The following is a 144,179-nucleotide window of genomic DNA, read 5'->3' as shown; positions in this document are numbered from 1 at the left end:
TGCTTTTATACTATACTCTGAAAATTAATTAGATTGCTCTCATTTTGCTATATACTTAATATATTTAAAAAAAATATTGGATTTTCATTCGTGCCTTCTTTGAATATTATTCTTGATACTTCTTGAAATAACTTGAAAAAGATTCTATCTACACTTGATTTGAAAACTATCTTTGGAATCTATAATTAGAGATCTCTTCTGGCTCACATCTTAAATGTCTCATTTTTAAAGCCAAACTTTTCATCCTTGATTTTGATGTGATCCAATCATAATTTTAAAACTATCTTAATTGGCTCTGATCTATACTCATTATCTTGCCCTGACAGTATTGTCTTGAGTCACATAATTTATATTCTTGCAATAATTTGGCATGCAATGAATGAAATATTGTCTTGTGCTTAAATATTTCATTATTTTGCAATCTTTTTGATATTGTCAAAAAAAAAAGAAATATCTGAGTATATGCTCATAGTGCTTTATGTTTTGAATTGAACATCAATCAGCTTAGATTGAAATATGTTGATTAATGTTAAAGCTGATTAACTCTAAAGCATTATCATGAAGTACATTCTTAAAGTATCTCCCAAACTTTGTATTTGTTTTGACTTATATTTGCTCTTTGTGGTAGTTTGTATTTCTTCTCTAAAACATAGTGCTTTTGGCATAGACAATGTTTTTCTTGAGTTATGATCTTTGTGATTGTCATTACAATGCTATCCATTTCATTGTTATTCATTCTTTTTGATGATAACAAAAAGGGGAAGAAAATATAAGGGAGAAACTAGAAGCAAATTCTATAAGAAAAACAGTATAGGGGAGAAAATATAAAAGGTATATATTATATACTTACGGGGGAGACATGTATTATATACTTAAGGGGGAGACATTTGACAAAGAGAAAATCTGAATCTGGCACATAATCATAGAGATTTTTCTTGAATCGATACATGACTTGAAACTCTTGCTTTGACACAAACTTTTGAAAATTTTGTCTTAATGAAATACAAGAGTAAGGGGGAGCAAAGCTAAAACTCATTTGGCATCCATTTGGATAGGATAGGGGGAGTTCTTGGTTCATTTATACAAACTCTAAATAAGACTACTTTGAAACTCTTGAACCAAAAGTACTTTATGAATGTTAAATCTAACTTTTCATATGAATGCCAATTTGCTTACACTCAATATTTTGTAATCATCAAAAAGGGGGAGATTGAGGATGATAATGTTATTTTGATGATTAACACAACCATTGAGGCCATATCAAATTAGAAATACAAATTAACTCGATACATCATTGATAAATGGCACACCCTTGATACACTCATGATACATTAGGACTATATGGTCAAAACCACTCTCAAGAATTGATAAACGAGATAAAATTTGTAATAGAGAATAGTAGAAAGCTTAAGAATCCATTTTGGCAAAGTTTCACGTTAAAAATACCTAAAAGGGCAATTCGGTAATTTCCACTATTAAGGGTATGAAACTCTATTGTGCCTTGCATCGTAATTTGCTTGAAATATCATATTGTTGTTTCAATGTGCATAACTAACCTTCAAAGTGCAGAAAAACATGGTTAGAGTCGACCCCAATTAGTTTGGAGTCACCCCGATACATTTGGCACGCCTTGAAACGAAGTGGCACGCCTTTGGAACACTTGGCACAAAGTAGGAGTCGACCCTAGAAGAGGTGGAGTCGATCCCGGCACATCAAAAAATATTCTGGCACATTCTAGCACTTATGGCACGGATGAACAGTACTTGGGTCGACCCAAGTGAAAGTTGAGTCGACCCCATCCTCAAGCCTCAAGAAAACAAGTCTGGAATCCCTGAGAGGGTCGACCCTAACTGAACTTGAGTAGACCCAACCTTGGGTCGACCCAACCTTGAGTCGACCCTAGAAAAAGTTGAGTCGACCCCAGATTGAAATGTCAAAAAAACAAGTCTCTGGAATCCCTGAGAGGGTCGACCCAAGTGAAAATTGAGTCGACCCAACTGATCCTTGAGTCGACCCAAAAAGAGTTGAGTCGACCCAAGTGAAGGAAGGCTGAAATACAAGGTTCTGAATTTTCTGAGAGGGCCGACCCAAGAAAAGCTTGAGTTGACCCAAGTCCGATGAACAGTGGTTTGGGTCGACCCAAGAAAAGTTTGGGTCGACCCAAGCACGGGCAGAAGCATAACGGCTAGTTGTGCAGAAGTGCTTTTTGAACTCCCAACGGCAATAAACGGCTAGTTTCTTCAATCCAACGGTCAGAAAGGACTATTTGGAGGTTGGAGAAGTATTTAAGAGGGAGTATTCATCAGAGGAAGCAAGCTTTGGAAAATACATCAAGTGCATTCAAGAGAAAACCCTAGCAAGGCAAGTTTCATTCAATTGCTTCATTCAAAGAGCCAAAAGAAAGTGGTTGAGCAGATTTCAAGAGACATTAAGAGCTCCACCAATCCTTAAAGAGTGAATCAATCTTGACAAAGAAGAGAAGAGCCTTATTAAAGGAATAACTATATTCTAAACTCTTCTTTGTAGCTCATAATTGTTTTATTTGCTCTTTTAGGAGCTTTCATTCTTTACTTATTACTCTTGTTGTAAGGTTTGTTGGTAAGCCCGTAAAACCAACATTGTTAGGTTGTTGGTAAGCCCGTAAAACCAACGTAGGTTGTTGGTAAGCCCGTAAAACCAACGTAGGTTGTTGGTAAGCCCGTAAAACCAACGTAGGTTGTTGGTGAACCCGTAAAACCAATTGTGAAGGTTCGTTGGTGAGCCCGTAAAACCAACATAGGTTCTTGGTGATCCCGGAAAACCAAAGTGTAAAGGTTTTTGGATTGTGAGCCCGAAAAACAATCCAACTGTAATCCGCGGGATTATAGTAAATTCCCAAGGGGTCGCTTGGGGAGTGGATGTAGGTGCTTAGGAGAGCACCGAACTACTATATTTCTTGTGTGTTTGCATTGTGTATTGTCTTACTTTACTACAATTACTTTCTCATCAATTAACTCGATTAAGGAATCAAAAAGTTAGAAAAACCAATTCCCCCCCCCCCTCTTGGCTTGTCACCTTGGGCAACAATAAGAGTAGTATAGTATAATCTACAGGGTATCCTGAGTCATCCTTTTATACATGGGGAGTCCTTGTCATATTAGGGTTGCACTCTTTAGAGTCCTGAATTAAATGAAGAACTATCACTTAGCTTTCTTTATCTAGATTAGCCTAGAAATTTGAGTCCAACTGAAATGGTCCCTACTATGCCACATGTCAGCTTATTATAGGCAGACCTCATTGGGCACATTATATGCCTTTATTTTCATGCCCGAACCATTTTTCTTGCACGAGCTAATGAAGTGGAGAGGTGGGTTGGTATATTATCAAGTATGATCCACCATATTTTGTCCATTTTTCAGGTTGTAGCTCACAAATTTAGATCATGATGACTTGAAGTGGTAATTAAAAATTTTTGGCATGCTATTTTGCACAGCTTCATTTGGAATACAAAAAGGCTGGCAACTTGTATGATGATATATGTAGCATCTCGTCATGGTAGGAATTTGATCAGTTGTATAGATCTTTGGTTGATCTAAGCCGTCAAGATCTTCTTATTTTGAGACCTATTGCGATCTGCTCTTTGTATTGAGAGCTATTGAGGTCAGCTTCTTGATTTGAGAATGGTTGAAGTCGGCTCTTTAGCCTGAGAGCTGTTGAAGTTGGCTCTTCGACCTTTGTTCCCTACTCTAGCTTTTGGAGGCCATAGGCTTAGAGGTCATATTTTTGCAAGCTATTATTACTTGAGTCGGCTCATAGAGACTGCAAACTCTTTTGAGGCAGGCTTCAGAAAGTTGTTTGTGTATAAGTCAGCTTCTAGACCCTTGCCCCAAAGCTCGACCATTTTTGGAGTTCGTGAAGTCTTGGAGTTTGGCTTATTGGATCTTTATTCTTTAGGTCTGCTCTAAGAGCTGTTGTTGTGCAAGGTTAGCTCATCTTTGCCTTAGTCCAATGGACAACCAAAGCCATTATCGAGTGAGGTCAGTCTCTAGAATCCATTAGAAGGTTGGTCTTCAGGAGTTGTTAGAAGGTCGGTATCTAGAAGCCGCTATGGGTCGGTCTCAAAAAGCCCCTTAGGAGGTCCATCTCCAAAAGCGGTTATAGGTCGATCTCAAGGAGCTGTTATAGATTGGTCTCTAAAAACTGTTACAGATTGTTCTCAAGGAGCCATTAGAAGGCCGATCTTTAGGAGTTGTTGTAGGATGGTCTTAAGAAGGCATTAGGAGGTCGGTCTCAAGGAGCCATTAAAAAGTCTAGATGAGGAGCCTTTAGAAAGTCTAGATAGATCTAGATTTTTTTTGCATGGCCAAAGCTGCCTTTATGCCCCGATGGATCTAGGGCTTGATTTTGGAGGAGCTGTGGGTTATCAAAGCTAGGTCTCACATATTTTAAACCATTCACAAGTGGTTAGTTTAATGAATATTCAATTTACACATGGCATATGTGTGCATACCTATTTGAGGCCCATGAGGTATATTGTAGCCTGGTCTAATTGCGATCATCTTGTTGCCTCCTCTTAGGTTTCAAACTGAGTCATTGAGAAATAAGCAAAGAGATATCAAATATACCCATAATTGCAAGTACATGATGGTGAACCGAGGAAATAGATGCATAAAACCAATTGTAGAGGTAGAATTAGGGTAAATAGAGGCCAAAAATGGAAAGATTACACTTGAAAATGTCAGGAACCGGTTGAAATGGTCCAAAATCTCTTCAAAAATGGGTGAATAGTGCGATCAAAGGAATTAGACTAATTCAGACCAATCTAGGCAATGTACCAAGCTAGTCAACCTAAGATGCTGATGCAACACCTACGCTGATGTGGCAGCTAATATAATAGATAAGGCTGGATGATGACTGTCAATGATGATCTAGTTGATGATGTAGACTAAGCTGTTTTGATGCTAACATGAAAGATGATGTGTTTGCTAACTTGGCAAAATGATGTGGCATTATTCCATGCTATTGCTCATATGGCAGCTTGCATGGTTGATGATATGACTTGATGACGTTGTGATGATATGTCGAGCTATTTTTACCCAAATGGATTAGGTTTGAGTCCACGGGTCTAATCCGGATTAGATTTGGATTCGAACCCAGGGCAGCTTAAGTTACATAGATCGGATCAAGATCCATGGGTCGCATTTTTCTTTTGGATCCACTGGAGCTGAGTCCAATCTACTCTCTCTCTCCTTCCTCGCGAGGGCTTGGATCTAAGGCTATCCGCGGTGATGGCAAAGAGGGAGAAATTGATGAAGATGTCACATTGGTGAGGAGGGAGAAATCGATGAAGATGTTGCCATTAGCCAATTCAATGGCTTGGACGGTGAGAAGTGGTGCTCAAGGAGAAGGCAATGCTTGGGGACAGTCGTGGAAGAGAAATCAGCCACGGAGGAATCCTTTCGATTGGCCTTGCTCGCTCGGCCACCGTCGTGATGATAAGACCTCTTGATGGAGAGGAACGGATGGCGGCACATAATCTCTTACCAGGGAGGGATGGTGGCGCATGATCTCTTAACGGAGAGGGATGGCGATGCAACGGCAATGTCAGTGATAGTCTCCCTATTGTGGCGATCGCACGCTCAACCTTGGTGATAGTGGCAAGGTGTTGGTTAAGGACGATGCGATGACAATAAAGGGGCTTGTCAGAATAGAGACACCATGAGAGATGTTGCAGAAGAGGAGTTGGTTGTAGATTGGGTTTTGAAGTACCGAGGAGCATTGCAATCAGGCTGGCATGGTCGTGCATCCTGTGCACAAGATGCTCACTCACAGGCAGCATGGAGGGCAACCCACGAGGTAGGAGCTTGCATCACAATCTTTCAGGGCGTGCATACCATGCAGAGAGAAGGTGACGCTCGAGGATGGCCGTGAATGAGATGTCAACCACAAAGATGCTTGTGGATGCCCTTATGATGAGATTGTTGCTAAAGATGCTTAGATCTAGTAAAAGAAGATGATTAGTCGTAGGCTAATCTATTGGCAGCAAAACCTAGGTCGATGATGGTGAAGACTTGGAGAGCACCAGCCAACCTACACACAAAGAAAGAATAAGAACAATGGAGGTCATCGGAGCTAATTAGGCCGGGGGGGGGGGGGGGGGGGGCTCCGTTGCTTAAGTTACACAGGGCTTTAGAAAAGAGGAGAAAAGATAAAAGAGAAGAGTAATGTATAATAATTTGAGATGAATATCTAGTACCCTGAGCCCTTTTTTTTTATAGATGAAGAGTCCTTGTCCCACTAGGGTTGGACTATAGAGTTTTGAATCAAATAGAGAACTATTACTTAGCCTTCTTTATCTAGATTAGTCTAGAAATTTGAGTCCAACTAAAACTAATTTCCTTCTCTGCCACATGTCAACTTGTGATGGACATGCATGATTTTGGCCAGGTCAAGAGATGAATGAAAATTGAACAAGATGCCTACATTCTGCTTTATCCATGCATAAATTTATACATACTACTTCAAGTTTATATGCATCCACCAAAAAGGTACTTAATTAACCCATAATGTCCTGGGCAAATTTGATGATGGGCTTGAGGCCTCCCATTTTATTCTTTGAGTTCAGCATCTGGGATATCTGCGCTTGCTGGTGTCCAGAACCCTGATATTCCTCACCCCATTGCCGACCGTTCCCTCTCCCAAAATCGGAAGGTTTCAACTACCTGCCAATGTGCCGGAATTTGCTGCACAATCCATGGAACTGGCCATATAAGATGGCTTCGAGAAGTCTCAAGCTGCATTAGGACATGGTATGGTTGTCGAAATCGATAAAATTATCGCCGATTTGTGATGGCTTCTAGATGCGACTTATCAAGACATGTCCATACAGTTCAAAGAAACATCTATAATTCAAATTATACCTTCAACAGGCAACTCACTCACTAGATTTGAAAAACCAAGTTTTAATTCCAACAAGAATTGTGAATCAGGTCTTATTACACTGGTCACACCTCTTTATTTAACAACAAGAGATTTTGGATTTGAGCAAGGATGGTATAACCCAAGTTTTTTTTTTGTTTTGACTTAGGTAGTTATAGATACAGGTGAATCTCCCTATGTTTCTCTCAAAAAAAAAATGCTATAATGGTTTCAAAATAGGATTGTTATTGTTGGAGTGCAAAGCCTCCATAACCCTAATTGCTGGAAATTGTTAAATTGAGGTATGTGATAGATTTTTGGTGGCTATCAGATCCTTATTAATCACCACAAAAAAAGGCTTACCTTTTATTGCGTGTCATGATGTGATTTCATAAGTCAATACAAGAAGCTTCAGTTTTGAACTCTGAACTCTTCTTGAGAAAGGTGATGAACATGTTTCTCTTCTGAGATGTCCAGGGATTTATGGGGTACTCTTTCTGCTGTTATAGCGCCCAAGTTCGCCCTTGTTTCATGGGTGCCCCCATCCCTTGGTCATCTCAAGATGAACTTTGATGGTAGTCGGTCGGTGGATGGTGTTTCTAGAAGTGTGGAATTTATGATCAGAGACTCTTTGGGCACGTTGATAGCAACTGGTGGCCATCGCATGCCAGGGCTCACCGTTGTTGGGGCAGAGCTGCGGGCTGCTTGAGAGGATTTATCGTATGCGCAGAGGGTTCTCGGCGCCGAGCAGGTGCATCTAAGGGGGACTCTTCTGTGGTGATCGATTGGATCTGGGGTGTGGACAGGTACGGTGACAATCACCCTCTCATCCTAGAGATCCGGAGATTGGTTCAGGAGATGGGTGATTTTCAGGCAACACATGTGTACTGGAAGATGAACATAGCAGCTGATTGGGTCGCCTCCTACGTCGCCCGGCACTCCGGAGAGCTCATTTGGACATCTGTAGCTGACACTCCCATTCCTTTCCACTTTTTATTTTCTTTTGATTTGGTTGGATGTACTCACGTTAGAGCTATATGAATTGCCGTTTTCATATATATATATATATATATATATATATATATATATATATATAAAGAAGAAGAAAAAGAAGAAGGAGGAGAAGAAAAAGAAGAAGAAGAAGAAGAAGAAGAAGAAGAAAGAAAGGAGGAGGAGGAGGAGGAGAAGAAGAGGGAAGGAAGTCAGAAGACCGGTGGTGCGAGGAGTTGGAGAATCTCTGCAGTTAAAAGGGAAGCTGATCTCGAGTGCAGCGCTCTCGAGCAACTTGTGGTGGCCTTTGTTTTTTTTTTGGTTTTTGGTGTGTTGGCGTGAATCTCGAGATTGAATGACATCTATTAACTTACTGGCAATTTATTAGATGCATTTTTTAACTTGCATGGAAAGAGAGAGTTTTTTTTTTCTAGAGAAAAGAGAGAGTTTAACACGCGAGAGATGTCACTGTCGGCCGCACATGGTCTAGTGAATTTCGCCGTTAACAACAAAAAGTGGAACACGGTAGAACGCATGGTGGTGAATTTTCCACCAAGAGTTTTGGAGAATAAAAAAATATTTTTTAACTCTCCAAAAGTATTTTTAAATAAAATAAAAATATTTTATAAAAAAATGGAAAAACTATTTTAACTTTATTAGAAAACTAAGATAGCTTTTTGGGTGGAGATGGAGCTTCCTGAAAAAGTACTTCTAGGCCTCGTCAGAAAGCTGTTTTGAATTATAATTTTTTTTTTCTTTTTATACCAATATACTCATGATAAAAGTGCCAAATACATACACAACATTTTAGAAAGATAGTTACCAAATGGCAAATAGATTTTTATAAAAACTCTACTTCAAAAAGCTCTACTGCCAGCAGCTCTGCCAAACGGGACTTAAATGGAACTCGCATATCCGGTGGGATGCACTTGGTACAATTTTTTCTATTTTTAATAATATAATAAATTATAATAAATAATAAAAATTACAGTCTAATTTTTTATATATTAAAAAATAATTTTTAATAATTATTAAAAATTTTAATTACTAATACTAGCATCATTAATATTGGAGTCCATATACTCTAGTCATTAATGCTGCCATCATAAATACCAGCGAAGTATGATTTTTTTCTCTATTTTTTATTTTTTAAAATTTAATATAATAGTACAATAAAGTATAATAAGTAAAAGGCTTTTGTAGCCAAATTTATATCGCCTATTAAGCAATGAATTTTGTTATGGTTCAAATTTGGCCCGAGGGTGACCATGTCGGAGGAGTCGAGGGAGCCACCGGAATATTGAGAAAGAGGGCGAGCCACCTCTTGCACGATGGCATACCTGCACAAAGCCTCACTAGTGTTCCGGTGAGGGCCCTCCGATGCTCAAGTTTGAGTAGATCTCAGATAGATCAAAAGTTTCCTAGGTGTTACCTGAGGGGGCTATTTATAGTCCCTATAGAGGTGCCCAGGCGGTGGAGCTATGGCCCGTCCTCATCACGAGAGGAAGTGGCTTCCAGACGGCGCGTAGCTGGAACTTGCTTGAGGTGCACGGTGCAGTCCGTTTTGGTAAACGGTAAGGCGTTGACAGTTGTAGCAGGGTATGGCTGGAGCAGCATGGCGTTGTTCTTGACTGTTGTTGGCCAGTAAACAAGGCATGGCGCGGAGGCGTCGCAGTGTACGACCACGTAGGCTAGCATAGGCAGGCTCGTGGATGCAGCCGTAGGTGAGGCCGAGCTTGGTGAGGTTGCATCATGTGTTCGACAAGAGCGGCTTGGCGGGTGCTAAGATCGGCCTAGCATCCCTAATTCCGAGGTGTGCTCTGTGAAGCCCCCTGAGCTCGAGGGTCGGGACGCATTGTTGGATAAGGCACCCCGAGCTTTGTCGGGGTGCGTCGGCGAATATAGGGGCGCCCCGAGCTCGGCCAGGGCGCGTTGTCTATGTAGAGTGCTGGAGCAGCTTAGCGGAGAGCGATGTATTATCTGCTTTGGGGGAGCACACACGTGCTTAACATCATGCGCGGCTCGTGTACGACAATTTTTTCCTCACGGCTTTGTCCTTCTTAAAAGGGCCTGTTGCTATGAGCATCGGAGAAGGTTGGCGCAGGTTGTGGCAGCGGAGAGACCCGTCTAAGGTCGGCTGAGCCCTCAACAAAATTCGAGCTCGGATTGACTCTTAGCGGGGCCGAGGCCCGGCTCAACTGATGTTGGGGTTTATTTGGCTAAAATTGGGTGGCTCTATTGTAATGAGCAGGACGATCCATTTTGCTCCCCATCATTTGCCCCTGGACTTTCGAGGTCAAGTTGCTTTTTAGCTCGGGCGAAGGAAGTAGTTGGATTGCTGGTTGGCCTACGATGAGGTTAAGCGCTTATGAAGATGCATGCACTGAGTCGGGAACACTTTGTGTGTTATCGTAGCCGATAACTTTGAGTCGGGCTTTCTGAACGGGGCTTGGGTGGCTTAGGCTGCCACGTTGCTCCAAGCAAAAATGATCGTGGGTGCTTTTAAATGTACCACGTGCATGCTCCTTTCTGAGGCATTGCTGGATGGAATGCGAAGGGGGCCAATCATTAATACCCCATCCTCCGAAGCATCTCGCCTGATGGAACGCAAGAGGGCAGTTATTAATGCTCTGTTACCCGAAGCGCTCCCCCATAATGGCTTGCTTTTAGTGCCGCGATCTGGGAAGATTTGCTGAGGTCGTTTCTGAGCCTGACATGTGGAGGGATTTGGCCTGCTTGATCGCTCGGGTTAGCCGATCAGAGCCGTTGTAGTGGGCTATATAAGATCTGGAGGGGACACTAGGGTCATTATTTGATCCTTTTAGCCTCTACCTCTTTTCTCCCCGGCCACCATTGTCGTGGTGTTCGAGCTTCTCGTTGGGTGTTTTGGGAACTTCCCGGCAACTTTTGCGACAGGCCTTGCTCTCGATCTCCGGCGATCATTATTCTTTTTCCGGTCATCTTCTTCGGCGAACCTTTGGGTAGGTGTTTTATCCCTTTTTCGGTCGCTCGGAGAGCTTCTTGTCTTCCCCCTTTTTGTGATTTTGTGACCAAGGCGATGAGTTCGCCTACGAGGGCCCTGATGCTCGGTGCAGGTTCATCTCGAGCTCAAGCCTCTTCTGATGTGGAGGAGGCTGAGCTCGAGGTGGGCCAAGGTCCGTATGGGACCGGCTCGCTCATGAGTGACGAGGATCTGGGCTCGGTTTGAGACCGATTTTTCTTTTCTCTGGAGTTCGTCCTTAAGGTCTTGGACCTTGGGGGCAAGTCACCAACCCGTCTAGAGGTTGGATAGGGGTGTATGTAGAGACGCTCTGAGCAGGGCTCAGGTTCTCTTTGCATGAGTTCGTGGATGAGCTTTTGACGACTTACCATCTCATGCCCGCACAGCTCGCCCCGAATTCATGGAGAATGATAGTTGGCTTCCTCGCTCTCTGCCTTGCACATGGTCTGCCTCCCCTGATGAGTGTCTTTTGGAGTTGCTTTATATTGAAGGCAATCCCGCAGACAAAGGATGGTGGTACTTATCCTTCCAAAGAGGCCGCAAGCTCTTCCGGGGCATTCCTTCCTCTATTCATGGGTGGAAGGATAAATTCTTCTTTGTTTTCTTCGAGCAGTCATGGGGATTTAACCCGACCTAGAGCTTTCCATGGGCCATGGTGAATAATAAGCTCCCCCAGTTGTCACAGTCTGAGCAGAGCATTCTAGATAGTTTGCTTGGACTGGAAGGAACTCTATGGCTTCCCGACCTGCTCAGCGAGGAGGCCTTAATGAATATTGGTCTGAGCCCAGCTCGTCCTGGGGGTACGGATAGTGCAGCTGCTCCTCTTTTCCTTTTTCCATACCGGAGCTTGATAGGCTTTTACCGCCAGAAATTGTAGGGATGATTTTTAGCACCAAGACGTTGATGGCTAGGTATAGGAAGAGGGTGGCCGCCTCGGACAGAACTCAGCTTGAAAGAAAGCCGAAGAAAGCCAGGGCCGCCCCGGCTCTAAGATTGAGCAGGGTGAGCCTGCTTTGATTGAGGCCACTGTCTCAGCTCAGCCCGGATCCGTGCATGTTCCTTCAGGGGAGGTCGAGGCATCCCCTTCAGTGGTAGAGGTGACCGTTGGCCGAACTCGGGAGGCTTGTGAGGCCACTCGGTTACCCGAATCGGGACCCAAGCCGGGTGGTGGGCTCGAGCTCCCAACTCTTTTCGGGGTCCCGACTTCTGCTGGGGCCGCGACTCCTCCTGAGGCTCCAACCTCGGTTAGGGTCGACTCCATTCCCCCTGAGCTTGAACGGAGGCGATCCCGGCCTCAATCTCATGTATTCGAGGACGACATGGACCCTTGAGTCTGGCAACGTTGCTCGCGAGCTCTACGCAGTATCATGCTCCCACGCGATCGAGCTTTAATGGAGGAGGAGGACCTTGACGACTTCGCCCGTCATGCTTATTCAACCAGCATCATGGTGAGTGACGCAATCCTCCTGTTCCTTAAATGCTTGGCCTCCGCTAACATTTTATCTTCCGTGCCAACTCCTCCACGTAGTCGACATGCTGGTGTCTGACATGCTGGCCTATGAGGGGAGATGAGGGTACTCTGGCCGAGGATGGAGCATGTCGTGCTTTGGAAGCAGGAGGCTAAGGAACGAGCGACAGTTGTCGAGCAACAATGGCACGAGGCTGAGGAGAGGACCGCGGTTGCTGAGCAATGGCAGTGTGAGGCCGAGGGGAGGGCGGCGGCTGCCGAGCAACGGCATCAAAGGGCCAGGAAGAAAATTCGGGTGGCCGAAGTCTTGCTTAAGGACAGGCTCGCCCGAATCCAAGATATGGAGGCCGAGCACTCTCGAGCCTGTTTGTCCGCTGAAGGCTGTATCTCCGAGCTTGAAGTTGCTCTAAATGACCAGTGAGACGAAGCCGAGGCCTTGAGGCTGAAGGCCGTGCGGCTTGAAAGTCTCGTGGGGGAGCTTGCCTCTAAGGTCGTTAGGAGGTTCCACTAGTCGGAGGAATATCTTGACGAGCTAGCGGAGGGGGCTACCAACGCTATGATCCAGGGCTTTGAGAACTGCCGTGGTCAAGCCCAATGGCTCTACCCTAGAGTCGACCTCAGGGGTCTTCAGTCGAATCTGGGTGAAGCTGTCGAAGTGGACGGGGGTGCTGCAGAGGCCATCACTAAAGTTAGGCCAGAGATTGTCCCCGAAGTTGCCACTAAGATGGAGTCAGAAGCCATTCTCGAGGCTGGGATCGAAACTGGAGCTGCCCTCGAGGTTGGTATCGAGGTCGGTCAAGTTGACTAAGCCAGCTTTTTATTTTTCTTTTTGTAAAGTCGGCCACTCGGGCCTTCCGTATTCAGTCCAACCTCAAGGTCGGTTCTTTTTGTACTCGATCCTTGCCCCTTTTAATATCAATGAAGCACTTTTTCCAATGCTTTGCTATTTGAAGCCCGTCGAAATATTTGAACTCATTTTACTTGGTGTTTTGAGTTTTCATGTAAAGCTTTTGCCAAGTCTCTGTGCTCGGCATTTACTTCCCATCTTAAGGATATCCTTGCGACCGAACGAGCCCATAGATCTTTATTTGATTCCACAGAGTGCCCCGAGGTTAACTCAGGGGAGCGGCATCGGGGGAATCAGAAAAACTAGCGCGAGGGTACAGACCAATTTGAGGATAGAATCCAGCTCGGGGATAAACACCAGCCCGAGAATAGAAATGAGCTCGAGGGTAAAGAAATGAGCTCGGGGGTAAGTACCAGCCCGAGAATAGAAATGAGCTTGGGGGTAAGCACTAGCCCGAGAATAGGAATGAGCTTGGGGGTAAGCACCAGCCTGAGAATAGGAATGAGCTTGGGGGTAAGCACCAGCCCGAGAATAGGAATAAGTTCGAGGGGAAGCACCAGCCCGAGAATAGGATCCAGCTCGGGGTTAAGCACCAGCCTGAGTCCTGCGAGCCGAGCTTGAATGGATGAAGCTGCCACATCAGTTGGGGCGGCAGCAGTCGTAGGAGTTCTTTAAAGTGTTACATGGATGCTCCTTTTTGAGGCGTCACTGGGTGGAACTCAAAGAGTCAGCCATCAATGGCCTATTCTCCGAAGCGGCTCTCATAACCGTTTCAGTCTTTAATATCATGATCTGGGAAGATCTGCCAAGGGAGCCTTTGGGCATGCCCCATGGTGAGATCCAGCTAATTAGGCATTTGGTTAACCCAATCTAAGCCATTGAGGTAGGCTATATAAGATCTTGGGGAGGGAGTCTCGGAGCCTTCACCCAATTTCTCTTACATTTATCTCTTTTCCTAGCCACCTTCTTTGCTGAGAGAAGTTGCAGGGATGGTCTTCAGCAATAAGACCCTGATGGCCTGACATGACGAGGCAGTTGCGTCGGATGGAGCTCGGTCTGAGGAGAGGTCGAAGAACCTCATCACGGACGTCACGAAGGGCTTCCAATACAAAATGCGCTTCGTCTACACCCACAGATGCTAGGGTGGATGATGTCCGGGGCGAGCGGGCTCATCGAGTCAGGCGAGCTCACAGAGGGGGTGACGATCCGGGATGCCGCAGAAGTTGTTGCTGTGGCCAGGTGTGGGAGACCGAACGGATCTGATCCCAATCTTAAGAAGATGAACCGCCTCAAACCATAGCACCTGGAGACTTTCCTTCGCTGCTAGAGGCGTGGATCACTAGTTCTTTGATGGTGGAGGAGAACAAGAGCCGAGCGAAAATAGGCTCTTCTTCCTTATGTCCTAGGGTTCTTAGGGACGGCGGCTTACGTGCATGAGAGGAAGAGAAGAGAAGAGAATAGGGTTTTTCAGGAAGAAAGGAGTCTCATCTGATTTCATTCTATCCATATACAAAATACGTGAGTGTATATATACATGGTTAATCATGACCTAAATTCAAAAACTCCCCTAGGCTAAACCACATGAGAAAGCACTCAACCCAAGCCCATGTACACCCATGACTTGCATGCTCTCTCTCCCTTTGAGCCTAAACCTAGCCCAATAATGGTTAGCCCCCTCAAGACCCAAATACTTGAGTCTCAAGCAGGTAGAAGACCAAATTCCGTCTCTACCTAAATCTGGAACAGACCAGGGGTCGACTCTTTAACAGCATGAGTCGACCCTTGCTCTTCAGGAGTCGACTCTTTAACAGCATGAGTCGACCCTTGCTCTTTAGGAGTCGACTCTTTAATAGCATGAGTCGACCCTTACACTGTTTTCCACTGCAGTTTCTTGCATTCCTTGCTTTGGATGCACCACACTTGTGCCCACAATCTCCACCTTGGTGCTCCAAAGCCTCTGCAAGCTCCACCGGGTTCGTCAACCCCATCAACCCCACACAAGAGAGAAAACTATCGCGTGGAAGAATCTTTGTAAGTACATCCGACTGGTTCTTCTTTGTATGAACTTTCACCAGCATCACTTCACCATCTTCCACTAACTCTCTGATCCTATGGTACCTCACGTCTATATGCTTTGTGCGAGCATGATAGACTGGATTCTGAACCAATTGCAGAGCACTCTGACTGTCGCTATGCAGCACTACTGTACTCTGCTTCACCCCCATCTTCTGAATGAGTCTCTTCAACCAAAGAGCCTCCTTGGCAACCTCTGTGATCCCTATGTACTCAGCCTCTGTGGTAGATAAGGCCGTGATAGGTTGAAGGGTCGATCTCCACGAAACCGGTCCACTAAACATGCTGAACACATAACTTGTAGTAGACCTCCTCGTATCCAGATCATCTGCAAAATTTGCATCTACAAACCCTTTCAATGGACCTAAAAACTCCCTTGAGGCATTGGAGTTCCTCCCATGTCCATCTTGCTACTCAAAAGTCAGACCAAGCTTCCGAGTTCCTTGTAGATACCGAAATATCCACTTCAGTGCCTGCCAGTGCTCCTTCTTCGGGTTTGCCATGTACTTGCTCACCTGGCTCACTGCATGTGCTATGTCTAACCTACAATACACCATAGCATACATCACGCTGCCCATGGCACTGTCATATGGAACTCTATTCATGTACTCTTTCTCTTCATCTGTCTGGGGGCATTGCAACTTCAAAAGAGATATGTGGCTTGCAAGCGGTGTTCCAACCGGTTTGGATTTATCCATCCCAAACCTCATCAAGACCTTCTGAATGTATCCTTCCAATGACAAGTGGAGGACACTCTTGCTTCTATCTCTGCAAATCTCCATTCCAAGAATTTTCTTGGAAGGACCCAAATCCTTTATCTCAAATTCAGCAGACAATGCTGATTTCAGCTCATTCACTGCATTGATACTCCTGCTGGCAATGAGCATATCATCCACATATAGAAGCAAATATAGAGCATTCTCCTCATCCATATCCTTTACATAGACACAATTATCATGCTCACATCTGGAAAATCCAAGGCTAAGAACAAAGGTATCAAACCTCTTGCACCACTGTCGGGGTGATTGCTTCAAACCATAGAGAGATCTCTTCAATAAACACACCTTTTCTTCCAACCTCGGCTGTCTGAAACTAGCTGGTTGCTGCATATATATCCTTTCCTATAGGCTCTCATGTAAGAATGCTATCTTCACATCCATCTGCTCCAATTCCATATCATACTGTGCTACCAAAGACAGTAACACCCGAATTGAAGCATGCCGCACTACCGGAGAGAATACCTCTATGTAGTCTACTCTCTCTCTCTATGAATACCCCTTGGCAACTAGCCTTGCCTTGTACCTAACTCCACCATGCTCTGAAGCACCTCTTTATTTGTGAAAACCCATTTAGAACTAATGGCCCGAGCACCTTCCGGTAGATCCATAAGCTGCCATGTCCTGTTCTTCTCAAGGGACTGCATCTCTTCCATCATGGCTTGAATCCATGACTCCCTTTCTGAGCTCTCAATGGCATCTTCAAATATCTCTAGATCTCCATTGGCAGTGATGAGAGCATAGAAGATGGTCTCATCAATGCCATACCTGACAGGCATAAAGATGATGCGCTTTTGCCTGTGCGGTGCAACTCCCCTGACAAGATCCCTCAAATCGGAACTCTGTGGCTCTACCTGCACCTCTTCCTGGACTGATGGCCCTCCTAGCTGGTCCTCCACATGTGTGGGAACATGCTTACCAAATTTCATCTCAAAAGAAACACGCTTTGAGGTAGAATTTGAAGGAATATCACCTGCTAGTGAGTGGTGTCCACTGCTATCCTGTCCAGCCTTTTGCGTTTGATCTGCTACTCCCGACCTCTTTAGGATGCTCTCTTCATCAAAGATAACATTCCTACTGATGGTGTATTTCTGTGAATGAGGATCTCACAGCAAATAACCCTTGACCCCTTATGGATATCCGATGAAGACCATCTTCTGCGATTTCGGATCAAGTTTGCTTCTTTCGGTTGCCTCCACTAATGCATAGGCTGGGCAACCGAAGACCTTTAGGTGGCCAAGCTCCACCTTCTTCCCACTCCAGATCTCCTTTGGAATGCCTCCATCAAGCTTTCTATTGGAGGACCTGTTAACAAGAAAACAAGAGAAAGTTATCGCATCACCCCAAAAAGTTTTGGGAAGTGATGTCTCAGCCTCAAACTCCTAGCCTTCTCTGTCAATGTACGGTTCATCCTCTCGGCCACACCGTTTTGTTGGGGAGTCATCCTCACTGTGAAATGGCGTTTGATCCCATTCTCTTTACAGTACCTTCTGAACTCAGAGCTTGTGTACTCCCCTCCATTGTCAGACCTCAGGCACCTCACCGACTGCCCTGTTTCCTTTTCAACTTCAACCCTCCAGGATTTAAACCGAGCAAACACCTTTGATTTTTCCCTAATCAAATAGACCCATACCTTCCTGGAGAAGTCATCAATGAAGGTCAAAAAATACCTTGCTCCACCTCTAGCTGAAACAGGTGCCGGTCCCCAAACAACCGAGTGAACTAGCTCCAGAACGCCTTCACTCCGCTTGAAACTGTTGGCAAACTTTACCCTATGCTGTTTGCCATAAATACAAGGCTCATATATGTCATTTCCTTCCTTTTCCGACTACTGAAATCAGACCTCTCTTGCCGAGTTCCGTGAGCCCCTTGTCGCTCATGTGACCCATCCGATAGTGCCATAGTTTGTAGACCAACTGCTTCTCCTATGCTGCCGCCAACACCTCTACACCATCTGTCACCACTAAGCCTTTTATCTCATAAAGATTATTAGCCATCCTTCTGCCCTTCATCACCTCTAAGGCCCCCTTGGTGATCCTCAAACAGCCGCTGCCCGGTTGGCTACCAAAAGCACACCCGTGCTTCTCCAAGTAGCCTAATGAAATCAGATTCTTTTTCAACTCCGAGACATGCTTGACATTGGTTAATGTTCTAAATGACACCATCATACATCCTCACCCTAATGGTGCCTACCCCAGCAACCTTGCAAGGATGATCATTACCTAAACTCACACTCCCTCCATCGATTTTCTCATAGATTTCGAACCACCCCAATGTGAAGTGTAGTGATACGAACATGCTGAATCCAATATCCACCGATTGTCTTCCTTCATGTGACCATCTGAAACAATCAGGATATTATCTCCACTGTCTTTAGATATAAGAGCACCACCATGACTGGCCGAACTACCCTTGGAAGAGTTCTTTTCCTTCTCAGATTTCAACAAAGGACAATTTCTCCTTATGTGTCCAATCTGATGATATTTGTAGCACTTCCAAGCCTTCTGCTTGCCCTGAGACTTAGATCTGCCTTGTACTTCTCTCTAACCCTTTTCCGATGCCTCCCTTGCCTCTCATTAACAGCACGAATCTCTGAGTTAGAACTTTCCTTGCAAATCTTCTCTCTTTGCTCATTAGATCGCAGAACACCAATCACCTCTTCATAATTCAGGGTTTCCTTCCCATACACCAGGGTAGTGATCAACCCATCATATGATCCTGGAAGAGAACACAGCAGTAGAAGGGTCCTATCTTCTTCCTCAATCTTCATATCAAGGCTCATGACCTCCAAGCAAACTTGATTGAACTTCTGAATATGAGAAATCAGATCTCCTCCCTCTGGCATCCGCAGACTATACAACTGTTTCTTCAACCATAGTTTATTAGTCATACTCTTTCCCATATAGGTGTTCTCTAACCTCTCCCATAGCCCTCTATCCGTTGTCTCTGAGCAAATCTCAGGTAGCACCTGATCAGCCAAGCACATACGAATCGTGCTAAAAGCAATCTCCTCTAACTCCTCCCAATCTTCCAAACTGATTCTTTCCGGTCTTTTCCTAACCAAGACTTTATAGATCCACTGTTGCACCAGCAAATCCTTCACCCTTTGCTGCCAAAGGGTGAAGTTTCGCTTGCCATCAAACTTCTCAAAATCTTCTTTGAGATTTTCTAAAGCCATAATACCAAATAGAGATTTAATGAACGCAGAAAATTCTGTTTTGAAGGCTTACCACAAATTTTGATTTTTCTCCACCGAATCAGCAACCTGTGGCTCTAGTACCAATTGTGGGAGACCGAACGGAATTGATCCCAATCTTAAGAAGATGAACCGCCTCAAACCACAGCACCTGGAGACTTTCCTTCGCTGCTAAAGGCGTGGATCACTGGTTCTTTGATGGTGGAGGAGAACAAGAGCCGAGCGGAAATAGGCTTTTCTTCTTTATGGCCTAGAGTTCCTAGGGACGGCGGCTTACGTGCATGAGAGAAAGAGAAGAGAAGAGAATAGGGTTTTTTAGGGAGAAAGGAGTCTCATCTGATTTCATTCCATCCATACACAAAATATGTGAGTGTATATATACATGGTTAATCATGACCCAAATCCAAAAACTCCCCTAGGCTAAACCACGTGAGAAAGCACTCAACCCAAGCCCATGTACACCCATGACTTGCATGCTCTCTCTCCCTTTGAGCCTAAACCTAGCCCAATAATGGTTAGCCCTCTCAAGACCCAAATACTTGAGTCTCAAGCAGGTAGAAGACCAACTCCCATCTCTACCTAAATCTGAAACATACCAGGGGTCGACTCTTTAACAGCATGAGTTGACCCTTGCTCTTCAGGAGTCGACTCTTTAACAGCATGAGTCGACCCTTGCTCTTCAGAGGTCAACTCTTTAACAGCATGAGTCGACCCTTATATTGTTTCTACTGCAGTTTCTTGCATTCCTTGCTTTGGATGCACCACACTTGTGTCCACACTGGGTCGGAAGTTTGTTCAAGCCGATTGTTCTTTTTAAGTTTTCTTTTCCCTTTTTGCTTTTGCTAAATAGGCTACTTAGGTCTTTTTGTATTTACATGCCGATTTCGTTGCCTTTAATCTATCTTGAGCTCATCTCCATCCTCCAGGTTGCAGGGAAGAGCTCTATATTCTGGGTCCAAGGATGAAGTGGATTTTCAACATGAATGAAGTGGATTTTCTTTACTACCTTGAAATCTGGCATGGTGTTTTGAACTTACTTTGCCTGAGACTTTATGCTAAGCTTGTAAGACCCGAACTGCGTAGTTTAGGGATCAGCTCTGCCTCCATGTTACCATGCCAACTCCCGCAGAGTTGGCAAAGAGCTTGCTGAGCTTTTTGGGCCGAACTCGGATGATACGTCACTCGACACAGAAGCAGCCATGGGAAGTTCTTTTGGCTCATGATCAATATGACATTGGGCGCCCCGAACTCAGGTTGGGGCATGTTGTCGAACAAATACTCGGTGATCGGTTGGCAAAGCATCTTAGGACCTTGGTCGACTCTGCAGGGTGCCCCGAGCTTGGGTCTGGGATGTCACCATAGATACCTGCGGTCACGGAAGCTCTTTGGCTCGCGATCGACACAACGCAGGGTGCCCCAAGCCCAGCTCAAGGAACGTCATTGTACATACCTGCGGTCGCGGAAGCTCTTTGGCTCGTGATCGACACAATGCAGGGCACCCCGAGCCCAGCTCAAGGGACATCATTGTAGATACTGCAAGGCGTTCCCCACTCAGATCGGGGGCATACTTGTAGAATACTGCGGTCGGGGGAGCTCTTCAGTGACTCCCCATTGACGCCGCAGGGCGCCCCCCTTAGATCGGAGGCGTACTTATCGAATACTATGGTCGGGGGAGCTCTTCAGCGGCTCCCCGTTGACGCCATAGGGCGCACCCCCTCAGATCGGGGGAGCTCTTCAGCGGCTCTCCATTAACGCTGCAGGGCGTTCCGAGCCGAGCTCCATGGAGGACTTTGTAGATTTAGATCCTGCAGCCGCGGAGGACTTTGGCTCTCGATCGATACTATAGGGCATCCAGAGCCGAGCACCAGAGACAACTTTGTATACTTAGATCCTGCAGCCGCGGAACACTTTGGCTCTCGACCGACGCTGTAGGCCATCCCAAGCCGAGCTCCAAGGACGATTTTGTAGACTTAGATCCTGCAGCCGTGGAGCACTTTGGCTTTCGATCGACGCTGCAGGGCGTCCCGAGCCGAGCTCCAGGGACGACTTTGTAGACTTAGATCCTACAGTTGCGGAGCACTTTAGCTCTCGACCGACGCTGCAAGGCGTCCCGAGCTGAGCTCCAGGGATGATTTTGTAGACTTAGATCCTGCAGCCGCGGAGCACTTTGGCTCTCGGTCGATGCTGTAGGGCGTCCCGAGCCGAGCTCCAGGGACGACTTTATAGATTTAGATCCTGCAGTCGTGGAGCACTTTGGCTCTCGACCGACGCTGCAAGGCATCCCGAGCCAAGCTCTAGGGATGACTGTGTAGATTTTGTAACTCATGTCACGGGGACAACTGGGGCATATCGAACTCATTGAGACATTTCAATGACACTTTTAGGGAAGTCCCAGAGGATTGCTTTATTGATTAATTGATGTAGAACCGGTCACGGGAAGGATGTTGTGGTGATAGATCACTCTCGAGATGACTGTTGCTGCTACAAAACAAGGAGACAGAGGAAGAGGGGGGGGGAGAAGTGGAGGAGAAGAAGAGAAGAAGAGAGGTAGAGAGGAGGAGAAGAGGGAGAAGAAGGGAGGAGGAAGAGAGAGACGGGAAGGGAGGAAGAGAGACAGGAAGAAGAGACGTGGGGGAGAAAACTTTCAATCACTTCATTAAACCCTAATTATGAAGATAGTCCCCTATATATAGGGCCCAAATAAACACAATTAACATAAAACCCCCTTACAAAGAAATAACTCCAAATAAGCCTAAAAATAACACAAATAAGCCCTACACTAATAAAATGCAAACAAACCCAAAAATAAAAATAAAATAAATATGCAAATAAGATGGTGGACTAGGCAGGTAGATAATCAGCTCTGATGTCCCCATCAACTCCTCTCGGATGAAAAAAACTCGACCCCGTCGAGTGCAGGTCTGGCCGGCTGTCGTACTGCTATAGAAGGTCGGGGTCAAGGCACTATAACTCGGCTCGCGAAATCCACGTCACATCCGATTTGGGTCGACCTTTCCACTGAACAAGATAACATCAGTAACTTCCTCTCCTGGTAGATAGAACTTGCTCATCTAATATATGTTCTATGTGTTCTCTGCGTGCATGAAATTTTGGAGGTGGAGGTTTAGTAGCAGGTGATGGGTCAAGATGATCAACAAAGACGGGTGTATCAACAAAAGGGTCAGAAGAAATGAATGTTATCTTTTTGTATGGGACTAAATCTTCAATATTAAATGTCACACTAATCCCATAGTCTTTAGGAAGATCTATAACATAAGCATTCGAACTGATTTTCTTTAGGATTTGAACGGTCCTGCACTACGAGCTTGCAACTTTTTGAACGTTTCCGAAGAAAGTCGTTTAGGTCTAATTCTCACCATGACATAATCTCCTACATTCAACTCTTTATAACTTATGTGCAAATCAGCAAGAGATTTATATTTTAAGTTATTAGAGTGAATAAGTTTGCTGATTTTTTGATGCAATGAATGCAGGTGTGATGCAAATGATTGTGCAGACTCAGAGTCTTTATGTTGATGAGACATGAGAATCGAGTCTATAGGCAGCCTAGATTTATAACCGTTCATCACTTTGAAGAGACTCATGCCTAAGGATCTATTGACCGAACTATTATATGCAAACTCGGCTGTCGGTAACACTAAATTTCAAGTCTTAGCACGTTTACCTTCCAGATATTTTAATAGGTTTCTAAGGCTACGGTTGACAACTTCAGTCTGGCTGTCGGTTTGAGAATGATAGGCAGAAGAAAATTTTAGTTTGGTGTCTATCATGTGCCAAAGAATTTTTCTGAAGTAGCTCATGAATCTAACATTCCTATAAGATATATAGATTTTGGAAGGTCAGGAGGTCTAACGACTTCATTGAAATAAAGTTTGGCAACTCTAGAAGCATCAAAAGTCTTAGAACAGAGGATAAAGTGAGCCATATTTGAGAAACGGTCTACAACCACAAAATTGGAATCGTGCTTGATAGAGGTATGAGGAAGTTCTAACATGAAGTCAATACTGACATCTTGCCATGAACAATCGAGACGAATCCGAATCTGGTGGTATCCACTCTTCAGGTCAATCTTGGAGAAAACCGTAGCACCAAATATAAAATCTAAGAGGTCGTCCAGCCTAGGAATGGAAAAACGATACTTAACCATGATTTTATTGATGGCACGGCTATCAACGCACATCCTCCAAGAACCATCTTACTTGGGATGAGGAGTACAAGTACAACACAGGGACTCAAGCTCTCGCGAACATACCCTCGGGTGAGGAGTTCGTCAACTTGATGTTTCAGTTCAGTGTGCTCGTTTGGGTTGAGCCTATAATAGGGAAGATTTGGTAAGGAGGATCCAGGAACGAGATCAATTGCGTGCTAGATATCACGCATCGGAGGAAGTGTATCTGGAATATCCTTAGGGAAAATAAAGTGAAACTCCTCCAATAGGAGAGCTACTATCGGTGGGTGCTCAAGGTTCGACTCCACACTGATGGTTCTAGCCATAAAGGAAAACACGAGTGATTGGCTTTCGATATCCCTCATTACCTCTTTCGGAGTAATGATGTGAGGTAATTCATCTTTTTGTAGAGTAGTACTCTTTTTTTTAGGAGCGGGCTCTCTAGGAAGCAATGAGTTTAGTATAATTTTTCGACCCCGAAACATAAAGCTACACGAATTCGAACGTCCATGAAGTATGACGTCCATATCGTATAACCAAGGTCTCCCTAGAATGACTTGACCTACGTCCATTGAAATGCAGTCACACTAGATTTCGTCTTTTTAAGATAGGAATTGAATCAGGATGAGGCAACTTTCCGACATCGAGATGGACGTCTTATCTACCCAAGCTACATTATATGGGTTGGGATGAGGGGTAGATTTCAGAACGAGGCAGAAAATAACTCCAGAAGCAATGGCGTTGACGCAACTCCCGCTATCAAATAGAATTTTGAACGTTTTACCATTGATCTTAATGAGTGTATATAATAGGGAGGTCCTACGCCAATCTTGTTCGGTCTTAGTCTGAGCTAGAGTACACCTAACCATATGAAGCCTAGGATTTTGGTCATTCCGATCAGTGGGCTCTTTTTGGGGTTCAACCTGGATAAACTCTAATCCGGTCTGTTCGTCTCCAAAGTCTTCTACAAAATTCTCGATATTTGGTTCGTAAACTTCTTCAACACATTCATTCTCCTGGGTCCTAACTTCAAGTTCAGTCATTAGATAGGTCTTGGCATTACATTGGGACGCTATATGGCCAAATTTTTGGCATCTGAAACATTGGGTTTGGCTTCTAGAGGGTGGGTTGGAACCTAGTATGCCTTTTTCTTTATCATTTGACGGGTTCTAGATAGGCATTAGGGATGTCCTAGTCGGTGCTTGGCTAGAATCGGGCTGGTTAGGAGGGTTGGAAAGTGGTCTAGATTACGGAAGATAATTTTGATTAGGTCGGGCTCTTGAGGCCATGGGTCGAGGGTCGGTACGCCTCACTACAGGGATCCGTAAGAAATTATCCACATCTTGAGCCAACTGGTATGCTTGACCAAGGATAGTAATATCTCATAGGATTAATTCTTTTTGGATCTCCTCGTGGAGTCCTGCCCGAAATCTAGAGAGAATAACAGTCTCCTCTTCGATTACACCGCACCTCAGATGAAACTCCTCAAATCGTGCAATGTAATCGGCAACGGTTGATGTTCCTTGAGTTAGTTTCTGCCACCTATCCGTAAGGCGTTGTCGGTAAGAGAATGGCAGATACTTCTCATTTAGCTTTTCTTTCATATCCTCCCAGGTGGTGATACAAGGAAGCCTTTGGGTCTCATGCATATCAGTGAGCTTGCCCAATAAGCTTTATTTTGGCAAATCATACTTTTCTAGTCAGTCATTTCGTACCACTTAAAATAATTATCCATGGCTGCTCTCCAATCAAGATACATGCTTGGCTCTAGTTGACCAGCAAAGGTGGGGGCATCTACGGTACGAAGTAGTCGTTCATCAAGATTGCACAAGTGATCAGGAGGATGTTGGTTCCTAGGAAGATAGGAAAGACCTATGGGTGGTGTGGGCAAACCAAACTCCGGATATGCTGCGATTGGGCTTGATGGTTCAGGAGTCCTAATGTGTTGCACTAGTGTACGGACCTCTCGCTTGAATTCTTCATGGTCAACTTGTAAGGCAGCGATTCGTTCCATGAAATCTTGCAGAACCTTAGAATCCATGGTAGCTAAAGGGGTCTTAGAATGAGTGAGGAGGTACTCCCTATCACTACGGTTTGGCATGCAAGGACTACACTAGTTGATGATATGAAATGCAATGTTACTAATGACCCTAACTGACCAAATGTGATGCAGGACAACCTACTAATGCAACCTACTATGAATTCGGAAATCAGCAAATTTGCACAAAAGTAACTGAAAATTAAATGTTACCGATTTGTATTTCGGTTATTTCAGTATTAAAAAATGAAATTAGTCACTATAAGAAGTTAGGTTGCAAGTACATATTACAGTCGTTCTAATCTTAAAGTAATCTGATCGATGGATGCTGAGAAATATCCTGTCGCTAGGGTGTGCTAATTTAATATCTAAATTTAAATGGTGAGTAGGATGGGTGTAATAGTAGATGTTCTAGGTTTTGAAGTTTGACAGAAAAGTAAATTTTCAAAATGGGACTGTCATGCAAGAGAACTAGAACATAATTAGACAAACAAGCTCAAAAGAAGGAAGAACCTATTATCTGTGGTGAATGCAGTCAACCGGAAGCATCTGTTGTGGAGTCTCGAGCACAAAGAGGTTGATGGCGCTGTCAGGGAGCTAATTGGAGCTATGGTCCGGATCTGCAGCAAAAGAGGCTTGTGGGCTTCTGGAATGGGCTGAAGAATGTGCTGGATCGGGCTTGAGGCAGGGCCTGTGGCCGCTTGGGCCTGGACCGCGCTCAAAGAAGTGTGCGCGTGGGCCTGGACCAAGCCCGAACCTTCGACCGCTTGGGCCTGGGCCGCGCTCAAGGAAGCTGGCACGCAGATCTGTGATGCGGAGGGAAGAAGGGGTTCGCATCTCGGGTGAAAGGTGGCTGAGAGAAGGGAAAACGGAGGGGGAGGCGGTGCGGAGGAAGAAGCATGGCAAAGGATGGCAACAGCGGCTCGGAGAAGAAGGGGGGGCTAGGCGGTGGTCCCCTCGGGTCTGGCCAGCAGTGTGCGGGTGGAGATAGGAGCGGCGAAGGGGTACTTGGCGGCGGCGAGGACCAAGCAGCAGTGGCTCGGTGCGGCATCTAGGAAGCGGCGGCGGTGGGGGAGGCCGAGGTGGCGGTTCTCGGCGGCGCAGCGGAGGATGGAGGAGGCGGCACGGCTCGGCAGTGGAGCTCGTTGAGGCTCGGCAGCGGTTGGCTTCGGTTGTCTGCAGTCGACCGCGGGAAGGAGACGGCCGAAGGAGGTGAAGCACAGCGGCACGGCGAAGCAGAGACGGCACGACACGGAGGGAGCTCGGCAGCACGGCGGAGACGGTGAAGGAGCATGGCAGTCGCAGGGAGGGAGACAAACAGGTACTTCTTTTTTTTTCTTTTTTTTCTTTTTCTTTTCTTTTTTTTGACCCTTTACGGGTTCGGGTTATCGGGCACAACCCGCTCCAATACCTGTACAGCCCGCACGTGCAACTCACATGCACTTTTTTTTTGGATCCGGGCTATCGGATTCAAGTTAACGGGTTTTGTGACTTACTCGTTAACATTTTCTTCAACCTCCCGATGGGTTCGGGAGGGCGCTCCGGGTTTCGTGGCTTCGACCGCGGGGAGGGCTTGGCGGTCTCTGGTGGTGAATGGCGCTCCAGGATGGGGTGCGGCGGTCACGACTGCGGGTCCGTGTCCTGCGGCAGTGGCTAGAAACCGGTCAGACACGGAGAACTCAAGGGCGGCGGCTTCCATGGGGAGGCGGCAGTCTGTGGTGGCGAACCGGTGGTGCTGCGAGGTGGAGGCGACGGTTGGCGGGGATATCGACGAAGGGGCATGGTTTTTTCTTGTTCGGGCTGCTGTGCGAGTGACGGGTGGTGGGAGGAGCAACCGCAGGGGTTTTTTTTTTGTTGAAAACCGAGAGAGAGAGAGAGAAAGGAAAGAGCTGGATCATGGCCTTGGCAGCAGGGGCAAAGCCAGCCTTGCTCTAATACCAAGCTGATGCAGAACCGGTCACGGGAAGGATGCTGTGGTGACAGATCACTCTCGGGATGACTATTGCTGTTGCAAAACAAGGAGACAGAGGAAGAGGGGGGGGAGAAGAGGAGGAGAAGAAGAGAAGAAGAGAGGCAGAGAGGAGGAGAAGAGGGAGAAGAAGGGAGAAGGAAGAGAGAGACGGGAAGAAGAGACGTGGGGGAGAAAACTTTCATTCACTTCATTAAACCCTAATTATGAAGATAGTCCTCCATATATAGGGCCCAAATAAACACAATTAACATAAAACCCCCTTACACAGAAATAACTCCAAATAAGCCCCAAAATAACACAAATAAGCCCTACACTAATAAAATGCAAACAAGCCCAAAAATAAAAATAAAATAAATATACAAATAAGATGGTGGACTAGGCGGATAGATAATCAGCTCTGATGTCCCCATCATTAACATATTCTAGGATTTTTTTTTTAAAAAAAAAAACCTATCCTGGAGGGGCTAAAGTCCCATCCCGGGGTTGTAGCTTAAATTCCGGGTCATCAGACCCGGGTTGATGGAGATGAGGCCTCTCTGTTGCCGCACCCCCCCCCCCCCCCCCCCCCCGCCCCCCTACCGAGGCCAAGAAGCCGCTAGCGTGTGGGGTACATGGCTGCGGCGTTGATAATGCCCGCAATGGGATGGTGGTCGTTCCGCCCGTCGCGTGGTCCTGGGCTCTGTCCCTCGGGCGCCCTGCCGTCGGCCTGATCATGGACAAATCGACCCAGACAACCTTGGCGGACAAGTGCCTCAATCTTATCACGAAGCTGGTAGCAGTCTACCATGTCATGATCGTGATCTATATGGAAGTGGCAGTATTTGTCCGAGCACTCCCGCGTCCTTGATGTTGCATCTTAGGCGGAGGTTGGAGGTAGCCACGACCCTTGATTTTCATGAGGATCTCTGTCCGAGAGGACATAAGGGGAGTGTACTTCTCGAACCTTTGAAGGGGAACATATTTTCTAGGCTTCCAGAGGGGAGATATCGGACGAATCTCACTCCCAGGTCGAGGAAGGCCTCTCCTACACCATGGGGATCTACTCCTTGATCGACTACACTCCTCGCAGCATTCCGCAACTTGATCTCGGAGCATCTGAATTTGTCGCCCCAATTCTTTGACTTTCTTGTCAAACTCGGCGATGGATGGAGCTCCTACCAGCTGGAGGTTTTGAACAGCCGCGGTGAGTGTTTAGACTTGCGGGGCGAGCAGATCAAACTGCTATGGCTGGACTTGAAATGTTTGGCCCTCCAGCGTAAGTGCTGCAGGAAGTGGACTTTGAAGGAAGTGGCCGGGTGTCGGTACCCGGTTTCTCGATGCATTTGGAGCTCCGTGACTCCTTAACCTCATGATCACGACTCAGGCCCTCCTTCTAGCGCCAAATGTTGTAGTTCAAATTTGGACCGAGGGTGACCATGCCGAAGGAGTCGAGGGAGCCATCGAAATGTCGAGGAAGAGGGCGAGCCACCTCTCGTATGATGGCGTACTTTTACAAAGCCTCACCGGGGTTCCGGTGAGGGCCATCCGACGCTCAAGTTAGAGTGGATCTCAGATTGATCAAAAGTCTCCTAGACATTACCTGAGGGGGCTATTTATAGTTCCTGTAGAGGTGCTCAGGTGGCAAAGCTATGGCCCATTCTTATCATAAGAGGAGGTGGCTTCCAGCCAGACGGCGTGTAGCTGGAGCTTGCTTGAGGCACACGGTGCAGTCCGTTCCTGTGAACGGTAAGGCGTTGACAGTTGTAGTAGGGTATGGTTGGAGCAGCATGGCGTTATCCTTGACTGTTGTTGGCTAGTAAACAAAGCATGGCGCGGAGGCATCGTAGTGTACGGCTGGATAGGCTGGCGTAGGCAGGCTCGTGGATGCGGCCGTAGGCGAGGCCGAGCTTGATGAGGTCGCATCATGTGTTTGACGAGATCGGCTTGTCGGGTGTTGAGGTCGGCCTAGCATCCCTAATTTCGAGGTGTGCTCGGTGAAGCGCCCCGAGCTCGGGGGTCGGGACGCGTTGTTGGATAAGGCACCTCGAGCTCTGTCGAGGTGCGTCGGCGAATATAAGGACTCCCCGGGCTCGGCCAGAACGCGTTATCTATGGAGAGTGCTGGAGCAGCTTAGCGGAGAGCGAGGTAGTGTCCGCTTTGGAGGAGCACGCACGTGCTTAACATCATACACGGCTCGTATACAACAATTTTTTCCTCACAGCTTTGTCCTTCTTAAAAGGGCCTCCTGCTATGAGCATCGGAGAAAGTTGGCGCAGGTTGTGGCAGCAGAGAGACCCGTCTAAGGTCGGCTAAGCTCTTGACGAAATTCAAGCTCGGATTGACTCTTAGCAGGGCCGAGGCCCGGCTCAACCGGTGCTGGAATTTATTTGGCTAAAATTGGGTGGCCCTACTATAATGAGCAGGACGATCTATTTTGCCCCCCATCAAATTTTAGTACTAGTTGAGCAGAAACTTGTCATTAAACTAGCATTCATATAGCAAATGAAGAATTCTACACAAAAGTCTCTATATAAAATTTTTGTTATTAATACCAACATCATTAATATGGGTCCTCTACATACACGAGGTATATTTTTTTAACTATTTTTAAAATATAATATGACAATTTAATAAAATTGTAATTCATTATGCTAAATACAAGGCTTCAATACATATTAAGTAATAAGGTTTAAGGATGGTCGAGCATGTTAGTACTAATATTATTAATATCTATCATTTCTTAAATAATAAATTTAAATAATGGTTGAGCAAATTAATAATAACATTATTAGTACTGGCATCCATATTATGAATCAAGAATGCTATAAGCTGAGGCCCTATTTTAGTATACAATAAAATGGAGAAACCTTCCAAATACGGTTACCTCATCCTATTATGGTGCTCATCAGGCAATCAGCTTTCTTTTCCACTTCTTTGAAGAGCTTTGAAAATTTTTATGCCAACAATTAGGTTTTATCCTAAAAATAATTAGTTAACCATGGCATCGGCTATGGTTCTTTAATTTTGTTTGGAAGGGTTAAATAGTAGCATCGTTTGACCATATCCCCCTTCATAGAATATTTTTATTAATTTTGACAGAAATTTAATTTTAAAAATATATATAATTAGTAGGTGGACTGTCAAAATGTCAAAAGCAACTTGTTATAGCTATTTGGCCATTGGAGGCTTCTAAATCGCCATCAAATTTAGAAGTTCTAAATTTGATGGCGATTATAATGATTTACTTGGCCTTTTTCAGGGAGCAGTATATATCCTAAGAAATGGCATCAGGTAGGATTAGATTGAGAATGGGAAAAATTTTGAAAAGCGCCTATGGGCGATGGGCGATCAGAGAGCCTACAGAGCTTATGGCTGATTATTTTCAAATCCTCGGATAGTGAAGCTAACTAAAGCGTTTCCTATGAAGATATCTTAGCCCTGCTTGTCCATATAAGAAATTAAATCACCCTTGACGAAATAACCTGATGTGATACTAAAATATTAACCATCATCTATGACGAGAAGCTACAATATGGGGGACAATTTTGTGGTAAAAGAATAATCTCTGTATGTGAAACCGGAGTCAAGAAAAAAAGCTTTTTGGTATCGACGCTTCAATTACCTCGGCTAAACTAGGAAACTAGGTATTTCGGGGAGAGCGGAAGGGTTATTTCTTCCGATGAGGGGAACGGATTAATGGTGGGAAAATAGAGAACGAATTGTCGGTGGGTTAGAGAGCTCGACTTAGGGTTGGAAAGGAGGAGAGAGAGTGAGAGCGGAAGAGCAAAAGAGGAAGGGGTATTTTCGTCTCAAGAATAAAACTGGTTAAATATCAGCATAATGCTGGACCGGTTGTTATAAAACCAGGCAGCACACAGACGCTTCGGAGGCCCGAGACGTTGACTCCTAGGGATTTCAAGTTGCATATAATAGATGTTCATCTAGAATCTTCTTCCTATTCTATAGGAACAAATAAGATTCCGGAAAGAACACGGAAATTATTTTATAAATATTACAAGTGTTGTTGCAAGATTACGCGGGATGTTTGAATAAAAAATGTTATGAAATTAAGGTAAAAGTCCAAATCGAGAGAGACAGAGGGAGGAAATTTTAGATTAGCCAAGGACTGCGAATTCTTTCCCCATAAACGGTGTCAATACGTCAATATTTTCAGTAGATGATTAGAAAGAAAGGAGCAGTAGTCTGCTCCATATTTGCTTGCTTAAGTCAGCCTCTCCATTTCGACGAATCCCGCCACTTTGAAATTGAAAACAAACAGACCTAGGATATGTTCCTAACATGCCTTATCGATTTTGAAAAGTTCCACCGTTTCTTCAAATTTATAAACTGTTCCAAACTATCCTGGACCGACAGACGGAATTGGTTTGCTGTTGAATATGACCAAAATTCCATCGTCCTATTCCAAATGGGGTGAATGAAAAAATTTGGAGTACTTCGAGATATGTGATTCTTAATTATAAGTTATATATTAATGATGCTTTGAGATCAGTGCAGGTGGATGAATAAAAGAGCTTGGAGTGCTTTGAAATATGTGTGAGGAGTGATCCTTACTATGGGCCATCTAGTAAGGATGCTTTGAGTTCTATAGAGGCAGATAAATGAAGGGCTTATGTATGCTTTGAGATTTGTGTGGTGAGTGATTCTTAACTATCATGACGTTTTTCTTTAAAAATGGTATCAAAATAAAGCTTTAATAAGATAAATAATTTATATGAATTATTATAATTCATCTTAATTATCCCAAATAATAACTTTTACATGATTTACCCATTTATGATAAAACTAATACATTAAGTATGATAGTTAATGAACTTTATATGTTTAGTTGAAAAATTCAAAGAATAACAGTCAGATCAGCTTCAGATCGGTGGTGGTGCACTAGGCTCACTTAAGTACCGGTCTTTCTTAGGCATTTTTGACATGCTTTTCTTAGACACCGTTATTCAATGGATAATTTCACTAGATATCGTTCAATATTAATGAAGAATTCAAGGTCTTTGGGCAATAAGATTTCATCATAAATATCATAGTAATAATATTATTTTATCCCATCATTAACCTTGTATATTGGCTTTTCTTTGGCGCCGAGTCATTATGTATGATGCAAGTGTTCAATTTCATGTGATGGTGATAAAAGACCTTTTATTGACTAAATTAAAGCATTCAAAAATTTATGGGATGCTTTGGCTCATCACCGCAAATATGCAAAAATTTAATCATCTTTATGTCTTTTTCTACATAAGATACTTTAGCTTGTCTTATGTATGTACCCTTGATCATCAAAATATGAACAATTTAAATAATCATGATTCACCAGTGTACTGTTCTGTAATAAAACTTGATTACAGGGAGCAAATAAATATATTTGAGGACCCTATATATAATAAAACTTTATTCTGGGGATCACATGTAAGTTTCCGAAGACTTTTTTGTGAAATAACGTACTGTCAGGGGTCAATTAAATATATTTGATGACCCTTATGCAATCTAATTTTCTTCTGGGGATCACATATAAATTTATGAAGCCTCTTTTCTGAAATAACATACTTTTAGGGGATAATTGCAAAAGGCACAGTTTAAGCCAAATGAATTCAGGTTTCGGGTCAGAAAGCCAAAAATCCGAAACCTCTTAACCCCTTCTTTTTTTGTATTGTTATTGGTCAAACGGTTGCGGGTTGCGGGTTGGATTACATGCCCGAAAACCGGAAACCCAATTCACTTCATCTTCTTCCCCAAAACACCTGATCGGAAGGAGGAGAAGAGGCATCCAAACCGGCGAGCCCTCTTCCTAAATGGCGGCGGCGACCGCCTCCTCCTTCCTCCTCTCATATGGCTGGAGAGGCCACCCACATTCAGCCGCCGCTTCGGGTGGGAGGAGGAACGACGGGAAGAAGAACTCTCCCCCTTTTCCTTTTTTTATTTTATTGGGATGGTGGCGCGGCCCTTTGGAGACCCACGGCCGCGCCCGGCCAGTGGCTTTCTCGGCCATTAGGAGAGGAGGCCACGGCGGCAGTGGCCCTCTCTCCCCTTTTCCCCCGCCCCGTCGGCCATGGCGGGTCGCAGCCGTTGCTGGCTCGCCGGGGCGGCGGCTGCCATGGCTATCGCTCTCCCCTGTTTTCTCTCAAACACGGCAATGTTCCACATGGGTGAAAATTTCTTTTAGTCCCACATCGCCCAAACAAAAGACTTATGCATGCATAAATAACATAGTCTGTTTCGCTCTTTCGACCTGCGTGAGTCGGTGGGTATTTTTAGTTTTTTTTTTAACACAGCAATGGGATTTGGTCCCACATTGGTTAGCCAAAAAAAAGTTTAGCCACATTGGTTAGCCAAAAAAAGTTTAGCCATGTTTAAATAACACGGCTTCTCTATAGATGCTAAACAACATGAGTTGGCTGACTTGGCTCTGGTACCATAATATAAAAAAATTATTATGCAGCGAAATAATAAATTAAATAAAGTTTTTACTGATCTCTAGTTTAATCTTTGATTAAGCACTTTTGAGATTAAACACTTTTGATTAAGCACCAACCACCCACTATCAGGTTTATTTATAGTGCTAGATTAGGAACTCGGATTCTTGTTTTTAAGATTTATCTCTAATTAGTTTCCATCTATCACGGAAACCATCTGATAAAATAAACTCTGAATAGCGTCTAATCATATTGGATTAAGTCAACATTTAAATGAGGTTATGTTTATCCTGATGTGGGTAAATTTGATTAAGTGAGCCACATTAAGTCTCTTAAAATTAGAAGAAGTGCTAACAATTTAACTATAATAGTCAAAAAATCTAGAACTAATACCAAACTCAAAAAATCTAGAACTAAAACCAAACCTAGACGTTGCATCAGCCTCCAATCAAGTCTCGCAGTGAGTGAACTCCCTTGGGGGAAGTTGATGGGGTTCTCACCATGAGCAAGACTCTACGAATATTGTCATGTCAAATGAAGCTTCTCGGCAATTTCTCCTGACCTGAAACTGATTTGACATTTGTACAGTTGACTGTTATCCAACAGAATCTAATGATGTAAAAATTTATTAAGTCAATTTAATTAATGTCATCTATTTGTTTAGTATTGCAGACTTTTAATAAGATAGTGAAATTAGATAAGAAACTTCGCCACAGCATACCAACTAAATACATACAAGCTTCACTCGCCTAGTTGAGCCGCATGAATTTGAGGCCTGCAGAAATCATGTGATACTGTGATAGCGATGCACAAACTTGATACCCCGTCCTTTAGTTGGCCACTATTTTATATTCACTTCTTATATACTTAGTATTTAATATCTAGTTCAGTATGCACATCAAGATTTTGTACATACTTATATCGGTACTACTCACACTTAAACTTATTTTTGTACGCAATTATATTTGTCCTGTTCACACTAAAATTTGCACAAAGCCATACTAGTATTGTTTAGTATTATGCCAGTATTATGCTGACTTGCATCCATGGTGTGCAGGGCTGAGGACTAAACATTAAACAATTATATAAATTATAGGCAATATTAATGACACAATCCAAATGCTATGTGCGAATTACTCTTATATTTTATTTGAGAGGTATCTTTCCTAAACAACGCCATTTTTTTCCTGAAATTTTTTTCCTGAAATTAAAAGAGGCTAATCCCCCCTCCCCCTCTCTTTTTTTTTTTTTTTTTTTGCTGCTGCTGCTGCTTCTTCTTCTTCTTCTTCCATCACTATAGTAGATGGCTCATACATTTCTAATATGGATATATTAAAAAAAATCAAAAAGCAGCAAGTCACAGAATGCTCTAGGCAACTTCCTTTTTTCAATCCACAGACCTCCGAGTGATCAGCAACATACGAGATCGCCCAATCCGCGACCCAATACCCTCTTTGTAAACATAATTAGTTTGGAAAGTAACATCGCCACTAACCATGACCCGAATGTTCCGGAGCAACTCACCCACGCCACCCGTGCCCTCCGGTCCTTCACAAGCGGTAACAATGGTTGTTATTTTAATTATTCAATCTAATCCATTTGTTATTGCTTTCATAGATTTAATGTTGTGGGCCCAGCATAATCTTTCCACATCTCACACCTTTCCACCTCCGGAAACCAAAGGTTTATTTATTATACCATATAAATACTAATAAAAAGCTTTAATCACATAAGAAAATCACAGCCGTCTGTATTACTGTTCACGTGCATTACGCACGTGAATTCCTACCCCTGATTCCCACCATAAAGTAGAGGACCAATCGTTTGCCGGAGTGGGTGCTCATCTGGTTCTGGTGAACCAAAAGTTCATATCGAATTCATCTCCGGGCATATTTTTAATATATTTACTATTTTGTAACTTGGTGCGCATGCATGTGGTGAATTTTGGATGTTTATGTCTTCCTCTATCTTGTCATATTTATGACCATCTTAGTGAGTATATATTCTTTATCTATGTGACTGAACTTTGTGCTTTAGTCTCACTTTTTATTTGTAATATTGTTTCCAAAGATATTGATTGATGCTAGATCGCATTACGATGACTAAGTACTTCAAAGATCATTCAATTATGAAAAACTATGTATATAAACATAAATAATTAAATCAAACATTACATTATTGTAGAGGTTAGATAGTTAATGGTCCTAAATACATGATGTTCGTTATATCTTTACTATGAATTATATATGTGCAATAATTCGGTAAGAGGTTTTTAACTATAGGCATCCTTATCTCCACCTAGACATCCGGACAATTAATAATCTTGATATCTTATTATATTAATAGCATGTCAGTCCTGAACATCTAATTTAAATTTACAAAATTGTGCTCATTTATTTTTAAAATTTAAAGATATCAAACTGAACTACTTAAGTATCTGCCTGTAAAAGTATAATTCCTAAATTCTTCCAGAAATTAAACCATTACAATGAAAATCCAACAGAGCATTGAGAAAATCATGAAGAGAAAGCATGTTTGGTGTTATTTTTGCAGTGTGGTGGGTAAGGAACATGGGTTGTTTCTTTTGGAGAACCAGTGTCGCATGATGCATCCATCTTACATTGAGGCTTTTCTCACTCTGATTGGCTCTCGAAAAAACGACTCAGATTCCCATGCTTGAGCCAAGCTTCAGTTCTTTTGAAACGGGCCGAAGCCACCATGCTTGGGTCTGATATTGGATTTCAACGTTGTTTCCACAATGTCACGATTCCTGGCTCCAGTGAGAGGTCTAGGCTCACCACCCCGGCCAGCTCCACCATGGCAGCAATATTCTCCATACTCTCCTTCAGAGAATACATAAAGGACACTGTGGTCAGGGGCGAGGCCGAGAAGGCCAGCAATGCAGAAGGCAACACAGCTATGAACAACAACAATTAGACCACTGGAGATTTGAATTGAGACTTCTTGTGGCAAAAGGGAGCTGAGGAAGGTGAGGGGGCTAATAACCATTGAGGGTGGCAATTTATTCTGCCATATTCGATATCCAACTCGGCTCGACCCTAATGAGATAAGTTTTACCTAATCTGTTAAGAATTAGTGGCGAGGATGGGTTTTCATTCTAAAACCAGCAACAGATCCAAGGCAGTTGTAAATAATGACAATATCCACCTCCAAACCCGACCTAATTATATATAAACCTTGATGATTATGATGATAATGAGGAAAAAGGTATTGTGATTGATTATGAACAATATTAATCATGTCAAAGGTACAAGATACATACTTTTTTTTTTTCAGTTGACTGGTTTTCTTAGTTTAAGGGACATTTGACTTTCTAAAGATTGCTATTATTGTTGAAAATTTAGTTTATTATGTTATAAACTTTCGATTCTTATTTTCTTTAAGTACTGAGATTTATTTTTATATTTTTTTATTTATTTGATTTGTATGAAAAAAAATTGTAGCTTATCCGTTCTGACTTATCCCAATCGGCATCGTCTAACTTCACCCACCACGTTCCGCTCTGAGGCGGTTATAGGGTAGGTATGAATATATGATTACCAACTATGGAGCGGGTATGGTAACAGTCTACTCAACTCATAGCTGCCTCATTGTCATCTCTAATAACCATTTGATGAAGCCTTGATTCCAGAAAGAGATAAAGTAGAAAGCCAATATATGCACATAAATCATAGACATAATTGTGGGGGAAAAGAAAGGAATACGATGATTGATAAAGAAAATTCCATGCTGCACTAAGCTCCAGGCTTACATATATAGATAGCATACAACAATTCTGAATTTTCCAAATTCAAAGTGAACTAGTTCGTTGGGGAATTGTAAAAGCTGAATTTATCAATGATAGTGATGCCATCTTATCTATTCACTAAGAACTCATTTGGTTCACCAAAAGAAGAAGAGAAAAAGTATGGTCAATCGAAAAATAAATAAATGCTTTTATATTTGGTTGGAGTTTTTAAAAAAGAAAAATAATAAAGTAACTATCTCATGAAAATAAGATTCTCACATTCATGAAAAAAAATACATGTAAAATATGGTAAGGTCACTTTCCCACCGGCTCAAAATTGGAGTAATTTTTTATCAAAAATATCCTTAAACTTTTAGATAGAATGAAATAATATCTTTTTCTTTATTAAAGGCATAACAAATATTTTACATAAGTTTTTTCAAAAAAGTAGATGCTTAACCAAAGATAAGCCACTTTGAAATGTGCCACTTTTCTATGATCAACCAAACATACAAAAACTACTTTTCCGGACATTATATACTTAGGCATTAGCTTTTCAGAAAAAATATTTCAGCAAGAAAAAAATATTTTTGTCAATCAAACGAGTCTCAAAAGATAATAATTTGCATGCGACAAAAAATCCCAACCAACTAATTAAGTCTCATGCATCCCAAGAGATAAAAATCAACTGTAAGATGCGGCGGATAACACATATAAAAAATATATTAAAAATAGGTTATAACCTCTTTTTTGGTGGGGGTTTGTAAAAGTTTTTATGCTACCCCTTTTGAGAGGTTTCAAAACACCACAGCCCTACTTGTGCCCTCCGCATTTCTTCCCCTCTCTTCCTGTTTTTCTTTTTTTTCCCCTTCTTTTTTTGGGTCCCGAATATTAATTTTATTTATGATAGCCTCGATTTGCCCAATCCTAGTGTAGAAGATTGAACAGGAGTGGCCATAGTTTTACGTTTGGATCCTCTCCGATTGGAACGAATCATAACTTGAACCAGTTAATAAAACTTTTTTTTAAAGTACGGGAAATTTATATGCAACATGGACAATTTGGGAGGGCTTTAAGTGAAAAAGAAAAGGAAAATACTTTGCTATACACACACACACGAAAAATTTACCAGTCATTTACCAATTTAATAATAAACCAGTCCCTTGCTTCACAACAAATAGCTGGAGTTCTACCCATGCCCTCTCGCCACTTCGCAAGTGCACTTTTTCTGTAGAGCCTCCAAGCATTGCACAAAAAAAAAGGATGGGGCATGGTGGATACTCTCCTGGTTATTTTAGCAACTGAACCGGTTAGCATCCATTTGTTCTCGATTGATGTCCTGAAGAGGCCAGGCCCAAGGCAAATCGTGCCTGTGGCACGATGCAGAGACGAGACTTCGGTTGAAGTCTTCTTCTTCCCCGATTTCCGGCAAAAATTAAAGTTATCTAGGCAATCCGAGTTCGACTAGAACTCTAGGATTCTGCCAATTTAATCCTCCTTCCTCCTCCTGGCTCCATCAATGAAGATCGAGATCTAGCGGCCTATTTCGAGTTCCAATTCCAAGTTTCTTCCTTGCATTGTCATTAGAAAGAGTCGCCAGGAAGCCTCGCTGGACTGAGGTATGAGTTTTCCATCTTCTCTTATTTCTTCTTTGACGTTTTGGAACTCCATTCCCTTTGGTTTGAGCCGGCAATCGCTGGAACTTCTTCCGGAACAGGGCACCCCTATTTCGGTGTTCTTCCATCGAATTTGGCTGGCCGGCTGCCCTCCGGCCGCCACCTCGTCGGACCACCATGACCACAGCCACTAGCTGCCCCTTTCTTTTTTGTTTTGCCAAGAAAGAAGAAGAAAAGAAAAGAAAGAAGAAAAGAAGAAGAGGAGGAGAGAGAGAGAAAGCCATCCCTCTCTTTCTCTCTCTTGTTTCCTCTCTCCTCTTTACTTTTTCTCTCCTCTCTCCTTTTTCTCTCTAGATGATCTATGAAATCCAGTATTGGGTTTTGTCGACCTGATTTACAAGCCCGAGTTAACCCCTGTAAAGGGCTCTAATCCGCCCTAGTGCTCGGACTGCCTACTGGACCGATTATCCCGACCCTATTGAATATCCTTAAAACCTTCATTGATGAACCATATTGATTAATCTTGGCTCCAATCGAATCCATGCCTATAATTTATTGATCGAATCGCTCAAGTCTGACCCACTCAGAATCGTCGAATCGCTTACATACCTCTATTTTTCTCTCTCTCTAGACGAATAGGGTTGATAGGAATAAGGAATGGTCCAAACTTGGAGTTTGTACTAGCAAGCTTGGCAATTTATATAGTGGAGCAAAACTTTAGTTCTTCAGTTGATTATGAATTTGTAGTTAGTAATTTTCTGAATAGTAAGAATTATGGGTTTGGTATTTATATTTGGATTTAGACGCTCTGAACTAGTATTGGTTGTATTTAATGATAATGAAATTGGATTCCTATTTATTCTGTTTTGTTTGAAATGGATTTGGAAGCTAAATGTAACATTAGTTTCGTGTCATCGTGGGTTGTACCTCTCAATAGCACGACCATATCATGCTCCGAATTTGGGGTATGACAAAAATGTTTCGGTATCCAGCCCTAGGTACGAACTTTCATCTACCTTGCTGGTTTAGTGCAATTCATGAAGGGTTGATGGTATAAAGCACCACTATAGTGTTTTCTTTAATAAGGAACCATATTAAATGCTTTATACTCAGTCAAGTGAGCCCCACAAAAATTTCCGATCAATAATAGCAGCCAGACATTACATAAGAAGAAGCATGTACAAAAAGAGGGCGGGCTAAATCATTCTAAGCCGACAGAATAAATTTGACATGGACCTAGTTTGGTATTGAAGCAGGATAGCATAGCTTTTACTAATAGAGCTTTAAATAAAAAATTATTTACTGCTCAGCAAACTTTAATATCTATTTGATAATTAAGTCGAGAAAATACTTTTAGTATCAAAAAATGATAATAACAAACACTGCACAATGCTTTCAACAATCTAACTATTTATACTATCAAAAACTATTACTATAAAATATTCTTAATTCATAAATTATTTATTATGTTATTTTAACATAAATACTATAATAAAAATATAAATTTTATATTTATTAAAGTGTAAAATTATTTTTATAAAATTATTATATAATAATGTTATAATGTAATAATATTATACTTTTATTATAATAATAATATATAATACGTTATGAAGAATTAGCATGGAAATTATGACAAATGATAATTTTGTATTTATTCTAAACATATTATAATATTTTATAGTATTATTATAATATAATAATGTTATTACATAATAATAGTATCATATTATATTATATTATATGATACTATACTATATTATATTATATTATTAGGAAGAATTATGAAGATTTAGCATGGGTATCCTCATTTGTGCAGAATTTTTATTAAAATTTTTTATTAAGCACCTTAACATCATCCAAAAGAGATTATGACCCTTCATGAAATGCTTTTTGGCTCTCCTACTGGAATACCAAATGAGGCCTTAAGTTACTTGAAATGGTGTTTATGATTTGTGAGACATTTATTCCTCTAAATTAAATAAAACACCAGTGTGACAGCATCCAACTTGAGAGATTTAGGAACAACGAGATAACTACAGAACTATCATAAATCACATTTCTGAAACAAAAACAACCAGTAATCGTACAAAGTACCTCATATCATCAAGAAAAAGATTCTATAATAGGATCACATCTGCTGTCCATTACCAAAATATAATTGTGTTAATGTTTAGATTTTCTCTCTCTTTTTGACATGATTCTTTTCATGCTTAATAAAGAAATATTAGACAAATGACCTTCCGGTGTTAACTGTGGGACAGCCACATGGCCATTTAAAATAGTGAAAATCAGTATTTAGATATGGAAATGACATTACCTCTCATTAAGCATCTCTGCAAATGATGGAGGGTCTGGATTACGACTAGCAACCTCTCTACCTGGAGTTCCTGGTTCCTCTGGTGGGGTTCCTGTATCATCCTCAGGCCCAAAGTATCCATGTTCATAATTGGAGATGCTTGATGGCCTTTGCAGTTCGCTGTTATGAAGTGAAGGCACAACATCATTTATTACCTGTTCATCCCCGGTTCCTGTCTTCTTTGGTCCATGCAGGGATGGATCTGCTTGATCATAGAGTTTGGCCAGCAGAGCAAGCTTCTGACGTACAGAGTTCTCCGAATCACAAGTTCTCAATATATTTCGATGTTCATAAAGAAAGCTACCCAAATGAAGAACAAAGGCACAAAGAGTAGCAACCCCAGTTATGAGGAATAGACCCCAAAAGCTATTAAATGTGAGACTATCTGAAGTGATGGTTGTATCCCTTTGGTCAGGACAGCTTCCATTCATATATAATTCTCTCTCAATCTCGTTCATTTTTGCACTCTCTGTTACATTGATTGCCCTCGATACATCAGGAACCAAAGGCGAACCCTTTGGGAAGACCTGCAATAGAGGAAACAAACAAAGATACAATGTCAGGAAAGATGGTTCTAGAATTGTTGCTTCAAGGTTCCTCTTCATTTACTCCTAAGCTTAAATTTGATGGATCAGTAAATCATAATGTTTGCTGGGATTTCTAGAAACTTGTATCTTGCGAAAGATAACGGAGGCAGCTAGCCCACAAAAAAACCATGCATAGTATGGAAGAATGTCACTAAAGTCCTGCATTTGCATATCAAACCAGTTGGATGTAAAGAGATATTATGAAACAAACAATGCCGTACAAAATGCAGTTTGAGCATTTTAGACTTGAAGAGGTAATACCAATGGTCGCCAAACCGGTACTAATAGGGGTACCAGTCGGCCACTGGACCGGCTCGGTACCGGTACCGAACTGGCACCACTGGTTCGGCCTGGTTCATGCATCCAAAAGTCCAAAAAAATTTGGCATAGCCGGTACGGGCCGGTACCGTTTTTTAACGCCGAATTAGACTGGTCAGAGACCGGACCGATTTGGTATGGGCTGAACCGGCCGGTACGGGCCGGTTCAACATTCCTTGATGAGGACATATTAGTGTAGCAATAAGGAGAATGCGAAATAGGACCTCTAGTTAGACTGGAAATTGAATAGTTAAAAATAAACATACTGGGTGGAGCATAGAATATGCTCTACTAGAATGAAGTTTATGAAAGCCAATAAACTATGTCATGGTTGCGTCGAAACAACATAGAAGGAAAGTATGTTAAGATAGGGGCTCAAACGTGCAGGAAAGAACCTAGGCACTAACGATTGCCAGAAGCTGGATGAAAATTGTCAGAATATGATAAAGTTGCTAACAACTTCCCTTTCTCGTTATATTCATTCATAATGCAAACACAAAATAGATGAGATAATGCTCGTCATGGTTATAATATAGAAGGATAGATTCAGTTCTGCATTTGAAGCATACCCATATCATGGGTGTTTTCCCCTAATGCACTTTGCCCTACAAACATAACAGCTAGTTCTGCATTTGAAGCATACCCATATATAGCAAACATCTCACACCATAGGTTGAACTAGCTCTCTTTCTTTATCTTCTACTTAATAGATTTCAGGACTCCTTACTAGCAAGTTAGTAATTGATAAAGTTAATAATTACGTGTACATGTTAAAGTTAGGTATTTTCCAGGTTAAGTTCAATGCTTGAGACTATGACTTATGTGTATGCTTGTGTTTCTATTGTACGTATGCATCAAGTTTGAAAATGTTACTTACAAATCCAAATCCATCAGTCTTGTAGGTACGTCCAACCATGGCATACTTGTTACAGTACATGGAGAGGAATACTTTGATGTAAGGTATCTCATCAACAATGGCTGCAACAGTTCCATTGGACAAGGCCTCATGATACTCCTCAGGAGAGTTGTAAGCTATAATCCTTGACTCATTGAAATTCAACTGCTTCAAAAGCCCAGGCATGAAAGAGCCATTCAAGTATCCAACATAGTTCCCACTTCGAATGAGCTCATCTATATCAGTGACAGTTGGCTGAAGTTGTTGCAGTGTGAGCATTGAGGTTAAGCTGGCAGTATAACTAGACTGAAGTATGAGAACAACAAACGCCCATATGATCACCACAACCCTTGACAAGTTGCTTGTCACCTTCTCCCTATGTGCAAAGACAAGTGTGGAAAAGGAGAAATAGAAGACAGTACCAAGTTGACGTGCAGGTGAACCTCTAAACTCATTGTTGATACGGTGTTCAAGAAACCACACCACAAACCCTGTGAAGACAAAGAAAGCACCACTCGCCAACCAAAGATCAGGAGTCAATGGTTCCAAGAAGGTCCATGCACTTTTATGGCGCTCGTCCTTAATAGGTACCAGCATGGACACCCCTGATTCAGTGTATGGCAATGTGAAATCCACATATAAAGATCGATTGGCTCTGATTGTCACATCACCCACCACAGCATCAAGGTTCTGCATTTGGCTCCAAATGAGAAAAACAAAATTAAATAGAGGCCCTCTGTAGTAACAAGATGTGCCAATATTTTGAATTTAATAATCTGACTGCAGGTCTCAATTGTTATAAGGCAGATATTGTTGCACACGGAGGAAGCATATATTTTTATGCGAACATGGAGAATTTAATAATCTGACTGCAGGTCTCAATTGTTATAAGGCAGATATTGTTGCACGCAGAGGAAGCATATATTTTTATGCGAACATGGATCATAAAGCCTTAGATGTCCATTTGCTTTTGTTTAAAAGCATAGCAGATTCTTGGCCATTAAGTTGTGCATGTTACTCAAAGAAAACTTCAATAAAATGCTCAAAAGATAATATTCTAACATTTTTTTCAAAAATAACATTTCCTCATGTCCTAGATATTTGCATCAATTATCGGGGTTCTCACATATTTCAGATTGAAAATCTGACTACAAAGAGATCAGAATGACATCTTACATCATAAAGACTTACTACTGCTTAGTTGGTCAAAAGGAAAATGCTACCTAAAAAAAAAGATGTTTAAAATCTAACTCATCAACTCAGATCTTTAATTAAAACAAAAAGTAGAATGTAATAAATAATTTCAAACCTGCATAAAATCACAAAAAAGGACTATCGCTAAGAGCAACCATAACCACTTCCAACAGAGAAAAGAATTATGAAATTTAGAAATCTAATCCAAACCTTACAGCATATGATCCTTTGAAATGAGATGATGTTATAAGAAAAGCATAAAGCATATCATTCATGGATACGTACTTTTCAGTTTTTCTCTAGGATACTTGTCCATATATACCCTCATCATAGTCCATTTACCATTTAAAAGGCCATATTTACCTGCAGATTTGTATATTCTAGCAGCCATACTGATCTAGTTTCCTAGAATTGGTTGTTAGTTAAATATTAGGCATTGGATTATCAGAAAACCATAAGAATCTTTGGTAATTACCCATTAAAACTTAATAGAAAGAGCGAAAAATCCGTCTCCTCTTGCCTTCCTCTTTATGCCACTTTTCTTAAGCCAATGAGATTCTCTATTATCAAGGACCCAACAACCACCCAATCCCAAGACATTCTTTGAAATCTACAAGAATGACATGGTCATCAGTGTTTGACAAACTAATCAGATGAGGTCTTTGGTGCTCTGTATCTTGTCCATGGTGGCCAGTGGTACTCTTTTCATTTAGTAATAAGCAATAGTTGGGAGTAACACTAGCTCGCCACATCAATCACTTTGATGTGATACTTTCCCACATCTTCAAGGTTAAAAGCTGAGTGAGGGGTTCAAGGGGGACATCATCCACGTAAAACATCGAGGACCAAAGGCCCTGGTTGAAGGCCACTTTGATGTGGATAGATGTAGTGGCAAGGACTCATCCTCCAATGCCAAGTCGTGGTGATGTCAATGAAGAGGCACAAGTTCCAGTGACTTGTAATTTCCCTCTGATATGGCCTAGAATACCAAATGCCCAATTTTTTGCTACTGAAACCCTAGTAGTGGTTCCCAATGAGATCATTACCACCACAGTCAATGATCTCATCCCTAAGCTGGCCCTGACAAAGCCCACAGCAGACAAGCCAGCTACAGGGTTAAAAAAGAAGACCCCTGAGGAGCTCAAGGCCAGAAGGCCCTTCTAGATGGGATTGAAAATGGAGGGTTTATTGGGCTCATGGAGGAAAAGAGCAATTGGAGGGAAGGGCTAGGGCAATGAAGGAAGAGAGGTAGGAGAAGATAAAAAGGATAGGAGTAGGTAACGCAAACCAATAGGCAAAGCAGGTGAGGGAAGTGCTATAGAAAAGCTCAATTTGGGGTTTGTATCTCACTATAGAAGTAGCAACTTGAACAGCGCTGAAGACAAGGTAGCTGCAAATATACACCTATAAGAATCTAAAACTTCGAATAGCACACATAGCCTATTCAGTTTTTGAGGCCCAACTGCAAGGAGAAATTTTCAATAGGATATATGCTAAAATACTATTAACAAGAATATATGAATCTGAAATTACAAACTGTGAACAATATATTTTTTATCTTAAGTTATGAGGTGTTTTATAGTAATGGCTTAAATTTCAACCAATAGTGACACAGATAATCTCCAAATCACAATGAAATGAGAAAAAATGATTAGGATCAAGGATGTCAATTTAATATGCAAATAATTACAAACTAATCAAATTTGTCAATACAAATCACATTTTGAATAATATTTAAACAGGCATTGTAAACAGAAATATTGGATTTCTATTAAACCAATCTAAATAATGATTTGAATTAGTAGGAAGATCAATTGATTCACAACAATTCATGTAGGCAAGCCCCAACAGATAATGTAATGTGGGAGTTCATGACCCCTTTGTTACCCATCAATTCATTTGCCACCTATTGGAATGCTAATCATACTTATGCTACAATCAGTAAGGAAGTCTTAAAGGTCATTGCTGTCGAATCAACTAATGACAAATTTTATTATGAGATTTCAGTTCCCCTTATCTTTTCACAACTTCATAACAAGGCACAGAATACAAATCATTGAACCTACATGTCTTTGAAAATGAGGTTGCCAACTGGATGTATTGGCAAAGTCTCTTGTGTGGAGACCTGGAATCAATCCCACCCTCACCCTGATTTTTGTCTGGGCTTGGTTCTTGAAAGTATAAAAAAAAAAGAAAGAGAATGAAAAAAAAGAAGAGGAACAAAAAAGAATTTGAAACTTCAGAGAATGAAAGCTAGGCTTAACAATTATATAGCGGAAAAGCTGTTCTATATGCAGCAAGAACTACAGATCCATAGTGGTCATAGAAGTACATGATTGTTGGGAAGAATACCTACTTTTTTCCCAAGTTAAGAGAATAAGTAAATGCAAATAATTGTCACTCACCTTAAGATAGACCTGGTAAACAAGATCATCATACGTCCCATTGCTCTCTCCCTTGGCATATTCATAGGGCACATATTCATAAGGGACATGAAAGGTAGTGCAGCCATTACAGCATTAAACACATCTGTGCAGTATGCTTTTCCAATCCGGCTATTATTTTTATTATCTTTTTCGACTTTAACAAATTGGGAAAACCCAGGTTTTACTGGAACCCCAATTCTGAGCTTTTTCCCACTTGTTGGCCACTCCCATCCCTTAGGTACAGTCTTAGTGTCACCAGGCCATATAATGAATTTAAGATCAGCCTTCATGTTCATATGCTGAGAAAGGTTGTATGCTGGAGTCCAAAACCCAACCCTTCTCTTACCATGTTGTACCACATTAATTATCTCAAAGGCACTGGACTCTAACTGGCCATCAATGAAATGAAATTTCCCACTCATGCCATCAAAATAGCTGTTTATTATCTGACTGCGCAGATTTGGGCCAGTAAGAGATAATCCAAGTGTTGCCAAGTCAGTTGAGCTGTTATAGACATCAGACTCTTGAGATGTATAGTTTGTACTTTTGAGACCCTCTGCTGCAGCAGCAAGTGACCACACCGTGTCATAAGCCCATAAACCAAAAGTGGTGGGCTCACTTACTTCAGCATTTGGATCTTCTTGATAATATTTCTTTCTCCACCTCACCTTGAAATCACGGAGCTTGTTGGTTTCTCTAATATAAGGCTTTACACCCAAGACACCTTTCATTACACTGAGGGCTGATGAACCATGTAGATCCAGAAGATCCGTGAAGCCATACGTTGTGATCCAGACATACCCTTCTTTCATCATTCCAGCTTTGTTTGCACTTGAAAATAGCTGAAGGCCTAAAGAATATGTCATGTGCACAACAAAGACCCTTGTCTGTTTGTTTTTCAACTTGCAGAGCTCATTTAAAATTATATCCTTGGTAGCTGAAACAGGGATTTGGCTCCTATATGGGACACGGGCACCAATTTCTTGGAAGGCATCGACAAGATAAGGTACAATTCCACTACCATAGTCACTATCTTCAAAGATAGGAACAACTTCCCTCCATTTGAAGGCTTGAACAATAGAAGCAATAACTTTTGCTTGAGAGGAGTCACTCCATGCAGTGTGAATAAAGTATGAATTTTGGGAAGAAAGAGATGGGCTCTTTGCTGAGAAAGAAATGATTGGGACCTGAGTTTTGTCTCCAAGTTCTATTACAAACTTAGCCTGGGTTGATGTTTGTGGCCCGATAATTGCTTGCACTTGAACATTCTTCAGAAGATCGATAGCTGCATTCCCATAGAAATGTTAGCAATGATGATGCTCCACAAATAATATATGCCATAACAATTTGATATAGCAATATATGAGGCTAGTAGAAAGTCTATTCAAACTGCAGTCAGTAAATTCATAAATAGTCACCCTGATATAAATCATGTGCATTTTCAAAGAACCTGATTCCTCGAACCACTCAATCAAGTCAATCCAGAATCCTATAGCTTATTCAGCCAGCGGGTGCTTCTCCTTAAACTGCATCATCTATTTTGGAGATAATAGCATAGATCCATTTCTAAAAGTATCTAATTCCAAAGCACTCACTTGTCACCAACATTAGGCACTTTCATGTTTTCAATCAATGACCATGCAACATGCAACACACATAATGCACACACATAAACAAACACAAAACAAATTTATTCTTATGCTTATCTTATACTTCTTCACCCATAAAACTAGAAAAGTTTTACTATCAGAATCTCTGCTTAATGATACATAGTTTTCATCATGTTGTATTATGTGAATAAGCAATTATGGGCACATATTTATTAGGTAGAGAAAAGAAACAAAGCACATAATAAAGCAGGTCTGTTTGGAAAGACACCAGTCTTCAAATCTTAATCAAATTGTAGTGCTCACAAGAATATAGAGATATAGTGACTTTACAATCACTTAATCAAGCCCAGCTTACCCATAAAAAATTCAGGACATCACAATACCTCTTACAAGGCCGCTTAGTTTAAACCTTATTCTTTTCTACAAGTTCATGCCTTATGACTGCATGTTGGTGAACCACAAAAATCGTAACATCATGTTTTAGTTGTTCTTTAGACCTATCTTGGGAGAGATCAGGGTCGGAGAAACCGGTACCAGGCACCATACCGGTTCTCCGACGGCACAAGTCGGTACGGACCGTATCGGGCCTGTACCGACAGAGGCACGACATCGTGGGAGAGAGAAAAAGAGAGAGAGAGAAAGGGAAGAGAGGGAAGGAGGCTGGCGGACGCCGGCAGAGGGCCGGCGGAGCCCGTTTGAAACAGAAAAACTGGCTGCAGCTTAAAAAATTTTGCGATTTTTAAGTAAAGTCTGCAAATCGCTTGCCAACTTTACTTAAATCGCAAAAATTTTTACTTAAAAATCGCAAAATTCTTTAAGTTGTAGCCGAGCCCTAGTTTCGTTCAAAACAGAACCGGCCGCGGCCTCCGCCAGCATCCCGACCTCTCCCTCTCCCTCCCTCTCCCGCTCGTTCTTTCTCTTCTTCTCCTTTTTCGGCTCTGGCAACGGGTCTTATTTCCGTTGTTGGAACCGTGCCGGCGAGCCACCAGTACGGCTCGGAACGGCCGGAACGGCTGAAACCGCCCGGTTCGGGACGGTTCCGCCAACCTTGGGTGAGATGATATCATCTTTGTAATCAATACCTATCAAGGGAAGGAGGAGAAACACTCCATTGCTTGATGATAGATGTGCACACATGTTGGCATTAATCTACATTAATTGCAATCTAGTAACAATGACACCACAAATGCATCACACATTTCAAAAGAGTTATCATATAAGTTTTTAAAGTGTGAACTAAATTTATAAATTTACCTCTTACATGTGCAACAACAAGATTTTATATTTGAATTAGTTAAAAAGTATGAAAGTACCTAAACTAATACAGACTAATTTCAGGAGGAGCAATAGATTGACCTAAGAAAGAAGTAAAAGATGAATGGAAGAGAAAAGAAAACAAGAACCTATTGGGAGGCCACTCAGTTCAAACATAGATTTCTAGGTGTAAGATAAGGTAAGTATAGCAGCCCTTTTTTATAGTTAATGCACATTATTATATGCAAGTTCACTGGGGAATCCACCTATGTGTCCGATCTTACATGATGGCCGGTACATAGGGGTTGGCATGCACCCACCAATGCTTGCTTCTCATATTTCATGGTAAACAAAGTCAATCACGATCATATAGCTTTCATGAAAACTTTAGAAACAATGGTAAGAAATTATCAAGTATCAACCCATTCAGGATTTCCTTTGCAAGATTCAATTCTGACAATATGTTCCAACGTTTGTGCCAACAAGTTTTATTAAAATGTTTCTAAAATCAAATCAATTGTACATTGGTAATTGTCTATGGGTTCTTTGCTAAAAGAAGATATATTAAAGGAAACTATATGTTGATCTACATTATACGGACAAGGCTGTGCATCGGATGAAGGCATGATTCTCAATATATAAAAATTTCTTCTTATAGAGTCCAAGTCATATCAATGTCCATGTTTAAGCATCGAGTGCAGGTACTTTGGGATAAACCTAAGGTCCAGGTAATAAAGATGTTGGTAATCATCAAAAAAGATCGACATATTTAGTTTAGGTGCTTGTGTGTCAGTTTCCCCCTTTCTGAACTACAAAATAACCTTGAACAGGGGTTCTACCACTAGAGTTTTCCGTCAAATGAACAAAGCAAATGCTTCACTATCATGCAGGAACCCATTTTAATCAAGTTCACATTACTACTTCCGCCTCATTTTTCCTTAACATATTAGGACATTTCTTTGTTTGTTTAATCCTTTATGGTCACTTTACTATTTCTAATTGTGCCTCTATTGCAAAGTTAAACCACTGATTGTCAGATTTTAATTTTTTTTTCATGGTCAAAATCATTGCATCTTATTGTGGGGTTTCTAGAACCAAGTTTAAGCACTCATGGTTACAAAAATCAAAAAGAAATTCATAGATTTTATTATTAACATGTACAAAACAGATCTTTCCAATGTCATGGATTGAATCCAACCTATCCTTAATCTTAAACTCTAGTCCCCAGTCAAAACAACACTAGTCCTACTCATTACAATTACACTCATCTCACTTTTTCAGATAGGATTCCAGGATCAAAGAATAATTTCAAACACTCCATCGATCTAATGGGAACTAAATTTTTGGGTGAATTAAAGAATCTTGTAAAACCTAACCCATGGAAGAAATTTCTGGGTAATGTCAAAAAACTATTGAAATAAATAAAAAGAAAAAAAAATAAAAATACTGATTCACAGAAAACACCTTTATCAAAGCCTTCCAGATGTTACCGCTGATCCCTTTCTTGGTCATGATTTCAGCAGTGAATCTTTTGCGGGTTGACAAACTGGGCTGGCATGTCATCAGGTTAATTGCCAGTCACAGGAAGTTCTAAAACTTGATGGACCACAGTTCGATTGAAAAAAACCCAACCTATTCTTACCATATAATCAACCAAAATTCTATTTTAAGATTTATATTTTCAGCATGCTAAAACTTCTCATTTTCCTAGAGATGTATTTAAGCTTTCAATATACTGTATTTTATTTGATTCAATCCCTTAATCAAGCCTTCTGAACATTTGGAACATAAGAAGTTTATCTTTAGGCACAAATGGTTTAGGTTCAACATATATTGCACAAAGAACCGAACGCATTCAACTATACGCCATTGCAAATACGGCAGCAAGATCAAGATACACAGAATCAGGACACGTAATCAAATAATACACGAAACGAAGCAAGACACGAAGAAGAAACGCCCAAAAATTCTTCGGTAAAAGATAAAGGCAAAGCGCAGGAGAAAGAAAGAACCGTTCTTGGCACAGTTCAAGAAAATGATTTCTTGAATTCGGGAAAACTAGGGTTTGGGACCGGCCCGTCCCTTACGACTCGAGGAGGCGAGTAGGAGGAGGAGGGAAGGAGGAGAGGGGGAGGTCGGGCAACGGAAAGCATCGCGACCCGCCGGAATCTCTCCTTTTTGACGATGTTTTGTTCGCGCGAAAAGCCGCCCGGACTTGGGCGATATAAATTATAAAGCTTTAGATGAAGTCGGCGGAATCCCTACCGACCTACATTGTACGGACCAAGCTGAGGAAAATTATTTCCATATCCCTGGTTCAACTACAAATTCGACAATTCTCTGCCGATTTAGGATTATATGGATGAAAAAAATACTTGTAGATCCTTTTTTTTAACATTAAGTTATATGCACATTCCTGAGGTACAAGCATACAAAGAAATTTATTTTTATTTACAAGTCCCTACTTGAATAATTGTTTATATGTAAATTTCCAACATTAGTGTCACTGAGTAGATGTTAAATTACTCATACTCCGAGACCATATCAAAATTTTATCAGACGCTAGAGACCTGAGACCTAAGATGAAGCTAAGCAAGAAGAGAATTAATATTTTATAAGGTTCAGAAGTGTTTAACTTAATTAATATTAGCAAAATGTTAATTGTCATTACTTTGAACCTGCCATTAACTATTTTACCTATCAAATTGCATGATTTTCTCATGCATGGCATCTCAACTTGGCCCCTTTCTTCTAGGAACTCTGCGAGTCCTTAGCAAATAAAATTATATTAATAGAAGGTTCTGCTCTCTTTACAAAGAAGTAGAAGTTCATTGGGTTCATATTCATGAGATATGGAAAAAAAAATTTAGATCAGATCCGTCCATGATTTCTCTCAAGTGCATTGCATGTATTTGGCTATATTGTGCACGAAGAAGTGCATTTCACTTCTCTACTAAAAGGTAGCAATATATTTACAAAGTTACATATAGAATACAAAGAAATTTAATTAGATGTAAAGGAAGACAAATTGATAAATACACTCTCATTTTCACTTTATGGATTTATCTTAGCTCTTCCCCTTTAGAACAAAATCTAAAGGATCATACTTGCTAAAATAAGGAGCATCTAGAAAGGACGGTTGGACATCTTAATTAATTATTTGGGTTCATCAAATTTTCCTTTAATAAAACAAAGGATGGTTGGGCGGCAATAAAGTCCTTGAAAGAATTTTAGTAACTACAATGTGTAATATGGGGTCCATCTCAAGTTATATCGAGCTATCGTGATTATAGCCAGCTATCCTTATATGAGTGCAAGTTGTCGACATGCTTCTCTAATATCCAAACCATTACCAACTATGAATATCTTTCTAGATGATAAGCAACATGTGCTGACAGCCCACGTCGATTTATGGACAAATCACATTTTCATAATATCCAAATTATTACCAACTACTAATTTCTTTCATATATATATATATATATATATATATATATATATAGAGAGAGAGAGAGAGAGAGAGAGAGAGGGAGGGGAGCTAGAATTGGCTACATATTAGTGGATCTCCATTCAAATTTGGTCAAGCCTAGTATTTACACAATTACACCATATCTTAACACCACACACATGGAAGCTTTAAAGTAGAATCAAACAAGACTTTCAAGCATAGAGCCAAGGTCTAGTGCCAACGTGATCACATAGATGGCTAATAATAGGAATAGACTGAGAAAACCATGCTGCAGTACAATTATGGAGAGACAGCCAACAAAAATCATGTCAGGACAAGCCGAAGAAAGGTTAATGATAGGCCAGGGTTGACAAAGTATGAATATCAGACTGACGAGTATTGCAAAGGAATCATGCTAGTAGACGAACATAGCAGGTAGATGACTAGCATCAATTATCAGAAATATTAAGAGTGGAGGCCAAATGTAGGTACTAACTATCCAAGTGAATACTTATTGTATTTTAGTATAAATAATTGATTTATACTTTGTATAAAGCACCCTTGGATAATCAAATCAATATATTTTATCCTATTTAGTATATCATAGTTTCTACTTTAGGAGTAGGAGTTACTTAGCTTTCTATTATTCTAGCCTAGCACTATATCCCCACCATAGCCCAGCACTATACTCCTTATCCTTATCCACATCTGCCTCCTTCAAACGATGGTGTGACGATGAAGAAAATCATTGAAGGTGAAGGCATTTAGACCTATGCTACTCTCTATCCTCCCTTCAATTATCATAATCTTTCGGGCTGATCCAACACTTGTGGCATGCCCGCGCCTATCTACCCTCATCATTTGACATGTTACCACTCTCTTCCAACACATCTAGATGGGACTCCGCCCATGGATCTCGTCGTACATTCGATGGGATGGAAAGAGACCAAACATCCAGATTGGAAGATAGTTTTTACATCGATGATCTGAGCTGTTGGATATAATATACTATCTCTGAACTACTTACACATAAAGAATCATATGATTTGGAGACTTTTAGTCTATACATCAAGTGGTCAAAAAATTGAATAGTCTAAATAATATATATATATATATATATATATATATATATAATCACTTGATGCATAGGTTAGGAATCTCTAAATCATATATCGATGTATGACCTTCATTGTCTCATGTAGAACTGACCGGATCTGAGTAGAAATCTACTTGATTCACTACAAAAAAAAGAGCATTGCTGACGCTTTTTGTTGCCTATACCGATGTTTATAAGCATCGTTAGTTTTATTAGCAACGCTTTATAAAGTGTCGCAAGCATCAACAATGTGTTAAAAAAAAATTGCTAACACATGAAGAAAGTGTTGCTAACTACCGATGCTTATAAGTATCGCTAATTGGCGACACTTATTAGCATTGCCCTTGGCTGACACTTGTATGCATCGGCTAATAGCAACGTGGTGGGACTTAGCCTCTGACGATGCTTATAAATATCGTTTTAGGTTCTAGGTTTCCGACGACATTTATAAGCGTCGTCTTAGGTCCTAAGCTTCCGACAATGCTTATAAGCGTTGTCTTAGGTCCTAGGCTTCCGACGATGCTTATAAATGTTGTCTAAAGTCCTAGGCTTCTGACGACGCTTATAAGCATCGTCTTAGGTTAGTGATTAGGCGGAGTTTAGTGAAAGTTAGGGTTAAGAGTGTGTTAATGCGTAGGATTCTGACGACGCTTTTAAGGAATAAGATTAGGCCCTCTTTCCATGGATCTGACAGTTAGCTGAATGTCTTTGGGCATGATGGTAATGCGCTTGGCATGGATGGCGCAAAGGCTGGTATCCTTGAAGAGACCGACGAGATATACCTCGGCGGCCTCCTCGAGGGTGGCGACAATGGAGCTTTGGAAGTGGAGGTCTGTCTTGAAGTCCTGGACTATCTCACGGACGAGGCACTAGAAGGGGAGCTTGCGGATGAGAAGCTCCATGCTCTTCTGGTACTTGCAGATTTCCTGCAATGCCACCATCCTCTAGCAGAAGCAGTGGCCGGGGCCGATTTCGAGCCGACTTCGTCGCCAACTGCTTGTGGGGGGCCTTGCCGCTGGTGGACTTTCATGCCATCTACTTGGTTCTCACCATTTCAAAAAACGAAAGCTACAATCAGGGTTTCAAATTAGAAGATTGGGGATTAGGGCTTGGAGAAGGAATGTAGAGACTTGGGAGCAGGGAAGGGGATATTTGTAGGGGATGGGAAGGTGAGGGAGAGTCAGGAGGTTTGAAATTTCGGAAATTTTGCGTGCGTGCATTGATTTAGAGAGTTGGATTGTTTGGTAGCGAATAGTGAAGAACTCCTTCCAAAATAGCATGCGGATCACGATCCGCGGTGCTCTCCCATTCGGATACAATGCATCTAACGACGCAATTTCTAAAAACACTGGCGCGTTGGTCCAAAAAAAGTATGATAATAGTACATAAGGCATTGTAGTTATGGGGGGACTTGGCCTCCGACGACGCTTATAAGTGTCGTTTTAGGTTAGTGTTTAGGCAAAGTTTAGTGGAAGTTAAGGTTAAAAGTGGGTTAGTGCATAGGATTCCGATGATGCTTTTAAGCATCATCTAGCCTTTTTTCCTCATTAGCATCCGACGATACTTATAAACATCATCTTACTATTTGCTTTCGACAATGCTAATTAGTGTCGTCTTAGTTTCATCCCTGCCAACGCTATTTAGAAGCATCGGCAAATTTTGGCGTCGGAGCCAAAATTACCGATACTTCTACCTGGCATCGGTATATATATGTCGGCATTCCTCTATTTTTCTATAGTGATTGTAGTCAAGTCCAACTATATATGTGTGTGTGTGTGTGTGTGTGGAGTGAGAGATAGACTAGGCTACACTCAAATGGATCTCAACTCAAATCCAATCATGTCTAGATTGGATGATGGAGGTCTCATATCGATGATCCAAGCCATTGCATATGATTTAGTATCTTTATAATACTTACAAATCAAGTTATGCAATTTGGAGACTTTTAGCCTGTGCATCAAGTGGTCAAAAAAATATGTACTATTTCATGTTGTTTAAACTGTCTATTTTTTGGCCACTTGATGGATAGGCTATGGATCTTCAAATCATATGCTTTCTAGTGTGTAGACAATTTAGAGATAACAGATTATATCTAATGGCTCAGATTATCTATTTGAAATCCCTATCATCCAATCTTGTTATGACCGAATCTAAGGGGAGACGCACTCGAGTATAGCCAAGTCCAACTCTCTCTCTCTCTCTCTCTTTATATATGTGTGTGTGTGTGTGTGAGAAAGAGAGAGAGAGAGAGAGAGAGAGAGATAAAGATAGATTATGCTCCTTTTGAGAGGCGAGAGTATCTAGTTCCCTCGAGTTTGAAATCAACAATAAAGTATTCAAATTGAAAATTCATATCATTAATTATAATCTATATTACTAAAATACCAAAAAAATAAATATAGTATATTTTGGTATTCTCTAACCGATGGGTCATATGAATATGGAACGATTTTCATTGTGCTAGCATGCTAAAATATATGGTACAACATTTAAATTGAAAATTCACCTTATTAATCATGATTTATACATGCATGCTACAATATATATAGATTGAAATCAATAGATTTTAATACTTAGACCATAGAAAATATGATCTCACATCATTTTATCTATTCACTTTAGGTTATAGAATATCAAAACAAGTGATTTGTGGTTTCAAAGTAGTTTCATTGGTATAAATATTGACTTGGTGGAGATTTTTTAATTTGAATGCCTCATTTTTGATTATGAACTCAAGAAGAGTGGTTACCCTCTTCTTTATCAAAGTCTGTGCCCACGTACGTACATACATACATAAATCACACCCTTCTTTTCTGCATATCACAATTCCACTCAAATAAGTCTAACAATTTTCAATTGTTCATAAATATAGTCACCTAGCATCAAACAGCAAATTGTAGATAGAACCAACCACTCTAACATGTGTCAACTATTATGATATTTACTTTGAAGCTCCCTACAACGACGGTGTCATTAAAACAGATCACAGTCATATTTCAAGGCTCCGAGTTAACCAAAGCCATACCCCAATACACACACACACACACACACACACTCGCAGAGAGAGAGAGAGAGAGAGAGAGAGAGAGAGAGAGTACCGGCGGATGCCGCACTAAAGGCATCTTCATCCGTGTCCCTCAAGTGGATCCTGAGTCTCGTGGTGTAGTTGGGACGAGCCGCATAGAAATCCTCGACGGCCAAGGACATACAAGTCCAGCTTATGTTCCCGATCCATGACCTTGTGTCCAGGATCACGCCCACATCAAATGGCACGGTGGATTCTGCGAAGGCCCTATGAGGCCCGATGCCCAGAGAAGAAGATACGAGGAGTTGAAAGAGAAGAAAGGGGAGAGGAAGAAGGAGATGGGTTGAACTCCTCATGTGAAAGCTTGGGACACTAAAGGGCATGAGAACCCGTTCATTTTGTGTAGGTGCATGCGACGAGGAGGAGGTGCAGCCGGTCCAAGTCAAGGTCTCTTCCCATCTTTATTAGGTTCAGGGCCAAGTTCCACGAAGCTCCAGCTGGCGACACCTGGTCTATGATTGCAAGTGGATTCAATAACCGCGTGGATAATATGCACGGAGCATGATGCGCGGGCGAAAAGCCCGCGCATGACTTTTGAGGTTTGTGATAGACTACCAAAAACGACTTATCTACATGCTCGAATTTTTCGACAATGGGTGCCGACTCTAGCCTATATACAGTACTTCTAGAGAATCCTCAAAATAAATACTCTCGAGCTCTCTTACGCTTTCATGTTGTCGTTATGCAGCTCTCACAACACCTCCGCTATTCTTTGAGAATCCGTTTGACTTAGGTATCGAAGAGTTCCATATTAGATACTCTCCGATAAGAGGATTTCTTCGTCTTTGCTGTTTTAGGTTAGATCCGGCATCGTAGCAAAGGTCCGAGCATGGCTTTTCTTCCCAACACCACCTCAGGAGAGACTAGCATTGGAGCCATTACCATCCAAGCACAACAACCACCACCTTGCCACCTCGAAGGTACATAGCAACCTTCGACAGCTAATCGTCTGAGCCCTCCAGCAAATTAGCTAGCTTGAAATCTTGGTTGGGCTAGTTTCCAATAGCAATAGTTCATAAATTCATGGGCTTAGGCAGGACCGTCTGGAATCTGAAGAGTAACCGACCTATGGAACAACACATAGCTAGTCTTCTCTGTACAAATATGGATTCATATCGAAGTCACCAAGAGATGAGCTATGATTAATAATCGTGCGAGGACTTCATTTTTTTTTTCTTAGGCGGGCGTCCAGGGGCGGCCCAATACATTTGGAGGCTTAAGGAGAACTTACTAAGAGAGGCCTTTTTTTAATAATAATAATAATAATAAATTTTTAATAAGTGCAAAATACTTTAAAAAATTATTTAAAAATAATCCGTCTAGCTTTTTGATATGCAAAATTGCTAATCAAACTTTTGTACTCAAGATTCATTAAAATACTATTTTTAATCGATAATATAGCTAATCCATTTAATCTTTCTTGTGACATAGTTGACCGCAAATAAGATTTTATCAACTTTAATTTTGAAAAACTTCTTTCCGCAGAAGCAACTGTTACAGGTATTGTTAACAATATCCTGTAAGCAATGCATGCATTTGGAAAAGAATCTATTTTTTAATAAAACTTAAAGTATCAATAGGGGTACTAGTTTCTATTTGTAAAACTTCTTTTAAAATGTTTAACTCCAAAAACAGATCAAGACCATCAATATCAGAATATTCACCGTGCTTTAAAAAGTTTTCAAGATTAAGACAACACCTTTTCAAATTCTCTTCATTCAAAGATTTTAACTTTCTAAAATTAAACAAAAAACCAAAAACATCTTCATATATGGTGAATTATTCAAACCTATTTTGAATTGAAAAAATAGCTTGATCTACTATATATAAAAAGTAATCAATTCTAAAAGATTCTTCAGCTGATCTTATTGTTTCATCATCAGTATTTTCATCAAATTATTTTTTTCTACGGATTTCATGTTTTTCATGAAATGTAGGTTCTATTTTCATTTCATTTGCAATTTCTTTAGATGAATTCCAAGTATTCAAAAATCTATTTTCTCTATAACTTTTCAAATAAGAAAGAAGACCTTTTAATTGATCTATAGCAACATCAATATGCATGTCTTCAGATTGTAAGTTCTTACTAACTGAGTTAACAGCAAACAATATATCGTACCAAATATTCATGCCTAATAAGAATTCAAAATTTTCAATCTCATATGTAGCTAAGCATATGGCTTCACTCTTTGTTTTAAGATCTTCACTAGTTTCCGCTAATTGAACTAAGGCATCTCTTATTTTAGGAGCTTGATGTTTAATTGCTTTGACACTTTCAATACGACTTTCCCAACGTGTCTGTGACAAAGGTTTAAGAGTTAATGTAGATACATTATCTTGTAAAATTTTCCATTATTTTGTAGAAGCAGAAAATAAGGTATAAATTCGTTGTATCACTCCAAAAAAAGATATAGCCTTAGGACGGGAGTTAGCAGTATTACATAATACTAAATTCAAGTTATGACATTCACATGGTGTGTAAAATGCTCTAGGATTTATATCTAATAATCTTCTTTGTACACTTTGATGTTTTCCTTTCATATTAGATCTGTTGTCATACCCTTGTCCTCTTATATCATTAACCTCAAGTTTATGTTTTTCTATTATATTTATAAGTTCATTAAAAAGGCCCTTTCCAGAGGTATCATCTACTTCGAAAAATTCTAAAAAAAATTATTCTACTTTTACTGAGCTTGTTGAAATATCTACATATCTTAGAACTAGGGTCATTTGTTCCTGATGGCTTACATCAGAAGTGCAATCAAGTATTACAGAAAAGTATTGTGCTTCTTTAATCATTTTGATTATTATAGCTTTAATTTCAGATGCTAATATTTGAATCAATTCATTTTGCATATTATGACCTAAATAATGATTGTGAATTTCACCATGTTGAATGCGTCGAATATGTTCTTGCATTACTGGATCAAATTCTGCAATCGTTTCAATAAAACTTAAAAAATTTTCGTTATTGTTTTGATAGATCTTTTCTATCTTTCCTCAAAATGCTAAATTATTTTTTGCAAGATTTTTTATGACAACAATAATTCTTAATAGAACTTTTTTCCAATGATCTTTCTCTTGGTTTATTTGTTCTTGGAGACTTTTATCAATTGTCTTATTTTTTAGCAATCTCACTTCTAAATCAATCCACCTATTCATACTAATAATATGTTCATTAGTTGTTTCATGACTTTTAAGCTTGATACCTAGATTTTTTCAATCCCTACTTCCTTCATTAACTAATTGACTCATGCTAGGCTTTGAATCAAATAATTTACAACAAAAACAATATACCCTATCCAAATCCTTCGAATACACTAACTATCTTCTATCATATTTTTCACCATTAGGTAACTTACGAATGTAATGTATAGTAGAAAAGTGTCTATTATTTTCATCTCTAGAAAAATAAAGCTCATAATCTCTAATTGGACCTCTTTCCACTAATAGATCTTCAACTTTGTATCAATATTTTTTCATTGACCAGGATCATATATATATATATAGAAATAGAACTAGTTTCATTAAACTCTACACTATCCTTGTTTATCCTATCTCCATCTAATTTCTTATTGTGTTTTTCACTAGATATTGTTTTAGTAGATATTTGAATACCACTATAACTCTGGTTGTCAATCTCATTTTGGTTCGTTCTTTTTAAGTCATCTTCCAACTCTATTTCGTTCTGAGTTGAACTTGATGTAGTGTTTTGTTTATTTGTGACAATAAATCTATCTAAAGCACCTTTTTGAAATTGAATGAGTTTTTCAATTTTTCTTTTCTTTTTGAGTTTTTCATACCCACATTCAAATTTTCTATTAGATATTTGAATCTAAAAATAATATTATCAAACAAAACAATTAAAGCAATCACTACAAACAAATCAAAATAGAATAGAGTTGAAAACGATAAAACCCGAAATATCAATAGAAGCGGTGCCGGACTTGACGACGAACTCAAGTTCCAACAAGCGGTGCCAGACTCGACGACGAACTCAGATCCCAACAAGCGGTGCCGAACTCAACGGCGAGAAGGGGTGCCGAAGCTACTGTCAATTTTAATGGAGACCCTAGACATGAAAAGCTATTGTCAATTTTTAAGAATAAACATAAAGATTTATTTTCTTAAAACAATAGCTTGAACAAGTATCCGACAATAAATATTTTGATGGCATTGAAATGAAAATAGTAAAGTGGAACTATGGAAATGGGTGCAAAATGGAGCTCTGTAACGGAGAGTACATCATGACATTAAGCTCTGTAACAGAGAGGCCCTTTATGGTGTTATTTGTCTCTAAAAAGGCCGAGGTACATCAAATTACAGGCTACTAGAGAGCTCCAAGGGTGTGTATTGCGTAAAAAAATAAAGGAAGAGAACCAAATCAGAGTCATTGCATCACTTTCCATCAACACTACCAATAAAAAATAAAAATAAAAACAGAGGAAGAGAACCTAATCAGTATTATTCAGTATTCACTATTCAGAAACCTGATTATGAAAAAATAATCAGAGCAAAACAGAGCAAAGAGAACCTGATTATGATTTATGAGTATATAATAACAAAAATAAATAAGTAATAACCCATTACCCAAGTAACCCAATAGAGATAACACCCTAAAGGGCCTAAACCCGTTCTCAGAAGGCGGAAGCTCACCTGAGTCACCTCTGGGCTCCGGCGACGGCGGCGAGGACGGAGGGCTGGGCCGAGAAGGAGAAGAGATGGGCGAAGGATGGAACTCGGAAGAACCGAGCAGAGGACGGCGAACGCGAAGCCGCGAAGGACGGAACTTGGAAGATTAGAAGAACCGAAGATTGAACTAGGGATTAGCGATTAGGGAAGGAACTGGGAAGGACTCCGACTCTCTCTGGTTATCTACTTATCTGGGAGACTAAGATTCTACCATTCTGGTGACAACGACCGGCGGATGGAGAAGACGGGCTATGGAGGCCCTGGATCGTACTTCGTAGGCAGCCATACGCCCATACCCCGTTGTCCGTTGCCCGTTGGGCGTTGGCCATGCCTCGAGGCCCTGGATCGTACTTCATAGGCAGGCAGGGCAGCACCGCAGCAGCCAACTATGAATCCTACCAATGATGGGCAGCTGAAGGCTTGGAGCAGCTCGTAGGTAGTAGGCTTCCTTCTGACTTCTTCTTCGACGACGAATGGCGATCCCAAATTCCCAATTCCCATAATAGCGATGCACTGGAGAGTCGAGGGTCGGAGGCCTTAGGCGACCGCCTCGGTCGCCTAACGCTTGGGCCGCTCCTGTGGGCGTCTCACAGTATACGAGTATGGAGACACCCAGTAAAGTTAGAAAACAATATATCACGGAGAGCCATGGGCAGTGAGGACTTCATAATTGTTCGCCATATTTAAATAATTTGTAGATTTTATTTCTGAGGAAAAATATTATTAACTTGTATATTTGCATATTAACTGCAAAAAATTAATTTATAAGATTTGCAAATTATGTGCAACTTATTCGGGAAATATTTATGCATCATGTATTTATGCTTGTACCTGTATACTTTCCTTGTCCCATTTTTGAGACTTCTCACATTTTGGCATGTACCAAACTACACTAATCAGTATATAGTTGCTCGTAATGCTCTAATTATTAACTCTTCAAAATTCTTCGCCTTCTTAGACCATTTTACTATGAATAATTGAAATATTTTTTTTCTCTATCTTGCATAAAACAGGATTATTACTCACAAATTTGCCATTCAGGAACTGGCCTATCAAGTGGAATCCCCAAAACATGCGGTCCACATGACAATAGTGATGTGCTTAAATTTGTGTCTCAGTTAGTTATTCATTGTTTATAAAAGGAAGACAAGAAAATCTCATTACTAAAGTTCTCTTGCTCGACATAATTAAGATAAATAGATAACTACGTCACTCCTTTTGTTCTTTCTGCTTATGATTTTTTTTTTCCTTTGCTAAATGAGCCTCTAAAAATTAGATATGCGGTTTCTCTTGCATACCCTTTTTCTTTTACATGCAGATGCCAACTGATTTAGTTGGTAAAGTTATTAGACTGGGGCATCCAACGACTTAGGTATGAATCCCACTAGATAACCCCTTTCTCTCGCATAACCTAGGGATAATGTATGCAGTTCAAGGTAAAACACGATCCAAACTAAAATCATAACACAACAAATACCTCCAACATCATTGCAACTATAGTAATAATAATTAAAAAACTCTCAGCACCTTAACATTATCTAGATCAAAATCTTCTCTTTTTTTTTTTGATGAAAGATCAAAAAAAAACCCGACGGTTTCCCGACACGCCCAAGTGATAGTTTATGCCGACGCGTTTTTGCGTCGGCGAAACGATCATATGTCGACGCTTTAATAAGTGTCGGAAAATTTTTGGTTTTGCCGACATTTTTATGTAGCGTCTGTAAAATCTTTTTCTACTCAGATATTGCTGGTGCTTTTGCGACGCTTTTTCTAGCGTCGGCTGGATATTTACCGACGCTTATTAGCATCGGTAAAAGTTCTAAAAAAACATGGGTAAAAGATACTATTCCTGTACTGAAAGGCGCCTCTTCCAAATAGAGCATGCACCAATTGCTTACTCTGTGCCTTGGTCAATCCGATAAATCGTTCATTAGCATAAATCTCGAGATGATTCTGATTAAATTCATACAACATCGTACGAGGGCACTATTTCCTCCAACGACCTCACCCTTAGCCGTGTGACGTGTCGTGGAAAAGGCTGCTTGGAGACTCCTCGCGAAAGTTCTGGGATGGCTCTTTCTTGCACCGGGCTTTGGCAAAGGACGTTGTGTCTGCATCCTGGCTTCAGAGGAGTGCGCAAGAGGCCCTTTGAATTTTTCCAATATGTTGAACGGTCCAAATTCATCCATTGCTTTAGCTGACGAAGCCCGGATTGGGGGCGGTGCGTCAACCCAATGCGGTTGCTTCGGCGCCAGGCAACCGAATGGCGAGAAAAAAAATGTGGACGAGGAAAGAGTCGTGAGCGAGGTCTGGCACGCAGCGAGGTCTGGTGGAAAATTCTTCAGATTATGACTAAAATTAGATGCTTCAGATTTGAGGTATTTGGTTGCATTCGGATTCTCCGCGCCCAAATTTTGTTTCCGCATGTTGGCATATTGGATATATGACAGGTTTTGAAAGGCTAAAGAACCTGAGAGGTATTCCTTTTCCATTCTGAGACTGCCCAACACTATTGCATTAAGATCATTAAATTGGATGAGTTCTAGATTGCATTGCCTATGAAAATTTTCCCACAAGGGCATGAGCCATGTACCATGTGTGAGCGCCATGGGACTTGCTAAAAAACTCTGTGCTGCTATCCTCACATAGGTCTTGTGAGCTACCGACGGCCTTGAGAGATGTTGACAGCAAAAGCCAGTTGGTGATGGTAAAAGCCTGGAGAATGAGGCCCGGAGAATGTCGATCGACCTGCACATAGAGAAAGAAGAAGAATAATGGAGGTTGCTGGAGCTGCTTCGGCCAAGGTGCCTTCAATGCTTAAGTTAGATAGGACTTTAAGGAACAACAGAAAAGAGAAAAGAGAAGAGCAGTGCAGAATAATCTACAAGGTATCCTGAGTCCTCCTTTTATACATGGGGAGCAGAGATGGGCATCGGGTCGTGCCAGGCCCGGCCCGGCCCAGGCCCCCCGGGCCACAGACCAAACGGGCCGTGCCTGGCCCAGCCTGTTACTAAGCGGCACGGCCCGCTTAACCTAAAGGCTAAGCCCAGCACGGCCCTAGGCCCGTGGGGTGGCGGGCCATGCCGGGCCCGGCACGGGCCGTGCCAGGCACGAGACGGGCCATGCCGGGCCCGGCACGGGCCGTGCCAGGCACGAGACTGGCCGTGCCTGGCAGGGCCCGTCTGTCCAAAAATCCTCCTGGATGATCCGATCGACAATGAAGTGGGGGACCGAGACGAGGGCGGAGCGGTAGAGCGGGACAGGGGCAAAGTCGAGGTGGGATCGGATGGCGGTGGAGATATGGGGGGCAAGGGGGGAGGGGGAGGGGTCGAGGTGGAAGGCGTGGCCGACGGCAAGGTGGCGAGCGTCGATGGCGTGGAAGTGGGTGGAGGAGAGGGCGGCGGAGGTGAACGAGTGGAGGAGGGAGGGAGCGGCAGCGGAGAAAGAGCCGACGAGCTTGACGTAGACGGGGACGGAGATCTGGAATGAGTGGAGGTAGGAGACAAGGGCGGCGTGGTCCGGGGAGGGGAGGGAGGCGGCGAGGCCCTTGCGGAGGATGGTGGGGAGGGCGTGGAAGGAGTTATTAGCGGCGCGAGGATCCCGGCGGGCCTGGTCGGCGAGGAAGGTGTTGAGTCCAAGAGCCGGGAATGAGGACGAGGGGATCGGGAGGGAGGAAAGGGAGAGAAGAGACAGGAGGAGGATTAGGGTTTTTGACATTGTTGTATGGAGAAGCAAAAGATGAATTAGGGCTAGGGTTAAGGCTTTCGACACGGCCCGCTCTACCGTGCCTGGCACGGCCCGGTTCAGGCCCTTATGGGCCGTTCTGGGCTGGCCCGCAGGCCGTGCCGTGCTTGGCCCACGAATCATGCCAGCACAGGCCCTTATGGACCATGCCGAGCTTGGCCCGCGGGCCATAAATCCTTCACCCAGCCCGGCCCCCTTTTATGAGCCGTGCCTAGCACAGCCCGTTACTGTAGCAAGCGGGCCGTGCCTGGCACGGCCCGCTTCGTGCTGAGCCGTGCCGGGCCATGGGCGGCCTGGCCCAATGCCCACCTCTAATGGGGAGTCCTTGTCATATTAGGGTTGCACTCTTTAGAGTCCTGAATTAAATGAAGAATTATCACTTAGCTTTCTTTATCTAGATTAGCCTAGAAATTTGAATCCAACTGAAATTAGTCCCTACTATGCCACATGTCAGCTTATTATAGGCAGACCTAATTGGGCACATTACATGCCTCTATTTTCGTGCCCGAACCATTTTTCTGGCACGAGCTAATGAAGTAGAGAGGTGGGTTGATATATTGTCAAGTATGATCCACCATATTTTGTCCATTTTTCAGGTTGTAGCTCACAAATTTAGATCATGGTGACCTTAAGTGGTAATAAAAAAAATTTGACATGCTATTTTGCGCAGATTTATTTGGAATACAAAAAGGCTGGCAACTTGTATGATGATATATGTAGCATCTCGTCATGGTAGGAATTTGATCAGTTGTATAGGTCTTTGGTTAATCTAAGCCGTCAAGATCTTCTTATTTTGAGACCTATTGCGATCGGCTCTTTGTATTGAGAGTTATTGAGGTCAGCTTCTTGATTTGAGAACGGTTGAAGTCGGCTCTTTATCCTGAGATGTTGAAGTTGGCTCTTCGACCTTTGTCCCCTGCTCTAGCTTTTGAAGGCCATAGGCTTAGAGGTCATATTTTTGCAAGCCATTATTACTTGAGGTCGGCTCATAGAGATTGCAAACTCTTTTGAGGTAGGCTTCAGAACGTTGTCTGTGTATGAAGTCAGCTTCTAGACCCTTGCCCCAAAGCGCGGCCATTTTTGGAGTTCATGAAGTCTTGGAGATTGGCTTATTGGATCTTTATTCTTTAGGTCTGCTCTAAGAGCTATTGTTGTGCAAGGTTAGCTCATCTTTGCCTTAGTCCAATGGACAACCAAAGCCATTATCGAGTGAGGTCAGTCTCTAGAATCCGTTAGAAGGTTGGTCTCCAGGAGTCATTAGAAGGTCAGTATCTAGGAGCCGCTATGGGTCGGTCTCAAAAAGCTCCTTAGGAGGTCCATCTCCAAAAGTGGTTATAGGTCGGTCTCAAGGAGTTGTTATAGATTGGTCTCTAAAAATTGTTACAGATTATTCTCAAGGAGCCATTAGAAGGCCGATCTTTAGGAGTTGTTGTAGGATGGTCTTAAGAAGGCATGAGGAGGTCGGTCTCAAGGAGTCATTAGAAAGTCTAGATGAGGAGCCTTTAAAAAGTCTAGATAGATCTAGATTTTTTTTTGCATGGCCAAAGCTGCCTTTATGCCCCGATGGATCTAGGGCTTGAATTTTGGAGGAGCTGTGGGTTATCAAAGCTAGGTCTCACATATTTTAAACCATTCACAAGTGGTTAGTTTAATAAATATTCAATTTACACATGGCATATGTGTGCATACCTATTTGAGCCCCATGAGGTATATTGTAGCCTAGTCTAATTGCGATCATCTTGTTGCCTCCTCTTAGGTTTCAAACTGAGTCATTAAGCAATAAGCAGAAAGACATCAAATATATCCATAATTGCAAGTACATGATGGTGAACCGAGGAAATAGATGCATAAAACCAATTGTAGAGGTAGAATTAGGGCAAATAGAGGCCAAAAATGGAAAGATCACACTTGAAAATGTCAGGAACCGGCTTGAAATGGTCCAAAATCTCTTCAAAAATGGGTGAATAGTGCGGTCAAAGGAATTAGACTAATTCAGACCAATCTGGGCAATGTACCAAGCTGGTCAACCTAAGATGCTGATGCAACACCTACGCTGATGTGGCAGCTAATATAATAGATAAGGTTGGATGATGACCGTCAATGATAATCTAGTTGATGATGCAGACTAAGCTGTTTTGATGCTAACATGAAAGATGATGTGTTTGCTAACCTGGCAAAATGATGTGGCATTATTCCATGCTGTTGCTCATGTGGCAACTTGCATGGTTGATGATATGACTTGATGACGTTGTGATGATATGTCGAGCTATTTTTACCTAAATGGATTAGGTTTGAGTCCACGGGTCTAATCCGGATTAGATTTAGATTCGAACCCATGGCAACTTAAGTTACATAGATCGGATCAAGATCTATGGGTCGCATTTTTCTTTTGGATCCACTGGAGCTGAGTCCAATCTACTCTCTCTCTCCTTCCTCGCGAGGGCTTGGATCTAAGCCTATCCACGGTGATGGCAAAGAGGGAGAAATTGATGAAGATGTCACACTGGTGAGGAGGGAGAAATCGACGAAGATGTTTCCATTAGCCAATTCAATGGCTTGGACGATGAGAAGTGGTGCTCAAGGAGAAGGCAATGCTTGGGGATGGTCGTGGAAGAGAAATCAACCATGGAGGAATCCTTTCGATTAGCCTTTCTCGCTCGGCCACCGTCGTGATGATAGGACCTCTTGGTGGAGAGGAATGGATAGTGGCACATAATCTCTCAGTAAGGAGGGATGGTGGCGCATGATCTCTTAACGGAGAGGGATGGCAATGCAACAGCAATGTTAGTGATAGTCTCCCTATTGTGGCGATCGCGCGCTCAACCTTGGTGATAGTGGCAAGGTGTTGGCTAAGGACGATGCGACAACAATGAAGGGGCTTGTCGGAATAGAGACACCATAAGAGATGTTGCAGAAGAGGAGTTGGTTGTAGATTGGGTTTTGAAGTACCAAGGAGCATTGCAAACGGGCTGGCATAATCGTGCATCCTGTGCACAAGATGCTCACTCACAGACGGCATGGAGGGCAACCCACGAGGTAGGAGCTTGCATCACAATCTTTCAAGGCATGCATACCATGCAGAGAGAAGGCGACGCTCGAGGATGGCCGTGAATGAGATGTCAACCACAAAGATGTTTGTGAATGCCCTCATGGTGAGATTGTTGCTAAAGATGCTTAGATCTAGTAAAAGAAGATGATTAGTTGTAAGCTAATCTATTGACAGCAAAACCCAGGCCGATGATGGTGAAGGCTTGGAGAGCACCAGCCAACCTACACACAAAGAAAGAAGAAGAACAATGGAGGTCATCAGAGCTAATTAGGCCGGGGGGGCTCCGATGCTTAAGTTACATAGGGCTTTAGAAAAGAGGAGAAAAGATAAAAGAGAAGAGTAGTGTATAATAATTTGAGATGAACATCTGGTACCCTGAGCCCTTTTTTTTATAGATGGAGACTCCTTGTCCCACTAGGGTTGGACTATAGAGTTTTGAATCAAGTAGAGAACTATTACTTAGCCTTCTTTATCTAGATTAGTCTAGAAACTTGAGTCCAACTAAAACTAATTTCCTTCTCTGCCACATGTCAACTTGTGATGGATATGCATGATTTTGGCCAGGTCAAGAGATGAATGAAAACTGAACAAGACGCCTACATTCTGCTTCATCCATGCATAAATTTATGCATACTACTTCAAGTTCATATGCATCCACCAAAAAGGTACTTAATTAACCCATAATGTCCTGGCAAACTCGATGATGGGCTTGAGGCCTCCCATTTTATTCTTTGAGTTCAGCATCTGGGATATCTGCACTTGCTGGTGTCTAGAACCATGATATTCCTCACCCCATTGTCGACCATTCCCTCTCCCAAAATCGGAAGGTTTCAACTACCTGCCAATGTGCCGGAATTCGCTTCACAGTCCATGGAACTGGCCATATAAGATGGCTTTGAGAAGTCTCAAGCTGCATTAGGACATGCTGTGGTTGTCGAAATCGGTGGAATTATCGCTGATTTGTGATGACCTCTAGATGCGACTTATATAAGACATGTCCATACAATTTAAAGAAACATCTATAATTCAAATTATGCCTTCAAAAGGCAACTCACTCACTAGATTTAAACAACCAAGTTCTAATTCTAACAAGAATTGTGAATTGGGTCTTATTGCACTGGTCACACCTCTTTATTTAACAAGAAGAGATTTTGGATTTGAGCAAGGATGGTATAACCCAAGTTTTTTTTTTTTGACTTGGGTAGTTATAAATACAGGTGAATCTCCCTACGTTACTCTCAAAAAATGCTATAATGGTTTCAAACTAGGATTGTTATTGTTGGAGTGCAAAGCCTCTATAACCCTAATTTCTGGAAATTCTTAAATTGAGGTATGTGACAGATTTTTGGTGGCAATCAGATCCTTATTAATCACCACAAAAAAAGGCTTACCTTTTATTGCGTATCATGAAGTGATTTCATAAGTCAATACTAGAAGCTTCAATTTTGAACTCTGAACTCTTCTTGAGAAAGGTGATGAACATGTCTAGTTCCTAACTTCCAATATACCAGTTGTTTTAAACAACTCCACCTAAGCGCTCAGGATTTCTTTAGAGAAAATGTACAAAATTTCACCTTGACGAATATATCTTACCTTCAAAAAAAGGTGGGCATTACTTGACCTCAAACAAGGTACACATATGTCCGGTTAATTATTATTAAAAAAATTTTAATAAAATTCCATTATTCGACTATCATCATGTAGCTAAGAAGATTAAATTCCATTAAGAAATCTCAAGTTGCCAACTATTTTCTTTTAAAGATTTGGATAATTTCTCTATTTTTTAGATGAAGAAACTATTTCTCAGTACCATTGGAAGCTCATAATAGTGGCTTTAAAGTTTGATATTCGTGGATCATTCTTCCAGTACTTCAAAATATTACCATAGTCCATCTCTTCGAACTTGCATGACAGCATGAGATACTATCCACATTAGCATCTATCTATTAGCTGAAGAGTCTTTTTGTCTCTTTCAGCTACGAGACGCCTCATCTACTATAGAAATAATGCCAAGATCTGTAGGAAATGATAGTGCAGCCGAAGTCACACTAGCCCAAGACCACCAACTACAATATGAAAAAAACAAGCAAATTATGCATAGAGGACTCCAAAGATGAATAAGAGTGAATAATTAATTGAAGAAACTTAATACGAGAACAATCAACTTGTGGTTGTGTTCTCAAATACCATTGATGAGGAGGTATTTTATAGACTTTATGAAGAATTCTAGTACATGCATTCGCATTAACTACTTGTAATTAAGACTACAGAAAATGAGCATACATTATAAGAAGATGTAAAGATGGATAAGTACATAAATATTTTAATGACCTTTGCATGAATTTAGATTACTTATTATCTAGACTATTCCAAAAAATGAACTTTACTAATTTCAACACTCCTCTTTCAAGTGATTTTTTGGAAACGAGTCTGAGTTTAGTACAGAGTGACTCAAACTATCCTTCAGAGAGTGACTTGATGAAAATATCGGCAACATTCTCTTGACTTCGCAAGTCTAAAGCATGCATGAATAGTGCCATCAAGAACTTTTCACGAATGAAGTGATGCTCTAGCTCAATATGATTTGTTCTAGCATGACATATTGGATTTATTGCAAGCTTTATAGCACTTTGATTGTCACCAAGAAGTATGGTTGTCTTGTGGATAAGTGAATGAATATCTTCAACAAGTCATTGAAGTCAAACACATTCTTAAGCAGCAAGAGCACTAGCTTTGTATTCTGCTTCTGAGGTTGACAAAAAAATTGAATCTTGCTTTTCACTATACCAAAAAATATTTGTATCACCACAAAGAAAATATAGCCAGATGTAGACCTTCGATCATCTAAGTCACCTCCCAAATAAGCACCCGAGTAGCCAAGCAAAGAAAGATTAGCTCCCCTTTTATAGAATAATCCCATATCAGGTGTAGAACTACCATACTTCTTCTTTGTTGCCTCCAAATGTGGCTTTTGTGGTGCTCACCTAATCTGGCTAGTCAGCCCAACAAAGAAAACAATATCTGACTTTATTATGGTTAAATATAGAAAGACTACCAACTACAGTATGATAAGGCTGAGGATCAGCCAAAAGGAAACCTTGGTCACTTTTCAGTTTCACATTCACATCAAGAGGAGTGGAGCACTTTTTTCCTTGATTGAATCCAAATATGTCAACTAGCTTCTCCACATAAATTTTCAGAATTTCAAAAATTCTATTTTTGGCCTTCTCCACCTCTAATCCAAGAAAATGACTTATGTCTCCCAATTTCTTTATATCAAATCGAATAAAGAGTTCTTCTTGAAGTTTTGCAACTTCTCCTCCACCATTGCATGTTGTTACCATATCATCTACATACAAAAAAATAATCACATGTAATCCTTCATGCTTCTTGATAAACAAACTTAGATCTGAATTAGAAGCAACATAGCCGCAAAATTACAAATATTGAGATATTTTACCATACTAAGCTCTTGGAGATTGTTTTAGCCCATAAAGGACTTTCTTGAGCTTATACACAAAATTTGGATGAGTGCTAGAAAACATAACCAAGCCACTGCTCCATATAGATATCCTTGTCAAGCTGCTAAGGCTAACACAACACGGACTGAAATCATCTTAGCCATTGAACCAAAAGTCTCTTCATAATCTTCTCTATATTTTTAAGAAAATCCACTAGCAACTGGCCTTGCTTTGAATCTATCCACACTTCCGTCAGCCTTTCTTTTTATCTTGTACGCCCATTACATGAAACAGGTTGCACATTTCTGGGTTTAGGTACAAGGTCCCAAGTTTCATTTTTCATAAGAGCATTCATCTCCTCATCCATGGCATGCTTCCACTCCTTGATACCTTTAGCTTCATCATAGCAAGAGGGTTCCTCATCATCAATTGGATTGGCAAAGAAACAAGAATAAGCACTCACAAAATTTTCATCCTGATAATGAGCAAGCTTGACAATTATTCTCCTTGGCCATGGATTACTAGCCACCAATTCATCAATTCCTTTTTGTTGTCTATTACTTCGGTGAGAACTTGATCTCTCATTTTTACTTTGCTCTCCTAATGATGATTGAGGAGAAGAGTCATATGGTGTTGTCATTTTAATCTCCAAAGAGTTGGATCTTCCTTGCTCAAGTGCAGCTCCATTTAGACCATAATATGAAAAAACTTCATCAAAACCAACATCTCTAAAAACAATAAATTTGTGAGTCCTCGGATCCATAAACTTCCATCCCTTCTTCCCTTCATCGTATCTAATAAAAGAGCACTTTCATGCTATTGCATCTAACTTGCTTCTTTGAGATTTCGGTACATGAACATAACAAATAGAGCCAAAAATTCTTAGATGTTGGACTCTTGGCTTTTCTCCAAACGTCAACTCACATGGAAACTTCTTGTTTGTTGGGATAAGGGGCATTCAATTAATCACATATGCTGCACACTTCATACCCTCTGCCCATAAGGCTTTGGATAAATTTTTAGTATACAACCAGCTCTTGCAAGTCTCCATAAAATGCCTGATTTTTCTCTCAGCGACTCTATTTTGCTGTGGCATTTCAACACAACTAAGTTCTCTCTTAATGCCATATTGTTGGCAAAAAGAGAAGAACCCATCGGAAGTGAATTGCCCCCTATTATCTGTTTGCAGTCACTTGATTTTCATCCTAAGCTCACCTTCTAAGGTCTCTTTGAACTCCAAAATTTGGTGAAAACTTCTGACTTATGCTTTACAAAATAAACCCACATGAATCTTGTAAAATCATCTACAAAAATTAACATGTAATGAAATCCAAAATAAGAGGGGATTTCTAGTTGGTCCCATTAAGTCACTATGAACACGTTCTAGTAGAGCCTTGCACCTTAAGAGAGATTTGTCAAATTGGAGACAATGTGCCTTTCCATATTGACAACCTTCACAAATTTCTTTATTACCAAAATTAGTTAAATTTGGAAGCCCTTTACCACGTTCTTTTGCACTATGATTCTTATTCATGTTAAGATGCCCAAGTCTAGCATGCTATACGAATGCATTATTATTGCTACTCATCTTCTCAATATCAAATGTAGAAGCGGACAAAACAAGTAAATCATTAACTCTCTTACCAGTGTGGATGACATCAGCCTTCAACACTTTAATATTTTGGAGAAACTTCACATCATTTGGACCAAACAATACATAGTTACCGGAATCTACTGCATTCGCCACCCAAAAAGAGGTTTTTCTTCATACTTGGGACATGAAACATGATGTTAAGTGTAACAGAATCATCTTCTTTGCCATTGATAATAACAGTGCCTTTCTTCTCGACATGATGGATAGTATTGTCTTTTGTTACAATAGAATCTTTTCTTTCATAGTGACAAAAACTTGAGAACTTTGAGTCATCTCCAGTAAAATAATGGCCACAACCACAATCCATGATCTGGTCATTATCAAAATTGATTGAAGCCATAGAATCAACAGTGGTTGTCTTAGCCATGAAGCACTTTTCCTATTCTTCTTCATTTGAGAATTATCATACTTTTGGGTTTCAACCACATTGCTTTCTTTCAACTTGAAATGACAGTTTCTTCTTATGTGCCCATGGTTACCACATCGATAATACTTAAAGGTCTTCTTGTTACCTTTATTTGAAGAATTAGCAGCATCACTATTCATGCTTGAATTATTCTTCTTTTCTTTGTCTTTAAAAGTCTTCTTTCCAGTGAGCAAAGTTTTTCCTTCTTCAAGCTTTATTAAAACACCAGCCATTTCTTACGCCAAGGATTATTGTGAGGACATGAGGTTCTCAAACTTTTCCAAGGATGGTTGTTGAGCCCATCCTTGGATTAATGTAACATAAGGAATGTATTCTGATATCAAGCCACAAACAATATGACGCTTCAATTGTGCCTCAAAAATTGGTTCCTTCATATCCAAAAGAGAAATTTTTGAACACATATTTTTAATTTTTAGAAAGAATTGGGCAATTAAGAGATCACCTTATGCTGTATTTGCCAACTTATTCTCTAACTTTGCATCTGAGCCCCAACTTTTTTATTGAATAATCTGTCAAGGTTCTACCATATTTCACTTGTAGAGTTACACCATATAATATGATCAAACAACCCATGAGAAATAAATCGCTTCAAAACGAATTCTACCTTGCTGCCTCAGCATTTTTCTGCTTCCATCGCTTGAGAGCTTCAGCATTTTATACAATATTTTCTAGAGTTGTTGTATCAACTCCATCCATAACCCTCCACAAGTCTTCATCGACAAGATAAGACTCCATACATTTTCTCCATACTCTATAATTGGACTGGTTTAGCAATTCCACACTAAGTCCACTAATAAGACAACTCATATCCATCTTAGAGCACCAGCTGATTTTCTTCATCAAAGGATCTTGTCACGTACCAGCTACCACTCTTGTAACTCTGTTATCATGTAAGAAATAATAGTGTAACTAAAGTCACACTAGCCCAAGACCGCCAACCACAATGTGAAGAAAAAAAGCAAGCTACACACAGAGTGAATAATTAATTCGTGCAACTCAATACAAAAATGGAGAACAATCAACTTTTGGTTGTATTCTTAAATAGAACCGATAGAAAGGTATTTTATAGACTTTATGGGGACTTGTAGTATATACATTCATAATAATTACATGTAATGAAGATTGTATGGAAAAATGCGCATACATTATAGAAAGATGTAAAGATTGATAAGTACATAAATGATCTTTGTATGAATCTAGATTAACTATATAATCGGACTATTTCGGAGAACCAACTTTACTGATTTCAACAGGATGTACGTAGAGGAGCTTTCACTCTTAAAGTCTAGCAATCACGAGTTTTTTTTTTTTTTTTTTTAAAGCAAATTCATATAGCTCTAACTTGAGTCCATCCTGCCAATATAGCTACCACTAGTTTGTTTGCCATGCAAGAATCTCAAGCTTTCACCCAGTCTGAGTACGCGAACAAAGGCACCATCAGCCACTTGCCTCAGGACTCTCACGCGGTGGTGGCTCCGGACTCTGGCTGACAGGGGTTGGGCACACAGTCTCAAGCTCCATTGGCGTAGCTCCTTCCTCGTAGGTATGGTTAGAAATACTCATCGGGCTTTGTGGATAGTTGGGATGAGGAGAGGCGGGAGGATCTTTGTTTCCCCTTGTCGATCCATCCTCGAGCGCAGCTCTCTTAAATGTATGTGATGAGAGGTCTCTCTCATCGAAGAGCCTGGCAATGGAGTGAAGCCTCCATCTAAGAGAGCTCTGCGAGGAAATGGTCTTCAAGGCACGTCTGTTCTTGTAGCAGAAGGAGACCAAATAAACGAGGAAGGATACAGTCGAAGCAAATCCAGTGATGAGGAAGAGGCCCCAGAAGCTTTTAAAATCGAGACTGTTGGAAGAGAGGGTGCTGCCTTGGGTTGGGCAGTTGGACTGATCCCCGAACCACCTCCCTTCGATCTCGGTCATCTCATCACCCTCTGTTATGTTCAGGATCGCCCTTGAGAGGTCTGGGACCAACGGTGAGCCTTTTGGGAAGACCTGCGTGAGCATCAGAGAGCAAAAACAATGAGGATATTTTCATCATAAGGCATCACAAGCATGCGTGCTTCATTGCTAGAGAGAGAGAGAGAGGGAGGGAGGGAGGGAGGGAGAGGGAGACCCACAAAGCCAAATCCACCGGTCTGGTAGGTTTGGGCCGGCCATGGTGTAATTATCGCAGTGGTCTTTTGAGGAAGACTTTGAGGTAGGGATCTCATCAACTATTGCCGTCACACCTCCATTTTTGCTTCCTTTTGCCAATGCGTCCGCATATTGTTGGGGGGATTTGTAAGGCCTCAGTTTCGACTGATCAAAGCCCCACTTCAACAGTTGACCTTTCACGAAGGAGTCTTGAAGGTAGCCCACATACTCTCCCCGGTCTTTGAGTTCTTTGTAGTCTGTCACAGTCGGCGTCAACCGTCGCACTGTGAGCATTGAGGTCAGGCTAGCAGTGTAGCTGGACTGCAAAATGAGCACCACAAAGACCCATATGATCACCACAAACCTTGATAGGTTGCTCACCACGTTCTCCCCCTGCACTCCCATGCAAAAAGACGCAAAAATTAGGCGTCGCACCGTTAACATGTTAGTGCTACTAAAATTGTCATAGTCGTCACTTGCTAGAACTGAGAATGGCTGTGCACGGAAAGCATATGCAGTAGGGAAGCTGGGAAACAACATTAGAATAATTCAGTAATGCACGAAAACACTTCTTTTAGTAAGCAAAACTAGAACGTAGAAAGAATTGAGGTTGATAGGACGTAGAGATGAAATTACTATGTTATAATTAAGAAAAGACATATTTAATGTAATAATAAATTGTCCAAGGCTAATTATTGTAGATGTCTCTTCACAATAATCGGGATGGAGGAAAGCACCAATTCAAATGGAATGGATTCAAAATTATGTTACCGGCAGGGATCGGAATTATAAATCCTCCTATATTTCTTTACCTTAAAAAAATTGGAATCTGTTAGAACCAAAAGGTTTTCATTTGTTTCAAAAATTATTACCACGGCCGATGAGAGACAGAGAACAGAGCAACCTATAATTAATGTTCTCAAACACTATAGATCACAAATGTCTCATTGGATATTAAACTAAATAATGGATTTTAAATTTTTAAGGAGGACGCTACAGAGCAAATGAAAACAAAATTATCCATGTTAATTTTAGATGAGGAGGAAGAGTACGAACTGTGAGCAAAGACGAGAGTCGAGAAGGAGAAGTAGAAGACGGTGCCAATCTGGTGGTTCCGTGGGCCTCTGAACTCCTCGTTGATCCGGTGCTCCAAAGCCCATACAACGATACCAGTGAACACAAAGAAGGCACCGCTCGCCAACCACAGATTCGCAGTCAAAGGTTTGAGGAAAATCCAGGCATTCTTGCTGTGCTCATCCTTGATTGAGACCACCATGGTGACGAGCGAGTCTGTGAAAGGCAGCGTGAAGTCCACGTACTGGGATCGATTGCCGTGATCGTCACGTCCCCCACCACGGCATCATACCTCTGCGAAAGGCATTGACCACCACCACTTGCATTAAATGGCCATAAACCATGCATGTTATTATCACTATTATATATATATATATGGTTAAACGCTATGGTCTTATGGACTTTAATACTGTAGGGGTTGGAATATCTGGTGATCCTATTCAATTGGTTGTATGAATTGTTCTACCTAGTTAAGTGTAACTAGAATATGATGCTAGCCTTTTATGTATATTTAGTATCGGGTAAGTGCTTGTCACATTTTATTTGGTATAAAGTGATTTGTGTGACCATTTATCTTCTCCATGATCTGATATATTTTATAGTAGCTACGTCAATAGCTGGAATGATGAAGTTAGTTATACCAATGTAGCTGTGGATCGGTGATAACACACACAACTAATCAGCGAGCTTCTATCTAGTTAGCCTCATATGTAAATGGGGCTTTCTACCCAACCACACCTCACTGCAATAAGCTTATAAAATGATATTAAAAATTAAAGAGAAAGAATCTCCACTTCAAATACGCTGTCGACTCATTTGGTTCGCAGAAAGAATTTTTCTCACTAAAATATTTTTTTTGAAAAAATCGATCTTGGAATATGATGCGCGGGGAAAATTATATAAAATACTTATATCCGTTAATAAAGAAAAAAGACTTTATTAATGGATTTTTTTTTTGCTGAAAATCTATCTATGGATTTTGCTGGCTAAGAGTATTTTGGAAAAAAAAAAACTCTAATTCCCAACCGGAGGAAAGTATCTTTTCATGCCCCTAAAATTTTTCTTTTTCATGAAATATGGAAATCTTATTTCTATAGGATACTATTTCCTATAGAAATGGTACTTTCCAACTTCTAAGAAAACTCCAACGAAATAAAAAAATAGAACTCGTTTGGTTGTAGGAAAAAAGAAAAAAAAGTATAGTCAACAAAAATTTCTCACCAAAAAAAAAAATCAATGATAACTATAATAGAGGGACAGGTGAAATAAAATACAACGCAAACAATTCGGAAATCCTAACTTATATCTTAAAAAGAAAACATCTCTTGGTTATCATTTGAAATACAGAAAAAAAGAGAAGAGCAGGCAAATTTAAGCTTTCCAAAGGATCATATGACCCTCTCTTCAACCAGCAATTAATTGTTACTTCGAAAATGCATTTACTGCCTATACTCATAAACATTAGGCCGCGAGGATAAGTGCACCATTGAGGATAAAAGTATCAGATAGTTCGTTCTTTTTATGTCACTTATGCTCCGGTCACAGTAGAAAACTATACTCTATGCTGCATATACTATATGGTCGTACATATCATTAATTATAGCCACTCATTTCTATAGCAGTGCACTAATGGCATGCTTAATGAATGGGTAATAAAAATGGATGGATCGTAATGGTGCATATATGAGCAGCGGTGTCCTCATCCTAATCCTCAGCAAATAAGCGACTCTAAAAAAAATGAGGCAAAAGGACGAAAAAGCTGTCATCAAGTTGCAGTTATGAAATCTTATTTTAGTGTAAGCCGCCGGTGCCTTCATCCCGATTAGGTTAGAAATCGTAGCTAGGACTTTGAGCATATCTTAATAATTTAAACATAAAAAACTAGGAGCGGGTGCATCCATCATAAGAAAGCATGGTAATATGCATATTTTTCGCTATTTTAAGTTGACCAAATCAAATCAAACCTTAATTATTTTTTCTGTTTAAGAATTTATATGAGGAGTGTATTGATTTCTTTTTCAAGGAAATAAGAATGACATTCATCTGAAACGTGTCACAGCAATTTTTCTGGTCAAGAGGCTAGTTGACTTGGAATTCAGCATGCGGAAGTTGCAAATCAACCTCAATTTTTTCCCCTTTTTGAAAGGTATGCATCTATTTGTTCATCAAGTACCGTCATGAAAATTTATAATAAACTCAGAAAAACAAAATAAAATGTTTTTTGTCAAAAAACATATAACTTTTGAGTATATTCATGTCAGTATATTCCATGAAAACAGCTTACTTACCTAGAGAGAAACACAAAATATCTACAACAAACAATACAAATTATGCATTATTTTCCTAACTCATTGAATCAAAATTTGATGGGAAACATGGAAGAATAATTCACTTGCAGTTAAAAAAAAACATAATATTCATTAGAAACAATGCACTAAAAATACATGTCAATGAGTAACGAGTTAAGAATCTCTCAACATTAGTACCTTGAAGCGGAGTGGTATGGATAAACTAGACAACCAATAGGAGAGGAAAAATATCGACTGGAGAGGGTCTTTTCTGTACACTTCTATTCAACAGACACTTATGCTACGAAAATATTTAAGAAGAAGTCTAATATATTTCTAATGCGCAGCGAGTTCTTGGAAATCCTCGTGTGCAAGTACAGAGGCTTATGGAACCTCCGACTTTTGAGTGCGCATGTTGCCTAAAAGTACAGCAAGGTGATAGACCTAAATATCAATCTTGCGGCAAGGCCTGATCAAGTCAATTTGAATACAGAAGTCAGACAGCCATTAATTGGTCAACCATGCATCTAACCCAAACCCAGTTTACCATTCAATCTATGTTTAGAACTGGTCAGAGTTGTCAAGTTGGTGGGCTAGGTTAATACTTGTTAGTGACTATTGTTCCTACCAGCCCGAACAAAATAACTATTTTAAGAGCTTTCCACATATGTATCCAATCCTTCTTATGTATACTAAACTTTATACAAAAAGAACTGATGACAACTGCATATCACTGAACTCATGAGAAGGGTTAGATGGTGCTAAAGAAAGCAAGAATACCTTATATGCATGCACCCATATCTCATCTCTTCCTGTGGATCTCATTCAACATGCGCTGTCTTAGTGACGGCCCACGAGAAGAGACAGCTAATTGTAGTCCACGACTACGTTGGCATACGGGCAGAACATAATTGCCCAATTAAGCGTGCAGCAAGAGTTGTTTTCTAACAACATAACTTCTGGTATCCTACTGACTAATTGAACCTAATCAGCGATTTCTGATTGTTTCTTAAAAGAGTTTTGGTGGGCAAAATGTAACCTAGGTAGAGATCGAGAGAAGAGGAAGTAATGTTTATATTTTAACTATAGATGTTTCCGCACGTGATGTCAAAATAATACTGGTCCGAGAAGAAAAGTAATAATAAAGGAAATCAACCAACCTCGAGAAAGACTTCTCGGACGAGGGTGTTGTAATCCCCGGCGCTCTTCCCCTCGGGTTCTGGTAGGGCAATACTCGAACGGCAGAGCGTAGGGGAGCTGCCTCACCGCCGCCTCGAATACATCGATCACGTACCCGCTCGCCTTCGTCTCGTTGCTCGCCGATCCCTCTCCACGTTCAAGAACGAACGGAATCCCGGCCCACCGGCCCCGGCACCGCGATCCGTAGCTTCCGCCCGCTCGTCGGCATCTGCCACCCTTTCGGCACCGCCGTGGAGTCCCCCGCCATATCACCGGTCCCAGCCCGCCTCGCGCCGAGTACGGCTCTCGCGCTCCAATTCAATCGTCGCGTCAGCCCGTACCTGGCCGTCCAGAACCCGATCCTCTTCCCCTTCTCCCCGATCACGTTCACTATTTCATACGCCGACACGTTTAGCTCCCCGTTACCAGCCGAAATTTCCCGCCGAGCCCATCGAATTCGGTTTGCGAAATCGCCTGCAGCAGCTTCGGCCGGTCCGGGAGACCCCCAGCTTGGAAAAATCGTCGAACCGTTTCGATGCGACGACTTGGCCGACGGACGACTCTCGGCCGCCATCGCGACGGCCCAGGCCGCGTCGTAGCCCAGAGCCCGAAATTGGTGAGCTCGGCGGCGTCGGCATCGGTACAATTGGGGTCTCCTTCCAGAACTCCCGCCTCCACCGCGCCGGAATTCGTGCAGCGCTCCGGATCGCGGGACGAAAGGCCTAACGCCCAGGACCCCCTGCATGGTGTCCTGCACGACGCCGGATCGAACGAGGAGAAGGCTGGTGAAGCCCTCGGTGCAATCCAGACGTAGCCCTCGGCCATCATGCTGGCGTTCTCGGCGAACCGGAGGAGACGGCGGGCGAAGGGAGTTCATGTACGAGGAAGACGCGGGCTGCTGAGTCATGAGCTTGTAGAGCTCGCGTAGATGCGCTCGTCGGAGGCGGAGGTGGGGAGGGCGCAGCGGTAGGGGACTTGGACGCCGACGGCATCGAGGGCGTCGATGAGAAAGGGGATGAGGGTGTGCCGTAGTCGGACTCCTCGTACACGGGACGACGCGGCGCCACCCGAAGGCCTGGACGAGGCGGCGAGGGCACCGACCTGGGCGCATCGATAGGGGCGGCGCGGATGAAGTAGGGCGTTTGCGAAGGCGCGAGCAAGGGGCTGGTGCGGAGGAGGAGACCACGGGGACGTGGGCCTTGCGAGCTCCGCACGAAGGACGCCTCCACGGACCTCTGGGACCGAGGACAGCGTGCACCTCGTGGTATCATCAGGTCCAGAGCTGCACCAGTCAGCAGTAGCCCGTTAGCCAACGGTCAATGACGGAAAAAGCAAGGAAGGGTATGTAAGTGGGTGGCAAGTGGAGGAGAGATCGGGGTACCGGCGGCGGCGCAGAGACGACGTCGCCGGCAGAGTCGCGGGGAGGAGGATGATGCGGGTGGTGGAGTTGGGCGGGCGGCGTAGAAGTCCGAGAGGGCCATGTTGATGAGTGCGCGACACCATCCCCACCGGAGAGTTCATGTCAAGGACCAGGCCGACTTAAACGCCGCGGGCACTGCTGGCAGCGGCGGTGGAGGAGCATGCAGAATAGTGGTGGTGGTGTGTGGTGGTGGTGGTGGGGCGGAGAAGACGACGAGAAAGAGGTAAGAGGGTAAAGAGGAGATGAAGTAGAGTAGAGTCTCTCATTGGGGGCCAGCGTGATGGTAACGGAAATGGGCAGGAGGGGGGAGAGGGGCTGCGGGGCGGAGATATATCGGGGGCTCGGTCGCGACAGGTGTCTAATTTTTTACCTCAAAGGAAGGAAGTCAGGAGACCGGTGGTGCGAGGAGTAAGAAATCTCTGCGGTTAAAAGAGAAGCTGATCTCGGTGCAGCGCTCTCTAGCAACTTGTGGCGGCCTTTGTTTTTTCTGTTTTGGTTTGTTGGCGTGAATCTCGAGATCGAATGACATCTATTAACTTACTGGCAATTTATTAGATTCGTTTTTTAACCTAGCATGAAAAGAGGGATTTACACGCGCAATCCGCGACTCTGCGAGAGATGTCACTGTCGGCCCCACGTGGTCTGCGGAATTTCGCCGTTTAACAACAAAAAGTGGAACACGGCAGAACGCATGGCGGGGAATTTTTCACCAAGAGTTTCTGGGGAATAATCCTATGCAATATACTTTATAGTTATTATATATAAAAATACTATCTCTATTTATTATAAATATATATTAAAATTTTACGATATTTAGAAATATAGTTACCAAATAATACGTACCTTTTTATAAAAATTTACTTTAAAAATCTTTACTGCAAACAGCCCTGCCAAATGAAACCTAAATGAACTCGCATATCCGATAGGATGCACTTGGTACAATTTTTTAATAATATAATAAATTATAATGAAAATAAAAATTACAGTCCATTTTTATATGAAAAATAATTTTTAATAATTATAAAAAATTTAATTACTAATACTAGCACCAATAATATTGGAGTCCATGCACTCTAGTCATGAACGTCGCCATCAGAAATGTCAGCAAGCATGACTTTTTCTCTATTTTTTATTTTTTTAAATATAATATAATAATACAATAAATATAAAAATAAAATATTTTCGTAGCCAAATTTATATTGCCTATTGAGCAATGAATTTTAGTACTAATTAAGCAGAAACTTTTATCATTAAACTAGTATTCATGTAGCAAATGAAGGATTCTACACCAAAATCTCTAATAAAAATTTATTATAATACCAACATCATTAATATGGTCTCATACATGCATGGGGTATATTTTTTAAACTATTTTAAAATATAATATGACAATTTAATAAAATTGTAGCTCATTATACTAAATACAAGGCTTCAATACATATTAAGTAATAAGGTTTAAGGATGGTCGAGCATGCTAGTACTAAATTTAATATATCGTTTCTTAAATAATGGTTGAGCAAATTAATAATAACATTATTAGTACTGGCGTCCGTATTATGAATGAAGAATTCTATAAGCTGAGGCCCTATTTTAGTATACAATAAAATGGAGAAACCTTCCAAATACGGTTACCTCATCCTATTATGGTGCTCATCAGGCAATCAGCTTTCTTTTCCACTTCTTTAAAGAGCTTTGAAACTTTTTATGGCAACAATTAGTTTTGTCCTAACACTAATTAGTTAACCATGGCATCGCTATGGTTCTTTAATTTGTTTGGAAGGTTAATAGTAGCATCGTTTGACCATATCCCCCTTCATAGAATATTTTATTAATTTGACAGAAATTTAAATTTAAAAATATTATAACTAGTAGGTGGACTGCCAAAATGTCAAAAGAAACTTGCTATAGCTATTTGCCATTGGAGGCTTCTAAATTTGATGGCGATTATAATGATTTACTTGGCCTTTTTCAGGGAGCAGTATTTATCCTAAGAAATGGCATCAGGTAGGATTAGATTGAGAACGGGAAAAATTTTGAAAAGCGCCTATGGTGATGGGCGATCAAAGAGCCTGTAGAGCTCATGGCTGATTAGTTTCAAATCCCAGATAGTGAAGCTAACTAAAGCGTTTCCTATGAAGATATCTTAGCCCTGCTTGCCCATATAAAAATTAAATCACCCTTGATGAAATAACCTGATGTGATACTAAAATATTAACCATCATCTATGACGAGAAGCTACAATATGGGTGACAATTTTGTAGTAAAAAAATAATCTCTGTATGCGAAACCAGAGTCAAGAAAAAAAGTTTCTAGTATCGACGCTTCAAGTACCTCAGGTAAACTAGGAAAACTAGGGATTACCGAAAGAGCGATGAGCGAAAGAGCGGAAGGGTTATCTCTTCCGATGAGGGAATGGATTAATGGCGGGAAAATAGAGAACGGATTATCGTGTGTTAGAGAGCCAGACTTAGGGTTGGAAATAGGAGAAAAGCAGAAGAACAGAGATGAAGGGGTATTTTCATCTCAAGAATAAAGATGGTTAAATATCGCATAATGCTAGACCAGTTATTAAAAGCCAGTCAGCACACAGCCGGACATAGGGTTGGAAATAGGGAAGAGCGGAAGAACCGAAGATGAAGGGGTATTTCGTCTCAAGAATAAGCTAGTTAAATACCGGCATAATGCTAGACCAGTTGTTATAAAACCAATCAGCACACAACCGGACTTAGGGTTGGAAATAAGGAAGAGCAGAAGAACAGAAGATGAAGGGGTATTTTCATCTCAAGAATAAAGCTAGTTAAATATCGTCATAATGCTAGACCAGTTGTTATAAAACTAGTCAGCACACACAGACGTTTCGGAGACGTTGGATTTCAAGTTGCATAAGATGTTCATCTAAAATCTTCTTCCTATTCTATAGGAACAAATAAGATTCCGGAAAGAACACGGAAATTTTATAAATATTACAGTGTTGTTACAAGATTACGCGGATGATGAATAAAAAATGTTATGAAATTAAAGTAAAAGTCCAAATCGAGAGAGACAGATGGAGGAAATTTTAGATTAGCCAAGGGCTGCGAATTCTTTCCCCATAAACGGCGTCAATACGGCAATATTTTCAGTAGATGATTAGAAAGAAAGGAGCGGTAATCTACTCCATATTTGCTTCCTTTAGTCAGCCTCTCCATTTCGACGAATCCTGCAACTTTGAATTGAAAACAAACAGACTTAGGATATGTTCCAAACATGCCTTATCCATTTGAAAAGTTCCACCGATTCTTCAAATTTATAAACTGTTCCAAACTATCCTGGAGGGACAGACGGAATTGCTTGCTGTTGAATATGACCAAATTCTATCGTCCTATTCCAAATGGGGTGTATGAAAAAATTTGGAGTACTTCGAGATATGTAATTCTTAATTATAAGTTATATATTAATGATGGTTTGAGATCAGTGCAGGTGGATGAATAAAAGAGCTCAGAATGCTTTGAAATATGTGTGAGAGTGATCCTTACTATAGGCCATCTAGTAAGGATGCTTTGAGTTCTATGGAGGCAGATAAATGAAGGCTTTGTGTGCTTTGAGATTTGTGTGGTAAGTGATTCTTAACTAAAGGTCATATGTTAAGGTTGCTTCGAGATATGTGTAGGCGGATAAATGATGAGATTTGGAGTGCTTTGAGATTTGTATGTGGGTGATCCTATGCTATATACCATATACAAAAGTGCTTTGAGATCTGAGTAGATAGATAGATGAAGGTGTTCGGAGTGCTTTGAGATTAGTACTGTGGTGATCCTTACAATGAGCCATATACTAAGGATGCTTTGAGATTTGTGTGGTGGGTGATCCTTCACTGTGGATCATACTTAGGATGCTTGAGATGTTTAGACAGGTGAATAAAAATGTTCGGTGTGCTTTGAGATATGTGTAGCAGGTAATTCTTAACTAATGAGTCATAACTAATGATGCTTTAAGATATATGCAGAAGGATGAATGAAGAGGTTCGAAGTGCTTGTGATATAGACAATGTGTCATTGTTCACTATATGCCATAATGCTTTAAGGTCTATACAGGTACATGAGTGAAAGGGTTCGGAGTATTTTGAGATCTACATGGTGGGTGATCCTTAACTATGGACCATATATTATGGATGTTTTCAGATTTGTGCAGTCGGATGAATAAAGGTGTTCAGAGTACTCTAAAATCTATACGGTAGGTATCCTTAACTATAGGTCATATATTAAGGATACTTTAATATCCGTGCAGATAGATGAATAAAGCTATTTGGAGTGCTTTGAGATTTGTACGTTGAGTGGTCCTTAAGTATGGCTATATACTAAGAGGTCTTTCAGATATATGCTAAGACTTTATCTCACAAACAAACTGATATGAAGGGTATTTCGATCGTAATACAATTTTAAAATCGAGGGAGTGTCCTGGGAACAGGCCCAAAGTTGAAAGTGTGTTTCTCTATAACTTTGGTTTTTATTTATGCAGAAAGCAACCTTTGAAGAGGATTGACATCAATTTCACTGAAATTATACCTTGGCACTGACTCCAGTGTCTGTGAAAGCAAACACATAAATTCCTTTCATGCAGAAAGCAACCTTTGAACTCCTTCATGAATTTCGCTGAAATTACACCATGGTTGGAATGTAAAGAGATCTAGATTTAACATGGGTCAAAAGTGGGCCTCGCATTTGAAAAGACTTACCAATGAAATTTATAGGCCCAGGGACTTAAGTGTCTTCCCGAGAGAGCCAACCAGCATCGTATGCTTCACTGCTAAGCCCTTGAACGAGAGGAGAAATTGAATAAAAAGGGGTATGAACCATCACTTGACTTCAGCAGACTGACCGGTCCACGGTCAAACGCATACATGAATCCAATTTGAGCAGTCGAAATCGTATGAAAGGGACGCAGTCTTAATTAATTTCTTCTAGTGCGTCACGTGCGAACCCCATCTCCCTTGGACCGGAAACTAACATCAGCTGAGTGTCTTAAAATATTACCACAAAACCAACCGGTCGGTCTTGTTTTATTCCTTATTGCTAACATGCAACTTCCACAGGAAGGAAATGGACCACATTTTGTAAGAGAGGTCCCATTTGTCAAACCTAAGCCGCAAATTCTAAGCATCACACCTAAGGCTTGAATAGGCCAAGCTAGGCCGGCCACACCCCTACTTGAGCCTAGCTTGAAATTTTTTGAGGCTCTAGCCGAGCTTAGGCCCGAAAATTTTGGAAAACCAAGTCCAGGCCTAGTTCGAACCCGATTGAGCTTAGCCCGAATATACGTTTGGGCCAAAACTGGGCTGGCCTAAACCTGAGCACCCTCCTCCACCACCTTGGATGAACCTCCGGCATCTGCCATCGTTGACCCAGCCTCAAGAACCGGCTGGCCGGCTCCAGCCAAGTACCTAAGCGGCATTGAGATAAAGGCGAAGCAATGGTAGGCTAGGAAGTTCGCACGGCAACACTGCTCAAGGAGGTAGTCACAATGGCAATGCTGACGGTGAGGGGCTTCAACGCCAGCAGAGAGCTTAATGGGGCGGTAGCTAGGCTGGGTCAATCATGATGAAAACGAAGATGAAAGATCGCGAATACGGATGAGCGACCGGCGAATGGCGACCGACGAATACTAGGATGAGGATGAGTAAGGAAGACGATATTGGCGAATAGTGATGAGGGACTGCCAGATGGACTTTGGAGTGGGGTGGAGGTGGAAGATGAGAAGTCGAGAAGTGGAGAGCCTAGGTCCTGATGGAGTTTTGATTTGGGATTGGGATGAGCTCTCAAGATAAGAAAGCCTAGCGAACTAATTTTGAACTTTGACGGACCCATTTTGGAATCGATTAAGCCTAAAATGCCTAATAGGTTGGACTGACCATTTGGAACTAAATTAGGCTAGGTTTGGGCCTAAAATTTTGGCTTCAGTCAAACCTTATTTGGGCTCGAGTCTTGATCGGGTTAATGATATCCCAACCCAGCCCGAAAAAAATAGTTTATATTAAGCCCAAACTAGGCCTGAAATCTTTCGGCCTAACCGTAGCTCAACCCAAAGTCAGCTCGACCAGATGGCTTCAAGTTGGCCCGAGCCCATTTCCAGCCCTAGTCAACCTGACATTGCCACAATTTCAAGCAACCTCCAACTAGTTGAAAAAGCAGGATATCTTTTCGCGTGAAAGAATGACCGTAGATTCACCTTACACAAAATTCAAAGCACTCGAACTCCATCATTCCCGCTGCGCAGATCCAAAGATTAGCACAACCAATGGTGATTTGCATGTATAAGAGAGCCCTTCTTCACACGAACCATGTCGAAAGGTATGACATGAGATGCAACCAGGTGAGATCAAGAGATGGGCTCATCTCATGAAGTAACATAAAAAAATACATCAGCTTCCCAAAGCTTCCCTGAATATTTTCAGTATTTTTGTGAAAGCAATTAAACAAAAGAAATAAGAAATAGAGGACCTCAAATGGGTTAGGACAGAGAGAATGAAGAGTGAAGAAGAGGAGGAGAGTATGCACCTCAATGGCGTGGTCACTTTTTGGGATGAGGAGGATGGCGCACCACTTGAAACAGGGAAGGCAGAAGAGTAGTAGTGACCAAGGAAGAGAGGTCTCATACACGTGGAATACTCTTGATATCGAACAAAGTACATGGGTATATGATGATTAATGGACTAGTATCGCTATATTTATTAAATGGATAAGAGAGAGAAAGCTCAGTCTGTAAAATCGGTATAGATTGAGCCTGTTGTCGATCAAAATCAGCAGACCACCAAATTTCAATAAAATTTAAAAAATAAATTGCTGGAATAAGGGATCACAATCCTCCACTCGAGTGCCATCATTGGGGGATAAGGATGTCGGCGGAAGCTTCCCGAGGTCGGTACGAATGGCTGATGCCATTGGGGGCAAATGCAACCGATGAACGGCCGTCCTGATCTGAGGTTATCTCCTCTCCTCATAACTCTCTATAAATATCTCGATTCCCTTCCACTCGATCCACCACCAAGCTCTTTCCTTCTTCTTCTCTTCTGGTGGCCAGCGTGCCACATTAGCTGAGCCGCGCGTCCGAAATCATCTCTTCCTCTTCTTCAAACTTTTTCCCCTATTTTCATGGACTGAGCGTTGCTGCTCGTGCTTCACCGGATATCGCCACCGTTGGCAGAGGTTCATCATCATCGCCGCTCACCGATGAGCTCCCCTTTCCTCCTCCTCCATTTTCCCTCAACCGAGCTCCTATCCGTCTAGTTTTGACTCAATTGGATCTTCAATCGCCTATTTTCAGACCGTGGTCGTCCCGGGCTGCTACTTTCATCCCTAGTTGTCACCGTTGTTGCCGAGGCCGCCTCCACCATCGGCTCCACCATGCTTAACCTCCGGATCCCTAGCACCCACCTTATGGTCCCTCCTTTCTCTTTTCGTTCTTTCCTCTCTTCTTCTTCCTTCTTCGTTTCTTCTTCTTTTAAATTCTTCCCTTTTCTTCCCATATTCTTCTTATTTATTATTTTTCAAAAAAAGGAAGGCACCCATTTTTTGATTGGCTCCGTAATCTGCCTAGATTTCAACCTCTTCCTGATGGTCGACTCGGACCACACAAACCGGGCCTAGGAAACCAGACTCAAACCGAGTCTTAGACCGAGTATCTCTCTCTTCTCACTCTTACTCTTTCCTAATTGAAGGCTAACATGGTTATTTATTTTGATCAAGCCATCAATTTTAGAGGAGGTCTGGCCTCATGCCAAAGGTTGTGGTTAGTCTTGCTATAAAGAATTTTGGATTTGATCTACTTAGGATGGTAAATTTCCTCCACCTCTGGTGATTTTCTAATTCGTGCTACGTATTTATTTGAAATTCATATTTAATAATTTTGAATGAAAAAAATGTTTAAATAATTGAAAATTGAAAATTTTGGAAATTAGGCATCATTATGAGTATTATGTGACATTAAAAGGATGATTCAAAATTATGGATCAAGCATAAATTATGGATGACTATGAAAATAATGAATTATTTGCATAATTGCAAAACTTGAAATGAGATGATATCCCTATTTGATACTGCATAATGTTTGGAAAGGGATGATTACTCGTGTTTTAACTTTGCATGAATTTCTAAAAGAAAATAAATTTTCTATTTTTGAAAATAATATGTGAAAATTCTGGTTGGTACAGCTTATGTTGTTGAAATAAGTACATTTATGTTTATATGAAAAATTGGTTGTTATGAGCATTATGAAAATCTCTCTGGTTCGACTATGATTCGGGTCTAGCCAACGGGGCTTAGCCAATCGGGGCTGATCGCTGCAGAGAGTCCTTTCGAGCCTAGCCATGCGAGGCTGATCGCTGGCACACGCTGATGGATCTCTTGTTTTATTTTCAAAATTAGTCTTTTGTCTTGTCACGAGGTTAAACATTAGCTGTGTGATTTAGAGCTAGTTTTTTCTTTCGGGCCTAACTAGTTAGGGCTGATTATTGGCAAATGATGATGGATCGCATGTTTTATTTTTAGAACTAGTCTCTTTGCCTTGTCACAAGGTTAAACGTGGCTGTGTGATTTAGAGGTAGCTTTTTCTTTCGGGCCTAGCCAGTTGGGTTGATTATTGACAAATATGATGGATCGCATGTTATATATTCCGGGGCTAGTCTCTTTCGGTCCTTGTCATGGGGCTGATCGTGGACATAGTCATCAAAAATTGAGAGAAAGTTTTTGATAGTTATGCATAGCATATTTTGAAAAAAAATTATGTTGGTAAATGCATCTTACTGATCTTAGAATTGTTAAATTGTTTATATTTTGAAAAAAAAATTATTTTATGCTTGATCCCACTACTAAGCTGTAAGCTCATTGCCCTTTTTCTATTTTTTTTACAAATGTAGTAGAGTAGATGGAGCATGGGGTCGAGCTTTGAGAAGTTTAAGGTTTAGAAGATTTCTGATTAGCTTTCCTTTGAATAAATTTTATTTGTACCTGCCTTTATTACTAGGAATTATTTCTCTTAAATAAATATATTAGATTATTTATTTCTGTCATTGCTTGAGTTTGGAATAACATGTGATGAATAAAAAAGACAGCCTTGCATGTCCTACGAGGTTAACCCTAGAGATGTGCGGCCGACAGTCACGTACTCAGCTCGGCCGTCGGATGGGCGTGATAGTGTCCCTCCAAAATTCAGCAAAATCATAGAAAAATCTCCTCTAAAAAATTCATGGAAAAATTGTTTTTAAAACTCTTGTACTTTATTTCTGTTTTTGTGATGCTGTCTAAAACTCTATACATGAAATAAATCAGACCACAAATCTCTGTTTTCTTCTTGCATTGCATGCTCTACCTTCTATCTTCCTTCCATTCAGGCTCTGCAAGCTTCCATGCATCTTACTGCCAGGTGAAAGTTTCCATAAAAGATTTTAGAAGCTTTTAACTATTTCACAAGATTTGAGGGTGGTATCATGGTTAAGACCAGGCTTTCCTTCGGAAATGGATTACTTTCTTACCTTCCTTGATGTCCTAGGAAACAAGGTCAAGGTTGTGGAGAATTTCGGGGAGCTTTTGACTAATAAGATGCTTCAAGGACCTTTTCTATAAAGGTAATCCCGCATTTATGTGATTACTTATCATTTTGGTCTTGTTCCCTTGACTTAAATCTTTTTTATATGATTTTAGATTCTTCCTTTTTATTCCATGCTGCCAACTACAAATCTTTTTCTTCCTTTTACCTTTCTTTAGAAAAGGTGGGAAGTTTATCTCATAATGATTTTTTCATGATACACGTTTTGCTCTTGAGAGAAGTGTCATTGCTTGAGCACAGGGGTTGTTTGACTAAATAAATTGGGTTGCAAGGGTCTTTTTTTTCTTTCCAAACTTAACTTCAAACCAAAGTCAAGCTGCGTAGGTTGGAAACATCAGTCAATCCTCTGCTACCACTTGATATAAATATTGGTGACATACTCCCTTTACTAAACTAGGCATCCACCTTGAAGCCTAACTGATGTCTCTTTTTAAAGAAAGATATCAGAGCCTATTTGAATATATAGGATTCTTGGATTGGTCCAGTGCAACCAGCAAGACATATAACAGACTACATGTTTGGCTCGACCTGAATTCTTAAAATATCAAAAAAATAGCTTTAGCGTGGAACCAGCCCGAATTACTTCGGAGGAAAAAAATCTCAATAAGTTTTTTTTTTATAAGATTGGACCAACCCACTACAAAGCTATTTCTACATCATTTATCTTGTCTAGCACCCTTATTTTTTTCTCATTTTAAGCAACATGGATCATGGGCTACTCGGAAGCAGACGAGGTGGCCTGACTTTGGAAGAACGCAAGCAATCACCTTAACCATTGCATCATATAAGTTATATTGTAAGCATAAATTAACAAGGAAGGCCAAAAAGAACTTTAATCACTGGTACTGCAAACCAGTCTGTTATTCATTTCAAAGAATCCAAATGCCACCAACATAAATGCCGAGAGAGTTGCTAAAAGATGCCACAGAAAGGGTCACGCTCACGAACATATATGTATGGTTGCATCATGCTAACTCCATGGTCGCAAATGACTGCAGGCTTGGTTATATTTGTTTCCTCCTCCTCTTTCTCTTCAAAGGGTGACACACTAATCAGCTCTGCAAATTTCATTTTCTTCTTAACTTTCATCATTAGCATAACCGCATCAATTCCATCACCGACAACGACGATCCGATCATTCTCATCTCCTTCTAGGGATGCAGATATGACACCTACCAGTAAGCCAAGCTTAAAAGTCGCAACTTTAAAAGGATAACAACAATTATATATATTACGATTTTTTCATGAATATCCTCCTAAATATTGAATTTTGTATGAATACCCTCCTAAATTGATATTTGCATATACACCCTCGTAAAACACTTGTTTTGCTATTCTACTCTTTTTTTATCCTTATTTTTGCATACGTATCCACACTATCTAATATCGTTAAAAAATTAACAGTTTCAAATTAAAATGACTAAAATACTCTTAATGGGTAGATGTGCAAAAAAAATTATAAGATGATCACAATGGAGAAAAAAAAAGTAACTTCAAAATTTTATTTTATTTTAATTAAAATAAATATATTTTTTATTAACGATGTTAGAAAAAATCGTTATATTATGGGCATTTGTGCAAAAACAGTATTTTATGATGATACAAAAATAAATATAAATTTAAGAGGATATTTATGCAAATTTAAATTTTTAGAAGGATATTCATGCAAAAAATCCTATATATTAAGATTTACCAATATTGTATGGGAAACAATGCTAGCAACTTGGCAAGATCTACCAAAGTTAGATAAGAAACCAAATCAAATAGCAAATTAGATGGAAAATTTTAAAGATGAGAGAAAATGAGTAGCCTGAGAAAGTAAGGCGTTGAAGTACTGAGAGAGAAGTTTTCATCCTCCATACCTTATCTCACCCAAGTGTGGTTTGTTATGCGCAGAACTCTTATTCAAAAAGGCTATCCAGAAAAAATTATCAGATTTTCATGACCGAAAACAATAGGTCAGTGAGGACTGAGGAGTACAAAGAATATGAAATGATCATGAAACCTGAATTGTGCTATGAAAGTTGTAGTTGAAAACGTATGAAGTGGAACATCATAAAATCATGTGCCTTATCAATGGTTCATCTAGCGAATATGTCTATAGGCCAGCAAACATCAACTGAGGTTCCAAGTGAGCTGGATAGATCTTTCATCATTCTTTCAAATAACTGGGGGTGCCCCCTAAGGCACCATATATTATCCTAAGATAAAAGGAAGAACAAAGATAAATCTTTTTGAACATAAGGTGTAAGTGTACGTGGTCTACCATGCAATTTAACAGCAGTTTCGAGGGCTTGGGAGCGCTTCTTTGCATCAGCCATGTAGACCCTAATCACCACCTTTTGCTGCAAGGAAAACAATTTATGAAATCAAATCATCAGAATTCCCATGGCACTTGCCCAAGTCTATTGCAGTTGAGAGAACTAATCCTTGCACCAATTTCCCACCTTTCCCATCAAAGTGGAGTAATTAATCTCCCTGGACTTAAAACACATGAGAAACATTATATTGTTTCGTGCTGTGTTCTGTTGAGGCAATGACTTGGGTTGTAAAGACCTGTAATGTCTTCTACACACACACACACACACACACACACACACACAAACACACACATATATATAGAGAGAGAGAGAGGGAGAACTAGGAACACGGGAAGAAACTGGAGCTGGTTTTTTTAGCTAATTAGACCAAAGACTTCGTCGGCCGTAGAAGGTCATTGGTCTTCTTTATTAGTTCTGCTTGCTTGTGATCTTAGATGGCTTGGGTCTCCATAACTTGGACTCCGCTGTGGGTGAAAGAAACGACTAATGGTGGGTATGGCTTGGACGTGGTCTAATTATAGTGCATGGTGGAAAATTGATGTATAACTCTTTCTCCTCTCTACTCCACGATAGTCAGCTTCCATCGACATGACTCTACTTGCCAGTCGTCAAAGTCATCTGATTTGAATTGTCCATTTTTAAACACGTAACTGGTTCCAAATCTTGGTTATGGTCGACCACATTGATCTCATACCATGCACTGTATCAATCTATATCAACATGAGGAAATGAATCATCCAGTTTGGTGGCCCATGCAGAGCATACAGTATGTCCTACACCATATTAGTAGGTGAATAATGCCAATTCACGCTTTGAGATTAATATTGAATTGCATGTACCTACTATGAACAAGGGCATACTGGACCCTACTCAGAATTTTGTTCTCAAAACAGCTATAGATCCAAACTCCATCTTTTTCTATGAGATTGTTAGCGGATGATGAGCATGTTAGTCTCTATTAGATAGCATATAAGCTAATAGCCGAGTCAATCGGATGGCATCTTATGTAGTCAACCATACTGACTCTATATTATGAATTTCTTTGACAAATATTTTTGTTCAATTGTTAAATATGTTAGTTTCTGATTTCCATACATGTGGTTTGATCCGTCCGATTGATCAAAAAAAAAAAAAAAGACTATGAATGAGTACCGAGGTCTAGCTTTGGAAAACAATGAGGTTATTAGGGCTGAGGTCGTGAATCGAATTCCTCATTGCCGGCCAAATGGGCGCAGATGGATTTGAATTATGACCCCCCCGCTCCCTTAATGCGTATAGTGTCCCGCGTATCAGAGCTAAGCTATGTCCTTTTGAGTCAACACCAGTATATTTTTGCTGAGCCAGACTTGGAAGTCGGTCAGAGGTTGAGAGCATTAGAAGAAAAAAAAATCACTGAAACCCTTTAAATGACACTTTTTGTTTAATATATGTTGTGGACTCTTGCACTGAGGAAAAAAGAAAAAAAAGTTATGATGATGCCATTAGCCTGGTTTTAAGAGGGTGCGATATACAAAGTGGTTGTTAAAGAAATTGGGTTATCATAACATCTGATAAATTGATGATGGTAGGCCTTAATTTATTACTTCTTGATTATTAATGTTATTGTGGTGGATTAATTAATAGAATATATAAGATACAAACATCCAGAGATGGCAAAAGGGTCAAGTTTGAATTGGTCCAAATTGAATTTTGTTAATCATTTTCCAAGGATAATTAGCATGAATGTGAAAGACTTGAATCCCACTCATGCAAGGATATTTTTCTAATATTTTTATATTATTTTTGTTTAGGCTCTACATTTACATATTGTGACTTGAATCCCACCCATGCAGATTTCTACATTTACATCTAGAGATGGTCTCTCTTGATTCAGTTCTTATTATAAAGAAAACCACACTAGCCCAAAAGTGGAAGAGTATTTAACAAGATATAAATCACATAAGGGATCTTCATCATTCATGCTTGCTTTAAACACCAGTAAAAATTGAGCTAAATTTGAAAAGAACAACAAGTTCGACTTAAGATTCAAAATAGATTTACACAGCACTGTAAAGCGAGATCTCATAAGCTAAATCTACCCTACTTTTCTACCTTGGTTCATCTCTCTCTCCCCCTCAAGAATAGAAGAGGATCGTATTTCTTGACATTGAATAAATTGAAACATTCCATCTTGCTTCCTGACATGCATATGATATGTGCTTAGGTCTAGCAAGAGTGGTGATATCTAATGCTAATCAACCAATTTAATTTAAAAGCTTACACTGATAGAGAAGGTCAATCATATACAGAGACTTGACTTTTGCCTGTCCTTGTTCGTGCTTGTGAAGGGATTACAATGACTAAGATGAGTCAAGATAAGGGCACAATGTTTGAAATGAGTCAAAAAAATAATAAGTTAATTAAAAAAAATAATTGCTATGAAGAGATTTAGACTTATGACCTCCCACAAATCTAAACTTTGATGCTATATTAAACTAGCTGATCTAAAAAAATTTAAGCTACCTAACCTAACCCACTTGCACTTCTTATAGTAAAGCTGCATATACTATAGAAATGAATTCGGATCCTCCGTGGCTCGTGTTTTGCGCCGCAGAGGAAAGTAAAGAGAGGGAAATTAAAAGGCATTGAAGAAGCCATGAAAAGGTGCTTCCAGCACCACTCATCTGGTTGCAGATTTATCCCAAATCTCCAAAAGAAAATGAATTCCAATGGAACGCCTTGAGCAAGGCCTAACCAGCGTTAAACATCATCTAATGATGATCGTTTGCTTGATACCTCGTCTTATATTATGTAAGCTTTTTTAGATATTATCGAAGACCGGTCCAGTTAGGTGATTACAGAGTTGTAAATATTCTTTAGTATAGTTTATAGCTACAGAAAATCAGTTGCTTGGTATTTAATGACTACCAAACGATCCAGTCCTCATTATAAGGCGGCGAAAAATGGCAGGAAGCTAGAACTAGAGGAGAGAAAAACGCACAAGTTTCAACCAATCACCTGTTGGGAAGCCAATGGAAAGTCTTCAGCTAGTCCTCCCTGGCAATGCCAACCGAACCCAGTAATAAAAATAGAAAGAGACCCGAGTCCTTTTTTGGGGGGTGTGGGGTTAATACTTGAGAGGTACTGGAGGAAGAAGAAGAAAGTGAAATAAGGAGAGAGCAACACTATTGAACATCGTAGGAGTATGATGAATTAAATATTAAAAAAAATTGTTAAAGGAGGTTTCTGCAATCAATAATGATATTCTGAATCTTTCACGAGTAGGAAAGTGAATGACGTCCTTGGCAACTCTGCCACCTGGGCAGGTGCCATTAAAAATATATACGATCCGTGCTTAAATTAAATACCACTGTGTCAATTTTCTTCTACGAGATAACCGGGAATGACGTGATTTTTCGCTTACATGATTTTTCATGGGCTACCAGGCTAGTGACCTCGAATATTGCATATGGGACTCTTAGAAACACCATAACGATGCCTAAAAAATAGTCTATCAAACGAAACTATGAATGTTCACAAACGAAAAGATTACTGTTTAAACTATTTAATTTTTTTAAAAAAAAAGTGAGCACCATGTGGAGAAATTGAATTATGAATAAAACACTGGCAGTTTTGAGTATAAATTATATATATATATATATATATATATATATATATATATATAGAGGATGAGATAAGCCTTCCAGTACTCCATGAAGCTCTCCAACCCGAGTCTTTTTTTTTTTTTTTTTTTTTTGCTAAACCGGGCGATCTATACAACACGTGTACGGATACACCCAATAAAATCGGAAAACAAAACCTCCCGGAGCTCCCGAGGCAGCTCCCCGTCCCCAGCCCAACCCGAGTCTTTAGGGAAAAAAAAAACAAGAAACATCAAACTCCCTTCCATTTTTAGTACATGGATGGAGGCAACAGCAACAGCTTTCTTCATTAATCTCACCAAATGGGGCTTCCTCAGACCCGAAGCCAGCAAGCTCAAGCTATACCAGAGTCGCTTGATGCAGAACCGGAATGAAACCCAGCATGGAGCCTTGATTAAGCGACTTTGTTTTAGAATTCTGGTTTAGTTGAGTCCTTGTTTAGTTCACATTGATTTCCAAATTATGTTTGTTTAGCTCTGAATTTAGGCTTAATTAGGAGTCTATTTTGATTAAAATTTGATTAGGGATTTAGGGTGAGTCGTGGCCATATAAAAGAGTTGTAAAGGGGGAGTCGTCCTTTTTCCTTCATTGTGTTTTTGCTTTCGTGAATGAGCAATAGCAAAAGCTCTATTTTGAGCCCATGATCTCCCCTGTTTCTCTCTGTTTTGGTTGTTTGAATCAGCCGCAGGACAACAGCGGCTTGTTCTTTCCCATGCTTCCCGCACTATTTGGTATCAGAGTGAGGATTCCCTTGATTCGATATAGTGTGGCGAGTGCTCATCCCGATGATGGCGATCAAGGGATGCCGGCCTTGTGGGCGGCCGTTCGCGGTTTGGAAGGAGACGTCCCTGACATCCAACAAGCGCTCCAATGCATGCGGATCGACCTCAATCGGGAACGTTTGCAAGCCCATGAGGATCTCCCTCACGGTCTACCGGTACCGGCGCGGGATCCGCCCCACCGGCATCGACAACAAGTTCTTTCGGAGTCGTCCGACGCAGAAGAAGAGGAAGCGGTCTATAGGGCGTTTGGTGGACCGCGACTGCACCCAGGTGATTATGGCTTCGATGGGGGCGAACGGGCCAGAGAAGCCTTCCAGCGACACTTTCCCGATGGAGGAGCGGCTAACGAAGGCATCGGTGGGCTGCATCCATGGAGGAACAGGCCTGAGGCATTTGACCACGGGCTTCACGTTAGAGGCGCAGCATTTGGTCGGCGAGTCCCTGTTGAAGACGGTGTATACGAGGAAGCCAACGAGTTCGGTGGGCAATGTCCATGGAGGAACCAAAATCATGCAGGCCACAGGCACAATGGACTCGACCGAAGACCTCATGTTGGGTGCATGGCTTTTGATGGCTGGCCCCCTGATGAAGATGTAGTCGTTGACGAAACACAGGAGCCATGTCCACGGATGAATAGGGCCCATGCAGGAGGGAAGAATACAGAACCCATGAGAAATAGGTTCCCTTGGGGCGTTCGTGACAGGGGCTCCCCTGATTTTAGATTAAAGGTGGACCTCCCTGCATTCAACGGTAATCTTCACATTAAGGGATTTTTGGATTGGTTGGCCGAGGTAGAAAAATATTTCGATTGCATAGAGATCCCAGATCAGAAGAAGGTAAAGTTGGTCGTGTATAAATTGAAGGATGGAGCATCTGCATGGTGGGACTACTGCAACATAACTGTCTACGGCAAGGAAAGATGCATATCACTACCTGGCGCAAGATGAAGCAACATCTGCATAGCCGTTTCCTCCTGTCTGACTACGATCAAGCGCTCTACCATCAGTACCAGAACTGCTGACAGGGCCCCGGACGGTGACCGAATACACCAATGAATTCAACCGTCTCAATGCTCGCAATAACCTATCGGAAATAGAAAATCAGTAAGTGGCGAGGTACATTGGTGGATTAAAACTGGCCATCCGAGATCAGGTGGATTTATATCCAGTGTGGAGCCTGTCGGAAGCCACAAGTTTTGCCTTAAAACTTGAGGCGCAGGCGACATGGAAGACACACCAGTTTCAGCCCATGAATCGAGCATTGTCCTCGCGCTCCACCATAGCAAAGCAGAAGATTGTTGAAGGGGCGGCCACCTTGAGTCAACCACCATCAACATCCACGTCGAGAGGAGTCGAAAATTTCAGCAAGCAGCAGGCGGCTCCAAAAGGTAGTGGCAACCCCTATTAGAGACCAATGCCTATAAAATGTTACAGATGTCAGGAGGTTGGGCATCGGTCTAACGAGTGTCTGAAGCGGCAGTTAGTTAATATGGTTGAAGTTGAGGATGAAGAAGAAATGCTGCATAAGGAGGAAGAACATGAAGAGGAGCGGACCGACGATGAAGACGTTGAGGTGATGGCGTCGGGTTAGGGAGTTCCGGCCTCCTTCGTGGTTCAGCGAATTCTATTTGCCCTGAGGAATGAAGAGAAATCGCAACGCCACAACATTTTCAAAACTTGTTGCACTATCAACAAAACTATGTGCAATGTGATTATTGACAGCAGCAGCAGCGAAAATATTATTTCTTCTGCGTTGGTTCATGCGATGGGATTGAAGACAGAAAGGCATCCATCTCCTTATAAGATTGGATGGATTAAGAAAGGGGTTGAAACAAGAGTGGAAGGGGTATGTAGGGTGCCATTGTCCATCGGAAGGTACTACAAGGATGAAGTGGTATGTGATGTGGTGGATATGGATACATGTCATGTTCTACTTGGGCGTCCATAATAGCATGACACGGATGTTACATTCAGGAGCCGAGACAACACATACTTGTTCCGATGGCAAGGTAAAAAAATTCTGTTGGTGCCTATGAAAGAGAATCCTACCCTCAAAACTTCTCAAGTGGAGGGGAGGTCCTTCCTTGTGGTTTCTGATGCGCAATTCATGGCGGAACTCAAAGGGGCTGAAGAGGTTATGGTGCTGGTTGTTAAGGGGTCGGAGATGCCTATCATGCAGCAGGTGCCCGAGGAGTTCAAAGAATTATTGACGGAGTTCAAAGACATCACCCTTGCTGAATTACCGAATGAACTGCCTCCCATGCGAGATATTCAGCACCATATTGATTTGGTGCCTGGTGCAAGTCTCTCCAATCTGCCTCATTACTACATGAGTCCTAAGGAGAGCAAAATTCTGCAGCAACAAGTTGAAGATTTGATCAAGAAGGGGATGATTCGGGAGAGCATGAGTCTGTGTGCGGTGCCTGCACTGTTGACGCCGAAGAAGGATGGGAGTTGGCGCATGTGTGTGGACAGTCGTGCGATCAACAGGATTACGGTAAAATACCATTTTTCCATGCCCCGTTTGAATGATATGCTTGACATGCTAGAAGGAGCCAAGGTCTTCTCCAAAATTGACCTACGGAGCGGCCACCATCAGATCTGGATTCGTTCTGATGATGAGTGGAAGCGATGTTCAAGATGAAGATGGGTTATACAAGTGGATGGTCATGCCTTTTTGGCCTATCAATGCACCGAGCACTTCATGAGAATAATGAACCAGGTACAAAATCGTTTATGAAAGTTTCGTCGTCCTCTACTTTGATGATTTTTGATCTATAGTCGCAATGAAATTGAGCATAAGGAGCACTTGAGAGAGGTTTGGTTGCTTTAGGGAGAATCAGTGTTTTGTTGATCTTAAGAAATGTCATTTTGTTACAAATGCTTGGTGTTCTTGGGATTTGTTGTTGGACTGATGGCATACATGTTGATGAAGAGAAGGGCAATGGGAGTGTCCGACTCCTACAAATGTTAACCAAGTCCACAGCTTTCATGGGTTAGTGATGTTCTATCGGCGTTTCATCTGGAACTTTAGCCATCATCGCTTCCATCACCAATGCATAAAGAAGAGCTAATTTCAATGGGGGGCAGCAGCAATAAGCAAGTTATGAGTTAATAAAAGAAAAGCTAACTCTGCACCCGTACTAGCATTACCGAGTTTTGAGAATTATTTGAAGTGGAATGTGATGCTTCTGTGGTCGGCATAGGGGCTGTTTTGACCAAGAAAGATGGCCTGTGGAGTACTTCAGTGAAAAACTTAGTGAAACACAGCAAAAGTGGACAACCTATGAGCTAGAGTTCTATGCCGTCATCCGTGCGTTGAAACATTGGGATTATGCCTTAGCCCAAGCAGAGTTTGCTTATAACAATGCTGTCCATAGCGGAACGAAAGATCGCCTTTCTCCATTGTTTATTCAAAGGCACAAAATATGCAATGGATCTAGCGCCTACTGAAATTTTTGAGAAGAGTGTGGCAGCATAACATTTGGCAGAGGAAATTCAAGCTATACAGTTGGAGGTGAAGAAGCGCCTAGGACACAAATGCTAAGTACAAATCAAGGGTAGATAAACATCGAAGGCACAAGAATTTCAAGAAGGCAACATGGTGATGGTTTTCCTGCGCAAAGAAAGATTTTTCATGGAAACTTACAGCAAATGGCAGCCAAGAAAGTATGGCCCATACAGAATTTTGAAAAGAATCAATAACAATGCTTACATTGTAGACCTACCTGATGATATGGGAATTTCAAAAACTTTTAATGTTACTGATATCTATGAATTCCATAACCTGAGGAACGTATATCCAGATGAGAACTCGAGGACGAGTTGTGTTCAAGTGGAGGGACTGATGCAGAACCGGAATGAAATCCAGCATGGAGCCTTGATTAAGCGACTTTATTTTAGAATTCTGGTTTAGTTGAGTCCTTATTATGTCACGCCCCCGCCTCTACGAGGCACGTGAGGCACCTAGTGCCCACGTGGGGGCCACATGAGGAGGGACCGCGGGGCTCCCCTGCCAGATATTGTCCGGTTCTGGGGCTTCACGCAAGCGTCCTTCACCCCTCCGTTTTGTTTTCCACCCAAAACGCGTCTGCAGGATTAGGAGACACCCGCCTCATATGCCCAGGCTCTGGAACGAGTCTTTCCAATGTGGGACTATTGGGCCTCACACCCTTCCCACCATCGGACAAGAGCCGTCCTCGGCTCTGATACCAAATGTCACGCCCCGCCTCTGCGAGGCAGTGAGGCACCTAGTGCCCACGTGGGGCCACATGAGGGGGAACACGGGGCTCCCCTGCCAGATATTGTCCGGTTCTGGGGCTTCACGCAAGCGTCCTTCACCCCTCCCCGGTTTTATTTTCCACCCAAAACGCGTCTGCAGGATTTGGAGTCACCCGCCTCATATGCCCAGGCTCTGGAACGAGTCTTTCCGATGTGGGACTATTGGGCCTCACATATTTAGTTCAAATTGGTTTTCAAATTATGTTTGTTTAGTTCTGAATTCAGGCTTAATTAGACTCTGTTTTGATTAGGATTTGATTAGAGATTTAGGATGAGCCGTGGCCATAGTCGTGGCTATATAAAAGAGTTGTAAAGGGGGCGCCGTCCTCTTTCCTTCATTGTGTTTTTGCTTTTATGAATGAACAATAGCAGAAGCTCTGTTTTGAGCCTACAACTCCCCTATTTCCCTCTGTTTTGGTTGTTTGAATCAGCCGCAGGACAACAGGGGCTTGTTCTTTCCCACGCTTCCCGCACCATCAAATGCGTGGCTAGAGATACTCATCAAGCTTTTCAAGTACTTGGCATGCCTGGAAGCATTAGCATCTCCACTGTTCATTACTCTCCCATCCCAGACTTAAGCTCTCTCAAATGTACGCACTGAGTAACCGATCTTTACCATCAAAGCGCTTGGCAAGCAATTGTTGCATTAGGCTTCAAGTGTTCTGAGAGGTAACACGCTTCAAGATATATTTATATTTATGTTCTATATTCGAGCTCGGTAACAGTCAAGTTAAGCTCAAGTCAGCTGCTCGGCTCACTATTACCCCTAGTCCAAGCTGTTAGGAGAAGATATGGTACAACTTTAGCTTGCGGAGGTGGATCGAACCCAAACCATTTCTTGTTGATCTTGGCCATCATGCCACTCTCCATCAAGTTAAGGATCGCTCTCGAGAGAATTGGGGGCTAATGGTGAGCCTTTCAGGAATACCTGGGGAGCATTAAAGAAGAAATATAAGAAGCACACATTCCAGCCAATAGAATTCATGACCACTCAGCACAATAGACGAAATTCTTCTTATATCTGCTTAAAAAACGATAGCTGCTGAGCCTTCAGTTATGTTCTGAGCACGGCAACTGATTGGTTTGCAAAACCTGAAGGAACAGAAGGCAATACTCGCCGTTGGAATGAAAGGATTGCCTCCTAGAGGGATTTTGACATGGAGCAGCGAACATGACTACTTATGTGGGCAGTAGTTACAATATTGATGACATCTAGGCCACCGATTGCTAACTTCCTATATCTTCTGCTTATTCCCACCTCACAACGAATGTAGACAAGTCAGATTAGATACACAGAAAAGTGCAATGGAAACCCCAATTATTTATATCAGCGCATGCAAGGAGAGCAACTAGAGAACTTTTCATTAATCCAAAGCACATTATCACGTCAACGGGTGGATGACAACATTAGGGGTTCTGCTGCTTCGGAATTACATATTTGCTGAAGTTCATGTGAAATCGATAGAGAGCTTCTAAGTAACTAAATGATAATATAATTCCTTAGACAAGATATTTTTTCCTGGAGAGACTGAACCAATTAAGTTTATCATTGCAATTTTTAGAACATTATTAATTAAGGACAGGTTAGTAGATGCATTATGATCAATACTGACAGAAGCAGTCATTATCGACACTACAAATTTAGCTGACACATGGTGCAAATATTAATTGAGAATAAGATAATAGAAGCATCATGATTGTTCAGTGAAGCGAGAAGGAAAACATGCGGCACCAGTTATTCAGAAAATTCTGCCCTTCTTAGATGAGACTTTGTGATGCAGAATAATATTCAAAATGGAAACTTTGTGATTAAATTTTGCATTACTCGGACCATGAAGAGATGACTAGATAATTGTGATGAAATACCAGCTTAAACTTCTTAACTGTGTCAGGCTTGTTTGCATTCACAACAAAAATAAAACCTGAGTAATATCTCTATCATCACAAAAGGCATTTAAAGTGATTTTGGAAAAAAAATCCTAGAACATAAAGTATAAAGCAGCGATCATATTTCCCAAATCTAATCCTTGAACAGCAGCACATTGCATACAAACCAGACCACTAAATTTCCAATCTCACCTCTATTCTTTAGCCTGGGGGGAGAAGTAGAGCAATCAGTTTAGAGCTAAACAAATAAATGGATGGATGGATGAATTGGCTATTGCAAGTTGATGACAATGCTCCATGTCTACAACTACTCTGTCATAAAATGAATTTGGACATCAACTTCGCATGTGACAAGTGATTCATTCAAGCAATATACCAAAATAATAGATCATAACGCCAATGCAAGCATGTGTAAATTCCAGCATATGGTTCACAGTCAAACCACTGCCTCCCTTAACTGCATAGAGATAGAATAAAGCCTATTCATCCATGTTGAACATGCCAGATCACATAATAATAACAAATAGAAAATGAACAGGTTAACACCACACCGTGGAAGATGATACTGGCACTCATGATCAACACATGTATTCGCTCAAGCAAGATGTCATGGAATGATTAGTTCAAGCAAGTTCTCACAGAAATAGGTCATAATGCCAAATGTAAGCATGGAAGTTCACCATATGGTTGAGAGTTTTATCCCTTCCTCCTTTAACTACATTGTTGTCGGCATAGCCTTATCATACATGAAAATAATGCCAAAGCATTTATTAATAGCAGGTGTAAAATGTACCAATTAAAATCATACAATGAGAGTCGAAAGTGGCACTCATGATTAGCAGGTGCATTCACAAAAGGATGTTGATGAGGATTGAGGATTCATAATAATGGAAGCAATGGGTTGATTTCAATGTAATCACTTCTCACTATTTAGTTCATGAGCGGGCAGAAAGAGCAACATGCATCCCTTCTAGTTATGGCTGGCTGGCAGCAGATTGATTCAGGTATGGCACCAAAAAAACTACAACTTTCACTGTCCAAGTGGGTGGGTCCTTTTAGATGGTAGACATGTCAGAAACAAACTGGATTGGAGGCCAATTCATAACACAAATACTGTTTTTTAAAACTAACTTAGCTTATCGACTTAACCTTTTTCATTTCATATTGATTCACTATGTGCACTTTTCGAACATAACACTACTGCTCAAATGCCTGCTTGACTGGCATCAAACACAGCACCAGCAACTAATTCTTTGTGGAGTGAAGATGTGATTAACATTGCATGTGATTGCACAAGGCTTGTGCACGCCTTCTTCATGTAAGGTGTATCCTATGATTAAAACACTTCCCAAATTATGTGTCAGTTATATATTTTTGCAGCTTTGTGAGCATACAACAATTAGGGCAGATCACGGGACTCAAGTTATGCAAGAACACCTATAAATTGTAATTATCATTATTTATCAGCATATAAGAGGATTACTGTTTTCAGATGCCGCCAGGACCTGAGCTAGAAGGAGCAGCACTCACAAATTCTGGTCAACAGCTGTCCGATTGTCCACATGCTGCACAAGAAGTTCAGTGCTAATGAACATAACATAAACAGTAAACTTAACATAATATTGGAGGTCATCCCCAAAGCCATAAACTTTTCCCCTTTATTTTTATGTAGGTTTAATAAAATGTCTTATATGGCATCCTTAATCATGTGAATAAGGGGGTAATTGCTTGGCAGCAACAGTAAAGACTTGGGATGACAAGCACAATGACCCAAATTCGAGTCCTGAGGCAGCCACTTGTGCAAAAAGAATGCCAAATGTTAGGACTTTCCCCAATTCATCCCTCCCACGGACCCTGGATCGCTGGCACCATAACTTGGTAATGCCCTTAACCACGTAATTAAAGCAACAAATCCAATCAAAGACCACAATATAATCCTCATCATCAATCATTGATCTAAATATGGGGAGAAAAGAAACATTATTTCTCCATACAAATGTAAATGTACAAATACATGCATAATTTGTGCATGTGTGTATGTATTGTGGAGACAACAAAGCTTCTCTTGTGAGGCTTCACAACTACCAGAAAACACGCGTATAGTGACGGAAAATTAGTGATAGACCGTTATCAATCACTATCTGTGACGGATTAGTGACCGACAGAAATTTGGTCACCGTAGTGTAAACTTAGTGAAGACCGGTCACAGAATGCGCGGGGTAGGATGGGCGCCAAAACTTAGTGACCATCATAGTGACGGAGTATCTGTCAGCAAAATGATAACCGAAATTGCAACCAGACAGTGACAAATTCAGCTTGTCACAAATATCGTAACCCAAGTGTTTATAAATTTTTAAAAGATTATTTTTGGCAGTGACGGGTTATTGACAAAAATTTCCGTCACCAAATTTATTTTTATTCCAAAAAGATTAAAAATATTATTTTTGAGTAATTTCTAAATTTAAAAAAGATAAAAGGAGGAAAATCCAAAATGAAACTAAGTGTGCCCGCCGTCCCGCCTAAATTTCTTCGATAACTCAATTTCCAATCGGCTTCTTTAGAAAACTAAAATTCCTTCGATAACCCAAATTCCAATCGCTCTCCAGAAACTCAAATTCCTTCTTCTCATTTTCAAATCTCATGGTGCCGATCATGACCCATTTGCACTCATACTGCTACTTTCCTGCAATGGGGATTGGATTTTGGAAGAAGGTATGGGATTTTTTTGTCCTCGTGAGTGGGGAGCTGGGAGACATCAAGTTCCGTCCAATCAGCTTTATAGATAAAAAATAGTTTGATATGAAAATTTGGCTTGTAGACCGACTTACTTAGTCGAGTCCCGATTTGGAGCCGTGATTTGGAGCCCGGTCTCGATTAAAACCTTGGCGTCATCCCGATTGGAGGGTTAGGGCAGCGGCTTTCCCCTTTCTTCCTCTCCTCTCCTCCACCTCCGCCCTCTTCCTCTCCGGCTTCCCCCTTTGCCGACCTTTTCTGCCTCCCCGTCGACGGCGACCACGGCTACATTCACGCCCTCCGATCGGCCGATCTAACTCTCACCCGGGACGAGATCATCGCAGCTACATCACCCCGTCGACGCCCCCCTCCTTCTTGCTCGGTCGGCTAGGGTTTTCAGAACCCACAACTGGTTCTTCCCGGAGGTAAAACCCTAACCCCGTTTTCTTTACCCCATAATAACAAAATAAAAGAAACGAAGAAGAGAAGAGGAAGGGGGAAAGGAACCTACCGAGGGTCTCCGCCTGTGGATCCGGCGCCGCGCTTGATCGCCGGCCGTGGCCGCAGTTGTCGACGGCCGCGCTAGGGTTCTTCTTTCCCTCCTTGAGGGGTTCTTTTCCTTCCCCTGCTGCAGGTAGGCAAAGGCAGAGAGGGTTATTCCTCCCCCTCTGCTGCGGGTAGTCCAGTTCCGATTGGTAATTTTTTCCTTTCCCTGCTGAGGATTCTTGCCTCTCTGAATTGTTCAAGTTATAGGACAAATGGCATGGGCACCGCCCCAAAGCAATCTTGCTCTGAACCAGTAGCACAAATCAGAGGATTTCCAACACCACCATAATATTTACTAATAAACATAGTTTGCCAGCCCCGAGTGCAAAGAAAGGGCCAACTTTATATGGTTTGCAGACATTTGGGTGTATACCAAATTTGATTGGCATTTAATAATATGTTTTGAAATGAACCCACAAAAAATGTTAGGTATCTGAATTTAATGGCCTAATTATACCACAGCCCCCTAAATGTTTGATGTATTATCATAGTTTGGTGGAGTGTTGCATTTAATATGTAGGAGTTATATATAAAATAATTGTGTCTTGAAGAACACAAAGTGATAGATATATTAGTGAGAAGCTTACTTGCATCCTTCTTTCAGGTCCTCCATGTTTTGAGAGACTTCTCCATTCATCAGAGGCGATCATGTATATGACATTTGTTCTATGTGAAGTAGATAGTATTCCATATGTAAATTGGGATGATTTGACTTGTATTCCTTGTCTTTGTAAAGATTAAATGCTTTTTGAATATTTAGGGGGCTTAGATGAATGAACAGATAACTTGTAAAGATTAATTCCTTATGTTCAGCTTTTTGTAAAGATTGAATGCTTTTTGAATGTCAATGATGCTGGGACAAGATTGAATGACTTATTTTTGTCATTCTTATTTATCTCAAAGCAGTAGTATGAATCATGAAACTTCATCAGCTTCCAATAGGCAATCAAAAATAGAAAGTGCAATTCCCATATATACTCATACTTGATAGTGATAGATTTGTTACCCTGGTTAACTTATTAGTGTCACACATCTTGATATTGGTGCTAGAAATGATACCAGTAGGAATTTTCTGGGTTTCCCTCAATGAAATGGACAATTATTCCATCTCCTAAAAACAAATCTAAAAGTATCTAGTGTCTGAAGTTCTCTATTAGTCCTTTTGCTAACCAAAATCCTCAAATATACTGGGACAACTCATTGTTGCTTACTGGGGAACAAGGACCAGAGTTTCATAGTATGTCTTAGTCCTTATTAACATCTTGTAAGGACTGAATCTGCTTTTAGTATCGGTAGGCGGGTACTTGATAAGTATCGTAGTGCACTTAAATTGAATATTGCCGAGGCCTTGATTTGTACTCAAGATTGGGTGTTGGAAAAGAAAGGTATATGTTTTATTAATTATATTTCTATTATTTTTTGAATAAATTTATTATTAATTATTGCAATATTTCAATGTAGATATTGAGGATGCCGAGTTAGATGAGATTGTAGAAGATGTCATAAACTCAAGTTTCTACAATGAAACTCAATCAACTCAATGCTCGGCCAATGTTGAATCCAATTCATAGTGAGATGAATCATGATCATGGATACTCCCTTTTGGTTTTGGTTTAAATATGGATGTTGCTATAGTTTGGGACTTTTTTTAGTTTTGCTTTGACTATGGATGCTGTCATTAGTTATTGTAATTTCGGTTAATAATTTTCAGCTTCTCAGGTATGCCCTCATCTAATGTCACTCTTAACTTTTGCTCATGTTTTTATATTTCTGTAAGTAACTATGAACTGAATTGTAATGCTTTCTTTTAACTTCAGATGGGATATACTTTGCTAAAGGAAACAGGTTAAAGGAAACAAAAAGGGGCAATGCTCTTTCTCTCTCTCTCTGTTTTTTTTTTGCCCCTCTGATGAATGGAATGAAACAGGTTAAATGAAACAACAAGGGACAATGCAAAAGCAAAGGGTCAAAGCATACTGCTAGCTTCCTATCTGAACGAGTACAAGTTCTTGTTCCGACTCCTTGCCGGTTGATAGAGTTGAAGTTATTTATGTCAGTCCATTGGAATCATATACTGACGACATTTATATATGTCTGTTGTATTCTGGAAAGAGAGATGCTGAATGAAAAGCTTTCAGCAGAACACTTCCATTGTTTTGTTTATACATATGACTGGATGAGGCTCTAGCTTGTATTTTTCTTTTATTATGAGCCAATCAATGTACCAAATATATCAGATTATTGAAATGTGATCAGTGACCAATTTGGTTACTGAATTATTTACCAAGTATTGTGACGAGTTAACATAAACTTAGTGACAGGATTTGGTTTCTAAAAATTGATTTTGCTCAGTGAGTCAGTGACAGAATTAGTGACAAATTTAGTAACAAAATTTGTGACCATGTCTGTGACGACTAAATCTGTCACTGAAGGTTGTGACAAATCAGTAACCAAATTTGTGACCGAATTCTGTGACAAAATCAGTGACCAAGTTATCTTCGTCACTAACTCAATGACTGGTTAGTGATGGGAAATACATAATTTCTTAAATATTTAATTCTTGGATTTGTAACGGCTTAGTGACGGTGGTTTCTGTCACGGAGTTTAGTAACGGAAATCGCCGCCGTCATTGAAAATTTAGTGACGCGTGTTTTTGTAACCAATTTCGTGACGGGAGCTCTGGTCACAAATTCCGTATTAGTAACCGGAAACACGGTATAGTGACGGAAATCTCCGTCACTATACGCGTGTTTTCTGGTAGTGTCAGCTGTCCATTGGTTTTCAAGCAAATACCAAAATACAACCATCTTGCATCATATACTTATGCAAAATCGAGATTGCAGTATTGAAAGGAGACAGAACTGAATAGGTGTTGAGGATATAAAAGTGATTCTTATAGACATACAAGAAAATATTGTCAAAGAATGCCATTGGAAATGGTACCCGAGACCAAAGTGGCCAACAATCAGAAAGGACAAGTATGTGTTTTGAAGAAAGAAATATGCATTTTTTAATTTTAAAAAAGAACCATTTACCAGGTATATTAGTGTACAGTCAACATGAAAATAGAAGAAAAGAGTTTTATACTAGGTTTTGTGGAGAAAGTTAAAGATACAATATTGAAAAAGATCTATTGTCAAAGTTAAAAGCTTGTTTTAAGGAGATCGTCATTTAGCAAAAGCAAGATGGGCAAACATGCTTTATCTTGGAAGCCCCCATCACTAGCTCAACTTTACATTCTTTAATATTTTTTCCTTAGAGAAGATGAAATGGATAGCATTACAGGTTACCACATAATACTTAAATCATCCAGTTCAATAGCACAAATTATTTATTAACGCTCTAGGTGTTCCAAATCTATGAAAGACTAGAAGGTATTGATAAAACACAAACTAGAAGGCATACACATATTGTTATCATGATGTAAATAGCTCGTGGACTTCAACTTCTAAGAAATGAGAAGCCGGAATTGTTAAATAAGCATTTCATTCATCAACTAATTATTTTTCCTACAATTTTTTTAAAATAAAAAGTAAAACAGTCCAAGGTATCCACTGAATTCAAAACTAGAAGGCACGATTTTGTCATGAACATTCCATTCACTGACCCATTGATTTTCCGATTTATTGTTCGATAGTTCCATGCAACACTTCAAGATTGACAAGCTTCAACAATTTGCCCTTCAATAAGCTTCATCTAGTGGAAAAAACCCAACATTTCAGGCATTATGCCTGTTTTTTTAAGAAAAAAATAAGGGGGAACACATCATAATTGTTAAATTAATTTGCTCTGTGATTAAGGTCCTATATTGTTCACGAAAAGAGGTTTTCATAACATTATCTGTTATTTTCTTCGTTCAAATCTAAACCTACAATGTGTTAATAAGTATCAAATCAAAAACTATTTCAAGCAAAAACTACCAGCAACATGTTTCTAGCTCATCAAAATTGGTAAGCATCCAGGATCTTAAGGCCCTTAATTATGTAAAATTTGAAGTTAATTGCCCCGATCAAAGATGGAGTAGATGTGGACATGAAAAGGGACTAACAGCACAAAATAATTAAGCGACAATGAGCATCACTCGGTACAGTTTTAATGATTAAGGTGGCATGTCCAGTCCAACTAGCTATAATCAATAAACTCTAAAGCATGAGTAGGTTCCTTTAGATAAGAAGGTCCATATTGTATATAAACAGAATGTCTTACAAGAGAAAGAAGACTCAGAATATCATGTAGGCAGTCAGAACTTATAAGAAGGTAGAGAAAAACTTCTATACCAAGATAAAGATCGTCTACGAGAGCATATTAGCAAAAGGATTTTTCCCATGATGGAGCTGTGAAATGGAAATAGTAGCCAAATAAGCAAAACATGGCTGCTACTTGAGCAGGCACAGAAATGCGAGATGGTGGTATGGCAGCACCAGAAGGCCATGGTGCTTGGGTTGCCATAGAGCTTCCATGCAAGAAATAGGAAGTGGATGGAGGTATGTACCTAAAAACAAATCCATATAAAAAATGTAGTATAGAGAGATAAAGATGAAAACAAAACCATCTATAATGTGCTAGTTAGAGTGTCTCATACCAACTTGGAACCCTTGACAACTTTTAATGTAAAAACAGTATTTCAAGTAAATCATGACCAGTTGAATGTAGAAAAGAACAAATCAGATCAGTACCTGGGTGGTGATACATGACCAGTTCATGCTGCATGGCTCATCAAGCATTGGTTAAAGGAGATGGAATTGGTCATGGCACCTATAAATTAAAGAATGGTATACAGCATTTTAACTCATCATACAGAAACAAGAGAAAGTAAGACACAGGTGAAAGTTACAAATTCACTAGCTTGACATGTAATTAGATAATTCATGGTTGCAACTTGCAAGAGCAGAAGTAATAGCATTTTCACAAACCTATGTCAAAACAAAATAGCTTGCCAAAGAAGTAACGATGGTTCTCAAAAGATGTCAGTTGAAATATCTAAAGAATATACCGCAAACTAATATGGGCATTCAAATAATTTTTTAAGTATTTTAATGACACAAATTAATTTGAAGTATTCACTCGGGATCACGACTTCATATACCAGTTCAACTGATACAAGGTGTTGCAAGCTTGTTTCCTCATGAACCAGCAAAAAGTTAGTTCTTGGGGGAGATACAAGACCATCCATGGCCAGTTCTAGAACAAACCAATCAGTATCAACTAGCATAGACCAATACCTGGCTCCATGCTTTGCAATGCATATACAATCTCTATTCTCCATTCCATAAGAAGAAATTCCACAATCTGCTCATGGGAAGCTAAAAGATGCTCAAAAATTTGAAACCTGAGGATGATAATGGTATTTCGATGATTGACACAACCATTGAGGAAATATCAAATTAGTAATATAATTTAACGTGATACATCATTAATGAATACGACACCCTCAATACATTAAGAAAATGAGATCAAGATGTCTTCCAATGATTAACAACGAGATAAAATTTGTAATAGAAAAGGGATAGAGGATTCTTAATTCTAATTCAGCAAGGTTTCAAGTGAAATGTACTCTTAAAGGCAAAACAGTGATTTTCATTGTTAAGAGTATGTAGCTCTACCATGGTATACACTGAAAATTGCTTGAAATATATTTTATTGATTATATAGATTAGTCTAACCTTAAGATGCAGCAAAGTATGAATTGAGTCGACCCCAACATAAGTGGAGTCGAACCTGACACACCATGGAACCATCTGGCACGCCCCTGCAAAAATGGCACATATGAACAGTAAGTGGAGTCGACCCCATATATGCCTGAGTCGACCCCAGGAGTGGAGCCGACCCAGAGAACCTTGAGTCGACCCCATGTATGCTTGAGTCGACCCCAGGAGTGGAGCCGACCCCAGAGAACCTTGAGTTGATCCCAGCTTCAAGCCTCAAGAAAACAACTCTCTGGAATTTACTGAGAGGGCCGACCCCAAGCTTCCTTGAGCCGACCCCAGGAACACTTGAGTCAACCCCAATGGAGCCGACCCCAACTGAACATGAGTCGACCCCAAGGTTATGTTGTTCAAAACTGTCTCTGAAATCCCTGAGAGGGTCGACCCCAATGGAACTTGAGTCGACCCCACTGTAGCTTGGGTCGACCCCAAGAAAGGTTGAGTCGACCCCAGTGAAAACAGCTGAAAATGTAAGTTTCTGTGGTTCCTGAGAAGTCCGACCCACTGTAGCAGGGGTCGACCCCAGTGAAGGTTGGATCGACCCCAGAGGAAGTTGAGTCGACCCAAAGTCCAATGAACAGTAAGTTGAGTCGACTCCAGTAAAGTTTGGGTCGACCCTAGCACGGGCAAGGGCATAACGGCTAGTTCTGCAGAAGTACTTTTTGACCTTCCAACGGCTAGTTTTTCAAATCTAACCAGTGGGGAGTGACCAATAGATGTGGAAAAGTATTTAAGATGACACTATTCATCAGAGGAAATAACTTTTGCAAATAAATCAAGTTCATTCAAGAAAAAGCAAGCACTAGCGTTCCTCAATCAAGTGCTTCATTCAAAAAGCCAAAAGGAAGTGGTTGAGCAGACTCTAAGAGGCATTAAGAGCTCCACCAACCCTTGAAGAGTGAAGCAATCTTGACAAAGAAGAAAAGAGCCTTATCAAAGCGATAACTATATTCTAAACTCTTCTTTGTAGCTCATAATTGTTATATTTGCTTATCTAGGAGTTTCAACTTTCTTCTTCTTAATCAACTTGTAAGGTTTGTTGGGGAGCCCGTAAAACCAATGGTGTAGGTTTGTTGGTGAACCCGTAAAACCAACGGTGAAGATTTGTTGGCGAGCCCGTAAAACCAACACAGGTTTTTGGTGATCCCGGAAAACTAAAGTGTAAAGATTTTTGGATTGTGAGGCCGAAAAACAATCCAACTGTAATCCGCGGGATTATAGTGAATTCCCAAGGGATCACTTGGGGAGTGGACGTAGGTGCTTAGGAGAGCACCGAACCACTATACTTCTTGTATGTTTGTACTGTGCATTGTTCTAACTTTACTACACGCATTCAATCAACATTAACTAAATCACTCACTCATCAATTAACTCAATTAAGGAATTAAAAACTTAGAAAAACCAATTCACCCCCCCCTCTTGGCTTGTCACCTTGGGCAACAAAACCCTTGTATTCCAAGAATATTGCTAAGATCTTTGTGTCACAGCTCCTCGAATCAGAGCTGGACCGGACGCGGATCAAGGTATAAACCAGATCAGGTCGCTGGACGGGTTCGAGGTCTGACCGTGCTTTCTGGAGATTTGGGCAACTTGGAGACCAAATCTGGGCCCTAGGATCACCTAGAAAAATGTGTGCAAGATCTAGGAGTAATACCCAAGAGCATGGGGGCCGGGGCACGTGCTCCAAGGCGTGTATTGGCAAGAATACATGCTAGTTCATCATTAGGAGGAAAGCTGCTGCAACGAGTCTGATTCAGTGTTGTGGGCTTATCTCGAAGCATGGATTGAATCCGAAAAATTGGGATGCATGGAAATGTGTGCCACTGATGGAGGTACGTGGCATAAGTCTCCAGAAGGCAAGGAACACGTTTTAACACGTTTTCATAACTGAAAGATATATGGTTAGAAAACGTGGTTGTAACGCTGTTTCCACAGGTTCTCACGTTGAGGGGCATTTCGGAAACTCTACAAAAGTCCGTTCAAAGTGGAAAAGATGCCATCTGGAAGGATTTTTTGTCCCAAATCCAACGAATCCAGTTTCGTGGTAATCTGAGTTCGGTTGGGGCACGAACTTGGCCGTTTCATCTGATTGCGTAGAATCCTGCTGGAATGGAGGTTTTTCTATCTTATCTAGGATTCATCCTTATCTTGTACATGGAAAGTGGAGTTCATGAGGAACTTGTAATTGGAGGTTGCTCCTCTATAAGAGGACCCTTAAAAGGGGAGGGATTGGTATCAGGTAGAGCTGGAGAGACCAGGAGAGCTTATTGTAATCAGTTGAGTGGTCATTCAATAAAGTTCTCTTCCCCTGTATTTCTCCTTTTCCTTCGTGGTATTTTCTGGTGTCGTGCTTCGCTGCATTATTGTTGTTAGGCATGACCTAAGTCATAGAGACTAGGTTCCCACGCCAGGAAGGCTGATCGGTTCTCTTCGGTAGACCGAGCCGCACGTTGTTGGAATCCGCTCTGAGATCCCTTCGTATGTGACACTTGGTATCAGAGCCATACCAAAAATGAGGGAGACGACCTCTACGGTAACTTCCATGGTGGGAATGGCGGACGCATCATCCTCGACCGTGGATCCCAATCCAGCCTCAGGAGGAGGTACGGTGGTGGGTGGAGCACATCCAGTTGATGATTCCCTACATGGGTTACGCATTGCATCTCCGGTTATCTCCGCCGACAATCGATTATGGAGGTGCAAGGCCCAAATAGCTGAGGTTGAAGGGCGGATGGAGGACCTTGAGGGTAGGGACGCAACCCTCCGAGGTGAGATCGCCGCTCAGCTGAACCAGATTTCCTTCGATATGGAGCGGCGTTATAAGGAAGTGTTGCGGCATAACGAGGAGTTGGAGATCATGGTGAAGGCTCTCCAAAATCAGGTGGTTGACCTTTTAAATGAGAGTACCATCACAGGCATATCCTCTTCTCCATTGACAATGGAGGTCGCAAGAGAGGCTACACACCCCCTGCACAAGCTTAATGTTCCCAAGCCGCAGGAGTTCTACGGACAACGGTCCACGAAGGAGGTGGATAACTTCCTTTTCGCTGTGGAACAATACCTCCAGGTTACCAGCGTGAGAGAGGAAGCCATGAAGGTGAGCACGACGGCCATGTTCTTGAGGGATGTGGTAATGCTTTGGTGGCAACGTTGGGCTGACGATGTGAAGCGAGGGGCTGTTCCAATCACTACTTGGGCACAGTTCCAAATTGAACTTCGGAAGCAATTCTTTCCCACGTTCGCTAAGGATGATGCTCAAGCACGACTACGGCGACTCACGCAAAAGGGTGATGTGCGTGAGTATGTGCGAAAGTTCAGCGAATTGTTGTTGGAGGTACCAGACCTCAGCAACGAAGACTCTCTCTTCATCTTCCTTGACAGGCTCAAACCGTGGGCCAAGGTGGAATTGCAGTGAAGAGGAGTCCAGAGTTTGAATGAGGCGATAGCTCAAGCGGAGGCTCTCATCGAGTTCAAGACTCAACCTACAACTCCCAAAGCCCAAGCATCGAAATAGGGCAAAGGTGGGGGAGCGAAATCAGGTCACAAGGGAGGTGCAAAAGGCTCGAATCCAGGCTCCTCGAGTGGAGGGACTTCCCAAGCAAAGGGCAAAGGGGTGGCGCAAGGTACCAGCACTATCTCATGCTATATTTGCAATGGACCGCACAAGGTGAAGGACTGTCCATTAAGGGGCAAGATAGCATCTATGGCGGTGGAGGAGAAGCAAGAGACCGACCAAAGGATAGGCTCACTCAGTCTCAACGCCCTGAAGGCCAAGAGGCCACGAGGCTTGCTCTATGCACCTATCAGCATTGGTGGTCACATCTTCCAGGCACTCAATGATACGGGTGCCAATGACTTCTTCGTGAACTTAGCTACGACGAAGAGGCTCAATCTGAAGATTGAACATGATGAACACACATTCAAGGCGGTCAACTCCGCAGAGATAGCTACAAGTGGAACATCAAAGGATGTTGAGATCCAATTCGGCGCAGGGACCGGATGGGTGACAGCGGTGGTTGCCCCGATCGACGACTACGAGGTGGTCATCGGTATGTCTTTGCTTACCTAGCTACAAGCCATGGTAAAGTCGGATTCAGATGTGGTGGTAGTCTTGAATACGAGTGGAGCTTGCGTAGTTCTAGGAAAGCGAATTAAAGGGACTCCGCAGCGAGTCCTATTGGCGATGCAACTTGCTAAGGGGCTGAGAAGGGGACTTCCAACATATATTGCGTCCCTTCAGGAGGAAGACCTACCGGAAGGAGAGGAGATTCCAGCACCCATCAAGGGTGTTCTCACTGAATTCGAGGATATGATGCCCCTTGAGTTACCCAAGCGATTGCCGCCAAAAAGAGAAATCGATCATCGGATTGATTTGGTACATGGAGCATGTCCACCAGCTCAAGCACCATATAGAATGGCCCCACCTGAACTCCAGGAGCTAAGGAGGCAGCTAACGGAGTTGGTGGACAGCGGGTTCATTCGACCTTCGAAGAGTCCGTATGGAGCACCGGTACTTTTTCAGAAGAAGTACGATGGTTCGTTGAGACTCTGCATCGACTACAGGGCCCTCAACAAGCTCACGGTGAAGAATAAGTACCCCATTTCACAGATTGATGATTTGTTCGATCAACTTAGTAAGGCACGATGGATTACCAAGTTGGATCTTCGCAGCGGGTACTATCAGGTCCGCGTGGCGGAGGAGGACATTGAGAAGACTATATGTGTGACAAGGTATGGAAGCTTCGAGTACCTTGTCATGCCTTTTGGCCTCACCAACGCACCAACAACTTTCTGTACTTTGATGCGGCATGTATTCCATAACTTTATTGATAAATTCGTGGTAGTATACTTGGATGACATTGTTGTGTATAGCTGGACGTTGGATGAGCATGTGGCGCACCTGAGGCAAGTCTTCTCCACCTTACGGCAGCACTAGCTTTTTGTGAAAAGGGAGAAGTGTGTGTTTGCGCAACGGAGGGTGCCGTTCCTCGGGCACATCATTGGGGATGGAAGGCTCATGATGGATCCCTCAAAAATTTCAGCCATAGCCGAGTGGGAGGTACCTACACGAGTTACACACTTACGCTCTTTTCTTGGCTTGGCAAATTACTATAGGAGGTTCATCACCGAATATTCGAAGTTATGTGCCCCACTGACGGATTTGTTAAAGAAGGATCGGCCATGGCGGTGGTCAAACCAATGTCAGGAGGCGTTTGATCGTCTCAAGCAGGCGGTCATGGTGGAGCCGGTCCTTGTGCTACCGGACTTTTCCACTCCTTTTGAAGTCCACACCAACGCATCGGATTTTGCCATTGAAGGGGTGCTCATGCAGGAAGGGCACCCAGTGGCCTACGAGAGTCGGAAGTTGAACGACACCGAGTGCAGGTATACAGTTCATGAAAAGGAGATGACAGCGATTGTGCACTGTCTTCGAACCTGGCGTCATTACCTACTCGGATCTAAGTTTGTGGTGCGCACAGATAATGTGGCCATAAGCTACTTTCAAACCCAGCCAAAGCTCACCCCCAAGCAGGCGAGATGACAACAATTTCTCGCTGAATTCGATTTCGACATTGAGTACAAGTCGGGCCGAACTAATTCGGTCCCTGATGCCTTGAGTAGGAAGGTACAATTGGCTGCGGTTTCTTCCTTTTCCGGACCAACAAGTAACATAATGAAGAGGGTCAAGACCGAGATGGAAAAGGATCCATGGGCCACTTCCATGGGTGAACTCATCAAAGACGACAAGGCATGCCGTTTCTGGACCGAAAGAGGGCTGATTTTGACACGAGGGCGACGTGTCTATGTGCCTTCAGGTGGAGGGCTGAGGCATGAGGTGTTGCGAGAACACCATGATTCTATGCGGGCGGGACACCAGAGGGAGCATCGGACCCAAGCTCTCATAGAACATAACTACTATTGGCCGAAGATGCGGGATGACATCGAGGAGTATGTTCGCACTTGTCTGCTATGCCAACAAGACAAAGTTGAACATCGACGGCCTGCGGGGTTAGAACCATTATCTATACCAGAGCATCCGTGGAAGAGTGTCTCCATGGACTTCATCATCGGACTACCTCCGGTGGATAGGAACAGCTCTATCATGGTAGTGGTGGATCGCTTCTCGAAGTACAGAGTCTTCATTCCAGCACCTACTACTTGCCATGCGGAGGACATGGCGCGACTGTTCTTCACATATGTGGTGAAATATTGGGGGATACCGCGGAGTATCGTTTCTGATCGTGATGCTCGCTTCACGGGGAGGTTCTGAACAGAGTCCACGGCCTTCCACCCTCAGACCGACGGCCAAACAGAGCGAACCAATGCATTATTGGAGATGTATTTGAGGCACTATGTGAGTGCCAACCAGCGGAATTGGGTGAGACTCTTGGACCAAGCCCAATTCAGCTACAACTTACAGCGATCGGAGTCGATGGGTAAATCACCGTTTGAGGTTATTACAGGGCTGCAACCAGACACTCCGGAAAGTATCGCAGCGGACTACATGGGACGTAGTCCGACCGCCTACAGGTTCGTGAGGGATCTGAAAGAGGATACAGATTTGGTTCAGGTCTTCTTGTTGAAGGCGACCAAACGGATGAAAAATGGGCTGACATAAAGCGGCGGGCAGCTGAATTTCAGGTTGGTGATCGGGTATTGGTAAAGCTTTACCATCACATGAAATTGAAGTCGGGCTACCACAAAGCACTCGTGAGGAGGTATGAAGGTCCCTTCATCATCACACATCGAATTGGAGAGACAGCGTACCGATTATCGCTGCCTTCCAAGCTGAAAGTGCATCCGGTGTTCCACGTGTCCCTGTTGAAACCGTTCAAAGAGGACATAACTGGCCCTTCTCGGGCTCAAAGCGGGCGAGCTCCAGTGGTCGTACGAGTTCATTACACCAAGAAGATTTCTAAAAGCAAGGCGGACAGAAAAAAGGGTAACCGTGTGCAATACTTAGTCCGATGGAAAGGACTATCAGATTCAGAAGCAAGCTAGGAGTATGGTGACAAACTATGGCAGTTCGAGGACATCATCAATGAGTACCGCCTAGCCTCGTCAGGGGCGACTTTGGCTTAGGTGGGGGAGGGTGTCACGGCTCCTCGAATCGGGGCTAGACCAGATGTGGATCAAGGTATAAACCAGATTGGGTTGCTGGACGGGTTCGAGATCTGACCATGCTTTCTAGAGATTGGGCAATTTCGAGACCAAATATGGGCCCTAGGATCACCTAGGAAAACGTATGCAAGATCTAGGAGTAATACCCAAGAGCATGGGGCCGAGGGCACGTGCTCCAATGCGTGTATTGGCAAGAATACATGCTGGTTCATCATTAGGAGGAAAGCTGCTGCAACAAGTCTGATTCAGTGTTGTGGGCTATCTCGAAGCATGGATTGAATCCAAAAAATTGGGATGCATGGAAATGTGTGCCACTGATGGAGGTACGTGGCATAAGTCTTCAGAAGGCAAGGGACACGTTTTAACACGTTTTCATAACTGAAAGATGTATGGTTAGAAAACGTGGTTGTAACGTTGTTTCCACGCGTTCTCACGTTGAGGGGCATTTTGGAAACTCTACAGAAGTCCGTTCAAAGTGGGAAAGGTGCCATCTGGAAGGATTTTTCGTCCCAAATCCAACGAATCCAGTTTCGTGGTAATCCGAGTTCAGTTGGGGCACGAACTTGGCCGTTTCATCTGATTGCGCAGAATCCTGCGGGAATGGGAGTTTTCTTATCTTATCTAGGATTCATCCTTATATTGTACATGGAAAGTGAAGTTTGTGAGGGACTTGTAATTGGAGGTTGCTCCTCAAAAGAGAGGGGTTGGTATCAGGTAGAGCTGGAGAGACCAGGAGAGCTTATTGTAATCAGTTGAGTGATTATTCAATAAAGTTCTCTTCCTCTGTATTTCTCCTTCTCCTTTGTGGTATTTTCTGATGTCGTGCTTCGCTGCATTATTGTTGTTAGGCGTGACCTAAGTCATAGAGACTAGGTTCCCACGCCAGGAAGGCTAATCGGTTCTCTTCGGTAGACCGTACGTTGTAGGGATCCGCTCTGAGATCCCTTCGTACGTGACAGTTTGGATGGGGCTCGATAGTGTGATCAGAGAAATATACTGTTAAATTATAATTTGACAGAGAGGATGAGAACTTCTAGTTTTTAATTGCATGAACAAAATTAAGGAGGTGTTAGGATGTCTAAGTTACATTTGTGGATACGCCATATACGAACAGGAGTTGCACAACACAACCATGCGGCCATCAAGCTGTAGTTGGAATCTCCAACCACGATCGATGCAACGGATAAAACGATCGGTTCTAATAATAACCTCGAAACAGGGATAACATGAATAGTCGACATTTTCCTTGATAAATTTATAGATTTTATCTTGACCACCAGGGTAGCCATAAATCTGACATTTCAGAAGAAAGAGAGGGGGGGGGGGGGGGGGGAAGAATATCAAAAATCTCCATCGTCGGCATACTATTCTTGCAATCAGGAAGAAAGAATGAAAATGATCTTGACAAGATAAAAAAGAAAGAAAGAACACAATATTCTTTGCACCACAAGCAAATCAAATGTGGTATCAAACGACAAAACCCTAACCCTGATGCCAAGATTGCTGTTTTCCACCGCTGCACGCAATATATGACCCGCTGGCCGATCAAACTCCAAGCCCTGAATGAAATCCACGAAGAGCTCCATTCAAGGACCAAGAACCAGGCAGAAGCAATCAAAGCGATGGTCCATGGGGGAGAAAGGTAGGAAGAGAAAAGAAACTTACGTTGAGAAAGAATTGGGCGGCCATGATGGAGTGCAGGTGGGTGGAGAAAAGGGCGAATTCCGCGTCTGTTCGCGGCTGGAAAAGAGAGGCCATATAGCCTGGCTTCCACCTCATGAGGAGATGAAGCTCTCTCCCCTTCCAAGTCACCCGGGAACCCACTCACATGGATCGAGCGGACCTTCAAGAAGAGGGAGAGAAGCAATTCCATGACGAGCTCCATTCCATCGAGGGGGTGGGAGGAGCACGCGACGGCGGCGGCGGCCGCTGCTGGTAGTAGGGGTGGGCTCCGGCACCGGCCATGACGATGGGAACCCGGAAACCCCCTACTTGTTTCTTGCCTTCTGATTTCGTAGCGCGGGTTCCGATCGCTCTCGCTTACATAGACGGAGAGAAGACGAGGAGTTCTTGATTGGTTCGCTAAATAACGGCCACGGTGATGGATAACATGCCTCCATCCCGTTGTTTGGGCCCGGTAACGGATCCGGGCCATTCCCAACCGACAAAAGCGACCGTTATGGTTGGTGTTTGGTTGATTCCATGAACCAAACAATAGGATCCTGCCCATTAAACAAATCTCCACCCCTAAAAGGCCCACATAAAGATATTTCATGTTTAGATGGTGGTCATCGGGTTGGGTCTGGATTGTCCTATTATAGGGGTATTGGGTATGAGATGACCATCTCAAGATCAAGGATGATATGGTTAGAGGTGATAAAATTATCGCGTTTAGTTGCACCCGGTGATCCTACGTGACAGTGATCATAAATCACATCATCCCTCAAATTACTGCCCAACCTAATGATGAGATGCCCATTTTAAGGTCAAGAACCCAAGATCACCCCAAGGCAATAATCTTAGCTGAAAATTGAGGATAAAAATGCCCTTTAGTCCAGCAAAAAAAATTGGTATATCAATTTACCGTTAATATTTTATATCAATATTATATATGTGATATTATATTATATTATATTGATATTATATATTATATTATAATATATTATTAATCATATTATTATCATATTATTATTCAATGATAATTTTTAGTTATAATAGAAATATATTATTATACTTTATATTTATATAATGAAAGTATTTAATATATTACTTCTATCTACCTTATTTTCCTAATAAAAATAATTATAGTATTAAAAATAATATACTGCAAGTATAAATAAAAATACTAATTCTATAATAACAATTAATAGATCTTTATAGGATTAATAATTTATAGGACTAACAAATATATTTTTATGGAATATATTAATAATTAATACATAAATAAATATTTAATATTTATTATAATATATTTATATGATTAATAAATATACTTTTATGGAATATATCAAGGATAATTTTTGTATTATATGGTGAGTGATCTTGGATTCTTATGGAATACTAAATATGTTACTCGTGGATACATAGGAATCCTTAATTACTAGAATATCGCATACCAAACACGGTGATCTTAAATCATTGGGGATTAGATTATTCTAAGATAAGGATCACTAGTGATTCAATTTGGGTTTCCAAACACTACCTATATGGTGGTGGGTTGAACTTTGTCTCCTCGACCTTAAAGATATATGAGTGTTAGCAATATATCTCCTAACTAAATAAATAAATCTATAAATTCAATTAATAAAAAAAAAACCTTAAAGGAAATAATATACATGCATATCATTCGGCATCCAAATAATTCTATTTTAATATAAAATAAATCTATTCTAGCACAAAGTAAATCTATGCATTTAATAAGTTTATATCATAGAATTTCAAATCCTACCAATCTACTAATATTAAATTAAAAATAAAGGTAGAAGAAAGTAGCCTGATTGAAAGCAGGTCGAAGCGCGTAGACGCTGTCCCAAAGAAGTATTTGCCCCCACGTACGGGTCACCCGGCAATCCTTCTCGGAGATACGACGACCCTACAACCTCTTCTTCGGCACGTCTCGGAAGAAGTCAAAGCGAACCCGATCGGACTTGCAGATCCAGCAAAGAACGGAATGAAAAGAACTAAATAAACTGAATAAAAAAAAATGTAAAATAAAATTTGGAAGTGGCTAAGAGGGAGAAGAATTTTTCCAGAATTTTTTCACTATTTTTCTGAAATTTTTCGTGTATCAAAAGAGATGAAATAGGGGGTATATATAGGGGTTTTACGCAGGGGCAAAATGGTCTTTTTGGCGGACGCGTCCGCGCCTTCCGCGGACGTGTCCGCGCTCTTCACGCGAACGTGGGCAATGTGCGCCTGTCCGCTGGCATGTTCCCATTTAAACCAAAAACGCCCGTTGGGCGTTTCCAATTCAAACGGGCATGCCCGTTTTATTTCTCAAACGCGCACGCGGCCCGACACCGGCCGCGTGCGCATTTAATTCCTTCTTTGAAAATCCCCGGTTGTTTCCGAAACCAAACGCGTAACGCCCGCTGGGCGTTACCTTTTTGTTTTCCCTCTTAAACGCGCACGCGGCCAAATTTCGGGCCGCGTGCGTATTTAAATTTTTCCTAACAATCCCCCACAAAAATTTAAATAATTTTAAAATCAAAATAAATTGCTGGATATCTTATATTATGTAATAGGTGTAGGTACCTTTCGGTTTGAACCTTCACTTAGTGACAATTGATTACATCTGTGGAGCCAAGGTGGTCTTAACCTTGAACCTCGGTCCATGGCTCAGATTAAATCAACAGCACACATAATATAGCCCGATCTGGGTTCTAAGCGGGTTGCGCTATTATGGCCATGCGCAGGTATCTATCATGTGCTTTTTAGGGAATCGCCCATTTTCCATAATCGCGGCCTCACGATTGCACATATAGGTGAGTCCTAATAAGGAAGCTAGCAAGGAAGCTCCTGCCTCTTGGGTCTCGGACTCATTAAGAGTTATACAAACGAACTCATCCTACCGCTTGCTTTTATGAGCACTAGCGCCATAGGGATGAGGAAAACATGAAATAGTGCTCCTCTTAGTCACACTCCGGTTTGTTTCTACCCATTGAACCTTTTAAGGTTGGGTTCCCACCGTGGTGATCTATCTTTATGGGCTAAGCCCCATCCCCCTCGACGACTCTAGAACCACTGTTCTAGATAAACCTTTTGTAAGCTGATCAGCCAAATTATTTTCTGATTTTACAAAATTCAAGGCAATAACATTATTTTTCAATTTATATCTCAATGATTTATGACGTACTTTTAAGTGCCTGTTCATTTTTACATTGGCATTTTCTTGGTTGCACTTATCTATTGCAGATTTACAGTCACAATGTAAGGAGACAGGTGGTAAAGGTGACTCATCTACAGGAAGGTCTATAAGTAGATCTCTGAGCCACTCAGCCTCAGTGCTAGTAGTGTCTAAAGCTATCAGTTCAGATTCCATGGTACTCCTAGATATTAAGGTTTGTTTGGTGGATTTCCAAGACACAGCAGCACCTCCTAGGAGAAAGACGTATCCTGTGGTGGATTTAACATCTAAGGTATCGCTGATCCAGTTGGCATCACAATAGCCTTCTAGAACAGCAGGAAACCCACTAAAGTGCAAACTATAGGACTTGGTACCCTTAAGATACCTAAGAATTCTCTCTAATGCTGTCCAATGATCTCTATTTGGATTAACAGTATATCTACTAAGTCTATTTACAGCATATGCTATGTCTGGCCTAGTATAGTTTGTTAGGAATCCTAGTGAGCCTATGATTTGAGCATATAGGCTTTGAAGGACAGGAGTTCCTAAGTTCTTCTTAAGATGAGTAGAGGGATCAAATGGAGTAGAGACAGGCTGACAATCAGAATAATTAAATTTATTAAGTATCTTGTCAACATAATGACTTTGGGATAACTCAATACTTTTTGCACTTCTAATTATTTTGGTATTTAAAATTAAGTCAGCTTGTCCCAAGTCTTTCATATCAAACTTATTACTTAAAAATTGTTTTACTTCATCAATTATCTGAAGATCTATCCCAAAGATCAGTATATCATCTACATAAAGGCACAAGATCACAAATTTGTGTCCAACTCTCTTATGATATACACATTCGTCTGTGCTATTGATTTCAAATCCAAATGTCATTATGGTTTCATCAAATTTCAAGTGCCATTGCTTGGGTGCTTGTTTAAGACCATAAAGAGATCTGACTAGTCTGCAAACTTTATTTTCTTGGCCTGGGATTTTAAATCCCTCTGGCTGGTCCATATAAATTTCTTCATTTAAGTCTCCATTTAGAAAAGCTGTCTTAACATCCATCTGATGAATCACTAATTTATGAATGGAGGTTAATGCTATAAGGACCCTAATAGTAGTAATCCTAGCTACAGGTGCATAAACATCAAAGAAATCTACACCAGGTCTCTGAGTAAAACCCTTGGCAACTAATCTAGCCTTAAATTTATCTACAGAGCCATCAGGCCTAAGTTTTTTCTTAAAGATCCATTTGTATCCTATTGTTTTACAACCAGGAGGAAGATCAGTCAATTCCCAAGTATGGTTTTGGATAATTGATTGCATCTCATTGTCCACAGCTTCTCTCCAAAAAGGTGAATCCAAAGATTTCATTGCGTCCTCAAAGGTAGTTGGAGAGTCTTCTATTAGGAAGGTATAAAAATCATCTCCAAATGTTTTCTCTACCCTGGATCTTTTACTCCTCCTAGATTCTGCTTCTACTTCTATTTCTCTTGTCCTTATTCTACTAGAGCTACTAGCTATACCGCTATCTACTCTAGTCTTAAGTGGAAAGGTGTCTTCAAAATATGTTGCATCTCTAGCTTCTATGATAGTGTTGTTACTAATATCATTTACTTCTGAACTTATCACCAGAAATCTATTGGCATTACTATTGGCTGCATAACCTATGAATATGGCATCCACTGTTTTAGGGCCTATTTTCTTTCTCTTAAAATCAGGTATTTTTACTTTTGCCAAGCACCCCCACACTTTTAAATAGCTAAGATTAGGTTTTCTATGTTTCCAAACTTCATATGGGGTTAGATCATTATTTTTAGAGGGAATTCTATTAAGGATATAACAGGCTGAAACAAGAGCTTCCCCCCACAAATTTTCTGGTACTCCTGAGCTTATAAGCATGGAGTTCACCATATCCATTAAAGTCCTATTCTTCCTTTCTGCTACTCCATTTGATTGGGGAGAATAGGGTGCAGTCACTTCATGAATGATTCCATGATCTTCACAGAATTGAGTTATGTCATTTGATGTATATTCACCTCCCCGATCTGATCTAAGAATTTTAATTTTCTTTTCCTGTTGGTTCTCAGCTTCAATCTTAAAAATTTTAAATTTGCTGAGCACCTCATCCTTGGTTTTAATTAGGTAGATGTAACAGAACTTCGATAGATCATCTATAAATGTTACAAAGTATCTGTTACCTCCCCTAGAAGTTCTACCAGAGTCACAAACATCACTATGAATCAACTCTAATAGATCAGAATCCCTATTAACAGATTTAAAAGGCTTCCTAGGGAGTTTGGCTTCTACACAAGTTTGACATTTCTCATGGTTCTTGAGATCACTTTTTGGTATTAGATTTAGGTTCATAAGTTGCTTAATTGAATTATAATTTACATGACCTAATCTACCATGCCAAATAGAAGGAGGCTCTATATTCATAATCAAAGGATTTTCATTTATTGAAGGAGCTATTACATTCAATTTGAACAATCCTTCACTAAGGAATCCTTTTCCAATAAACATAACACCATGAGAAATTACAACCTTATTGGACTCAAAGACAAGACGAAAGCCTTGCTGGACAAGCAAAGAACCACTAATGAGGTTTCTCCTAACAACTGGAACATGTTGGACGCCGTGCAGTGACAGGACTTTTCCAGAGGTAAGTTTTAAGTCCACACGTCTTACTCCTAACACACGTGCCTCCGAGCTGTTTGCCATGATCACAGCTCCTCCACTTGAGATCTGAAAGCTGTCTCAGAGGAGCCAGCGCCGGAAGTCACCATGTTGACTTGAGCACTGGATGTGTGTGGACCCTTCTTCTTAGATTGAAGAGGTGCAGTCTTCTTATAGAAGCACTGTGGAGACAAATGGTTGGTCCGACCACACACATAACAGAAACGAGCACCACCTTCCTCTTTCTTCTTCTTCTGCTCCTGGGATTGAATAGGCTTCCCATTGTAGTGGTGGTTAGGGTTTCTAGGGTTGTAAGGTTTCTTCTTGAAATTCTTACGGAAGGGTCGGTTCTGATTTTTCTTAGGAGGAGCTTCTACATTATATGCATTATTTTTAGATCCAGTAGAGGTATTATTTCTGAGCCTATGCTGCTCTTCAATCCTAATGGAGTTTAAGACTTGGGTTAGGGTGAGAATTCCTTGGGTATGGCTCAGGGTCTTAGCAAAATCAGACCAGGAAGTAGGTAGTTTATCTATCAAACAGGCTACCTGGAATGATTCATCCAAATTGGTTCCATTAGCCCTAAGCTGGTGGATCAGGGTTTCAAATTCATGAATTTGGTCATTCATAGGCTTTGAGTCCACCATCCTAAACTTATTGAAATCGGAGGCCTTGAACCTCTTTACCCCAGCATCATCAAGACCATATTTGCTATCTAGGGTGTCCCAGAGTTCTTTGGCACTCTTGGCTGTGTAATAGATATCATACAGCCTCTCAGAAAGAGCACCTAGGATTCTATGGATACAATGATAATCTATCTCATCAGGTGTCCTAGAGGGTGTGCTAGTGGAGGCAGAATGTTCAGTGTTGGAAGAGGTAGTTGGGTTGGATCCATTATCAACTTCGGTCGTACTTTCACCTATGGCTGAGATTAACCCTAATGTGGTGAGCCAGAACCGCATTTGGTTCTGCCACCTCCTAAAGTTATGGCCATCAAATTTTTCAGGTTTGGCACTAAGATGGTCACTAGTGTTTGAGGCCATAGGATCAGGGTTACAGAATAGTGACAGAAACCTGATTGAAGGCAAAAAATCTATGTCAAAAGATTGCACTAATATTTATATTGAACTTTGGATGTCTAATTGATATATCTAAAAACTAATAGCCAGATCAGCTCCAGATCGGTGGTGGAGCACTAGGCTCACTTAAGTACCAGCCTTTCTTAGGCACGTATGCCTTTTTGACAAGCTTTTCTTAGACACTATTAGTTAGTGGAAATAATCACTAGAAATCACACAAATTCAATATTTAAAATAACCTAAATGCAAATTTAAACGAATTAACTAATTTTTGAATTTTTTTTGTTTGACCTTTCCGAATTAGTAACAATTGATTACTAAATTTAATTCTAGCAAAACAATTATTGTAATTGAAATCTAATTTATCAATTCAATAAATTATATATAGTAGAATTGATTTATTTTCTTATTAGAATAATTAATTACTAATTTTGTAGCAAATCAATTATTGTAATTAAGATGTCAATTCGATGAATTAAAAGATTTATTTCTTTATTAGAATAATTGATTAAGATCTAATAAGTCAATTCAATAGATTAATTATTATATATCAACCAATTTTCGAATTTCCCGTTTGAATGGGATCTGGAAATTACTCCTTGAGGAGTCCAAATGGAGGTATAATAAACCTCTTGGAGGTTAACCAAATTATTAACTCTTTAGAATAATTTATTATTAATGATGTGCTAGCAAAAACAATTATTGCAATTAAAATCTAATATGCCACAATTGTAATAAAGAATTTAATTAATTATATATTACTAACAAAAAACAAATACTTCTTTGGATTGTTAGCAATATATCTCCTAACTAAATAAATAAATCTATAAATTCAATTAATAAAAAAAAAACCTTAAAGGAAATAATATACATGCATATCATTCGGCATCCAAATAATTCTATTTTAATACAAAATAAATCTATTCTAGCACAAAGTAAATCTATGCATTTAATAAGTTTATATCATAGAATTTCAAATCCTACCAATCTACTAATATTAAATTAAAAATAAAGGTAGAAGAAAGTAGCCTGATTGAAAGCAGGTCGAAGCGCGTAGACGCTGTCCCAAAGAAGTATTTGCCCCCACGTACGGGTCACCCGGCAATCCTTCTCGGAGATACGACGACCCTACAACCTCTTCTTCGGCACGTCTCGGAAGAAGTCAAAGCGAACCCGATCGGACTTGCAGATCCAGCAAAGAACGGAATGAAAAGAACTAAATAAACTGAATAAAAAAAAATGTAAAATAAAATTTGGAAGTGGCTAAGAGGGAGAAGAATTTTTCCAGAATTTTTTCACTATTTTTCTGAAATTTTTCGTGTATCAAAAGAGATGAAATAGGGGGTATATATAGGGGTTTTACGCAGGGGCAAAATGGTCTTTTTGGCGGACGCGTCCGCGCTCTTCACGCGAACGTGGGCAACGTGCGCCTGTCCGCTGGCATGTTCCCATTTAAACCAAAAACGCCCGTTGGGCGTTTCCAATTCAAACGGGCATGCCCGTTTTATTTCTCAAACGCGCACGCGGCCCGACACCGGCCGCGTGCGCATTTAATTCCTTCTTTGAAAATCCCCGGTTGTTTCCGAAACCAAACGCGTAACGCCCGCTGGGCGTTACCTTTTTGTTTTCCCTCTTAAACGCGCACGCGGCCAAATTTCGGGCCGCGTGCGTATTTAAATTTTTCCTAACAATGAGTGCCCAACAACATAGGGGAGGGTAGCAAGCTAGATGCCCAAAACATGCGAACACAATGGAGAGGAAGGAATGGGGTAGGGTCCTTCGTGTACACAAGAGATGATAAAAGCCCATACTCACTAGGCATGTCTGTTGGTCCAGCCCGATGCCAAAATGAAGGCCCATCCGAAATTGAAATAGGGCAGAGTCCTAGTTGAACACGGCGGAGGAGGACTTGTCCTCCTCCTCGGATTCCACCAAAGGCTAGAAAACCCTAGCCTCCATTCTATATTAAAGCCTCCTCTCCCCTTCACGATCCTTCACTATCGAGTAGCGCCCCTCATTTTTCTTTCTTCCTCTTTCTACTTCATCAATTTCTAGAATTGTTCTCATCAAAAATCAGAGCCGGAGAGCTCATCAAAGCTTAAGGTAAGCCTCGATCCTTCTTCCTTGTCTTTTTCCTCTATGGTAGGATCCTTTTTTGGATGGATTCTACTAGTGAATTGGCAGAAAATTGATTGAGTCCCTTTCTATTTTTTCAGTGCTACTTTCCTCTTTTTCGGCCATCGATGTCGCCTCCTCTTGATGATGGACCCTTGGTCGACTCCTCTAGCCTCCCATCAATCCTTCCCAATGAAGCCATAGCCGCTCGTGAGCAGCCAATGATCAAAAGCGGCGAAAAGCTATGATTCTTCTATTTTCCAGGCTTTTAACCTCTGATTCTCATAGCCGGTCATCACCATTGGCTTTCACTGCCCTACAATTGGGCATCGGTCTTCCCTTATCGTTGATCCACTAGCTAACAGCCACCTGACTGTGGCCCTCACCCTCTCCTTCTTCTTCTTCTTTTCTTCTTCTCTTCTTTTACTTTATTTTTCTTTATTATTTCTCTCTCTTTTTCCTTTTTTTTCTCTCAAAGCAAGACTCAAAGATCTTAGTTTAGAGTCCTGTCTTTCTTTGCTCGAATCCAAGTTAACCCCAGGTTGGAGGCCCTAAACCATTTCAATAACCAAGCAGCATGCCGACCCGTAACCTTGACCCTTATTGGATGCATATGGAATTTAGTTACCATTGATCTTCATTAAATTACTTAAATCATATTTGATCTTGATCAATTAAGTTCACCTTGTTCGAACTGACCTGAGCAGTCGAGCATTGCCGCTTGGCCAATCTTATCCTTTCTCTACCCTAGTTGAGGTATGAACTCATACATCCTATCGTGCTCCAAATTGGATTACTTTGCTAATCATAACATGTTCTCAGTTCTCTTGGGTTTCGAGGTTGTTGATGTTAGATTTTAATAGCTTTGAATATGTAAATTTGACCTCTATAACTAAAGTAGAATTTTGAAGTGAGAAGAGGTAAGTAACTTAACGCTTCAAAATATATTTTGTAATGAACTTTGAAAATTTATAATTAGTTTATTAAATTTGATTATGATCTCAATTTTATATTTGATTAAACATATCAAGCATGCTATTATTAGTGTTCTAATTGTTCTAAAATATGTATGCTAGTAGTCTTGTAATTTGGAAATTTGGAAATTATGACTTGGTAATTTATGAAATTTGTTATATATATATATATATTCTTAGCACGGCTATAATCTAGTCCCATCAATGGGGATTATTCGTTAGTTCTATCGACTTGTAATCGAGAAACCAGTTTAGATGTCGCCCCACCAGTGATTAGAATAATGGTATCTATTATCTAGCACTTTGTGCACCCTGTATCTACTATCTGAGCTATGCCAGTAGGTTGTATCGCCATAACCTGAGTTGGGTATAGTATCAGTTTATGAAAAATAAATTTTGAAAAAACTATATGTATTATTTGAGAATTAAATTATTTCTAGTCAGCATCATACTACTTAATTATTTATTTGTTTGGCATGCTTAGATCCCACTTGGATGTATTATGTTACTGACTGGGCTGACGTAGATTATTATTCTTTCTTTTTCTATGTTTTAGAACCCAAATTATGATTGCTTAGGATTAGAAGAGTACATTAGATCTTCTGGAGTTAGTCGTAATTATTTGGACTTCTAACCTAGTTTAGTTTAGATTAGTTCAGTTTAGTTTGGATATTTTATTTAATTTGAAGAATAATAATTAGTTAGAATATTTTGACTTATATTATTTTGTGATAATTGATTATGAGAATGATTTAATTAGATTTTGATTAAATTAATTTTCGAGGATCAAAGAATTTTATTGCTCTAAGGTAATTATGATTTGATCAGTAGCCTTACATGCTTATATGGTCCGTCCTACACGTATGTAGCATTTGTTATGCTTTGGGTTCGAGGCATGACGATAGGGACACTATAAATAAGGGCCACAAAGTACCCATCTAGCATTTGTAGCACCCCTACATGTATGTGAAAAAAGGAATGACATCGATTACACTTCACCACAGCACGTTGCAGCTACACTAAGCTATCAAAATTCTTACCAAAAAATATCTAAAAATTATTAAAAATAAAAGTACAATAGTAAAAATAGAAAGATAATCAAAAAATTAAAAAAGATAATTCAAGATAAAAATTATAATTGAAGAATTAGAGAGGCTGCCGGAGAATCTGCGGTGTAAAACATGCAGCGTGGAGGATCCCGACTCAACAAGACAGCACAACAAAAATGGATGGTGGACGTCTAGATCAATCATCTAATATTTTGAGTTCTTGGTTTGGTTCAGAGAAGAGCAAGAACCCAAACCAAGAACTCTTTGTTGCTCAAGCGTTGTTGTCTCAAGCTTGAATTGACCTAGGCCAAGTCCAAGTGGGGAAGAGATCAAGTGTTACTGGAAACAAGCCCTTCGATTGCATGTGGCGTTGCAGCGGCCTGAACAATATCCATACAAGAAAGCTTGAGAGACAATGGGGTATGAAACCAGTTCTCCAGATATTGCATCCATGGCTACAGCAAGCATCCATATGCGCTCCAACAAAGCAAGCCTATTCTCTGTGCTGCTTGAGCTTCATGGAACTTCTGATGGGATCAGTGTATTTCAGAAGTTTAGCAAGGAAAACGGGGAGGGGTTTTGCCACAACCATCAGTGGACTTATCTGGGCCTAACAAGGCGAGCAAGGGAAAGGCTGATGGCAACTGTCAGATTTGATTGATTTAAGACCAATTTCACCATATGTTCTAATCTCTACTATTTATAATGGTTGAGTTTAATACGTAAATAAAAGGAGTCTACAGAGAAGGGGACGGGATCACAGCCTTTCCAAACTTCTACACGCTGTTCATGGATGTGTGAGCCAACCTCCAGCACGGTGGTGTCGATCACATTTACGATTATCTAGCTTGGTTTCACGAGCCATGGGCTCAAATAACTTTGAACATTCTCTGTCAGGTTCGAGAAAAGGACCGGATTCTAACTCCATGTTATCTTGTTTGATGAAAAGCTATAAAGACAAAGCATCTCCTTGACTACCAAAAGCAGCTGTGGTTCAGCACCAATCTGTAGGAGTACCCAATCTCATGTGGTATTTGTGACCCCAACAAAACATGATGTTCGCTGATTTTATATCCAATCCTTTCACATAAGATATCATACGATGTAGGTAAGAATGCAAAACATAACATTCTCTGACACATATATGCGATGGAATGCTTAAATGTGGTGAATTCTGGATTAAAGTTGTTGGAGAGGTTCAAGCTTTGGGAAAGATGTTGGTGGTCTTGCTCATTTTGGGCTAGGCTATCTATAATTCCTTTTACATTTCAACATCTACGTTTGATTGGGGAGAGTTGGACTCTAAAATGAAAATGGAAGTGAGTGACTCCCATTTCAGGCATTTGGTTAAGAGAAGTCTCCTTCTCGTTCCAATTCCAGAGAAGAATGGAAATGCCTCGGTCTTCCAAAATTCAATCTCTACTCTCTTCTGATATTCAAATTTCATTCCGATTCTGATTCCGATTCTAATCATAAACCAAACAAGTCGAATAATATGATCATTTTGATTTTTATTCCAATTCTGATTCCGGTTGCGAATCAAACATACCCACAATGTAGTTAGCTAGGTAGGAGCTTTTTCGATCGTTTATTTCCCGAAAATTTTGAGCATAATATTTTGTTCCCTCTTCACAGTGAATTCTACTAACTATGGGTGCATTATAAATACTAACTTTTTTTATTAATTTATACCGAAAGGGAAAATTTTACTAAGTTTTCAAATTTTATACTAAAATACCATGAAATAAGCTAGTCATGTGAGTGTAACTGAGGTTCATGAAGACATTAAGTAGCTTTTCTAAAATGGCAAAAGGCTTCAAATTTCTATATAAAGTATATTTTTTTCAATACATACAGCTTTGATAAATGAAATTATCATAATGTATACATGCCTTTTAGCGGTATTATTTGAACAACTTTGCATAGCCAATCCTAAGCAATCCCTTCACAACTATTCGAATTCATGTCACAAATTTATTTTCCTTTGCTAGTAGCTCATATTAGGACGCTTTAGGTTTCACCAAAGCTTGCCTGACTTAACTCCCTCGATAAATCATGTGTATAACATGTGAATCCCTTATCCATCACTTCATTATTTATTGATGCACAATGTAGAATGTTTTAGTTGTTTATAGGCAACTATAAATCTAGAAATCTACCTACTATACTAAAGTCTGTTTAGCAAGTTACATGAGAAACTACTCATGAACATTCAATTTAGAACATAATTACCGAGTAGCTTATATATAATTCAAAATTGATGGATGCCATATAGTAAATGGAAAATTAAAAATTTTCATTTGTCCAAGTTTGGTACTGAAGTTTAAGATTGTCAGCAAAATAATAATGCATAGTGGATAAGTTTGGGCTGCTTAATTTGATAGGTCAGTAAAAGTTTTATCCATTTCAAGTATGAAAGAGGTGAGATTTGTACTGATTTTGGTGTACAATGTCATAATTAGACTCTTGTGTCATTCCACAACTACTTTTGATACTGTAAATTATATATGAAATATTTGTTATAATTTTAAATATTTCTTATATATAACTTTGTTCTGAAATTTTGCAATCATGGAACTAGATAATTTGCTTTTCGTGAATCAGATTAACCTTATGCAGATTGTTTTCTCCTTTACATTATTTAGTAATAATGTAATAACTGGTTAGGTCCTTGATAAGCAAGTCAATATTGGAGTTCAAAATAAAAGATACAATGCAATCAATTTTAATTTCTAAGTTTTCTTAACCATTAATAAAAACTCAAGACCAGAGTAGAAATCACAAAGTAAACATAATAGTCATGAAGGATCTAGATTGTGTTATTTTCTTTGAAGTGATATAATTGATACAAGAAACGACTTCCAACATTTTTTTTAGCAATCATGGCAGGACAAATACAAGGCGAACATAGGAACATCTCTGAATTTCATGTTTAGCCTATAATTGTTTTGCAGTCTTCAAAGTGTAAGGCGATGTTTGGTAATAAAAAAATGGAGGGATATCTTCTTAAATGAAAGATATCTTTCCCAAACACTAAAATAAATCATGAAATTAGGGCTTATACCGTGTGGAAAAATATTCCATGTACAGAATAAGACATTCCTACAAGGTGTAAGTCTACTCCACTAACATTGTGAAATAAATTTGTAGCCCTTATCATTTAATCTTCATCCATTTTATGCATACTAAAATATGAAAGGGCAGTTTGCTCCTTATGATAAGAATTCAAACTATCCCAAATCCCAGTGTGTCTAGTTGCATCTTATTCCTTTCACTTATTTTCCAAATACCAAAACAAAGTAGAAGGGATATCTTTCGAAAACTTAGGCCCTGTTTGGGGAAGCTGTTGGGAGTAGAACTTTTGAAAGTAGAGCTGTTATAAAAAGCTGTTTGGCAACTATATTTCGAAAGTAATGTGGCACTTTAACATGTATTTGGTAAACAAACTGAGAAAGTACTTTTATATGACAAAATGATCATAAGGGACATTACACATTATTATACAACATAGCATAATAAAATATAATATATATTAATAAATAAATATATGATATAGTATAATATTATCATAATGTAATATAATATTATTATAATATAGTATTATAACATTGTATACTATAGGATAATAATTTAATATAATATTAAATTATTTAACATAACATATCATGTATTATGATATAATATAATATTATATTATATTTATAGTATATCACAATAATAAAGATATAAAATATTATAATTATGAGCATAAATTAATTTTCCATAATATAACATAATATTAAATTATTTAACATAATATATTAATATGTTATGATATAATGTAATATAATATTATATTTATAGTATAATACAATAATAAAGGTATAAAATATTATAATTATTAGCATAAATTAATTTCTCATAATATAATATAATATTAAATTATTTAACACAACATATTAATGTATTATGATATAATATCATATAATATTATATTTTTAGTATAATACAATAATAAAGATATAAAATATTTTAATTATTAGCGTAAATTAATTTTTACTCTTCTGATGACCATTTATCTCTCTAACAAATTTTCTAGCTAAGTGATAAAATTAGTTAAACAATTATTAATATTTATTTTTATTTATTTTTATTTTATCTCCTCTTTTTTTCATTTCCTTTTCTTCTTTTTCTTTTTTTTCCTTTTCTTCTTTCTTCTTCCTCCTTCCCGAAGCTCCTCCCCTCTCACTTCTTCCTCCCTTGCCTCACTTCTCCTGCGCGGTCATGGAAGGGGCGATCAAGCTTCCGGCAGCACGACGATGGAAGGATAGGCGACAAAGCCGGAGGGAGAAGCTTTGAGGGAGAGAGAGAGGCGGTCGAGGGAGAGGGAGAGGTGGTCGGGGGAGGGAGAAGAGGCAGAGGGGCATCAAGGGTGGCGGCGGGGGAGAGAGAGCAGCAGAGGAGGATGGAGAAGAGGAAGAGGGCATTGAGGCGGCGGCGGGGGAGAGGGAGCGGCGGCGGGGGAGAGGGAGCGGAGGGCGTCGGGGCAGCAGTAGGGAAGAGGGAACGACAAAGGAGGAGGGAGAAAAGGCGGAGGGTGTCGGGGGCGGTAGCGAGGGAGAGGGGGCGACGCCGGAGGAGGGAGAAGAGGGGGAGGGCTGAAGAGGAAGAGGCAACGGATGGGCCACTTTGGGAGAAAAAATAGTTTTTAAATGAGGATATTTTTGGTAAAAAAATAGCTTCCCGACAAAACTGAAAACAACGTTTTCGAAAGCTTCAAAATGGAGTTTCTTCCAAAATACTGTTTTCAACTTTCTAGAAAAGCTGAAACAACTTTTCAAAATTTATATCAAACATAATTTTTCGTCCAAAAGTATTTTTAGAGCGCCAGAAAGTGATTTTTGGTTTTTCAAAAGTTCCACCAAACAGGATCTTATTCATCGACCAAAGACCTCTAAAAGAGCATGAACAATATCCTTTCTGGAGAAAGAATATAAAAAAAGCAGTTAAAAAGTTTAAAGGCTCACCGTGCTTTCTCCCTCGACCTCATCCATTTCATTGCGTTTCTCGCATCGGTTCTTAAAGGTGCAAAAGGCTCGAACAAAAAGGGCGCGTTCTCTCTGCCCTGCCTTTAAACCATGCTACCGGATTATTATATATATCGTCAAGAGAGTGAGCAAATAAAAAAAAAAACGCCCTAAAAAGCGGGGGAATAAATAGATATTGTTTGGTTGGGTTTTGACAATGGAGAAAGTTGAAACCAACGGATCAAAGCGATGGGACGACGCCGTCGTACGGGTCCACCAAGAACGCCGCCACAGCATCGGCGGCGGAGGAGTAGATCTGGCCCACCTCCGCCCGCTTCGCGAACCTCCCCTTGATCCGCGGCCGCGCGTCCGCATAAGCCTTCCGTGACGCGTACCGTATCGTCTTCTCGAACCGCCGGCTCTTCCTCTTCTCCCGGTACCTCATCACACGCGCCTCCCGCTCCATCCGCGCCGTCGGATTCCCCGACCTCGCCGATCCGTCTGCGGCCGTCACGCTCGCGTCCGGCACCACCGCCACCTCCGACGACGACACCTGAAACATTTATTCGCCCGATAAAAAATTCAAGAAAAAAAATCTATAGAATTCGTCGAATTTGTTCGAATTTTCCAGCTGGATCTGGAATAATTTGTATTACGCTGCGCCTGAGCGAACGCTTGGTGGAGCGGCCCAAAGGTTTGGATCGGGCAAAGTCGAGATCGTAATGACCGTCCGACGCAAGGAGGGGTCCACCGGCGATGGCCTTGATGCCGTCCTTGTGATCGAACCCGGTGTCCTGCGATGTCGAGGAGTCCAGATCCAGGTACGGGTCGGCATCCGAGAAGAAGAAGGCCGCCGATCCGAGTTCCGGCGCCTCCATCGACTCCTCCGGATCCGGGTCTTGGAGGAGCCAGGAAACGCTCTCCTCATCAGCGGAAGGGCGGGGCGAGGGCAACCCGCCGCCAGCCGCGGCGGCGGCGGAGGCAGGGCCGAGGAAGGGGGCAATTGGGAGGCGCTCGTGGCGGCGGGCGAGGGGGTTGGAGGAGTGGATGTCGGCGTCGCAGATGTCGCAGAGGGCGGCGGCGTCGGCCTTGCAGGTGACGCTGGCAGGGGCCTGCTCGCAGAGCTGGCAGAGCCAGACGCGCTCGTGGCGGGAGGCTAGCAGGTTGGCTCCATGAACGCGTGCATCGCACGTGCCGCAGAGGTACGCGGAGTCGGCGCGGCAGTAGACGCGCGCCTGCGAGGTCTTGCATGAGTCGCAGTGCTTCGCCGCCATCGCCCGGTACGCGCCCTTCTCTCCCGCCGCTTCCCTCTCTGGTTTAGCTCTCTAGTTTTATTTTTTTTTTTTTATACAGTACGTCTCTGTCGGCCTCCGCCCTATCTTCTGTAAGGGATTATTTTATTTGTTTTTCTGATACGATGTCTTTCCATTGGTCCTCGCCCTATCTCCTTTGAGGGGAAGGGGGTGGATAACGAATCCACGTGGGACGTGCGGAGGGGCACCGGTCACGCAAAAACTTTTCCGGAACGCGGGTAGGGACCGACACGGACGGGTAACAATTCGATAACTCATCTAAAATAGTTAATCAAAAAATATTATTTAAATTTTTTAATTTTTTATAAATATTTAAAATTTATTTAGTAAATAATCCATGTAAAATTAAACACACAAGAGGATATACAAAACGCAAGCCATTACTCTATCTGACAGCCTGTGGAATTTGATTAAAGTTGGCAATGCTTTAAATGATGTGGCCCATGTACACAGATATGAAATGTTGCTAGCTAGGTAATTGTTTATTGTTAGGAGATACTAAGTGGATACAAGTTGGGGCAAGAGAAGATGGCAACCCGTTGATCTGAGTGCAGTTGATACGCGTGGGTGAAGTACTCACCATTTATTGAGATTTGCCTGCATAATCTCGTGGGCCTAGAAATTATTTATTTACTTATTTTCTTTCTCAAGGGAGACAAGGTCCAATTGGTTTCTACATGGACCAATGACTTATCAAAAGTACTAAATATAATGATGCATGTTCTAAGGATATAATGATCTCTTGCATGCGTCAACATGCAAGTTTTATTTGACTTGAAATCGATGATGGCTAAACGTTTTTTGTCCAGAATTTATCAAAATACAACTAGAAATCAACCTAACAAGAATCCCTGTAAGATCCTTCTACAGTATGTTGCATATTGGGTTTGGATTGTATCTTTTGTGCAGAAAAAATATTTTATTTTTTTTGCAAAGTTAACCATTGGATCAAACAATAGCTGTTTTGAGATCTGTACAGGTTAGGTGGGGAAGAGAAAAAATTTTGCTTTGAGAGCTGTGCAGCGTGTGATTCCGGTTGAAGTCGCAAATGAAGATCGTTCAATCTTTCACGCTAAAGATACAACCCGAGCCCTGCTAGATCTCGGTTCTTTTATCAAGATCCAAACTTTGCAACAAATTTCCTACAATCCGATACTGGAAAACTTCAATTGGCTACACCAGATGCAAAAGAAGCACTCATTTGTCTTACGGACGGTGAAACAATGAATGGATTGGTTTCAAACAGGGAAGAGTATCCTGCGTCTACAAGTTATGGGAAAATCCAACAACCTTCTTTGAGAGAGAGAATTTATGAGAAAATCCAAGATCCTTTTGGATTACATTAGGTGACAAGCCACGTAGGTCTGAGAGAGCACCGAAGCCGAATCCCAAGTATGGGGGAGGAAGATTAGGCGTAAGAACAAGGCAGGCGTGAACGTTGAACCCATGCATGCTTGAACGTAGGAACCAGAGCAGCTAGGCAGCAATTCCAAACAGCTATGAGAGGCTTTACTGTGTCAACTAGCCGTTGGAGTAGTTTTAGGCATCTGTTTTTTCCATTCTGTTTTACAATAAAGTTGATTTCTGTTATTTTCTTAGCCGTTGTATTAGAACCTCTATTTTCGGCTGTATATCCAAATAGTTGGTTGAAGTTAATGCATTAATAAGCTCTGGACATGAATAAACGATATGAAGGAGAATTTCTATCCTATATTTTCTTGTGGTACGTTCTCACCTGAAGAGAGCAACTGTGTTCAAGTGCTATTGTGATCTGACTACTGACTAGGACCTTTATCAATTGGCATCAGAGCCAGATTATCAATGGCAACCAACAAAGAATGAATTGAACGCTTAGAAGCTGGGCTAGGTGTCGTGCAAGATGGCATGCAGCGTATGGAGCTCGAGATGGTGGACAAGCTACGACAGCTTGAGGAGACCATCGACCAACTCTTTGGTGTCATGTTGTCAAACAGAGAAGCATCAAGCCATGGCGGTCATGACCGAGGAGGCTCTTCGCGCACCAACCGTGAAGTCCTTGATGGAGGAAGGCAGATTTTCTCATCAAAAATGGTGAAGTTAGATTTTTCCAGGTATTCAGGCGAGGACCTAATAGAGTGGTTCAATCGGGTGGCCCAATTCTTTGAATTCCAGGCTACACCAGACAACCAGCAGGTATCTTTAGCTTCCTTCCATCTTGAAGGTGAAGCTAATCAATGGTGGCAGTGGGTTTGTCGAACATATAAGGAGGAAGGTCGGGTAATGACATGGGAGACATTTGAAGATGAGTTATGGGCTAGGTTTGGGCCAACTGAATGTGAGGATTTTGATGAAGCCTTGTCACGAATAAGGCAAGTCGGATCTTTACGTGATTATCAGAGGGAGTTCGAGAAGTTGGGAAACCAAGTTCGGGGTTGGACTTAAAAAGCTTTAGTCAGGACATTTATGGGAGGACTGAAGCCAGAAGTTGCTGATGAAATTCGCATGTTCAAGCCACAATCTCTGAAGGAGGCAATCAGTTTGGCTCGTATAAAGGATGACCAGTTGTCACGGCAACGAAAATTTCTGCAAGCACCACCAATTAATCGAGTACCAGTGCGCTGCCACCTACGGCTCGAGCAGCACCAAATGCTCCAGTCCGGCGGCTATCATGGGAGGAGATGCAAAAACGGAGAGCTCAAGGACTCTGCTTCAACTGCAATGAAAGGTTCACCGCCGACCACAAATGCCAAGGACCGCAGCTCTTGCTCCTCGAAGGCCCAACCAACACCGGCGGAATTACATGCGAAGAGGTGACAGAAGAAGTGGACGTGGAAGATGATGGTGGAGAACCAGGGGAAAAAGCTGAGCCGAAGATTACTTTGCATGCCTTAACCAGATGGTCTGCACCAAGAATTATGCGTGTAGCTGCGAAGATTGGTCCATTTGAGGTAGTGGTGTTGATTGATAGTGGGTCAACCCACAATTTTGTCAATACCTGCATGGCTAACCTGCTTCGACTGCCAGTGGTCCCAACCAACACATTTACGGTTCGGGTAGCTAATGGGGAGAGGCTACAGTGTCAACGAAAATTTGAAAAGGTATAGGTACTTCTTTAGGGTATTCCTTTCTCACTTATACTTTAGTAGCTTCCCATAGCAGGATTAGACCTTGTTTTGGGTGCTATCATAGTATCAGCTAAGTTCACGGGACCCGTAGTGGGCAATTGGCGAAATTCACCATGGATTTCCAATGGAAGAACATGACTCGACAGTTGCAAGGGTTCCATGACCAGCCTATCCAAGCTGCTTCACTGAAGGAAATTTCAAAAGAATTTTGCCAAGGTCACTCGGTGTTCGTAGTCTGCCTACAATCAACCATGGATGGGCCAATAGAAAGTCAACCACCAAGCATGCACTAACTCTTAGAAGATTATGCAGATATTTTCAAGGAGCTGATACATTTACCACCTAAACGAGAAGTTGAACACTGTATTCCCCTCAAGGAAGGCACTGAGCCGGTCAATGTTCAACCTTATCGATATGCCTATTTTCAGAAATCAGAAATAGAAAAACAAGTCCAAGAGATGCTGAATTCCGGGCTCATCAGACCCACTACCAGTCCTTTCTCGTCTCCTGTATTGCTAGTGAGGAAAAAGGATGGCAGTTGGCAATTTTGCACTGACTATCGGTCTCTCAATGCAGTCACCATCAAAGATCGATTTTTCATTCCTACAGTGGAGGAAATGTTGGATGAATTGTATGGTGCGGCTTACTTCACCAAATTGGATCTAAGGGCCGGTTACCATCAGGTAAGACTGCACCTTTTTGATGTTCATAAGACTGCTTTTCGTACACATAACGGTCATTATGAATATTTAGTCATGCCATTTGGATTGAGTAATGCCCCATCTACATTCCAAGCTATTA

The 144,179-nt window shown here is 41.1% G+C and overlaps 1 protein-coding gene, 1 long non-coding RNA gene and 3 pseudogenes across 4 annotated transcripts; all 5 read right to left on the bottom strand.

Moving 5' to 3' along the window:
• Positions 1-41,324: 41,324 nt before the first annotated feature.
• Positions 41,325-57,831, bottom strand: LOC103696922 (annotated as a pseudogene).
• On the bottom strand, positions 55,017-55,464 carry LOC120110544 (annotated as a pseudogene).
• A 17,991-nt stretch (positions 57,832-75,822) lies between the features above and the next one.
• On the bottom strand, positions 75,823-94,655 carry LOC103707801 (annotated as a pseudogene).
• Positions 94,656-105,064: 10,409 nt separating this feature from the next.
• Positions 105,065-123,271, bottom strand: LOC103718407. Of its 3 annotated transcripts, none has more exons than XR_003387766.2 (5): positions 122,882-123,271; positions 122,704-122,775; positions 113,612-113,718; positions 113,066-113,144; positions 105,065-106,675 (listed from the first exon to the last, which is right to left on the bottom strand). It is a non-coding gene; the product is annotated as an uncharacterized LOC103718407 (long non-coding RNA). The 3 variants fall into 3 exon arrangements; XR_003387765.2 differs by lacking the exon at positions 113,612-113,718 and adding an exon at positions 112,667-112,881; XR_605832.4 differs by lacking the exon at positions 113,612-113,718.
• Positions 123,272-139,030: 15,759 nt separating this feature from the next.
• Positions 139,031-140,319, bottom strand: LOC103718406 (zinc finger protein CONSTANS-LIKE 4-like). Its single transcript, XM_008807213.4, has 2 exons — positions 139,618-140,319; positions 139,031-139,514 (listed from the first exon to the last, which is right to left on the bottom strand). Exons 1-2 carry the CDS (start codon positions 140,233-140,235, stop codon positions 139,203-139,205), a joined length of 930 nt encoding a protein of 309 aa, XP_008805435.2. The 5' UTR covers positions 140,236-140,319; the 3' UTR covers positions 139,031-139,202.
• Between the last annotated feature and the right edge of the window lie 3,860 nt (positions 140,320-144,179).

This window comes from Phoenix dactylifera, chromosome 1 (genome assembly GCF_009389715.1).
Source record: "Phoenix dactylifera cultivar Barhee BC4 chromosome 1, palm_55x_up_171113_PBpolish2nd_filt_p, whole genome shotgun sequence".
NCBI classification, from domain to species: domain Eukaryota; kingdom Viridiplantae; phylum Streptophyta; class Magnoliopsida; order Arecales; family Arecaceae; genus Phoenix; species Phoenix dactylifera.
This window is presented reverse-complemented; position numbering and strand designations above follow the sequence as displayed.

Bases quoted from the DNA above. Each gene is read 5' to 3' on its own strand.
- LOC103718406 (XM_008807213.4), bottom strand. From the start codon at position 140,235: ATGGCGGCGAAGCACTGCGACTCATGCAAGACCTCGCAGGCGCGCGTC. The intron at 139,515-139,617 runs GTAATACAAATT...TAAATGTTTCAG, and splicing joins AGCGTTCGCTCAGGCGCAGC to GTGTCGTCGTCGGAGGTGGC.